The sequence below is a fragment of the Dipodomys spectabilis genome, unplaced genomic scaffold, assembly GCF_019054845.1.
Source record: "Dipodomys spectabilis isolate Male_0828 unplaced genomic scaffold, ASM1905484v1 ptg000002l, whole genome shotgun sequence".
NCBI classification, from domain to species: Eukaryota; Metazoa; Chordata; class Mammalia; order Rodentia; family Heteromyidae; genus Dipodomys; species Dipodomys spectabilis.
The window spans coordinates 35,448,466-35,592,644 of NW_024870679.1; the positions used below are offsets into that span (position 1 = coordinate 35,448,466).

Genomic DNA, 144,179 nt, shown 5'->3' on the forward strand with positions numbered 1-144,179 from the left:
AAAGTGTGATCTTAAAAAAAAGTTTGTATGACAAGTGACTACACAATTGTAATATGGGGTAGCATGTTTGAGAAGACATAATAGATATAGAAAGTTAGTTATAAAGAAAGATATTGCATCCATTCTAGGTAGGAAAATCAAAAAGTACCCTAACATACATGTCCTAATGGAAAGATGGAGTTTCATTGAGCAGTCCCAGGAACCTTAGTATCTGATTCTTTTCAATAGACAGCTTGTAGAGAGAAATGTTGGTGAAGATAAATGGAATTGAATAGTGAGGCAGTGGACCTCAGTTTATGTCTCACTATGGGATATCCACTTCCTAGGTTACCCACTTCTCTTCTCCTAGCACCTCCTCCAGAGCTTCATTACTGAGTTATTATCAGGTGCCTGGCACTTTGCTAAGCTATTTGTCCAGTGAATGTATTCATCCCAACCACAGCTTTTGTGGAGATATTATCATCTCCATTTTACAGGCAACTTAACTAAGGTTCTGAGAGGTTAGTTACTAACCTAAGGACTCAGAGCAGGTTCATGGGTGAGTCAGCGTTGCATATTTTGATTTGCATGTTTGATCACAAGGTCTTGCTTCTCATACTGCCAAAATTATGTAACACCACCTAGCACATAAAAGATGTCTTATACATTAAAAATTAATAAAAAATGATGAAAACGTATGGATATGTATCCAGCAACATGTGATGTCTGGGGGATTTGTCAAGAGGCTTCAAATGGACAGAACCTTCTCGATGTCAGTAAGTCAGACTCATTATATTTCAGGCATGTTTAAGCTTTTATCAGTTACTCCAGGGAGGGTTTCACTGTTATGTTTCCACAGATTCCATTTGTGACTATTTTATATAAATGAACTGATTTAATTTTCATGACAATCCTCTTTAAGGGAGGATATTATTAATCCCACTTTACAGATGAAGGAATTGAGGTACAAGTCAAGTAACCAGCCTAAGCACACAGTAAGTGGCAAAAACAGGATTCAGTCAGCAAGTAGTCTTCTTCTGACTTCATGCTATAACTACTTTCTTTGCTGAAAAGTTGCCTAGATTTCTGTGGCAAGTGATCAGCAGAATCTAAAATTCCAAGGAATTCTGGAATTCCTTTGCTCTTAGAGGAGCAAATGAATTTCTCTTGCTCTTTCTTTCTCTCTCTTTCTTTTTGTCTCCCTCTCTGCCGTTCTCTGTCTTTCTGCCTCTCTGCCTCAGTCTCTCTCTGTGTCTGTATGTCTGTCTGTCTGTCCCCCCCCTCTCCCCAGTGCTAGAAACCATTGCAGCATGCTGTCTAGGAAGTACATACTGATCCAAGCAAAGCGTACTTTTTGTACTACCCTTGTCTTTTCCCTCTCACACATCAGAGTTTTGTTTTTGACTTTTATTTTTCTGGTATCCATCTTGGGACTTGCACTCAGGGCCTGGGAACTGTCTCTGAGTGTTCTACTTCTGGCATTTTGATGGTTAATTAGAGATAACTTTCCTGCCTGGGCTGGCTTCAGACCATGATCTTCAGATATCAGCCTTCTGAATAGATAACAGGTGTGAGCCACCTGCACCCAGCTTGTTTCTGTCTCTTACAGAAGTCCTGTTCAGCATTTACTCTCCAGGCTGACTCATTGGATCACCAAAACTCTTGCATACATGACTTTATAAGATTTGTACAAGCAAAACTGTATGGGTCCTCTGAATCTTAGCACCTGTCATCCACCTCATATCTGATAACCACACAATACTTATGAGCCAAATAAAGCAAACACCGTGAAGTCATTTTGGCTCATGTATCACATAAGAAATATATTAGAAATAGTGAAAATGTGCCACCATAAATGATAATTCAGCTGGATTTACAGACAGCACATGCTTATAATCTCAGCACTCCGGATGCTGAAGCAGTAGCCTCACTAGTTCAAAGTCAGCCCAGGCTGTATAGCAAGAAAATTTTAGCAAGGAAAACATTTTAAAAAGCCAAAACAAAAAACAAAACAGTAAGCATACAAACAAAAGTGAATGGTATTTATAAACCACCTTGAGCTTTTGGGCTAAGAGGCTTTTTATTGAGGATACAATATAATGACAACAAAATAAACAGTCAAATGAAATACTATAAGAAACAATTTGCAGATTATGTAAGCCAAAATTTAGTTTATATCCTGAATATCTTTTGTCAACATTTGTTTTTCTAATGATTAAATAACAATTACTCTCACGAGTCATTTGGCTTGAAAACTGATCTTCAACTTAGCAGCTAATACTACCAAAGAAAAAATAAGAGATGCAAGGCTTAATAGGAAAGAGTTTGCTCTGAGTCAAAGTCAGGCACTGACCAGAGTTGAATATATGAACAAAGGAGAAACCAACAAACACTACAATGCCTGTCTCTGAACCAGCAGGAAAAGTGACTTCTGAATTAATAACTCACAGAGTTCATGGGAAAGCAAGAGTGATTACCAGGAATGCCAAGGAGTTGAATTCTACTCACTTCCACAGCCCTGCTGAGTTCTTTCTTTCAGTGCACTCAAGGACATAGTTGACATAAAGGAAATATGGACTGAGGCTGTACCATAGGCTTTCTAATATAGGCCTCATGAGCACAAAGCTTCTATTAAGCTCACTACTCTTTCTCAGCATCTAGATTGGTTCCTGTATCAATGAATACTGTAGTTAGTGATTGGGTAAATGAATACTATGTTGCATCTACTTGAAAAATCTTAACTCCTTATTTGACTAGCAAAGGTAGCAAGGGTATACTCCTAACTTCTTTGAACAAGATTTCCCTCTCCTTTATAGAATGCTGAAAGTAGTACCTACCTCATATGAGTATCAGTAATAACATATGTAAAGCATCTAGAAGAATGATGGGAACACAGAAGTAATCAGCATAGGTGTCCTTTCTGCTGCTGTTATTATTGTAATGGCATCATTGATGGAAGCTATTCTCTTCCACTCTATCTGATATTTGAGGAAGTATTTGCCCTTTTTATTCCCTACCATCCAAACAATCCTTATAAAGTAGAAATGTGAAAGGCCCTTGTCTTTCATGCAATCTTTGCTCTTCTACCTTACATATAGACATTCTAACCTGTACTTATAGGACATGGTCTTTTATATAGAGCTACCTGATGATTCTGAAGTGACTTACAGTGGCACTAATACTCATGGAATAAGGATTGAATTTTGGCTTGCATCAGAGTCTATTCTCACATTATCTAGGTTCAGGCTGAGGTTAAGTCTCAAATGTTTTTTCCTGTCATTGGCTATTGGTGAGGAGGAAAGGGGCAGGGTGTTTCCCAAACTTTTGGACAACAAGGAACTGTAACTTGTTGGCTTATTCACTCATTCAACAGAAATCGGTGTGTCACAGATGCCAGTGGCTCTTGTCTGTAATCCTAGGAACTCAGGAGGCTGAGATCTGAGGATCATGATTAGAAACCAGCACAGGCTGGAAAGTCTGTGAGAGAGACTCTTGCATGTCCAATTAAACACCAAAAAGCCAGAAATGGAGACGTAGCTCAAATGGTAGAACATTAGCCTTGAGCACAAAAGCTCAAGGAATAGTACCCATGCCCTGAGTTCAAGCCCCAGGACAAGCACAAAAACAAACATTTAAATAACTGTGTCAACTCTGACCAGAGTATTATGGGGTACAGAGTGTTGTTTATTAATCACAGAACCACCATCCAGAGTACATGTCTTCTCCTACTGCCATTTTGTACGGGAAGGAGTAGACCTTGGAGCTTGAAAGCTTGCCAGAGAGAGGGGAGATGGGGGAAGGAGTGAAGAGTCACAAGGACCTGGGCAGGAGCAGCCAACTCTGGCTCTTGATTATTTACAGTATGGAAGAGAAAAAGGCCCCTTTCGATCTGTGCTCCAGGAACCTAGCATACATCATCTCAAACGTTTGAACAGTGGAGGAATCTCAGGTCTTCCCTGCAGCTTCTTTCAAGCCTGGGAAACAACAGGGAGCTGGCGGCTACTTCAAGCTGCTGGCTGCCTCCCACTAGAGGCTTCTGGAAACCTATAAAATTTCTTACCTGCCCTTCCAGGTTGCCTGGGTTCAAAGAGGCAATTTCATAAGAGAGGCTGTAATTAGGGGGTTTATGGTTTGTTTTGTTTTGCTCTCTGGGAACAGAAACCTCCTCCCTTAATATTTGTGGAGTGCCCATTCGGTCCTAGGCACTCTGTGAGGTATTATTTATATTAGTAATCACAGTAGCATATGAATTGGATATTTCCATTACCCTTTCTTTAAAAATGAGAAAAATAAGGTTCCACAGGTAAAGTGATTTTTGTTTACCCCCAGTTCATTTATATAACCAGAAAGTCATATATCTGGAATTGAAAAAGCTTAATGTTTGAAATATATGTGCAATGTAAAAGAAAAGGTGAAATGGAGATGTATAGATGAGAGTGATTTCTAAAAAGCTAAGGGCCTGGGTGTCTTTATTAAATAATTTATCCAAAGATCAGATGGAAGTATTGGTCTTCCCAGCCCAGGATTTTAATAGTTCCTATTTATTTTTAGTGTGTGATAGAAGGTGCTAGAAAAGTGTTTTTCCAAAGAAAATAAGACAATGGGCCCATAGAGCAGGAAGGGGTGGGGGAGTGGGATAAAACATGCTCATGTACCCTTAGTGAAAAAAATGACACTGAATAATAGAGTATGAGCTTACTGTGCCCTGGGCTCATATTCACAGGCATGAAGAGAAAATACCAACAACCACAGAGCTGCAGGAATGCCATTTTTGGATAAAAGCCATTTATGACAATGAGAAGCCTCAGAGGAAGATTATTGCTCTTGTTAGGTCCCTCTGGGAAGTAAATTAGGTGTTTAGGGAGCTATATTCCATTGTTTTGGATTTCTATATTTCATTTACTGTGACAATGACAACGACAACAACGATGATGATGATGATGATGATGAGGAGGAGGAGGAGGAGGAGGATATGCCACTCTTAACAGAGTTTTTTTTCTTAGTTCCAGAACCCCAGGTCTCCTTTCAAAGTAACAGTGCTGGGCTAGGCAGGAGAAAATGATTCAGGCAATACTGTCCTAGAATTTGCACACAAATGGGGGTGACAAGGCACCAGGAATACTTTAATCTCTGCATACAAATGCCAAGTAAGAAATTAGTAAATTGTATTTGGAACTGGGTGTGGAGAAGGAGTTGTAACTACCTTTAGCTAATCAATATATTTATTTACATATCATTTGTTCAACAAATATGTATAGAATGTCATTATGACTTTCCATATGGCAAACCCTTAGAAGAAAAAAAAATCAGTAAGCCAAGATATTTATTTACTTATTTGTGGTACTGAGACTTGAATGCACGGCCTCTCCCACTTGAGCCAGGTCTGCAGCCTAAGGCATGAGATTTAAAAATCTACTCACATGAAGTTAGAATGATCAGTTTATATTGGCAGAGTAGGCTTTTACTCTTCAATTATTCTACTCCCTGGAAGAATCTCCCTAATGACTCAAAACAGTCCTTTCCTTGGTAGATAAAAGTAGTTTTTAGAACAGACTGCTTCATGTCAAATTTTACTAAGTGTTGTTAAGAAATAATTATCAGATAGTGTCCTTATTAGCATCCTTGTTAAGTGAGTTAACCTCTAGACTTTTCAAAAACATGTGCTTAAAAATATTCACACTATGACAACATTTTAGAGCTGAGAAAGAACTTAAATCAATTTCACTAGTTTCTAATACCACTTCTAATTTTTTATGTTTCCTTAACATAGCAGAAAATAAAGTCATATTTTACAAGACTACCATGACATAGGCACTATTGTTATTTTCCTTGTATAGATGAGAAACTCAGCCATAAAGTGGATGAGTGAGTGTATAATAGAGCATGATCACACAAAGCAAGAGACAGGGATTCTGGGCTCCATCCCAGATGCAGCTGACTCAAGCATTCTTTGCTATTCATTGTGTGGCCTCTTTAGGAAATAAAGATCCAGTAGTCAAATTTAATATTTACACAGATGTAACAGAAATTTCAGTGTTTTAAAGCATCCTTTGGTAATTATACAATGGAAGTGGTGACATACATTCTTGTCATTATTATGGGTCATGGCCAACACCCTCAAAACAAAAGACAAATCAACAAGAGAAAAGCATACCAAATTTATTTATTCAAAGTTGCATGTGATACAAGAAACGCCAGCATGAAGATCAAAGATATGGGGAAGCTGTTTGATTTTATGCTTAGGTTAGAGGAAGCAAGATATGATATACAGAAATAAGACTGGACAAAATGGCCATAAGCTGTTGAGAACATACAAAGGTTGCAATACCTCCCACCTTGAAGGGAGCAGGACCCTTCTATAATCACAGTGTTCATTTATTTTTGACGACTCTTACACATACAAAATGGGAGAAGGCAGGTTCAATTGATATTTTTAGACTTGATGGCTGGCTTGGACAGGAGGAAGGCAGAAGTGTTGAGAGAACTGGCCTCTGAGGCTCCTTCCAGTCTTTTGGTTCAAAATACTCAGCATGCTAAAAGGTTGTACTTGCTTTCTAAGCCCCAACATAAAGACAGTGGTCTTCACACTACTCTGTTTGGAAATATTGGCAATTACAGGCAAGTTAGAATACTGATTAGCAATTAGCATTATCGCTGCCTAATAGGAACATATTTCCTTTTAAAGAAAGAGGTCATCTTGGAGGAGAACCAGCACTTTATCCCAAGCCTCTCATTTCTGGATCAGGAAGCCAAACTCTAATATAATATGTTATTTTGTCTAATTAATCTGTGCTAATAACCTAAGTTTTTTTTCTCATAAATCCAATTCCTGTTTGAAGTGCAAAAGACACTGTCTCTTTTTAAGTAGTGAAACTAGGTATGAAGTGGAAAATAAATTTTGATATTGACTCTTATCAAGCTTACTCATCCTTCTTCCATGCTGGGAATCCAAACAGGGCATCATGCTTGCTAAAACACTCCACCTCCAGCATGGCGCCAGGTCCCTAGACTTCAATCTTGCTATTAAAATCCATTGGAGGGGCTGGGAAGGTGTCTTATTGGTAGAGTGCTCGCCTAGTATGCATGAAGCCCTGAGTTGGATTCCTCAGTACCTCACAAACAGAAAAAGCCAGAGTGGGCTCTGTGGCTCAAGTGGTGGAATGCTAGCCTTGAGCAATGCTAGCCTTGGGACAGTGCCCAGGTCCTGAGTTCAAATCCCAGGACTGGCAAAAAAAAAAAAAAAATCCACTGGAGAAGAAGAGGAGGAGGGGGAGGAGGAGGAAGAGAAGAAGGAGAAGGAGAAGTTCTAGCTCAAAGGCATCATTGTTATTCAAATATGTGGAAATTAGTAGCTTGCTGAGATAAGAACACAGAATGTGGAAATAACTTGCCTCAAAGGTAAGAAGAGCTCACTTATTTCTACCCCAGGGGGGAAAATGTCTATATATGGCATAAGCTTCTGAAAAGGGAAGGAAAGAAGAAAGTTCAATGGCCATCCATGGTTCTCTATTTGGAGGGCAATCAAGCGCTTCTAACTATTACTGTTGACAACTCTGCCTGGTTATTCCTTCTTAAGTTTCCAATATTGACCAAAGTATCAGAAATAAACAACTACTTAGTAATTAATCATTATTCAGTTATAACAACTGGTCTGGGACTTCTATAGGAGAAATTTTTTTTGTTGTTTGTTTTGCATTTTGGCATCCTTAATTGCTTAGGAAAATAACCTCAGAACATAGGAAGGACTCAATAAATTGTTGGATAATAAAGTGTTGAATGAATGAATAGATAAATAGCAACTATAACCCAAAATTTGAAAAACAATTAGAAGCCAAAGAGATGAGGTTTTATGCACATATTATTTGCCACTTTTAAGAGTGCCTAGTCTAGTTAGAAAGTAGAAAGGCTCATGTTGTGGAAGTGTAACTTGCATGGCATCTTCTGTAAGGGTGATCAAAAGCTCCAGGGCAGAGTAGAGGAGGGAATAATTGGAACTGTCCTTTGGCAGCATGAGGAAATATCTGGAGGGGAGTATCAGTAAATGGAGGAAGGGGTGTTGGAGGGAGGAGGGAAAGTGGGAGAAAAATGAGGGAGGGGGTAACAATGTTTGACAAGAAATGTACTCATTACCTCATGTCTGTAACTAACCCCTCTGTATATCACCTTGACAAAAATAAAAAACAACAACAGAAATCAGTAACTGTACAGTGATATAAACTAAGTGTGCTGGGGAGACAAGAGGGGTGATTACCAAACCAAGGCAAGGTTAGGAAACAGAAGTTGCATTGGCTAAGTAGACTTTATGACATTTTATGGACAAGACACTTTATGAAACATGGCATAACCAGGTCTAGGCATTTACACTTGACAGAACAAAAGATCTCTGAAGACTATCCTCCATCTCCCACCCCCCTTTTCTGAAGTTACATATATACAAATATATCTTCAAGGAAGGGTCAACAAAGGGTCACAAAGGGCTGGGAAGGTGGCTCAGTGGTAGAATGCTTGCCTTGCATGCATGAAGCCCTAGTTCAATTCCTCAGTACCACATAAATAGAAAAAGCCAGAAGTGGTGCTGTGGCTCAATTGGTAGAGTGCTAGCTAGCCTTGAGTAAACAGAAGCTCAAGGACAGTGCCCAGGGCCTGAGTTCTAGCCCCAGGATTGGCAAAAGAAAAAAAAAAAGTCAACAAACATCACAACTTATATGAGACCCACCTAAACTAACTAAGATCTTTAGGCTTTTGAAATGCAAATCGTGGGCTTGCTTTCACAGTCCCTCATTCATTCCACAAAAGTTTATCCAGGACCTTAGTAGAGCTAGTATTTTGTCAGGCACCATGGTGGGAGAGGGGTGTGTGTGTGCACAAAGATGTATAAGACTTGGTCCCACTCCCCCAGGGATTTACAGTTCAGGGATGGAAACGAATGTGTATGCTAAGTCTTTGTAACAGGAAAAAAAGTAAACACAGGATTGTCAGGAGGTCAGTTCTCAGAGATCGCGCGTGGAGATGGTATAAGAAATTTACAGGGTTATTTTTTGCGTTAGTTTTTGAATTAACTTTAAAACTGGGTTAGAATAGAACACGTTTTCTTTAAGGCAATAGCCAGGCTTCCAGGCTCGGGAAGCCCACGGGGTGGAGTAATGAACCGAGGTCCGATTTGGCTGGAGCGCAAGGTTCCTAGAGGGGCGCGGTGGGGGATTTAGCTGGAACAAGCCCAATTACCGAGGCTGCAACTGGAGAGAAGGAAGCTGAGTTGAGACTTTATCTCGCATCTTTTTTTACTTCGACTTAGCATCCATTACATTCCTTAAAACAAAACAAATCTCTCCTTCTTCCTGAAAGAGAGTTCTAGCAGTTGTGGGTGGGGGTGGGGACCGTTTCCTAAAGTCATCGCAGAAGTTAGAGGTTTGCAAAGCGGTCCACGGCTGACTTAAATCTCAGACTTCAGGAACCAGAAAAGAAGACGTGTGAGAGGCTGGGTATAGGGGGAACCCGTTTTAACAACAACAATATCTCCCGAACCATACCAGTTCTTGGCGGGACAAGCAGTAGGCCAGACTCAGGAGCCGATCGCCCGCGCCAGGCTAGAGCTGGGATCACCGAACTGGCGGGCAAGGGGTAGAGGAAGAGAGGGAGGTAGGGAGGGAGGGAGGAAGCGTGAGAGGGAGGGAGGAAGAAAGGGAGGGAGGTGGCGTCATGTGATCCGCTTCCCTGTTCCTTTAAGCGTCCACAGGCGGCGGAGCGGCCACAGTCACAGCTCCGGGCACTGGGGGAACCCGAGCCGGCTGCGCGGAGGGAATCAGTGCGGGCGCCTTGGATCCCGGTCCCATCTTCGCTGCGCTCCTGCACCCCAGAAGTTTTTTGCAGCGCCCAGAAAGGAGACGAGAGAGAAGACAGTATTAGAAAGGAGGGAGGGGGGAAAAGCATACCCTAAAACATTTATTTCAAGGCGAAAAGGGGGGTAAAAGGGGGTGTGCAAAAATGGCTGGGGCAATTATAGAAAACATGAGTACCAAGAAGCTGTGCATTGTTGGTGGGATTCTGCTGGTGTTCCAGGTCATCGCCTTTCTGGTGGGAGGCTTGATTGGTAAGTGCGAGAGCGGCAAACTTTCCCCCCCTTTCTCTCTTTTCGGGCCCCATTCCCTCTTTGCCTCTTGGGCTACTTGTTACAGTATCACTGCCTTGCTTCTATGATCTAATTAGTCGGGCTATTGTGCTTAAGAAAGCAGAGCTCCATGGGGCTCCGTGGGCACAATCCAGTCTAGTGGCTAGGAGAAAAGGAGGGGGGGAAAAGTTTTGGCCTAGTTTCAGTATCCACTTGAAAGGCTGGAGGGGGGTGGCGGGGGTGGGAATCTTAAGCATGGCGACGGATCGCGCGAGGAAGCGCTGGGTTACAAAGTTGATTGCTTCCCCCCCCCCCAGCTTTTTCCCGCGTTCCCCCCTTTTCCTCTCCTTTCCCTTCCAATCAGCTCCGGGAAGGCAACGTAATGGACTTTATTAGGAACAACAGAAGAGTCGGGGGAACTGCGCCCAGGGCAAACCCGGAGCCGTAGTACACGGCGCGATCGTCGCATATGTAAAATGCTTTTGGTTGCCTCGGCCGGGGGGGAGGGAGGCTGGTGGGGGGGGGTGTCTCAACCTTGGCGCCCTCGGTTTCTTCACTGCGCCCCCCCCGTTTTCCCCCCCCCGCCCCGCCTCTCCACCCGCTTTTCGCGTTGGCCAGATCGGAGCTGTGGGCTGGGAGGTGGGACTGGGTAGAATGGATCGGGAGAAAGTCCTTGACCCTGCCCCGCGGGAAGTTGGAGGGATGTAGGCGAAAAGCGTATCCGAAAGGTGTTGCTTTTGGCCTGGTGCCCCTCTTGGGAGCCTCCACCCCCCCCCCCCTTAAGAGTCCCGGGAGCGGGTGAGGCTGGAGCCTGTGGTCCTCCCTGGCGCCTAGGTGGGCGTCTCCTCGCTGCTGCCACAGGTGACAGCTCTCAGCTGTCCCCACCCCCCGCGGCGGCGGCGCCCGCGCTGCGCGACCTCCCGTGGAGAGCACCTCCCCGACCTCGGGGAGCCAAACTGGCTTCCGGGTGGAGCAGACCTTCTCCCGCACGCTCCGCTCCAAAAGCGCCCTTCCTCTCCCTGCCTCCCGCGCTCCACGCGTCCTCTCGCCCCGCGCGGCGAACTCGTGGGCCCTTTCCCTTGGAGATTTGAGACATCCCAGCACGAACTTCAGCGCCAACTTCATGGCTGGAGCAGACGGGAGGTTCTGCTGCCTTACTTTGAGGCTTTGTTAAACTTTCTGCCCAGTGCACGCAGAACCGTCCACCGAGGGTGTTTTTTTTTTTTCTCCTCTGCGAGTCTCTTCTCGAGAGCCCGCGTGCGCGACTTCGGATTGGGGAGAACCAGCCCGGGTGCGGGGTTCGGGGCGCGGGGCGCGGGCGACGCCGCTGCCAAAGCCAGAGCCAGAGCACTGGCTTGAGCACCTGAGTCCTGTGTATGGCGTTTGGTCTCCGGAGCTGGGTTTGATTGGGAACAAATTAAGAGTCTGGTATTGTAAATCACTAACCTCGGAGCTAATTGTTTTAAACAAAGGAGAGTGGATGAAGCTTCCTTGAGAAAGGGGAATTTCTGGAGATTGTGTGTGTGTGTGTGTGTGTGTGTGTGTGTGTGTGTGTGTCCACAAAACAGAAAGGGATCAGAGTTTTCCAAGCTCCAGCCCTCAATGGTGGGCCAAACAGCTTCACACACGTTCACACGCACAGAGCCCCATTTGGCTTTTGTGTTCTGAGCTCCTGTTTCACTTTGTACATTCTCCATGTTTCCCTGTATTGAATTTTTCCAGGCGGCTGTTAATACCTTCTCTGCTGGGAGAAGGCAGCCGGCCTGTGTCCTTACAGTGATTATGCAGCGGTTACAATTACACCTCTTGTATCCTTGATGAGCACTTGCAGTTAGATGCCATTGGATCTTGGTGTGATTTCAGTGGCAGACCATAATTAAAATTTCTTGCACCTTGTGCTTTCAGAATTAAATTGGCCTATTATCCCTGTCTGACCTTCATCCTCTTTGAGGTTTTAGCAGTGAACCATTACACATAGTTTCCTGGTGTGTGTTGGTGTTTTCCTTTTCTCTTTCTAAAGCTCATGTCTGGACTTGGAGACCTTTTTATCCATGTCATAATTTTCCTAGGACATTTCTGGGACTATGTTAGTTCTGGAATCTTAACTACTTCGGAGAAGGTTCAAGGAGTAGCTTGCTGGACATGAGAATTACTATAGGGGCAGAACAGCAGTTTGTTCAAAGCAGGGTTTGTCTGGAGTAAGTAGTGCTGAAGGTTGTTTCTTCATAGAACATGGAAAAACATGGTTAGTGATTGCAATGGACAACTTTGAAAAGTCAGGGTAGTGGGAGGTCCAAACTGACTGGATTTCTCAATCAATAACTTGCTTTAGTTCCAACTTTCCTTGAAAAAGGAAACTTCATGAGTAATGCTTCTTGGGGGAATGTGTGTGGTTTATCCGTTCTGTTATCTTTCCTCCTTCCTTCCTTGTAAAGCCTGCACCCTTTTAAATTTGATCTGTCCCACACAGACTATGTTTTAGCCTTTTACTGCTTCCACTTGAAGGCTTTTTTTTTTCTTATACAAATGTAGGTTACTTGGGCATGCTCTAAGACCCACAGAATGAAAAATAACAGAAAATAAGGGATAATGCTCATCCTAAACTAAAAAGTAGAAGACACTGAGCAAAGAATAGCCCTTCAGCCAAATGGAAATGGGAGTAAGTAATTGTAAAAACAGTTTGTAGGCTGTCAAGGTGAAGTTCAGAAACCATCTCCACACCGCTCTCCCTGGTGAGCCAAAAGCTACCTATGGTAGGTTGGATGTTCTGGACCCAGGGAGTTTCTGTTACATTGTAGACTGGCCCAATACATTTCTTTTTGATCATTGTTTTTCCTGAGGAAAGGAAACATGACAAATTAGAATCTAAATGTAAACCCCCTTATTGGGAGGGTGCAAGTACCCCACACATGTATCTAGTGTAAAGATAACTCCCACCACTGATGAACCCTGGGATCCGTGAAGTAATTAATCAAGGGAATTAACCAATAGGCTTGCATCCTCATAGGTGGTTAAAGGTCCCCTTCAGTTCTAATTGTATAATTCTTTAGTAGGCATAGAGTAGTAAATGATGTGGACTGCTGTTTAACTGTAGCCTTCTAGAATTGATAGAGGAAATTTAAACAGACATCAAAACAAATAGGAGGGGTTGAATTTTGGTTTAGCCAGCTCAAATACTCCCTTACTCCCACAAAGCTTGCTTTATGTGTTTATTTTTCCTGTACCAGTGTCTAACATTGAGAAACCTTTAAAGGAGTTTTACTAAAAGCTCAGAAAGCAGTATTTGGTATGAAAGAACTGCTGCATACGATAAATTCAGTGGTTTGTATTTGCTTTGGTGAAAACCTTAAGCCCCTATAAAATGAGGCATCTGATTTTTTTAAAAAAAGTATTCAGAAAGGTTATTAAGTGAATAGTTTCTTTGGTGTTTAACACTTATTTAAAAATTTAAGAACCTCTGAAGGAAATAAACTGTGTTTTAAGATGTACCTTAATCTTTATTCTCCTGAAAAGAAAAGGCCTACAGAACTATTTAAAAACAATTTCCTTTGCTTTCATGTTTGGGAAATTTAGTTCATGGAGAGGCAGCTGCAGGGGTGGTGGAAGGGGGAGGGGAAGAGACCATGTGCCCTTGAACAAGAGTGCAGCCTACTAAAAATCACGAACTTGAATCCCTGGCCCATTATGTGCAATTTTCTCAGCTTCAAATTAGTCATGTCTAGGGCATATAATGGTTGAAAAAAAACAAGTCACTCTGTCCACCTGTTTTAAAAACTGTTAAGAGTATGAAAATTCTAACTGGTTGAAAGGAAGATTCTTGCATTGTTTTAAGCAAGCCTATAAATAAGGATATTCCAAACTTAAACTTCAAGTAAATGTTAATAAATCACCAATTATTCTTTTTTGAAGATCACTGTTTCTCTCAAAAACAAATTAATGCTGAGACTATAAATTTAGACATGTATGCACACATTAATCTTCACAAATAGTCTGTGGGTTTATCTGCTCCTTTCAAGGACATAGAACATACTATTGTGCTATTATTAAGGAGAAACTATTCATGATTGAGGCTCATTTGTGTAAGCTTTTGTCCCTGCTGCTACTATTTGTTTGGAAGTTGCAGAATTTTAAGAAATTCAATAAAATTACAGCTAATGCAAAATATTTGCTTCTCAATATGTTAAACTTGCATTTATTATGTTTTAATTAATTTATTTATTATGTTTTATTATGTTTATTTATTATGTTTTATTTATTATGTTTTAATATTTATTTATTTATGATTTTTATTGCATTTATTATGTTTTAATATACATTAATATTGGAATAGTTGTGATCCTGCAGTATTTGAGTATCTGGTAAGACTATTTAAAAGAACAAATTAATTGGTTTTGATTGATGTTACTCAACAGTATTTTGCTTTCGATTCTGTCTTTTCTTTTGTAAAGTTCCATATCTGATTAAATCATGGACAGTTTTTCCTCTTTGTTAATGACTAGAGCTATCTAATGGGGATAGCTGTGGATTGTGGAGAATATGGATTGCAGACTGAAGTGTTACAAATCTTTCAAGAAGATAATATTTTCTAGTAACTGAAATTATATTATTTGGCACTTAATAAGCTAAACTTCTTGGTTTCTTTTGGTACCACTCATTTAGCTTTTTGTGGAACTTTACCTTTGCCTAATAAAAGTAGAGAAATATTTCTTTGAGGTAATAATATCATGTGTAGACTTGTGAGGGTTTAAAGTTCCTTGTCTACAACCTAGCTGTAGACTTAAAGCCTTCCCTATCTAGTTGACATTTTACAATAATTTGACCTTTTTTTTTTAATCCACATGGGCTGAGGGAAGAATCTTACCTTATCTTCTACATAAAGATGTTTCTATGGAGATTTAGAATTTGTTGAGATTGTGTGAAAGCCCTTCTGCCTGATGTGCAAGGTATTGATTAGGGCTTAACTGTGTGCTCAGGAGATCTGGGGGTTAGGAAAGAGATGATTTAGAGCCCAAGTAATTTAAGGAGCAATAGGTAAAAAAGAGCCCCACTTAATCCAGTTTACCAGAAGATTTTCCTATGATAAAGCTACCTAGAACAAGGACAATTTTCACTTACTTATTGGGGATTTGAGCATATAAGAAATTAGAAGCCGTGCTACGCATCAAATCATTATGCTAATATTTGATCTGGGAATAAATACACGAATAAAATAACAATGCTGAACATATATTGAATGTGTACTCTATGCCAGATCTTGTATACTTTAACCCGTAAAAGCTCATCAAATTGCTATTTTTAGTCAGTATGGAAAGTAGGATTAAATTCCAGTCAACTGGCATTGAAGCCAGAATTATCAACCATTAGGTGATCTCCAAATCTTGACTGAATAGAAGTGGTTTAAATACAGAAAGCATAATGAGGAATCCTAATGATGCAACCTGTTTCTCATTTTCATTTGTCAGGAACATCTAAAAAGGAAAATACCCAACATGATAATAAAGAGAGTAGAATTGTAGACTTCAAAGCAAAACCTTGCCAAGGCTAAGGGAGGACAGATACCTTTTGAGAACTTTGCAGATTCCAGTCAACTAGTTTCCTACAAGTTCTAACCAGTCCTCATAATTGTGTGAATCATACAATTGTCTGAGCAGCTAAGTTCATTAATCAGAAAGTCTTTGAGATTTTGTCTACTTTAAGGAAGATCACTCTATTTTGTTTTCCCTGGCTGATGGCTTCACATATTTATGTAGTTACATAATAAACCTGGACTTTTTCAACAGAAAAGAGGAGAGGGCCTCAACTGAGGCCAGAGAAGGTTTTCTAGAATGTAGATTGCTAGAGATGCTGCAACAGTGGAGGAAAGAGCCATTATTGACAGTTGAAAATTCCCTTTCCCTAAAGACAATTTTTGTCTATGTCCACATCCATGTACAACAATGAAGCGATTCCAAACCGATGGCTCCAAGAACAAGCAGGTTGACACCATGAATAGGAATGTTTTATTCATTTGGGGGAGGGGGAGGAATGTTGTCAATTGAAAGATTTGCAGCTCTTGAATTTGGTAAACACTCTTAAGAGATAGTAGAAAGTAGGGGAGCATCAAGATACAAAATGATCACATATACTTCATTCATACCTTCTCTGAGACTTTGTGATTGTCCCTTAAATTGACAAATGAGTCAGATACAGAGTTTCCAGACAAAGTGTCTCTGTCCAATGGGGAGAAGGGGAGCAGAGAAGAGGTCTGGAGACACTGAAATACTCAAACTTGAAGATCCAAAAATGTTTTCTGACTTTCCTTTGTCATAAAGGACTAAACTTTCAAAATTAATAAATTACAGAAAGAAATGGTATGTTTTCTGGAATTTATAAATTACCATGTTATTTAACCTTTTAATACACTTTCCAGACACTTTCTTTACCCAGCTACCACATTCCATTCCTACTTTAAATCATTTAGAGGAGTAAAAGAAATAATTAAGTGAATATCTGATCAGAAACAAAGTGTTTGGCATAGTATAATTGCTGCTTTTTTTTTTTTTTCTTTTCCTACTATGGGAAGGGTTTCACATGTGTTGTCAGTTAATGCTCATAACAACCTAGAGTATTCATCTTGGTTACATTTTCTACTTTCCAGATGAATCTCAGGCTCCTTTAAGAAAACTTTTTTGAGGTGACAGAGATACTAAGTAAGAGGGATAATACCAAAGCCCTTGATCCTTTATTGAATCTTAAGCCATGCTCTTAATACCTAATGCTGCTTTCCTCCCATTGTACCTTCCATTTCTGTGGGAAACAAAGGGGTGAGGGCAATGAAACTGATTCTACACAGATTAAATAGGAGATGAAAGCTCAGTCTCCCCTTTTCTGCTTCTACCCCTTCCCCATTACTACAGGGTTTCTGGTCATTGACCTAGTTACTTCCTAAACAAACAATCCCAACTCCTAATACACAATAACCCCTTACACCAGCCATTGTTAATGTTAATGCAGGCCTTACTAGGGAGGGCTGGCCTGCGGAAAATTACATGCCAACTTTTTCCGAAGGAAAGTATTACATACAGCAAAGGGTAACTTACGTTGTCATGGGAAACTTGCAAAATGATTTCTCCACAGAATTCTCCTTGGATTTATTGTATACAATAGGTCCTTGATGGAGGAGAAAAGGCAGGGAAATGTGGATGTGGAAGGAGATGTCAATAGAAACAGAAAATGAGGGCCTTTGAATGCACATGGTACTACATCTTTAGAACTAATCACACAATTCCCACAACCTGAACCACCATTTCCATCTCCCATGCTTATTTCAATCCTGGGCCTCCATGTACCACTTTCTGCTCCCTCTTTCTTTTTTCCTCCCTTATTATCTTAGTATTTCCTGACAAAGAGGTGTTTTTTGTTTTTGCTTTGTTGATTTTTTTGTGTTTTGTTTTGTTTTTTGGCACTGGCCCACACAAATTGTGGAGCCCTCTTCCAGTTAATTCCCTGGGTTAACTCAGAGGCTTTATCCATGGATATACATTTCCAAAAATGCAGAAGAAATCGAAAGAAAAGTCCAAATTACTTTTTTTTTGGTTCCAGTATTGGGGCTTGAACTTAAGGCCAGAGTGTTGTCTTTAGCCTTTTTGCTAAAGGCTAATGCTCTACCATTTGTGTCACAGCTCCATGTCTGGATTTTTGGTTATTAATTGAAGATCAGAGTCACATAGATTTTTCTGCCTGGGCTGGCTCTGGCTTCAAACCATGATCCTCCAGAGTGGATAGGATTATGTTATAGGAGTGAATCACCAGCACCCAGCTACCACATTTGTTTGTAACAAAGCATTATGATAATTATTTAGAAAGGAGGTAGTTTGTCTGAAAACAGTTGGCTTACTTTAGTTTTCAAGCCCTAAATTAATAAGGCCAAGCTCCTGAAAGCTTATTGTGTACCAACTTTAATCCTACCAGAGATGTAAATTCCAAAGAACATTTCTCTGACACTCTTTTTTTTTTTTTTTTGTCAGTTGTGCAGAGCCTGGGTGCTGTCCCTGAGCTCTTTTGCTCAAGGCTAGAGCTCTACCAGTTTGACCCATGGTGCCACTTCCAGTTTTTGAGTGGTTAATTGAAGATAAAGTCTCATGGAGACTTTTCTGCCCAGGCTGTCTTCAAACTGTGATCCTCAGATCTCAGCCTCTTGAGTAACTAGAATTACAGGCATGAGCCACCAGCACCCAGCTGACATTCTTTTTTTTTTTTTTTTTGTCAGTAGTGGGGCTTGAACTCTGGGTCTACGCACTGTTAGTTCTTCAGCTCAAGGCTAGCACTCTACCATTTGAACCACAGCACCACTTCCAGTCTTCTGGTGGTTTATTGGAGATAAGAGTGTCATAGACTTTCCTGCCCAGCTGGCTTTGAACCTCGATCCTCAGATCTCAGCCTGCTGAATAGCTAGGATTATAGGCGTGAGCCCTAGTACCCGGCTCTGACACTACATTCTTTTTTTAAAAATTTTATTTATTTTTATTTTTTTATTGTGAAAATACTATACAGAGGAGTTACAATTACATGGGCAAGATAATGAGTACATTTCTTATCAAGCATTGTAGCCTCCTCCTTTGTTTCCCCTTCCCATTCCTTCCCATCCCCCCCCCCTGCCCCCATGACACTACATTCTTAACCCCATATCCATCTCTTTATCTCTCTTTCTCAGTCCTTCCCTACTTTTAGGTCATGACATTGTTTATCTACTCTTTCCTTCTTTGAGCCACCACTACCTCTAGTAAGAGGGCTAAGACACAAACTCCTGATCCTTGACTGAATCTTAAACCAGGCTCTTAATAACCTAACTCTGCTTTCCTCTCGTTGTTGTTGTTAGAATTCTATGGGAGCCAAAAAAGATAAGGGCAATGAAACTAACTACAGAGATTAAATAGGAGATGAAAGCTCCATCTCCTCTTTTCCACTTCTATCTCTTCCTCATTACTACAGAGTCAAGCCAGAAATCAATGGAGGCAGAAATGGGAATGGCTCCATGCATGACTAAGTGTGGGTGAAAATTCTGGGAGGGTGTCCTGCCTTCTTATATGAATACCTTGTGCCATTTTCTAGGTCTGTACTTCTCAGTTAGGACAATTTGTCCACTGGCGACTTATGGCCATGAGAGTGTGGTCACATCAGGACAAAGGGGTGAAAAAAATCAATTAAAAATCTGTATCCTGAATAAGCATACACAGGATTCTGGGATCTCTGCATATAAACACAATATGCATGCCTGACTAGCCTCCAATTTGGAGGTATCTATACATCACAGTCTAACAGCTAGTTGGTTCCAGTGTAAAGCTGCGTGTTTTGTTACTTTCCATGAATGTAGGTATGAGTCCACTCTGTGTACACTTTGATGTACATATCTGAGTGGAAGCTGTGGAATTTTGTCCAACTTATAAAGACAAAAGGGCCTCTGAGGCCATTTTGTCTACCTCATTTTGAAAGGGATCAGTCATATAATTAGAAGCAGAGCCATGGCTTGGACTGAGGACTCAATGCCAGCTAGTGCTGCAAAGGTTCATCTTGTGAGTTGCAGCATGAAGATCATCTGCTTTCTGTCTAAAGTTCTCACTGAATCCAAGTACAGCCAGTTCCTAACTTGTTCTTCTTATATTTTCATGGACTTTTCTGTTACTGTACTTGAAAATAAAAGTAACATTAACTCCATCATCTCCAGCTTGACTTTGTATACCTTATCATCCTTAGCTTAAAGTACAGCAGAATTACAGAAAACATATTTTTCTCTAGCATTTTTAGAAAACACGATGGGCTTAAAACAAGCAAGCAAACAAACAAACCCTGAATTCCTTCCTTGCTAGCTGAGGGTGTGGTACATTCCCTTCCTTCTGCTTGGAGAAATGTAAATTCAAAATTATTTAAAGAAAAAAATAACTACAAGAAACCAACAAACCTAACATTCACTGTGTTCCTGACTTAGTCAAGCCAAGCCTTGTGTTTTGTAAGACTTTATTAATCTAAGGCTTCCTTCACTAAAACATGTATGACTAGCTTTTGTGCTTTCTGAGGATGTCTTCTGTGGCAGGCTTCATTTGTGAAGCGAAATAACCTTAGGGGATAATCATGTGACCTCATTTTGAGGGGTGTGATTTGTATACAGAGTCACAGATGCTGGCTGCCTGGTCACTGATACCTGTAATCCTAGCTACTATGGAAGCTGAGATCTGAAGATTATGGTTCCAAGCCAGCCCAGGCAGGAAAGTCCATGAGACTATCTGCAATTAACCACCAAAAGCCTGAAGTGGAGCTGTGGTTGAAGTGGTAGAGGGCTAACCTTAAGCAAAACAGATCAGGGACAGACAGCACCCGGATCATGAGTTCAAGCCCCCAGACAGGCACAAACCCAAAACAAAACAGAATAAGCAACAGAATCTGTCATCCTTTGTTTCTACCATTCCTTTACGAGAGAAAATTCATACTGCCACAAATGTTGAGGGCTCTAGCTTTTGTGACTGACATATTTCTGTGATTTTTGAGGTACAAGTATTATGCTATAAATTCTTCCTCCTTTTTTTTGTCTTGCTTTTTGTCACAAAGCATTGCATTTTTCTGTACCATCTAATTTATCTGAAATGGAACATGACTTTTAAAGTCTCTGTTAGCATGCTTGCCTTCAGGTGATCACAATCATATTTTATTAAATCCAGTTACTTCTCAAGGAAGATCAGGCATTTTTTGAGGTGCAGTTCCTTTTACTCTGGTTCTAATATATTTTATCTGCTTTCATTTAGGCTATAACTCACCCCAGAGTGGAATGTCTCCAATGTGGAAAAGACACATCCCCACATTCTTTTCTCTTTTGTCTCGAGCTAGTTCTGGCTTGTGAGAACCAGGCTCCAGCTTTTGCTCCTACATACCTGAGCTAAGGAAGTTGTAGATAAGATTTTTGCTGAGCCTTTGAACAATCTGTCCCAGGAGCCTTGCTATCAATCACTGGGGGGGGGGGGGGGGGGGGAGGGAGGGGTTCAGGTCTTGGCTGGGACAAGCACCGTGGGACCTTAGGTGAATTTGTATTTACTTCTCCCTCTGGTTTCACAGAATTTGCCCATCCATTCTGAGCATGTCGGTGTTGAATCCATGGCTGTGTGTTCCTTTGGACATGCCCAAACAGAACAGTTTCGCTTTATGAGAACATGCAGTTTCTGGGTAATAGCTGATGAAAGGGAAGAAACACACACACACACACACACACACACACACACTAATTTAGAGATTTAAAAAAAAAGCACTAATGCCAGGCACTGGTGGCTAATCCTAGCTACTCAGGAGGCTGAGATCTGAGAATTGTGGTTCAAAGCCAGTTTGTGAGACTCTTATCTCCAGTTAACCACCAGAAAACAGAAAGTGGCGCTGTGGTTCAAGCGTAGAGCACTAGCTTTGAGCTGAAGAGCTCAGGGACAGAGCCCAGGCCCAAAGTTCAAGACCCACAACCGACAAAATAAAATAAATTTTAAATAAATTTAAAAAAACACTAAAAGGGCATTAGGGTCATCATTTAATTAATTTTGTTTATGTTTTATATCCAAAGAATTCCTCCATTACTTTTTCTCTTCACTACACCCACTTGTTGAACGTCAGTGTAGCTTAGGAGAAGGATGTGTGTGATTAAAAAAAAAAAAAAAGCCAGGGTTAATACATTCATGATTCAGTAATCATTGTGGGTTACTACTTGGGAGAGATACCCAGCTCTGTCCACGGAAATCATTAGCTCTTCCCATTAAGCAGAACTGTTAATAATAATTTTGAAAGGTACTAGTTGATGACTTGGGGTAGGATTTCTGAGAAATAGTCACTGCACAGAAGAATGGAATGATGAAGGTTTTCTATCTGATGGTTTTTGTTTTTTTGGGGGGTCCCGTTGTGAGGTCTGAACTCTGGGCCTGGGCACTGTCCTTCAGCTCTTCAGCTCAAGGCTAGCAAGCTACCACTTGAGCCATAGCACCACTTCCAGCTTTTTTTTTTTCTACTTATGTGGTATTGAGGAATCGAACCCAGGGCCTCATGCATGCAATTCAAGCACTCTACCACTGAGCCACCTTCCCAGCCCTGATGGTTTTTATTCATTGAAAAACTCACTAATTCTTACATTCAAAGTGATCAGATTTCTAACTACAGGAATGTAGTTCTATCAATGGTGGCGATCTGATTTATTTGTTATCAGAGAGCCATTTATATACTGTGAGCTTCAGATTTTTCACTTAAAAACTTCGGTTTTAGCCTGGCACGGAAGGTGCACACTTGTAATCCTACCTGCTCAGGAGGCCGAGATCTAAGGATTAAGGTTCCTAGCCAGCCAAGGTTGGAAAGTCCTTAAGACTCTTATCTCTATTTACCGACTGAAAAGCCAGAAGTGGAGCTGTGGCTCAAATGATAGAACACCAGCCTTGAACAAAAAGCTCAGGGACAGTGCCTAGGCTCTCAGTTCAAGCCTCAGAACCACCCCTCTCCCCTAATCTTTCACAGGGATTTAAGTTAGAGAACCTAGCTTAGACAGCTTTGTATGCATCTAATCACAGATACTAGATCAATCAATACACGAGACAGTTCCCTAAGTAGAAGCTGCCATCAGTAACTATATTACCCGAAAGTATTTTTCTTTGGAGACATCCTTGTCTTGCCAGACTCATGGCAGCTAATTTCTGTCACTTAATGGGTTAGATAGAACTAGAAACCAAAAATTCTGCTTAATAGAACAGTTTATGCTGACCAGTAGTCCAAGAAACATAAAATTCACATATGTGATAAGTTACAATGATTAATTTACTTTTTGGTTGAGTTGGTAGTAGTTTTCATGTTTAATTGGAGTCTTAAAATTTTGCTTCTTAAAACTCTGGGCCAGTATGCATGAATCTTCACAGCCTAGATAAGCCCAGGTAACAAGATTTTAAAATAGATTACCACTCATTATGTGGAAGAGACATATTCCATCTCTGCATGCTGCAAGGTGAGTGAATCCCAGTTGTTCGGTTTCCCATAATAAAATTGGAGTCATCCTCCACTAAGACATTTGTTTTCCTTCTAAATATAATGCATGACAAAGGCCTTTGAATATAAAACTGTGAAGGAAAGAATGATAGTCTTCTGTTTATAATATGGTAGCTATTGAAATACAGACTAGAATTACAGTATTACATTATCAGAAATTTTAAGCTAAAATGCTGATTAAAACAGAACCCCTGTAAAACTATAAGCTATATGACAATAAGGGTGTTCTAGAATTTGATCATCTTCCTCTGTAGTTGTTACCTCAGCACCACGCAGTGTGAGGACACGGTTTATTATATTGTGGAAGAAATTTCTTTTATAGATAGCTGCCTTCCATTTGGAAACCAGTGTAGTGCAGCTAAGATGATTCACCATTAAGATCGGCCCTAAATTTTGCAATGTTACATTCTAGGTTATGCTTTCATAATTTTAATGCTTCATAATTTAATTTTTGACTTGAACCTAAATAGTAGTGTTTATTTAAACTTGTCCCATTTTTGGAATTGGAAAAGGGCCCTCTTTTTTTAAAAGATCTTATTTATTTATTTATTTATTGCCAGTTCTGGGGCTTGAACTCAGGGCCTGGGCGCTGTCCCCAAGCCTGTTTGCTCAAGGCTAGTGCTCTACCACTTGAGCCACAGTTCCACTATGAGCTTTTTCTATTTATATGGTACTGAGGAATCGAACCCACAGCTTCATGTACTCTAAGTAAGTATTCTACCACTAAGCCACCTTCCCAGTCAAGGGGCCTCTTCTATATTTTGAAAACTGAGGCCCAGAAAAGCATCCATGACAGAGTTCCATTTGAACCCAGCTTCCTGAAAGTAGAGGATTTCTCCTTCTACTTCCTGCGGTGCTGAATGTTACTGTGTGGTCTGCATGTTTTGATCTTTACATGGACATAAATGCAGAGAACTTACTGTGGCTTCTTCTCTATAATGCTTGATAAAATCTAGGAAGAGGCAGGAAACTCTCACACTGGTGAGCATTATTTCCAAATTTTGAATATTCATATGGAGATGTTAAATGATAGTGGAAATTGCATGGTATATTGTTTTTGTTTTTCCTGCTTCCTGAGGGTTACTTTGAAGAGGTTTATTTCAGAAGACCTCTTAGTCTTATTACAAAGATGGTAAATCATCTTTCTAAGTTTCCTTCCCTTCTAAGAACTTTGAACTTCTAAGAACTTTATTTACGGTTCTTAGAGACCAATAATGTACTTATGATGTCAGCTTTTATAAATACCCTGGACAAAAAGACATCATTCATGTAAATTACCACCTCTGCATTTCATTGTGTACAGCATGCAGATCTTGTGGGTGGGAATGAATTCATTCATATATGTCTTCAGGTTCCTAAATGGTACTGAAACCCACCCACTGTGTTAAATTCATGCCTACAGAAGAACCTTCCTAGTAGAATCAGAAAAAGGTGTGAGATTGCCACAGTGTTGGGAAGCACGTGTTTGAGCAAAAATGAAGGAGAAAGCTGCACAGAAACTGTATTCCTGTCACCTTCCAGAGAGGATGGGGAACAGGAGACAAAGGTGTGGTTAGGTTCAGAGAAAAAAAGAGCTGATCTGCTACCGCTGTCACCACGTCATATGCATGCCTGCTCTTTAAAATAATGCTCGCTTCTCCTTCCTCAGACGCCTTCTTTCTTCCTCCTGTTCTTTCTTGCTTCCTCTTCCTCCTTCTCCTCTTCCTCCTCCCTCTACCTCTTCCCCTCCCCCTTCCTCCTTCTTCTCCTTTTCCTCTTCCTCTTCTTCCTCCTCCTTTTTTCTCTGCAATGGACCTATCATTACCCTAAGAAGTGGGTAAATCCCCTGGAAATGGACATTCACCATTATAAATATAAGCAAGAGCTTTGGGACAAAAAGACCAGATTCATATCCTGGTTATTCCACTTTCTGGTTGTGCAGCATTGAGTTGAATATTTTAATCTAAGAGCCTGAGTAAACTTATCTCCCAAGAGAGTAAAGTGGGAGCCATACTGCTTATCTCATGATGCAATGGTGAGAATTAGATGAGATAATGCATAAAAAGACCTTAGTATAGTGCCTGGCAAACTGTAAACTCTTAGAATATGACAGGGACTTTTTTTTTTTCATCCCAGCCTTTTGAGTAGCTAGGATTACAGATATAAGCCCGTGGTGCCTAGCTTTAATAGGAACTTTAAAAAATCATTAATCTCATTCTTTTCACCCAGGAATGAATTCGTGGAGGTAGATTGCCCAGGGTCATTTGGAGCTTGCTGTTCAAAGTTCCTTTCTGCTCTGAGCCTGGCTGCCCTAGGCAAAGAGATGTGGATTATCCCAGTGCCAGAGTCAGACAGAAGATTGCTTGTTTGGGCTTATGCATTTTTTGACATGTCTGTCTATACTTTGGAGCCAGTGTAGTGGTGTATAATTGCAGCAGTCCTGAAACAGAGGGATCATGTGTTCAAGGCCAACCTGGGCTACCTAGAAAACCCTATCTCAAAAGCAAAACAAAAGCTTGGTGCTGGTGGCTAATACCTGTATCCCTAGCTATTCAAGAGGCTTAATGTCTGAGAATCAAGGTTCAAGGCTAGCTGAGTAGGAAAGTCTATGAGACTCTTACCTCTAATTAGCCACCAGAAAGCCAAAGTGGAGGTGTGGCTCAAGTGGTAGAGATCTAGCTTTGAGCAAAAAAATCACAAAAACAACAACAGCAACAATAACAACAACAAAAAAAAGCTGGAGGACCAGCATAAAACAAAACAAATAAAAATCTATTTTTGAATAAAAATACAACAATACTAAATTCAAAACAAAGAAAACAAAAAAGGCAACATTCCAATTCTGTTAAAATGTTATTCCTTCACCTTCCTGTGACTGAATATTTGTGATTTTGTGTATATGAAATGCAAAGGCCTTGCCTATCAGAAGTTCAGAAGTGTGTGGCTGATGTGGTTTCTGCCAGCTGTGTGTTTACTTTGGAAACTAAGCACTCAATTCTTCCTCGCTTCCTTCTAAGCTGTTCTCTACTACTTAACTCAAGATTGCTGTTGAACCATTGAACCATGGGAAATTCATTTTCAAAATCTGCTTAATTGCTGTGAGACTTTTAATTTGTTCTGGATGATGGTGCTAATGTCTGGGAACTGGGACTGAAGCCCTCCAAAGTTGTTAATTTAATCAACCGCTGTGCCCTTGCCATGCCTAATGAAGGGAGTAACCAGATCTTTCTCACAAAGAGACTGAGTCCCTCCTGACCACCTTGTCAAAGATGAATAAGAGAGGCCCCACAGTTAGGTTGAACACTTGGGGCAAATTACCAGGGTGTCAGTCTACATTATCTAAAGCCCAGAGTTGTGCTTTCCCAAATAATTTATTCAGTAGATGTTATATAGGATCTTAGAGTTTTAAGGCAGGATGTGTGTGTGTGTATGTGTGTGTGTGCGTGCACGCGTACGCACGCGTGTGTTCATACCTGCTAATCGGCAAAAGTTCTTGAATCAGTGAGGTTCTGTTGTGGCTTTGTCTGTAATCTGTAAGATCATAAACATCACCCCCAGACTATTGAGATTCCCGTTAACCATTGACGTTTTCCATGGCGAGACTGGTGAAAGCTTGCTCTGTCCTCATGATAAATTAGCTTGTTTATTCCTCTTCTGCTTATTTCTATCCTGCTGTTGGTTAGTGTAATGAAGCAGAAGTGCATTGTGTGTGTTCATTGGGTAGGGATTCCCTGGCACCAAAGGGGGTAATTGAGTAGAAAGGCGGAATGCTGTTGGTGCATGGGAGAAGTTAACACCACATGAGGTCACCAGGCTTCAAGCTTTAATCAATGTGGACACAATGCAATTGAGATTTTGAAAAGGGTTTGTTTATAGTGTGAGAGTAAGGGTCAGTAGTTAATTTGAAATGCTGTAGGTGTGTTTTCCTTGAACCAAGAAGGTACAGAGCATGTGTCATAGAGGATTGTAAATATCCTCAAGGGAGGGATGTAATTGGGGCAAAGATTGAAAAAGAAAGGCATTGAAGAACTCTAGTGTACTTATGATTATCGACCCATCCATGTCTTATTTAAAATTTTAACATTCTTGAAAATGAGTTAACTATAGAAGAAACTCTGTATAAATCCATGATATAGACATTCAGCCCTTCAAAGAAACATTTTTTGTGTGTGTGTTTGTGTTTATTTATGTATTTATTGTAGGAATTTCATTTGGGAAAGTATTCAGAGCACAAAACAGAATTATTGTGTGCTAATCCTAAGGAATTCTCATTTTAAGAATTTTTTGGGGGGATACTAATATTGGTGTTTGAACTCAAGACCCTATGCTCCTGCTTTTATTTTATGCTCAGAGCTTGCACTCAACCACTTGAGCCACACCCACATTTTCAGCTTTTTGCTGGTTAATTGGACATTTCTGGCCAGGCTTGCTTGAAACTATGATCCTGGAATCTCTGCCTCCTGAGTAGCTAGGATTATAGGCTTGAGCCACTGGTATCCAGCACTTTTAGAAATTTACATTTTCTAGGATTTTTAATTGTTCAGACTTGAATGAGATAGTATGAAGGCCATTAACTCTGTATTTTGTTTCAAGTGTGGCCTTTCTTGATTTTAGGGTTCCTGTTTATACCAGGCACATCTGTCTTCTTTTTTCAACCATCTCTGTCATTTCCTACTATTCTTACATTCTCTAGGCTTCAAAATCTAGAAATGCCATGATTTTGTAATCACTCTAACTTTTCAAGTAAACATCTGTTCCTCAGAAACAACTGCAGGAAAAGCAGGGGGGGTCCTGGAGGAGCTAAAAGATTGCCATGAACTTTCTGATGCTTTCTGAAGTGTGTGTTAAATCGAGACAATGCATTTGATAGTCCTGATTCCTCATGTTTGGGCATTGCTTTTATCCTTCTTCAAAACACTTTGGTAGAAAGTGGCTCACGTGATCTTTCCAATAACATTCAGAGACAGACCCAGTCTACCAGGGATGTTCACATTGTCAACTTATGGAAACTGAGATGGAGAATAATTTTTTCAGAGGAGTCAGTAAATTTATAACAGGAATCAGCTTGGGGATTTGGCAGATCACTTGCTACCTGGTGACAGTTTGAAGAGCAGGAATAAAGCTTTTGGTGTTGCTGGGTGTGTATGTTTGTTTGTTTTTGAGACAGATCTCACTATGTAATCCAGACTGAACTTGAAATAGGTAGCCCAAGGCTGGCCTGGAACTCTTCATCCTCTTGCTTTTACCTCCTGAGTGCTGGGATTATAGGTTTCTGCTAGCTACCACTCCCAGTTTGTAGTGATTGAAATATATATGGAGGGCTGGGAAGGTGGCTCAGTGGTAGATCGCTTGCCTTGCATGCATGAGGCCCTGGGTTCAATTCCTCAGCACCACATAAGCAAAAAGAAAAAAGCCAGAAGTGGTGCTGTGGCTCAAGAGGTAGAGTGCTAGCCTTGAGCTGAAGAGCTGAGGGACAGCACCCAGGCCCAGAGTTCAGGCCCCATGACCAGACTCCCCTCCCCCCCAAAATATATGTATATATATTGAACAATTATTGACAATATATTCATATATTTATTCAATACATTGTAGCCTGCTGAGAGTGTCCAGATGTTTTATTCTTTCCCTGGGCAGAGTCCAGGGCTTGAGAAAACATAATAAATCTTACAGGAGGAGCTGGAGAACACCTAGGGGATAAGGGTGGAACTAATTTACTAGGTTTAGCTCATGAGTGATACTATTGTACAGTCAGTCATACACTGTATTAATTCTTCTGTGGAATGCCTTTTATTTAAGCTATGTCAATAAATAGACACTGAAAATCCAGTTTTGGTGCTAGTGTACTATTGCACAGTAAGGAAATCAATCTCCTTTGGTTGGAATTTTATAACATTTGCAGTTTGGGGGATATTATTAAAAGAGGAAAAATTCATTGTAGTTAAGTTCTTTTTCACATTGTTAGTTGTTGGGAATTTCACTTCCATAAATTAACCTGTAAATATTTAATTGTTGGTGATAATCATCATGGAACCTACCAGCCACGTCTGCAAATGTACCTTTTCTTGCATCTTGTGATATAACAAGTATTCTGTAAAAAATTAAAAATAAAATACATACGATTTTCTAACTAAATGTGTATTGCAGGCCTGCGCATGTGTTCAGTGACCCTTATTGAACAGTAAATGACCAGTGAAGATTATTATTAACAATGCCTGGAACTTGGCCAGGTTGCTAACTTTGAAGCAATGCTCATTCCAACATGTAATCCTGCTAGGATGGATGTCTGTGGGAAATGGCTGGCAACATGTCTCAGCAGCAGAAATGAGCTGAGGAAGATAGAAGAGAAGCTTTAATGACTGGCCTCGCTGAACAGTATTTTTGGGAATGATTAGGAAATTTCATCAGATGTTATCATGACTCTTAAGGGATATCTTTAGGACAGCCAGAAGCCTATGAGGCAGAACAGGCAATGAGCCAACTCATGTTACTGCAGTTTCTGAACTGGGTAGCTGTGGAACGCAGAAGGCCTGCACACATGGGTAGTACTTTCAAGTATCTTACATTTGATTAGGAAGACAAGGTGAAATCATTTCTTATTAAGGGCTGGGATAATTGCTGTAGTCCATGTGTTCCAACCATGTTTTACGTCAGATAAAAAGATCTATTTCTTATTCCAATGAAGAATTTGACATAAACCTTTAAAGTTTAGGGTATCTGAAGCACAATGACATACGTGATCTAAGACATGATTTATATCATTCAAGACATTCATTTGATAATGAACTCAGTAGAAATGAGCCACGCGCAAAGTATGAAAAAATCTGGCTCTACTGACATTTGCCTCATCCAATCCCTCATGCTTCCTGAGTTTACTCTTTGTCGGTGGACCTGGTAATGATTTTTCCCTGGCAGATAGAAACAAAGGCATAAATCTCCTCAAAACCAAATATGATGGTCCTATATGCCCATTTGTTTTCTTTTTCTTTTTGTCAAAGGCAATAAAGCAAATCTTTGGAGTCTTCCAGTTAGCTATAGATCAGAAACAATTTGGAAGATAATGCAGGTATATATCTTAATAGGCATGGTGATGTGTGCCTGTATTCCCAGCACTTGGAAGGTGGAGGGAAGCAGGAGGTTCACAAGTTGGAAGCTGTACCAGACTATAGATCTAGGCCTAGCTGAACGGTAAGACCCCGTCACACAAATACACTTAAAATAGGTCTATTTTAGCACTTTGTTTAAAACAAAATCTGGTCATCTGCTATGGAACAGCATCACCAAATCATTGAGATTTCAGTCAGGGAATCTACATGTTAACTATGGGTCCTGAGCTTGCTTCACTGCCTACAACCAACTATAGAGCTATCAGTTTGCAGAAGACAATCGCATATGTTTTGTAATGCACCAAAGGCAGATAAAGGTGGAACCATTTTAGATGAGTAGATAAGTAGGATGTACACAAAACTGTTAATAAAACATCAGCATAGAATTCAGTTATATTATTTGAACACTTGGTGGGTACAGGCAACATGCTAAGTGTTTTATTTCAACTCCCTGAGCTGGGTGAAACTAGACTGTCTAATTTGCTTGTTTTTATATTTGTATATTTTATATTTGTATATTTATATTTGAAACACAAGAATCCTTAAAGCAAAGCACTGGTTTGGACTTCCTTAACATATTCATTGTATTTTCTTAAAAAAATAAAATTCTTTGTTCTACAAGCACTAAAGTTTGGGAAGCAAAACCTGGAGGTGGCTGTAAATTGACCAGAAAGTTGACAAGTCCCTGTAAGGACTGGCATTGTGTTAGCCATTGTGGGCAAATCCATTCAGCTTAGGGCCTCTGTCTGTATTTCTCTTTGTGAACTCTTCTGCCGAATGTCCCCCTCATCCTTTGTCAGATGAGGTCCTGTTCGTTCTGTCTGCTTTCACAACATAAATGTTTTAGGAACTCTCCACAGACTGGCCGGATTGTCTGTTTGGGCTGTGAACAGATTGCGTGGGTGATGAGACAAGTAGGAAAAGACTCAGCAGTCAAAAAAGGGGCTAGGAAACCTCTTTCTGTCTCTCTCAGAATGAAGCGGAGACACAAAGGGAACTTCGTTAATCATGCCTCCTTTGTAATCAGAATCGGGGACGTACTTTTTTTTTTTTTGGTTCACTGTCTCTTCTGAGTTAAACCAACTGTGCAATAGCTAATCGAGGGGTTAAAATTTTTCCAAAGGCAGCCAGGCAGAATCAACTTGCAAAGAAGTTGATAAAGAGTGTGGATGTGGGCCTGCTAGGTAACCTACTCTTGTGCATGATCTACCTGGTGATCAACTTAAACTTAGACAAGAGTTTCATGGGTGGTAAGAAATATGAAAGTGATCCATGAGACTGGAGAATAATGGGGAATTTACCAGATTTTAATCACGTTGAACTAAGTTCCTCAAACAAGTGCTGAATGAAAATTCAGGTCTCTCAATTTACTTGGCAACCTTGGGCAACCTGCTTCATCTTTCTGTAGTTGCTTTCTTAGAAATCAAAGGAACATAATGACCCTTGGTGCCCACTTAATGGGTGCTGTATAAAATAATGAGACTGTAAATGCTTTGAATGCTCTGGAGATGAAGAGATAGAGAAAATTCTCTTAAGTGTTATTCATATTTAATATGGCAAGATAAATCGGAATATGTTTTTGTTGTTATTTTTTAAGGAAGATCTGTAACTTCCAACAACTCTTTTTCCAGAGGTGTTTTTGGGCCTTGTGAGATGTAACAATTTAACTTTCTGTTATAGGTCTGCAAATTTACAATATGGCTACTTTTCAGGGCTTTTTTGTTTGTTTGATTTTTGGTTTTTGTTCTTTTTCATTTTTCCAATTTTTGATGTTCATTTCTTTGCTTTTTTTGTGCAGGTACTGGGCTTTTAACATCAGGGCCTGGGCACTGTCCCTGAGCTTTTTGCTCAAGGATAGCACTCTACTACTTGAGCTACAGTTCTACTTCTGGCTTTTTGTGGTTAACTAGAGATAAGAGTCTCTCAGACTTTTCCTGCCCAGTCTGGCTTCAAACCGCCAATCCTCAGATCTCAGCCTCTTAGTAAGATAGGATTACAGGCTTGTGCCTGGCTTGTAGTTGGTTTTCTAAGAATAAATTTTGAGTTTTGCCCTGTTCTATTCATTCACTGAACTAATGGTGATAACTTTTATAATCAATTGTTAAGATAAAATGAATAAAGAATAATGAAATAAAAAGCAACTACCAACAAATGACAGTTATCTATTAGCTGAGTGTTTTAGTTTTCTTTTTTCCTTTTTCTTTTTTTGTTGGTCCTGAGGCTTGAAATCAGGGCCTGGGCTCTATCCCTGAGCCTCTTTTATTGGAGATAAGAGTTCCATAGACTTCTCTGCCTGGTCTGGCTTCGAATCGTGATCCTCAGATCTCATTCTCCTGAGTAGCTAGGATTACAGGCATGAGCCACTATCGTTTGGCTAGTTGTTTTCTTCAAAAACTGAAATAAAAACCAAAATACAGCGATAGCTGTAAAGTCAAAAAAGGATATCAGAGTGTCTTAAGATTGGTATCATAGCTACTCAGGTACTGAGATTTGAGGATCATGGTTTGAAGCCAGCCCAGGCAGTAAAGTCCATGAGACTCTGTTCTCCAACTAAGCACCAAAAAGCCAAATGATATAATGCTAGCCTTGAGCACAACAGCTCAGGGACAGTGCCTGGGCCCTTTGGCACAAATATCCATACATAAGACCGAATGACAGCAGATAGAGCTGCTTGATTCTTGACTCTTCTTCCTCTTCCTCCCCCACTCCTCATTCCCCCTTATCCTCCTCCTCCTCCTCCTCCTCCTTCTTCTACCTAGTCCTAGGGCTTGAACTCAGGGCCTAGGCACTGTCCCTGAGCTTCTTTTGCTCAAGGCTAGCACTCTACCACTTGAGCCACAGGGCCACTTTTCTGGTTTTTTTTTGTTGTTGTTGTTTTTCCTGTGTATGTGGTACTGAGGAATCGAACCCAGGACTTCATGCATACTAGGCAAGCACTCTACCACTGAGCCACATTCCCAGCCCTCCTCCTCTTCCTCTTCCTCCTGCTCTTCCTCCTTCTTCTCTCTCTTTTTAAACACTGCCCTATCCCTTGGTCATGTATTCAGAACAGAGGGAAAAACATCTTCCACAAGGTTTTTTTTCCCTCTCAGACCTGTTCTAACCTAGTGACATTTTCTTTCCAAGCAAGACTGGAATTTATTTTTCCTATGATAGCAATGAGCTTCTACTGCTGGTACTTCTTACCCAGTAGAGACCCTGCCTGCCACGAACACCCTCCACTCACTTGTTTTCAACAGGGAATCCATATTTTATTAATTCGTGGCAGCATCAGCTATTTTTGCTTTGGAGAGGGCCTGGAAATTTATTGAATCCTGTCTCCTCCACACTGGAGTCTCCCAACAGAGACTACTTCCCTGACAGATCTTTCTGCCCCAGCACCATGTTGTTGTGTAAAACCACTTCTTTCATTGTTCAGCTCAGTGGAAAAACTATCATGAATAAATATCCTTTCTTATCATTCAGTGGAAAACTGATGTCATTGTCACATTCTAATATCCACTGATAAAATCTGGATTTGCCTTTTGGAATAATTGCCTTTTGGATAGCTATCACTTCCCTTCTCTGACTTTCTCTTTTCTGAGTGCTATGCCTCACCCTGCTTTCTTTTCCTTTTTTAGTTTAGACTCCTAACCATACTCACTATCCCTTTCTAGTGATTACATTTCCAGTCAAGGTTAAGTTTACCTCTGCTACCATAGCAACCAGCTACTGATTGTTGTTTCTACTTAGAAAAAACCATTTTCCTGCTTTCATTAGAATCCATAATTTAAAAATCAGTGTGCTTGATTTCCTTAGAACAAAGATACCCATACTGCTGGCCAGCTTATGCTGAGACAGTGGAACTCACCACTTAAAGCATGGAACTTAAACAATTTGCTCATGTACCTCTGCAATCATTTTTCAGATTAGAAGAAATGGTATGGCTAAGACAAAGAAAAGATGTAAACTCAAATAGATTTATGTCAGTCTCCAGTACAGTTACTTACTGCTCTTAACTTTGGATAAATTGTATCATTTTGCAGAGCCTCATTTTATACAACTCTAAGTAGATAAAATATTAACTACTAATTACGTTTGTATAAAAATGAAAATTAGGGTTGAGAAGGTGGCTCAGTGGTAGAGTGCTTGCCTTGCATGCATGAAGCCCTGGGTTTGATTCCTCAGTACCACATAAGCAGAAAAAGCCGGAATTGGTGCTGTGGCTTAAGTGGTAGAGTGCTAGCCTTGAGCTGAAGAGCTAAGGGACAGCATCCATGCCCAGAGTTCAGGCCCCATGACCGAAGAAAAAAAGAATGAAAATTAATCCTGGTAAATTACATAGCACATAAGAAATCACCAAGTTGGGCAGATTCATCTCAGCTTACATGAGCAACCTAAATATGAGGTTATGGTTAAGGCTGGGTTGGGCAAATTAATGAATTCTGTCCCCCAAATGAGAAAAGCAAAAAGGGATTGAGATGTAGCTTAATGAAAAAGACCCCCAGTATTACTGTTCAAAAAAAGAAAGAAAAGAAAAGAAAAAGAAAGGAAATCATCAAGTGGTATCTGTTGCTATCGCTCATAATTTGTAGATAATCACCTGATAGCCAGCACGTAGGTGAACTAATGGGATAGGTTTTTGAGAACTTGGAATCCTTGCAATTGTTCCATGAAAGAATGAATGTTACAGAATGTTTGAATGAAGTGTGAGTTCTCTTTTAAAACTCAATTGTTGGGGCAAAGCAGGAGTGGCTTCTTTTAGCCCTTCTCCTCCATTTTTAGCAATGGAGATACTTTTTATTTTCAGAACTTGCCAAGGAATGGAAGAAGATGCTACTGGCAACTAGTAGGTAGAAGTCAGGGAGTCTGCTATTACAGCCTATACAATAGTAATCCAGACCTAAATCTCAACAGTGTCAAGGAAGCGTAGGGGAATTTGAGGAGAGTAGCCAGGAAAATGAAGAGGGACTTAGCTAGAATAGCTCTCTGATTGTGAGATTCAAATAAGCTCTTACTGTAGCCATAGCTTGAATCTCACATGTCTCTTTCAGTGTTCCCCATGCCATTTGAATAGAAATCCCACATGAACTTTCCATATCATTTTTTCACATGTTATCTTATTTTCTTCTTATTTCTGTTAGAGGTCTGACCTACTTGGTCTGGGCTTCCAGTGGTGATTCTAAAAGAAATAGCAGTTAACCAAAGGTGAATTTTAAATAGGCAAATGCCTGTTCTTTATTTGCTGTGTCAAAAAACAGTGAAAGGAACATATTATAGCAGTACTTCTAAAAGCTGTTCTTTTTGTTTCCATATACTTTGGTACTTCTAACTGTGTTTCTTCCAAAAGTCTCACCAGTACCTCCTCTGATATAACTCAGAGCCTGAGCCCTGTTTTCTACCTTCTACTCGCCCCCTTTCCTTTGATTGTGTATAATAAAAACTCATGAATCCACCTTGGGTGACTCCATGGTAGAATGCTAGCCTAGCATTCATGAGGCCTAGGTCAAATTCCCAGTGCCTGAAAAAGAAAACATTCCAAAGACTCCATCTAGCAATAGTTGAACTCTCTCTGAGGATAGGTGAAGGGCTGTCACAGAATAAGCAAGACCAGCATTCCTTTTTCTCTGTAGGCAGGTGAAGAATTAGTCAAACAAAACAAACAAACAAAAAACTATACTCTTTTCTAATTATTTTATAATTGTGAGAGGACTGTGAAATACATATTGGAATCTCATTTTATTGAAGAACAAACCAAGAGTAATTTCAGTGTTCTCCCAAATAACCAGCTTCTTGGGATATCCTGGTGTATTTCTTAGAAAATCCTCTTGGATCTTAAAGTTAAAACTTTTCTAGAACTATCTTAACTTTTGGTGCTGTTTACTGAGAAGTGTGGCAAATTTCTTTTTGTTTTGTTTTGCCGGTAAGTGAACTTGGTCTCACACTCTTGCTTGACTCTTTTGCTCTCAGTGGGCACTCTATACGTGAGCTGTACCTCCACATCTGGTTCTTTGCTGGTGAATTGGAGGTGAGTCTGTCAGATTTGTCTACCAGGGCTGTATTTGTGTGTGTGTGTGTGTGTGTGTGTGTGTGTGTGTGTGTGTGTGTGTGCAGGTCCTAGGGCTTGAACTCAAGACCTGGGTGCTGTCCCTGAGCACTCTGCCATTTGAGCCACAGTTCCAGACTTTTGCTGGTAAATTAGAGAGAAGAATTTCATGGACTTTCCTATCCAGGCTGGCTTCAAACGGTAGTCCTAAAATCTCAGTCTCCTAAGTAGCTAGGATTGTAAGCATGAGCCACCCATGCTTGATAGAACCTCTGTTTTTATTTTTATTTTATTTTATTTTATTTTATTTTTTGGGTCCAGTCGTGGGGCCTGAACTCTGGGCCTGAGCACTGTCCCTCAGCTCTTCAGCTCAAGGCTAGCGCTCTACTACTTGAGCCACAGCGCCACTTCCGGCTTTTTTCTTTTTGCTTATGTGGTGCTGAGGAATCGAACCCAGGGCCTCAGGCATGCAAGGCAAGCGATCTACCACTGAGCCACCTTCCCAGCCCAGAACCTCTGTTTTTAATACCCAAGATCCACACTTTCTAGTTCGTTGGATGTTCATAACAGATCCCTTCAGGGGAAGAAGATAGAATAGAGAACTGGGAATATGTCCTCATTTCCTATTAGGTTACTACACTCCACATGCTGACACAATTGCTATTATGACTAGTTCATCAGGGCCATAATAAACAAAGACACTATAATAGGCCTATCAAATCATCATAGTAAATATATGAATCAGATGTTTTAGCACAATTTTGCAAAAGGGAATCTGACTGTATAAGTTGCCCAACTGAATTGCTAGTAAGTAACAAGAGTTGGGATTTGAATCCAAGTGTTTCTGTCTATAGTTCTTCTTTTTAGTTTTTCTTATTCTTTCTATAGATGTCTTCAATAACAAAAACTAATCCTGGGAAGGTAATTCCCTTATGTACTGTGACTTTTTTTTTTTAATAGATGGTAGTAGACTGGGTGTATTTTGAAATAAATTACAAATATAATTCACAAATTATAAGGCCAGCAATACAAATGAAAATCCTAACAAATGTTATCAATTGATGTTGCATTAGCAAATTTTGTTGGTGACTTTATTTAGGACAGTGAATTCCATGACTTTCATTTCTTCTGAATAACAGGCTTAGCTCTACTAAGCGTATTTCTGTCATCCTAAAAAATAGAGGCTGGACATGATCCAAATTATTTCATTGTACTGGAATGTCTTTGTGTTGTATTAATCTGAGTGTGAGGGCCATTGGCTAGAAGCTGGAATGGAGTTTTTGTTTTGTTTTGTTTTTGTGTGTGGCTTCTTGTTGTTGTTGTTTTGTTTTTTATTTTATTTTATTTTATTTTTTGTGAACATACTGTACAGAGGGGTTACAATTACATGGGCAAGATAATGAGTACATTTCTTATCAAGCATTGCAGCCTCCTCCTTTGTTTTTCACATCCCTTCCCAGCCTCCGCTGGTTCCCCCCCCCATCCTCCCCCCCCCCCCCCTTGCACCAAAGTTGTAAAGTTCGTTTTCGACATGACTTGTTTTTGTTTTTTGCTGTTATTTCTCCCTAAAGGTTTTCTTTGTGATTGGATTAGGTCCACTTTCTCAGAGTAAATAATATAGGAACAATTTCACTCCAGAGAACACATCACTACGAAGCTCTTTGGAACATTTCTTTGGTATCATCAGTTGTTGGAAGACAGAAAAGACTCAGAACTCATTCAGATACCAAACTAACAAACAGAACAGGACAAGAGCATTAGGATTTGTTCCTCTAACAAATGTGAAATGAAAGACTATGAGGGGAGGGGGAGAAAGTGCTAAGATGGGGAAGGCTTGGCAGTCACAGGGAAGAATGTGACTGTCCCCAGTCTTATAACTACCCAGCCCCTCCCTGTACACCCCACAGTTCCCTGTACACCCCACAGGTCCTTCCACACACAAAGCTGACATTGCTTTGGTTCACCAACTCTTTGAAAACTTTCCTGTAATTCATTGGGATGGAGAGAAAAACTAATTTGGAGTTGTTGGGTAAGTAGCACATAAAGGCAGCTGCAATGTTGTTGCCCTAGCTTTTGTTGGAGCCCAATAGTGGTGCCTTTACAGGGGGATGTTTGCTCTTTTCTCTAGAATACTAAAAACATGTGTATGCTCTTAAAAGTGTGAGTTTTGTCATAATACTTCCCTGTATGTAGTCATTTGTTACATAGTATTTTTTTTTTGTCGGTCATGGGGCTTGAACTCTGGGCCTGGGCGCTGTCCCTCAGCTCTTCAGCAAAAGGCGAGCGCTCTACCACTTGAGCCACAGCGCCACTTCTGGTTTCCTGGTGGTTTATTGGAGATAAGAGTTTCATGGACTTTGCTGCCTGGTCTGGCTTTGAACCGTGATCCTCAGATCTCAGCCTCCTGAGTAGCTAGGATTACAGGCATGAACCACTATATTTAAGACTGAGCTGTGGACATTTTATCTACTTTTTGACTTTCCAGTTTGCTTTCCAACTATGCAGGCCTTCCAACCCTCAAGGGGCTGCTGGAATCAAGTATATAACTATGCATCTGGCCTTTGACAACTTCACTTTCCAGGAACTTTGCTAAAGAAAACTCATCTAAGCATGCTCCAACAATATGAATTTTGGCTACAAATCCTTTTCTAAAAATGGCCATTATTATTATTACTACTACTACTACTTATTAGTATTGTTGTTATAGTTTCCTGATGCCTCTCGCATTCTTTTGATGTATAAATTGCTTTTAGTGGACTGGGGGTGGTTGTTGAGAAAAAGTTTATTTTCATGCTCAAAATTTAGTATTTATACATTGATTGACACAGGTCTTCAAGAAATGTGTATCAGTTGGGGCACACTTGTATTCTTGGGGCATTGGAGCATGAGAGGCAGCAATGGCTTCTCTCAAATTGCCTGTGAGATAGAGTCAGTCCTAAATGTACATGGCAGGCCATGGCTTAAACCCATCATGGTTTCTTTGCAATGATGTCTAATAGGTGTTTGATAAAAGTTTATTAAGTAAATTAAACAATTTAGCATGTTTATTATGTCATAAATACTATAATAGAAATAGTTCACATTTGAAGGACATGCTTACTAAGGAAGGATGTGACTCCTCCCTTCAAGAAGTTAGACTTTCAGGGCTGGGAAGGTGGCTCAGTGGTAGAGCGCTTGCCTTGCATGCCTGAGGCCCTGGATTCGATTCCTCAGCACCACATAAGCAAAAAGAAAAAAGCCAGAAGAGGCGCTGTAGCTCAAGTGGTAGAGTGCTAGTCTTGAGCTGAAGAGCTGAGGGACAGCGCCCAGGCCCAGAGTTCAAGCCCTATGAACAGACCCCCCCCCCCCCAAAAAAAAACAAACAAACAAAAAAAAGAAGTTAGACTTTCATGTTTGCAATTAAAATAGAATAATCTAATGAAAACAGGTGACACTGGCACCAGAGGAGGAAGTGATTATTTATTAGTGAAGGGAAACCAGAGAATACTTCAGAGGCTGGCAGGTTACAGGCATTGAGCAAGTTCAGGGAAGATGGAACTTGAGTTAGAACCTAGAAATAATGAAAATGTTAAAGTACTTAACATGTGAGTCGGGATTTCTCTTAATATTTTTCTTTCCTTAAGAAAGCTACAATTCCATAGATTGTGTATGTTAAAACTGTAGATGACTCTTAAAACTTGCTTCTTCTAGCTGGGTGCCTGTGTTCATGCCTGTAATCCTAGCTATTCAGGAGGCTGAGATCTGAGGATCGTGGTTTAAAGCCAGCCTGGGCAGGTTTATCCCTAATAAACCACTAGAAAACTGGAAGTGTCACTGTGGCTCAATTGGTAGAGTGCTAGCCTTGAACTGAAGAGTTCAGGGACAGCACCCAGGCCCAGAGTTCAAGCCCTAAGACTAACAAAAACAAAACAAAACAAAAATGTCAATTCTAGGGAACTCACAAATTATAAGGGCCAGTCTTTTATTTGAGTACTTAGGGAGGGGAAAGATGATTATGCTTGACATTTGTAAAATTCCCGATGAGCTCAGCTTGCTTGTGTAACCTCCACTTACACAGTACAGCATAGAATGATTTTTTTGTTGGTGGTTTAATTTTTTTTAATTTTCAAAGATTTATATGGAATTAGACAAAACTCTTTTGGGGAGGGGTTCCTCAGCCTTTAACGTTTGGGGTTAGAATAATCACTGTAGTGTTACGGGAGGGGGGGGGAGGAGGGGAGGGGGGGTTGTGCCTTTAAGGATATCCAGGAAGATCCCCGGCCTTTCTTCATAACATGCAAGTAGCACTGCTGAAAAATGTTTCTAGATACTATCAGAGATGCCCTAGAGGAAAAATTGTTCCCTTCTCTCCCTATGCCTTGAGAACGCTGCTTTAGGTTTTACAACAGTAATTCTTTGACCCTTCAGAATGCTTTGTACTTTTTGTATCATCAGTGGCTTTTATCTGTTTATCTGAAACAGGCCAGAAAAGGAGGAAAACATCAATAAACTGTGCAGTTCTTTATTGGGCCTTAAATTCTCCACTCCCTAGGATCCTATATGTGTACATTCCTGACACTGTGGTGTGACTTCAGGAAACATTTAATTTGGGCTCTAATCTCTACAGTTACTTCCTGAAATGTTTCCATGGTTGGCAAACTCGCCCTTTCCTGAGTCAAATTGTGCCATTGTTTGTACCTACCTAAATTATCAGTAAATTCTTCCTTACATTGATCTAAAGTCAAACTGTCCCTTATTCTGCCTAGAAAGAGTGTAAAAGACTTTTTTCCCATGGAGCTCTGGGTTCCTAAGTCAGATATTCTCTAGGTTAACAATGATCTCAAAAGACTATCAGCCTACCTAGAATATGAAACTACAACACTTGAACCCCAATAATACATGGATGAGTATCTGTTAGATACAGAGCCTGTTATTCTGCCATCATGATCCTGTGGGGGGGGGGGGAGAGAAAGGGGCTGGCGGGGGCTGGGGGGGGGAAGAGACTGTTGGGACTTAAACTTAGGGCTTCACACTCTCAGTTAGCTTGCTTGCTCACAGTTGGCACTCTACTATGTGGGCTATACTTCTAGTCTAGCATTTTTCTTCTTAGTTGAAGACAGAACCTTGTGGACTTTTCTACCCAAGCATATTTCAAGCCATGGTCCTCCAGGTCTCAGCCTCCTGAATAGTTAAGATTATAGGTGTGAACCCCTGGTGTCCGGCTCTACTCCTACTGTACATCTCCCAAATAAGCTACATGGTGGGTCTCGTTGTATGGTGCTTAGCCAGTGCTAATTTGTGCCTTGTGTATGGTGCTCTGACAAGCTCCTATGACTATATTCTTCTATTCCTCTGAGGGAAGATGAAAGAGTTAATAAATAATGAGAGCAATTTTTTAAAATGGATAATTGAGAGGCCACATGATGTATTGGGAAGAGCGCATGAGTCTCAGTATTAACTCTATTATTCACTGATGGAATGTAAAACACTAATCATAATGCAATTTGCAATATTTACTAGGAGGATTAAATGGTCAATGCATGATAAAGTGGCTGGTACTTTCATTCACATCGATACTTTTATTTACAACTTATAAATAATAGATATCTGTTAATAATGTCAATGAATTATAAGTAGCAGATGTTGGGAATTTGAACTTCAGAAGAAAGCAGCTGACTGCTTTTCTGAGAAGTTTAATTTAGGGTTTCCCTATCCCTAAAAGTCCAATAGAAAACTGTGCCCATGATGATCTTGAAGAAGTAGAGCTTGTCATCCTCCTTTTTCTAAACTCCATACCATAGCTCTGCTAGTGGGCTCTTAAGAGATTCCCACCTCAATGCTAGTGCCCCTTCCATGCTAAGTTTATGAGATCATGGCCCAAGCTGGTGAATTATGAGACACTCTAATTCCCTTTCCATAGGTGGTCTTGGCTTTGTTCCATGCAGTCTTTTGGCTGAATGGTGGCTGATTTTTGAAGTACTGGCACAAAGTCAAAAATTTAGCCCAGATGACTGGCTTGCCTAGCAATGAGCAATAACGTCAACAGATGAGCCATTTGGTCTTTCTCTGGAGGTCTTTGTGTTCATTTCCTGTGTGTTTAATTTTGCTGTTTTGAGTATTTCAAGAGTGAAGGGGAAACTGTAATTGCAGATTTTTTTTTTTTTTTCAGGAATAGAGGTTAGAATTAGTAATAGGATGCCCTGTCAGGCTTTTTGCTTTAGTCTTTCTTTGTTGTTGAACACCAAAGATGATGATTAGCTTTGTAATCAAAATTTGGACCACAGGATTGCTACTGTAATGCATACATCTAATTAATACATCTGGTAGGGTCCTTTATGTGCATTTTATTATTTTTTTTCCAAAAGTAAAAAATAAAAATAAAGCAGGCATCCATTTTTAGCCTAAAATAATTTCATGTTTGCCACAGCATTTCAAATACTATGAAGAGCTTGAGCTTGGCACAGTAATCCACAGCTCTCTTAGCCCCCCCCCCCCCCCCCCCCCCCCGGCTGGGTTGTAATAGTCCTCAGTTCCATGGGATCCAAGCCAGGCAAGTAATGGAAGCCAAGTGGCACTGATTGCCACATAGATTCTGACAAATATAGAGTAATTCTTCTATTCTTCAAAGCTGTTACATCTTTGGCTCTCCAACAATTGAGGTTGCAGGCCAACTATTTAAAAACCCTCATCCACTGAGGTGTAAACATATAATATTTTTCCATATTTTTTTGGAGTCAGAGTGAATTACACAAGTGTTTGTTGTAATTTCAGAAACTTTGCTGTCAAAACGTCTATGTCATTTATGTCACAGGGAACCACTGGTAAGTGTTTGACTTGTGTATGTACAGTATGAATTACTTTTCATTCAATTTGTCCATGTAGGGTGCGGGTGTATTTATGCATCTTAGTGATAGGAGTTGAATATAGAGGACTGTTATGTTTTATTAAAAAATGTAGCTTTCATAGAACAGATGTGAACATGATTAATTACTTACTGAAAATGGCTGGCAAGAATGAGTTGCATCTTGCTGTATCCCATTTTATGCTCAAGGGCATGGCTGCGATGACTCTAGTCTCTGCAGACACACTTCAAGTTCAGCAGTAACTGTGATTGAATGGTGAAATAATATTTTTTGCTTAATTTTATGGTAAGATCTAGTTGGTTTGGTGAAAGTATAGGAGAATTTTATGCTCTATGTTAAGTGGAAGAGGTAAATACATGACTGATCATTATAACTTACTAGTAATTTCAGCGAAGGAATGAACAGTGAATTCCTAAGTGCTAAGTCAGTTTAACATAATTTGAACTTTCTTTAGCTTAAATTTTAGAGCTATAATTCTAATGAGAAATTGGAAACTTAGATATCTATCTGCCATGAAGGATAGTTAGTGAACTTAAATTGTATACTCTACTCCATGGTTTTCCTCTTAACTAGAACTAAGGCCTTTGAGCTAGAAAAGGGCATGAAGAATGACTAGCGGATCTCAATGGAACACTGGCACTGGTGGCTCACGCCTGTAATCCTAGCTACTCAGGAGGCTGAGATCTGAGGATCAAGGTTCATAGCCAGCCTGGGCAGGAGACTCTTATCTGAGACTCTTATCTCCATTTCACCACCAGAAAACTGGGAGTGGTGTTATGGCTCAAAGCAGTAGCATTGAGTGAAAAAGCTCAGGAACAGAGCCCAACCCTGAATTCAAGCCCCATGACCTACAACAGCAACAACAATGTTGTTGTAGATGTAGAGTAAAACTTGTAGTTGCTTAAATAACACATTTCTAGTTAGGTTCTTTTGATTCTGTCATTTTCTCTTTCTTAAGGAAGTCATAGATATTCAGATAAGCAAAGCTTGAGACTAACTCTGGGCATATAGGTTTTTAAAAAAAACGACCTTCTTATAAATAGTATCTATGGAGGGTATCTCTGAATTCAAAAGTAAAATCGTTATTGAGCTGCTTAGCTTCCGGAGAAAGTAGTTCTTGGGACTTGCATTATCCAGCTATTGTTTTGGTCCTATATCTTGAAGACATAGGCTTAATCAGTCTTAGTGATCCCATGATTTCTAGTCTTTTAGAATCAACCCCAATTAATTAAATAACTTTAATAAAATAATTAAATAATTTCTTCATAAGGGCTAATACTTCTAGGCTTCCCCCACCCCCCCCCCACCCCTCCTGGCTCTTTTTTGTAGAACAAAATAGAGAAAAAGTCAAATGAAATTTTGAGGAATAGACAGAATGTTCATATTTTTAACATGTGACAGTAAATTTTTAACTGAGAATAGGTTCAAGAGTTAAAATCTATTCCCCACTTAAATAAAAAAGTATCTATTATACTTTCATGTTTTAAAAATCAATGCATATCTTTGTTTTGCTGTTTTTTTGTTAGCTAAATGCAGCTGCAAAAATAAAGTTTTTGAAAATATTTCTGAAAGCCTTGACCAAGTTGAAAAGGTTTTCTTGTTGTTGTTTCCAGATGCCAAGGTTGTGCTTATTAAAGCCTGTAAACACAAATTACCCTTACAAACTTGTCTGTTCTCCACATTCCTTCCCCTTGTAGCCCAAAGCAGATTAATCTTTAAATATCATCTTTGTTAGGAGCTAGACATTCCTGGTCTAATTTAGGGGAAGGCTATTATTACCTGATGATTGAGACTTCAAAGACTCTTTGTGGCCCTGTTGTAGGAAGGAGCAAGGGGTAGAGTGTCTCCATCCCCACCCAGACTCCTCTCTCAAGAGCACCCCCTTCTCTCTGAAGATCTCCTGTTTGGGTTTGCAGGTAGTTATAGATGAGGGAGAGAGAGAGAGAAAGAGAGATACAGGGAGACAAAGAGTGAAAGAGAAACACACACACACACACACACACACACACACACACACACACACACGATGGGGAGGGGGTCTTGAAAAGAAACATCCTTCCAAATAAAAATTCTTGGTTTTGTGTAGGTCTCTTATTATTCTTCTATTTATCACTCTGTACATCTGAGCAGTAACTATTACGGAAGTAGAAACTAAGACTCTCTGATTAGAAGGATGTCTACTAGCTAAAGTAAGCTAGGGACTGAAATAGATAAAGGAGTGAGTGCTAGTGCCTTTTGCCATTTTGTTAAATAGTCTCTTTTTAGTTTTTTTATATTCAGACCTGGATACCTTTGAGGCACATGCTCTTTCTTAAGAGTTTTCCCTCTTTGGTACCTTTGGTACCTTCCCTCCTTGGTACTCCTTTTTGTCTGACACTTACTCTCATTCAAGGCTAGCAACTATCCACCAAAGCATTCAGTGCAAACCCTGTCAGACCAATTCTCAATCAGGACATGATTCTCTGCAGACTCCTCAGTCTCCCACACTGGACTGTTGGTAACTTAGAGTCTGGAACTATCATTTGTCTCTCTATCTTTAGATAGCACAATGACTGCAGGAGAATAATACTTCCAGGTAACCTCTAAAAGAATCTTGTAATAAAGCAGAGAAATAAATAGTCTGCGTTGGCTTGAATAGAAACCATGTGTTATGTCAATATGCTGTTTTAGTTTTATTTTTATCTTTTCTACGAAGCAACCAAGTCTTGTATCTTTCTTTCCAACTTTTTAGTTTCAGGTTCTGGAAGGGGTAGGACTAATGATTTGATGTTGACTCAACTTGAGCATGAAAAATGGTAGTGGTTGGCTGGATAGTAATTTGTCAAATGAACAGCCATTTAAGATGAAAGAACAGGAAGCTGACTGGGGTCCATGAAGTCTTCCAAAAGAAGGACAGGTTTAGTCATTGTTCTCTTACACTTTTATTCAGAGTAACATTGTGATGATGGCTGGAATTTTTCTCTCATTCTAGTATATTCATCTTCCCTATGCCCCAAATAACTATTGTCCTTTTGCAGGTAATGTCAGGTTAAATATAGTATTGACCACAATTATAAATAATTTTCCCTGTAATTGTTTCTTTTCTTCTCTGTACATTTTACATGATCACTAATTGTCTCAGTTTCACTACCACATCTAAAATTGCTTACTGCATAGAAAAACTTAAGACATAGCCATTTAATATAGTGAAGTGTCTAATTAAGAGCCCACTAAAGCCAGGCACCAGTGGCTTACATTTGTAATCCTAGCTACTCAAGAGGCTGAGATTTCAGGATCCTGGTTTGAACACAGCCCAGGCATGAGAGTCTATGAGACTCTTATCTGTAATTAACCACCAGAAAACCAGAAGTGGTACTGTAGCTCCAAGTGGTAGAGTGCTAGCCTTGAGTGAAAAAGCTTAGGAACAGCACCCAACCTCTGAGTTCAAGCCCCACGAAGACAACAACGACAACCACCACCACCACCACCACCAACAACAACAAAAGAGCCCGCTGATATCCTCACAATTTTGAATTTGTTAGAAACATTGCTGATTTCATATTCCTTTGAAGTTAAATGTTATCTAGTATCCCATTTCACAACTTTTGAGTGGAGAAGTGTGGAGGCCAAAAATATTGTGTTATATCAGAAAAGAAAAGCTAGTCTGAGTTTGATGGAGTAATGGGAATTGAGCTGAGAACGAACTAGTGTTTTTCAATACATACTAGTAACATAAATTAACCAATTCACAGTACTGGACATATTCATCTTGGGCCATGTTGCTCTGTTTTACAACCATACTGCTGTAGAAATAGCTTTGGTCTAACATAGTTCCAATTAAATTGTGAGCTAGGGATGAGAGGAAGAGCCATTAAAATATGAGCTGAGGCAGCTGGGTGATATTGCAGCTACCATCCTGGGAGTACTGAGCATTAGTTATTTTTGGCTTTCACCTGAGCAAACATGACTCAGTTTGTTGACATGAATACATCCAGCCCTCTCTTAAGCATACAGATGCCATTAATCTCTACAACCACACGAGTAACCACGTAAAGCCATCATTACCAGTAAGTAGATTGTGTCTTGTTCAAAGGTTATATTGTAGATAATTCAACATCCTTACTTAGCTCCATTCTCTTAAAATCACTTGCTTAAAAAAAAAGATCAAAGTCCTTTTGATTATAGATACTGTTTTATGATTCATGCAGCCACAATTTTGGCTGTACCTAATGAAAATACCTTGGATGATGGGCAGCCAGCTTATGAAATAGGGTTTTGCTTGTAGTTCACTGGACATGCTTTCGGTATAAGGAAAGACATGCAAATTCACTTTGAGCTTCAGTGGGAAGTGGTCCTGAGTTGTAAAGATGTTATTGGGGAAACATTAACTGTCCTTGTGTGAATATCTTGGTGCCTGCTTACTTTCTCAAATAATATATGCACGTTGAGGGTCTGTTTTGAACACTACTAGAACAGTTGAAAATATTGAATAAATTTACAAGGTTTAAAAATCATGCCAAAAGTTTTTGAGATTAGAAGACTGAAGTATTCAAGTAAATAAACAAATTTTCATTCTCCTACTCTATCTTAAGATGTACTTGAGGCATCTCCAAGTTCATTGCCATGAGCTCTATGAAAATATTAGTATTTCGGGGATTTCATTTTTCTTTATGGATGAAACACTAGAGCAATGAAAGAATGAGAATAATGTAGGCTGTTAAACAGGCCGGCGTTCCTAGGAGCCCATTAAAAATGCAGGCTCTGTGCCGGGCAAGTGTTCGGCCTCTCAGTTGTTGAGTGTGGAATGTGGTTTGGGAGCTTAGCTGAGGAACTGGGCTGGCTATTTTTCATTTAGGTCTGAGGAGGAATGAGAAACACTTGTTTTTTTAAAAAAGAAAGAAAAAGAAAAAAAGTAAAGGAAATTTGGAAGAATGGATGTTTTAAAATGTAGTATTTTCTGCAACAGTTGGTTTTAGTATACTCTCCCAAAATAGAATTCATATGACTTTTATTTCATTGTTGGTTTCTCCAACCACATTAAAAGAGTCCAGTTAAATTTGCCACTTGGTCTTTGCAATGTCAGGGGGCCCTATGGCTGAGTCAAGAGCCAAAGTTTCATTGACTCATATTTCTAACAATAAGCCAGAAGGCTGAGTTTACATGGATTAGGTATATAAAGTCTTTGTGGTAGAATTTTTGAGTTTTCAGGAACACTTCCCTAGCAAAGGTTAGTGATGACTCTGTCACAACCATCAGCAAAGCACATGGAAGACCAAACTGTAACTTGATAGTGTAATTTGATGTACATTTTTCATTGTTATTAATCTACATTTCTGCAAACATATTATTTCACTGCTCAAAATTTCCTGGATAAGGCATGGAAAATAACACACACTATTGTCTCCTAGGCGACTTTCTCTTGCTTTAGGTACTCCTGTGTGATTTCCCTTCTTTCTTCCCATCTTTTCCCCTCCCCTCCCTCCTCTGCTCTCTCCTTTTCGTTCTCTTGCTCTCTCTTTTTAATCCTTTTTTTGGCAAGTCCTGGGACTTGAACTCAGGGCCTGGGCACTATCCCTGAGCTACTTTTTACATAGGGCTAGCATTCTGCTACATTCCCAGCACCTCTTTTTTTAATCTTTAAACAAAATTTATAAATTATTTTTGAGATAGACGTGCTAAATGGCCAATTCTAGCCTCAAAACTAGAGATAGTGTAGTTTCAGCTTCCCATGTGCAAATTGTTTTCTGAGTTTTATTACATAAGAGATAACATTTGCTAAGAAAAGGGTCATAAATATAGTATGGCTAGTGTTAGACGCACAGAATTAAGCATACATTTAAACTACATGCACAAACTGTGATTTATGCTTTTTCTTTTCACTATGAATTTGCAGAGAAAAGTTTGATGGACATATCTTACAATGATCTTGTACTAGTGGGACCCACTTGATTAAAGCTGAAAGTTTTTAAAGATATCTGAAAACAAAACTCCAGATAGTGAATAATCCAACAATGTTTATTTTTATTTTTATTTTTTGTTCCAGTCGTGGGGCCTGAACTCTGGGCCTGGGCGCTGTCCCTCAGCTCTTTAGTTCAAGGCTAGCGCTCTACCACTTGAGCCACAGCGCCACTTCCGGCTTTTTTCTTTTTGCTTATGTGGTGCTGAGGAATGGAACCCAGGGCCTCAGGCATGCAAGGCAAGCGCTCTACCACTGAGCCACCTTCCCAGCCCCTCCAAGAATGTTTAAATAGGAAAACTAAATGTCAGGAGATGATGCTATCTATGTTAATTTCTAAATTTAAAATAATTATAATTAAAAATGAGCAAAAAGATATAAATTTCAAGTGGATTGGTGAAAGGAGTTATTTTATCTAATATCAATAATAACCGACAATTTACAAGATTCAAAACAATATTGTACCAGGTGTAGTGGTACATGCCTGATACATGCCTGTGATCTTTAAGCTAGTGGCTCAAACCGTAATCCTAGTTACTGAGGAGTATGAGATCTGAGGACCATAGTTCAAAGCCAGCTGGAGCAGAAAAGTCCACAAGACTCTTATCTCCAGGTAACCACCAAAAAAGCCAAAAGTGGAGCTATGGATCAAGTAGTAAAGCTCTACACTTGAGGGGAAAAAAAAACAAAAAAAACCCAACTACCTCAGGAACAGCACCTAGGCCCTGTTCAAACTCCAGGACTAGCACCAAACAAAAAAATTAATAATAACCAAACAATATTGGTCCATGAACTGTATGTAGTCCAATACATGGAAAAGAGAAGACCTCATTTTATATCTAAAGCCAAAACAAATTGAATGTAGCATTATCTTTAAATGTGTTTAAAACTGTAACTGTAAAAAGTAACTAGAAGTCAATATAAGTAAATGTTTATTGAATTTAGAAAAAAGGTCAATCTTTCTAAACACAAAAGCATGAACAAAAGAAAAGAGAAAATAAAAGATTCTATATAAGATCTGGAACATCTTTATTAAATAAATCATAAGCAAATTTAGATAGCAATAGAAAAGCAATAGGAAATTAACCAAAAAATGTGCAATTATTCTTCGTTTATTTTTTTGTAGTGCCTAGGATAAAATCTACTGTCTTGTGTATGCTAGGCCAATGTCCTGTCACTAAGCCAGATAACTAGCCCTAGAATTATTTTTATTTATAAGAGCTTTTACAACCTGACAAAGGAGTAGTAAACTTTGGTATAATACATAGTCAACTATCTTGCAACCACTAATTGAAACTTTTTGATTAAATGGAAAATCCTTGTAACAAAAAATATTAATTTTATATATTTTTTATGTGCTCAAACACTGTTCTTGTTTTAAGTATACAGTGACTCAGGGAAGTAGGTGCTATTGTGGTTGTTGGTGTTTTAGAGATGTTTGGTGTAGTGGGACATACCTATAGTCCCAACTACTCAGGAGACTGAAGCAGGATTGCTTGAACCAACAAGTTGAAGGCTAGCCTGAGCAACATAGTGAGACCCTGTCTGTGTAAAATATTGTGACTTAAGAATGGGTTTAAAAAACCAAAACAAAATGATAATGATAGCTCATGCTTATGATACAAACAATTGGGAAGCTGAGGCAGGAAGATTAGAGTTCAAGGCCAGTCTGGATTACATAAATGAGACCCTATTTGAATAGAACAAAACAGTACAAACCATAACAAGGCAAAAACATAGACAGGTTTATTAATTTGCTCAAAACTTTCCTGAACTAGAAATCAGAGTCAGGGCTTGACCCCAAACAGGTTGGCTGGAGAGCTTGGGGTTATGGACCACATGTTAGCCTTTTTCTCTATAAGTAAACCAAAAGACAAGGTTCCAAAGTTATGTACAATGTGAATCTATTTTGGAAAAAAAACCCCTAAGTTAATATATTTATATTTTCATTAAGGTTATACAATTTAATATGTGTAAATTTTCATCTAGTTACTAATCCAAGCATACACGTACTTGAGTATTTTTCTAACAATAGTTACTTCCCTGTTGTGGATTGTGGGGTATATGTTGTTGTAAACTAAATTTTGTGAATTTCCTGTTATAATCTTGTAACCTTTTTACAGTCATAAGATAATGTTTTTACTATTACATATTTCCAATTTGGTCCACTGTCCTGATATTTTAGCACATACTACCGTTCAGGTGTCAATGTTTGCACCCACTTTGGCAAAAGTGCCTTGCAGCCTCTGACAAGTTCCAAGCGAAGTAGAATCCTGAGGGCGTAGACGGCTTCTTCTCCATCAAAGGCATTGCTGTAGAAGCTTAGACCTAGGAAGAAGCTCAGAAGCCATCTTGTTTCTTAGATGAGGGACCTGAAATGGATACAGATATAACAGAGTTAATCAGGATTTACTGACAGTTGTCCAACCCAGCTTAAGACCCTGATTCCTAATGACAAGATGTGCCAAAGTCCCCAAGGTGGGATCTGGAGCACAATGGCTTTTTGTCACGTAGGTTTGGAAAGAGACGAGACTATATACAAATGTATGTTTTAAGGAAGTGGTGAAAACCCAATGGGAAGACTGACAATGCTTTTGTGATCCCTCAGTGGGTCACACAGAAGGATCCTCCCATGGATTTGGGGAGATCCCTGTGAATTCCTGACCCTCCAGCTCTAGCAGGCAGAACACAAAGTGGAGAGGAGGCAGTAGTAGAAAGAACATTAACTAGAAATGATCGCTTCAATAGTTTCTTTTTGGTAAAACAGAAACCCATTCTCTTTTCAGCTCCAGGGCCCACGACTGCAGTGTCCTACATGTCAGTGAAATGTGTGGACGTCCGGAAAAACCATCACAAGATGAAATGGCTAATGCCTTGGGGACCCAATCAGTGTGACAAGATTCGAGACATCGAGGAAGCAATTCCAAGGGAAATCGAAGCCAATGACATTGTGTTTTCTGTCCACATTCCCCTCCCCTCCATGGAGATGAGTCCTTGGTTCCAGTTCATGCTGTTTATCCTGCAGTTGGACATCGCCTTCAAGCTGAACAACCAAATCAGTAAGTGACTGGTGGGGATTTCCCTCAACAACAGTAAAAGTGATAATGACGATAATAGGTAATTATTGAGTGCTTGCTATTTATAAGGCAATTTCTGAGTACTTTTCCTATCTCAACCCTTTTATCTTTCCAGCAATTTCTTGAAGTAGCTCTTAACATTATTGCATTACACAGATAGATCACTTGGGGCCCTGGTGACATTGCCCAAGATCAGAAGATCAGACTAGAAGAACCTGGGTCTTAACTCAGAAAGCTTCCCTAACCACCAACTTTCCTTACCTCTCTACTGCCAGCATGGGGCTCACCCCACAGAGTGACTGCAGGACTTTGTAAAGGTTGTATGTGTATGTAGATGCATTATTACTGTGGCTTGAAATCAGGGCCTCTTGTCTAGAGTAGCTTTTTTTTTTCTCAAGGCTCACATTCTACAACTTGAACCAAACTTTCACTCTTGGCATTTGTTGTTAACTGGAGATGAAAGCCTACTCAGGCAGGCTTTGAACTGCAATCCTCGGATCTCAGCTTCCTGAGTAGCTAGGATGACAGACATGAGCCATAAGCATCTTGGGCCTTTTGTTTGAACATGCTTATTTCCCATCCAGGCTTTGAGTAAAGCTGTGGCCTTAAAAAAGGATCCCTATCACAATGGGAATGCTAGCCCATGAACATGCATTCCACTAGGTCTTAGGCCATGTCTGTTTTTTGTTTTGTTTTGTTTTGTATTTTTAAGCTTACAAGTTGTAGTTCAAAACATTTTTGGAGAGAGTATCATCAAGTGATTTCTAGGAGGCAGAGCCATGAGAACCATTTGAGGACAGTATAGAGACTCTTAGGTTGAAAAGGAAGAATTTTTTTTTTTTTACTGAAACAGGATCAGAGACATGGGAAAAGAGAAAGATGTGTTGAAGATAGATCTGCTTGTGCCTGCCTATAGACTGAAGCACTCTTCCCTCCCTCCCTCCCTTCCTCCCTTCCTTCTTCCCTTTCTCTTTCTTTCTTTTTTCCCTCTCTTTCTTTCTCTCTCTCTCTCTCTCTTTCTTTCTCTCCCTTCCTCCCTCCCTCCCTCCCTCCCTCCCTCCTTCCCTCTCTCCCTCTCTCCCTCTCTCCTTCCTTCCTTCCTTCCTTCCTTGCTTGCTTCCTTGCTTGCTTGCTTGCTTGCTTGCTTTTTGCTAGTCCTAAGGCTTGAACTCATAGCCTGGGTACTGTCCCTGAGCTTCTTTTGCTCAAGGCTATTGTTCTACTACTTGAGCCACCGCTCAACTTCCAGAATTTTTGACAGTTTAAGCACTCTTAAGGACTATATGACTTCTAGTCATTTAGGATTAAAAGCTCATCCCTTTTAAATGATGATCCCAGTTTTGTATGTGTGTGTGTGGTTTGTGTGTGTGGTGTGTGTGTGTGTGTGTGTGTGTGTGTGTGTGTGTGTGTGTGTGTGTTTTCTTTTTTTGGTTGTGGGGCCTGAATTCGGCCTGGGTGCTGTCCCTCAGCTCTTTAGCTCAAGGCTAACACTCTACCACTTGAGCCACAGCACCACTGCCGGCCGTTTCTGCTTATGTGGTGCTGAGGAATCGAACCCAGGGCCTCGTGCATGCAAGGCAAGCCCTCTACCACTGAGTCACCTTCGTAGCCCCTGATCCCAATTTTAAATAGGATTTGAGATCTTAAGAATAGATAATTGTTTTACCAATTTCACAATTTAACCAGGCATTTGGGAAGAAAATAATGGCATTGCCATGTAGTGTATAGTAATAAAAATGATTAGCAATATGTACATCACCTAATTATTGAGAGGAAGATGGTCCATGCATATCATGAAAAAAGTGTAATCTACATTGGAACAGAGCCCTAATTTTCACCACTTAAACACTTTTTTTTGGTTCCAGTCCTGGGGCTTACTCAGGACCTGAATGTTGTCCCTGAGGTTTTTTGCTTAAGGCTAGCACTCTACCACTGGAGACACCATTCTACTCCTAGATTTTTGTGGTTAATTGGAAATAAGAGTCTCATGGACTTTGCTACCCAGACTGTTTCACATTACAATCCTCAGATTTCAGCCTCCTGAGTAGCTAGGATTATAAGCATGAGCCATTTGTGTCTAGCTAAATACATTTTAAAACCTTCATTCATTAGTGAGTCTGCAAAAGTGATATTGTGGTAGTAGGTCTCTAAAATCAATGGAATCATCTAAGTGATAAGAATGCCTTTACAGTATGCTAATAAGCCCACAGGTAGATGTGTGTGTGTGGCTGGGGGGGGGGGGGAAGGTATAGCAGCTTCAGTATGGAGGGTGTCCCTCCGAGAAACCAATGGTTGGGACTTTCAGCCCCATACCTCCTTCAGCCTCAAGGGTGGAGAACAGGCTGAAGGTTGAATTGATCTCCAGTGGTCAATCATGTTAATCAATCACATCTATTTAATCAGCTTTCATAAAATCCTTAAAGCACCATGTTTTGGAACTTAAAGATAGTAGAACAAATGAAGCTTCCTGGAGGATGGCTTGTTGAAAAAGAGTTTGAAAGAGAGAGTAGAAGTTCCACATTCCTCCCACACTTACCTCTACCCTTCTGCTACCTCCCACCATTCGCCCTGAACATCTCTTCCATCTAGCTGTTCGCCTTGTAATACCTGTTATGATAAACCACTCAGCACAAGTAGTTTATTTATAATAAAATAGCCTAAGTGAAGTGTTTCTCTGTCTAACAAATTAGTTCAACCCAGTGTGTGTGTGAGAGAAGAGGGGGTTGAGGAAGTGGTCTTGGGAATCTTGAGTTAGAGCTAATAGGTCAGAAACACAAGCCATAACCTGTGCCTGCTATTGGCATCTGAAGTAGAGAGTGGTATTGTGGGGCTGAGCCATCAGCCTGTGGGATCTGAAATCATCTTTCTGTGAATACAAGCATGAAAGGCCACAGGGAAAATGCCTTAAGATGGAGAGCTCTGTCTTTAAAAAGTATCTGAAAGTCTCTTAGGCTGAAGATAAATGATAAATGATGTGAACTGGGGGAAAAGCTAGAACATGTGTCTGTCACTATGTAAGGAAAGCATTATGCTTGCCCGGAGCCCTGGGCTGTGTACTACAATCTAGTGTTGTCATACTTCCCAACTTCATTATTGTAGAATGATTAAATGAAGAGGTCGGTGAGGTAGAATTATTTCTGTAAGTGGTAAGTAGCTTTTTTTTCCCCAAACTGAAAGCATTTCTAACAAAAATGAAAAGTAGTTGAATTAATATTATGACCCACTTTTCAAGTAACATGCCTGAGTGTTCTGAGAGAAAGTTGTCTAACTTTTTATGAAGTGATGGTGCATCTTTTATGGAATGTCAACTACACACCAAGTGAAGAGAATAAAAGAATAATCTAATAATACGTTTTCAAGAATGATGAGGAGTGAATTTGTACAAAGAAGAAAGTCAAAGGAGCCATCAAAAAGAGAAGTGATTGTTGTTTTTGCAGTCCCATGTACCTCATACCTGTACCTAGTTCCAGGGCCTTGAGCTTGCTAGGCAAGTGTTTTACTGCTAAGCCACAGCCCAAGCCTTTTTGTTTTACTTTTGTTCCTGAAATAAGATCTCTAGCTAATTTTCCTAGACTTGTCTCAAACTTGGGATCCTTCTGCCTCTGCTTTCTGAGCAACTGAGACTACAGACATGCCCCACCCCAGTTTACTGTTCTAATTTCTGTTTTCTGATGCTTCTGGGGTGGGATCCATAAAGACATCTCAATGGAGCAGAGGATTTCATAGCCCAGAGAAACTAGCTACTCGGATGGGGCAGGCCATTGTCAGTGCTGTGTTCCCCACAACTGGATTGCATGCTTTTGCAGTGAGTAACAACCAGTTTGGAACTTCACTGTTCCAACCTTCAATTTTGCTCCCTGGAAAAAGATCACCTTTGAGTTGGGCCCTTGTGATGATCTCCATTTATAGGAAGCATCTCTAATTCAATAGTAGTTTTAATTATCCAAATACTGGTATCACTAAAAATTTTAGGGTGGCACTTCAAAATTTTTCCCCACGTATAGAGTCAATGTAAGCACAAGTAAAAATCTTCCAAGTTGTTTCCCCACTCTCTACATCCTCTTCTCCCCCCAAGTAAACTGAAAAGGTTCAAAATATAGAAGGAAGATCTGAGAAACTTCAGTGGATTGTGTTGACAGTAATGGGTAAAGGTAGGGAGAAGTCAGAACTGAATATGGGCTTACATGTCCAGTCTTCTTGCATATAGAATTGTAATGACCCCTTCAAAGTACCTAGCAGTTATCATTTAAAAATGTGAATCCATCTTACTGATTTGGGTTGGGGAGAAACTAAAACCATGAGAGAAAAGACTGTATTTTAGTGTTTAATCTATAATAGAGAAGCTTAAAGACTTAAAGTTCTGCTCACTTTCATGCATGGATTATCTTTCCTTTGAGGGATCTCCACATTTGTACAGCTCTTCCTTTGCAGTTAACCATTGTGAACATGTTTATTTTGGCAAGGACTTGCAAGTGTTGGGCTTTGTTTTATTTGAATGTGATTTTTGGTCAGCACATTATTGGACAGTACGGCCAGTGTGTTAGCACCACTGTCAACTCTTAACTGGCTCAATAGTTTTACATTATGCATTGATAAGTGAAAAAAGTCAATCCCAGTGTAGGGACCCTTCAAAATCCTCCAAGATTTTGTACAAATCAAGCATCCTTCTAAAAATCTACAATTCTAAATACTCCAAAATCCTAACATATTTTTGTCAACATGATGCCAAAGTGGAAACCGGAAACCTCATGTGACAGACTACAGTTAAAATGCTTGGGTGCTAAATCATTGTGCAAAATCACCTTTGCACTGTATGGATGAGCCTGGTACTGGTGGTTTATGCTTATAATCCTAGATACTGGGGAGGCTGAGGTATGAGGGTTGTGGTTTGAAATCAGGATAGGCAAAGTTTGTGAGACTCTTATCTCCAATTAATTACCCCACAAACGCTGAAAGTAGAGCTGTGGCTGAAGTGTTAACACTAGAGTATTAACCTGGAGCAAAAGCAGCTCAGGAACAGTGTCCCAATGTAAGTCTCAGGACTGGCACAAAATAAATAAGAAATGTAAGTGAACTTCATGTGTAGATTTGGTTCCCATCCCCCAAACACCTCTTTTTTTTTGGGGGGGGGGGTCTGGTCGTGGGTCCTGAACTCTGGGCCTGGGCGCTGTCCCTCAGCTCTTCAGCTCAAGGCTAGCGCTCTACCACTTGAGTCACAGCGCCACTTCCGGCTTTTTTCTGTTTGCTTATGTGGTGCTGAGGAATTGAACCCAGGGCCTCATGCATGCAAGGCAAGCACTCTACCACTGAGCCACCTTCCCAGCCCCAAACACCTCATTTTATATGCAATATTCACAACTACAAAAGAATAACATCCCAAACATCTTTGATCTCAAGAATTTTGGGTAATACTCAACTTATAATGTTTATAGTTTGGTATACGCAGTCTTTCACTTGCTTCTCATCACCCGTTAGCTTCCTAGTCATTTTTCTATTGGGAACTAGAATGTTTTAGTTTGATCTGTAATCTTACTATTGAGTGATTTGCAAAAATAGTTACTGAACATCAGCCATATTCTTTTTTTTTTTTTTTTTAAATTTTATTTTATTTTATTTGAGAACATACTGTACAGAGGGGTTACAATTACATGGGCAGGATAATGCATACATTTCTTACCAAGCATTGCAGCCTCCTCATCAGCCATATTCTTGTAGACTTGTGGTGGCAGGAATATTATAGGCTTATTGGTTTAGCAATCTTTAACCTGGCACTCTGTGAGTAGAGTTCAAGAATTAAGTATCTAACAGTCTATACAAAATTTTAGTCTTATTTGCTTATATATACTTTTGAGAGTAAGAGACTTTATGCCTTTTGTCAGTTTTGCAGATGAATGTTATACCCAAGTTTACAGAAAAAGCCTTTAACTCAATGATACCTGCTCAGTGAGGCGCAGCTAGCTGGGCCAGAGCAGTTCCTCTTAACCATGCATTAACAGGGCAGATAAGAGGGTGATAGCCGGCAACAGGGACTCTGCAGGTCAGAGTCGTCTACCATCTGATGTACAGATGGTGGACAGAGGTTTCACTGGTCTTTATAAAATGGTATGTTTTCAATGACTGAAAAATCTCCGATCTGTAGTTCAGGAGACAAAGTATAGACTAGAACCTAGATTAGGTCGTAGGCTGGTTCTGTTTTTAGTGCCACAGCTGCAGATCACCCACGTGTTTCATTTCCTGTTCTGAGTTTAGAATAGGAATGAGACTCTCCATATCCATAAGTAGTATGCCCTGGCCACTGAAACAAGCCGAGTGATACTGTTGAATAATGTGAACAACAGAGCAGCTGGCAGCAACAGGTTGAATAATAATGACCCAGTGGAGTTTGGAGATTGTATTTGTGTTCCTATCTTCTCTTCTAACTTTGGGTCTTCTTATCAGTATCTAAATGCCAGTCATTTATGTATGGCTAATGAGGTTCTTTTATGAAGAAATAATACCATTATTTTGGTTAATGAGGAAAAAAACGAAGTAAAGCTATTTTCTGGGTTATGCTTTTCTAAGCAAAGGAAGTTATATAGGAGCAGGAAAATCCTTGGAAAGCAGGGAGTATTTAGTTGCATTTATCTAATATCTATTCCCTGCCTGTACACTGAAGCTAGAAATGTTCCCATCTCCTTTGCTTTGGTACATTTGTAGGAATGGTCATATTAGGAGGAGTACTAGTAATTCTTTAAGAAGAAATTCTAGGCTGTGCCAGTGGCTCATACCTGTAATCTTAGCTACTCAGGAGGCAGAGATCTGAGGAATGAGTTTGAAACCAGAGACTCTTATTCCAATAAACTACTTTAAAAAGTTGGACGTGGTGCTGTGGCTCAAGTGGTAGAATACTAGCCTTGAGCAAAAGCAGCTCAGGGACAGCACCTCCTGCAAAGAGTTCAAGCTGTAGAACTGGCAGACAAAACGAAGGAGGATGAGCAGGGCGGGGGGGGGGGGGGGGGGCGGGGAGGAGGAGAAAGAGGAGGAGAAATTCTGTTTTTAACCATTCTGGCTCTAGGTTGTTTATTCAAGTAATTCACCGAAATCCAATGAATCCATCTTTCTTTTTTTGCCCTTTACTGTTTGTTACTTGATTTTGCTGTTGTTTGAGACAAGGTCTTGCTATCCTTTGAGAAAGAATCTGTAGCTTTGGCACTATAAACAGAGTCAGCCTACCACCTAATCTATGTTGAAGGTCAGCTCAGGCTTGTCTTGAACTTGTGATCCTCCTACCTCAGCCCCCTGAGTCTGAGTGTCATGGTTGTATATCATCGTACCTGGTACTTTGTCTATCATTCGCATTATGATTTCAAAAGAAAACATAGGCTTGATGCTAAAACTTAGCATCTTGAAAGAAGGTGTTGTCACATGGAAAATAGTTCTAATAGTGGAAGTTGTTGGGCAATGAGTATGTGGTTTCTGCAAGTAGTGAAAACCTCTCATTAATGGTAGTCAAACAAAAGATGGTTGGTGTGGATCAGATGACCACAATGATAGCTCGCATCGTTTAGGGATGTTTTTATATTTTAATATTTTATTTGATTCAGTGAACAACGTGCCACATTTATCATGTGAACAATTCATAAGTGAAAAATTGAGATGCTTGACATTCTCATTATACATGTTCTATAATAGTGCATTATTGTTATTCCGCATTACATTTCTGCACTTCTTTGGGGTATGTTTTTCCACTACAGGACACCTCCATTTGCTTTATTAATATTATTTCTTTTCCCCCAAACTGTCAGGTTTAATCACTTTTTCTTCTTTTTCACAGTTTATGCTGTTTTTCACCTCAGTGTACTACTGTCATGGTATATTAAAATACAAACAAAAAAATCAGTGTTGCTGGTGCAGAATATTAAAAATGCATAAATGTACCAACCTATGGTAAATAATGAAATAACTCATTTGAGAAAATAATACAACTTTTTCCTTAAAAGATCTAAAGAAGTATGAAACTGCTCCATAAATCAGCACAGGAATATATCAGAACATGAGGATGCTAATATGCTAAGAGAAACCTATGTCATCGCTCCCCATCTTCCTTTGTAAAGAATTTGCTCTTTGCAATAACCACCAGGTGGGCCCCTTCCCTGGCAACCAATGGATTATTCAAAGTCCCCAGAATTTGGGCTACCTCCTGGCACCCTCTGCCCCGTCTGGCCTACAGTTACCCCTTCCAGTCTCACATTATAACAAGACCTGAGAAAATGTCACCCAGCTGCCATGACCTAGAGTAATGCAAGAGGACAGGAGCCCACTTATCTAGGTTGTGGCTGCCACGTCTTTAAATAGTAATGATCTCAAACTCATCATTTGTATCAGTCTGGAGAAGAAAGGGAAGGAGGGTTCAGTGCCCAAGCCTGCAAGTTCCTGGTGTCTCTGGATATCTGGCAGCAGTAGCACAATCTGCTGTGTGGTAGAGTTCTCCGGGAAGCACGACATCCCAGCCTCTCCTTGGGCAGGCTCCACATTGCAACAGCAGCTTCTGCAGCTCCTTCTTCGCCCTCTTCTCCTGGGATAGCCAGCTGAGACACTCATCTTTCTCCTGGTACAGCTCATCCAGCACTTCCATCTGTTCTTCATAGAAAACTATGCATTCTTCAGTGGCACTGATGTGTTCTGAGAGCTGGCTGCACCGATGTTGGAGTCAGCCACTTGATTCTGGCACTCCACCTTGTCAGGAAGGTCCTGGATGGAGCAGATTTTCAGCTTTTTCTTGGACACCTATGTGTTCTGTTTCCTATGGTTCCTGCTCTTGGGGAGGAGGGCCTGGCGCTCCAGCTGTACCTGGCATTGGACTGCTAGGTTGGCCAAGCATCCACAGCAGACTGCTGCTCCTGCAGCTGCTGTTTGAGCTTCACCTTCTTTGGTTCAGCCACTGATGGTGCTCCAAGGTAAAAATCCCACAGGGTGTTGGTTCGTCTACATCCTCTGGTACAGTCACATCATGTAGAGTCGCCTCCTCGCCCTTCTCTTCTTCTTTGCTCATTCCTTCACCTTTCCTAAGGAAAACCAGGGAGCTCGGTTGGGCCTGCAGCTGCTCATTCTCCTGTCTTGTTGCTTCCAGGCACTTCAGTGTGACCTGTAACTTTTGAGGCACTGTGTAGTTCCCAACTTGCTATGTAACTGCTTCTGCTCCAGCTGCTGTGGCAGCTGGGTGTGCCTCAGCAGGTTCTGCTGCAGGGCCTCCTTCTCTGAGCTCAGCTGCTTATTGGAGGGTCATGTGCTGTTCACTGGTAGCTCTGAGTTCTTGCAGCTGGGCCACTGGTCCTGCAGCTCCTGCAGATGCTGAGCCATTTGGCTCTTTAACGCAGCCACCTTTTTCCATTCTTCTAACATCTCCTCTAGCGGGCCCAGCTTCTCCTGCAGATGTTTCTTCACCTGCAAGCTCCTCTTTCTCACCGCTCAGCCTGTGGAAGGCATCCTACAGCTGGGCCAGCTGATCTTTCAGCTCTCAGATGGGCATGATTGTGTGTCTCATGGTCTCATGTTCCTTTTCCATTGTCTCAAGGATCTTGTGCCGATCCTCAGCATGCTGATCCCATTCCTTGATCTTTTTCTCCAGTATCCACAGCTACTGCTGTTACTCCAAGTTCTGGAGACCAAAGCTCTGGCTTTCCTCTACCTGGATGTGAAGTTGTTCCCATAGGTGCTTGAGCTCCTTCTGCAACTGGAAGGCCTGGGCCAGCAGGCCTGAGATGGTTCTGCAGGAGGCTGCGGGATGGCAGCTGTCAGCTGCTTTCTCAGGTCTACCAGGTTGGTCTCTAGGTCCAACACTTGCCTCACCCCTTGCCCTTCCTCCTCTCTCAGTGGACTCATCTGCCCCCAGAGTTTCTGGTCCTTCTCCTGCCACCTGGAACTCTCCTTCAGATCCTCTGCAAAGTTGTTTCTTTCCAACTTTAATGTTCTTTAGTTTTCATGTTGTCTAGTTATCTTTCTCTGCCCGCTCCATTAGTGCTTGATGAAAGTTGTGAATTTTGATCCTCATGTCGGCCTTCTGTGTCAGGAGGATTTCCAGCCGCTCCTGCAGCTTAGTATTCTCTTCCTCCAGGTATTCATAGCTTCTGGCCTTTTCATGGAGTTGCAGCTTCACATAATTCAGGGCTTTAATCAGCTCTAGGTTGTTCTCAGTCTCATTCTGTGTGGTGGAGACTGCAGGGTCATCTCTAGCTTTGTCATGTGCTGCTGTGAAGCCAGCAGGTGGCTGGTAAGACCCTCTACTCCAGTTCTCTTTCACTGGCCACCTGCTGTATATGGATCACAGCAGATTGTAAATCGAGTTATTCTGAAACCAACATCTGTATTGATAGCTTATGGAGCTCCAGCTCTGTTTGCAGTGCTTCTTGCACACAAGCTATCTTCTCATTCTCTTCACCCTGTTGATCCTGCAGGTCTTTCTTTTCCTGCTTCATTTGTTTGATCTCACTGCAGAGCTGCTGGTTTTGTATTCTGCTGGAGTCTGGGGCAAGCACCAGTGTTGGTAGAGCTTTTCTAGATCCTCAGTGTTATTGGGACCTGTGACTCTCTTGACCCCTGCAGCTCTGACTGTACCCAAAGGCTGGGAGGCTCAGGGTCAGTGTGGTCTTTGGCTACACCCTCAGTTGAATTACAGTCCCCAGTGGTGGTTGTCTTGGAGTTACCTCCCTTTTTAGTTTTCTTCTTTTTCTTGGCTTTTGCAGGTCCACCAGGACAATTCCTCTGCTGGTATCCTTGCAGTAGTTTCTTTCCTGCAGCTAATTTTTTTCATCCTGTTTGCTCAGACATTACAACACTGGGATGGTGCAGGTTGGGGTGGGGGACACATTGCTAAACTCTCCAAAACTCACCTCAATTCTCTTATTCACCACTCAGCACCTCTACCTCCCTCAACTGCTGGGTAAGCCAGAGGAGAGACAGTGCTATTAGGCAACATGGAATGTGAAGTGTGGCCCCGGTTGTTACATCCCATTGGTCAGAGAGAAACATGAAAAAAGTAGGGGGCGTGGTCAGAATTGTGTGGTCCAGGCAGGATGGGTGGAGTCACAGTGAGCTTCTGGCCAATTTGACCCTCTCTTGCTGGGTAGGTGCACAGTTTTACAAGTCCCTTTTCTGGCTTCTATCACACAACTCTGGTCACCAGAGTTTCTAGTAGGCTTCCAACTACCTTCAGGAAGTGGCACTAAAAAACACAGCTCTATGTCTATGTCCAGTGACTTCAGGTCTTCATTCTATGCAAAATTGTCTACTGTTCTGCCATGTTTGCTGACACTAAGGTTCCTAATGGCCTTCATATACCCTGCTCTTCCAGTTGCTCTGGGACTGGAGGGTTCAGGAACATCACGGATCCAGGGCTCCTTTCAATGAATATTGGCCATGCTGCATGCAGCACACCTAGGACATGCATAGCAAACATTTCCTAGATTAAAGGGAATTTGAAGCAGTGGAGATACATCTTTTTATACATTTCAATGAAATCTTACCACAACACATGTTCCATATACTTTGGCTGGTGAGCTCAGAGGATTCAGAGAAACAATCATGGGAGGAATGCTGTTCTAAAATCGTTGGAGTTTTCAGTAGGACTAGAGATGCCCAGCTGACACAAGCAAGACTCACATGTGATGCATGATGACATCTGCATGCAAGGACATATGCACGCAAGTACATTCATCCTCAGTCTGTGTTCCCGTCTCCTATACTTCTCCTCTGTACCAAGCAGTCTAGGAATAGAGGTGGCTGTCTGCTGCCACCACTCTTGAATCAGATTGGGGATGTGGCAGCAAGGCCCAGGCATGTTTGCTGTGTCACAGCTTTCTGGCTACTCTCACTACCCCTCCATGCTCCCATGCACCACATACATAATTCACAATGCACGCATTGTGGAGCACATGTGTGACAATGCCTACACGCAAAGACTCTTAGTCTTTTCTTTACAAAATACTTTGTTACCAGAGTCACCGGAGAATGTTTGGTTGCCAGTCATTGGATCTAGTCTCAAACACTTTTCGTCCAGGGCATGCCTAGTTCCTTCCTTAACTGTTCTTTCATCCTTACTTGAGTAGACAACTAGCCACATGATCTGTCTCCAGCCACGGCTGGTTGGAATAGGGAAGAGCCCTCCACCCAAGAGGAATGAAGCAGGGGGCCAGGCACTGGTGGCTCATGCCTGTAACTGCAGCTGCTCAGGAGGCTGAGATCCGAGGATCAAGGTTTGGAACCAACTTGAGCCTGTGAGACTCTTATCTCCAATTAAATAGCAAAAAGCACATGAAAGAGTGGCTTAAGTAGTGTAGTGCTAGCCTTGAGTGAAAATGCTTAGGGACAACACCCAGGCCCTGAGTTCAAGTCCCAGGACTGGCAGAAAAGAAAGAAAGAAGAAAGGAAGGAAAGGAAGAAGGAAGGAAGGAAGGAAGGAAAGAAGGGGAAGGAAGGTGGGATTTCATACTTCTAGCCTCACCTAGAATTACCTAGGCTTTCTAGCACTGAAACTGGAAAGTCCTGAAGACCTACTGGGAAACTATCATTCACCCATGCATAGAGTAGCAAAGAAAGTTGGTTGTCAGATCATGAAGACAGACACAAAGAGGAAAAGGAGGATAGAGGACTGTGTGCTGTAACTATGGCAGACTATCGTCACTGATTTTGCCCTCAGCGTCTTTCTGTTCCTTGTCCCAGTGTCTCACACTGATCAGCACTTTTTGCCCTTGATTTTCCCAAGGTGCTCCTGTGTCTTTCCAGCTAATTTCGGATTAAGCTAGTGTGAGTGAAATCTTGTTACTTGCAATTAAATCATTTCTGATGAAGATTTTGCTTTTCCATTTGATCATCTTAACTATTCCCTGGCAGAATGAGGAAACAATAGAGAAGACAAGTTAGATACCTTATGCAATGATTCTCATCTGGGAAGTAAGGGTGTTATAAGTGTGCATGATATTAAGACTCCAGTGCCCCCATCCTCTCCCACCTCCCCATGACAGTGGTCCACTGATAGTGTCTGGATTGATGGATTGACTTCCTGTTAGAGTGGGAAACTGTACTAGGTCCCAGCTGCTTTAACTCTGATGACAGAAGTCCAGGACTTGCTCAGGATTCTTCAACTTTATAAAAATCTCATGAATATCCTTTGGCTTTATAAATAGGTAACTTTAGAGATCCTTAGATGGGAGCCATTTTAGAAAACACCATTCATGGGGAACAGACACTTTTTTGTTGGATGAATTTAGTGTTGAAAAAAAGACCTTTTTTTTGTATTTTTATTTTGTCACGTGTTACCGTGTGTTCATTTCTAGTCCTTGGGTAGGCAGACAGGGTTGGTGTGCTGGAAGTATATTTTTAGACTGACATTAAAAAATGTATCATAGACACCAACACAGGAAGCAGTTTTTTAGGTGAGTCAGTGTATAAATAATCTCAAAGAAGTTTATAATAGGATGGTAGTCCTTTAATTTGACAGTCCAGCATCCAAAGCCCCCTTTTCAAATTCACTTCTTTCCTTCCTTCCTTCCTTCATCCAGTAATCATTTATTGCACTTCTGTGTACTAGCAGTTTCCTTGTGGTTTAAGGGGAAAAAATGATAAGACTTTATTCTTCATAATACATTTCAAGAAATCATTATCCCTTTTTGTTTAGTTCTCTCTATCCTATAAGACTCAGTGTTTTTCTTTGGGGGGGGGGGGGCGGGCAGGAGACATTCATGGGGTTTGAACTCAGGTCCTGGGTGCTGACCCTGAGCTCTTTTTGCTCAAGGGTAATGCTCTACCACTTTGATCTACAGCTCCATTTTTGGTTTTCTGATGGTTTATTGGAGATTAGAGTTTCATGGACTTTCTGCCTGGGCTGGCTTTGAACTATAATCTTCAGCTCTCAGCTTCCTGAGCAGCTAAAATGATGGGCATGAGCCAACAGTGCCTGGATGAGACTGAGTTCTTTGAATGCGAGGATTGTGTGTTTATCTAGGTCTACCCCTACTAACCAGTGTCCTTGGAACAGTAAAAACTGAGATATACTCAAAATGCTGAGGAGTGCACAGTCTAGTTCAGGGAAAATGGACCAAAAAAAATCACCAGTGTGAGTTCAGTAGCTTAAGTGCCCCAAATATTCTATGAACACAGAAAGAAAAATGGTTAACTCACTGGAGGGATAACTTTTTAGCTGAGCCTTGATGGAGTTTTCAAGGAAATGTTAGAAGTTGTGTTGTCATGGGAAGACAAATCAGTTAGGATAGCCTGGTTTTGTTCTGGGAAAGAACTTGAAGAGACAACTACCCTACTAGGTTAAATACTTCCTGGCTAAAATGTATGGCATGACTCTCTGACCTGCTTCTTAAAAATGATGTGACTTGTTGTAGTAAGTTCTTAAAACTTCCTTGTACTTCATTTTCTTCACCTATAACATAAAAGTATTACCTCTATAGGGTTGTTGAAAGAATTAAACTAGAAAAATACATGTGAAGCTTTTACCTAGTAAGCGCCTATCTCATAGCAAATGCTCAACAAAGAGTAGTCATGACTTTTAGGCTTGAATCAAGAAGAAGAATGTTATTTCTGGAGGAAACTGAGAAGCCCCCACATGCAGAGCAGGACCACATGCACAAAGCCACGACAGATGGATGCTGAGCACAGAACTTACTTCAGGACAATCATTACTAATTTCAGGTCAAACACTTTTACCTTGGAAGAAAAATATGCACAAGCCTTATTCACACATCTAATATTCCTATTTCAGTTTTTTCCTACAAGTGTATTCCAAGAAACCAGAAATTTATAAAGATCAAGGTAGAAGCTCCAAATTCCTAATATAGGTATGCTGTGTCATTACCAAACTGCATCCATTATCAATTAACTTATTGGAGAATATGGCAACTGGAGACATGGGAAATTCTCAGCATCCTTAGGAGAATGTGCCTATGGGCCTTGACTTAATTACCTTTGACTATAAGCATTTACATGTAAATGAAGATATTTTGAAATAGAGTAATAATTCAAGTGAGAGTGTATGAGAGATAATCTCCTAAATTTGAATAGTGTTAGGAAAGAATGGGACATGATTTCCAAATGGGAGCATTGGATGAAAATTAAAAACTCTAGCAGACATTCAAGTTGAAGGAACAAAATAACTTTTTGAGATTTTTTGGTGCTGGTACTGGGTCTTGAACTGAGGGCCTGGGCATTATCCTTTAACTTTTTCTGTTCAAGACGGTAACTCTACCACTTGAGCCATAGCTCCACATATAGCTTTTTGGTAGTAAATTAGAAATAAGAGTTTCATACGCTTTTCTACCCAGGCTGGTGTCCAACCTCAATCCTTAGATCTCAGCTTCCTTAATAGCTAGGATTACAGGCATGAGCCACTGGCACCTGGCTTAGGAATTCTTGCAGATTTCATGTGTGCTCAACATTTGATGTTTAAGGCTAAATCTCTGCTCTGTTCTGTGGAGGCCATCATCAGAGAACAAGTATTTAAGGTCTGCAAACTGAAATTATGGAAGTGACATTTCTAGGGTCACCTGATTTGCAAGTGAAAAAGTCAATACTTAAGGCTCCAATGTTCCCATCAGGAAATGCTGCAAAATAAAATACTAAGATCTGCAAGATACCATGAGCTCATTTGTTAGGCTACCCAAAGAAAAAATTGTCCATATTGAAAGATAAACAGAGACAGAAGGGTTTGGCAATAACTTGATGACCAGGCCTTACAAGATCTTGGGAGGTTGGTCCTTAAGAAAAAGAATTGGGAGGAGGGGGGACATCATATATCTACTATTGAAATGTGGGATTCAGAATTTGAGACTCATTGTCCTTTGAATTATACAGCAGCTGGAAATTGTATTTCTTCTTTTTCCGTCTGGACTTCTCACATGGTGGTATTCCTGATGGGAGGGCCTCTGTGAACTTTTTAATGGGAGAAGTTATAAAGCTGAGCTAGGGCTGTGTGCATCGCTGGGCTGGCTCTGGAGGTAGGTACAATCCCACTCCCTTTTGCTTTTTAGCTACACACACAGCCATCATTGCCACCACCAGCTGAGTGCCGTGGAATGCAGAGGTTGCCAGTAATTGTGGGTTTGAGTCACAGAGGAAAAAGATAAGAGGAGAGCCAGGCTGGTTTTTCCACAATTAAATGTTGCCTCTCGGGCTTCTCTGTTGGCAGGAATCCAAAAGGTCAGGAACTACCAGCCATATTATTTTTCTCCCTGACTGCCTGTTCTCATTTGTATCCCCTCCTCATTCATGGGATTGAAGAAAAAAGGTGGGTTGGAAATAAAAAGCTTGTTCTAGTCTACTTTTTCCTTTAGGAAACTTGTCAGAAACAAAGCTCGTCTGTGAAACAGTCGGAATCTCTTCTAGTAGGTGGCTTTTCCTGCATGGACTTTCCATCTCAACTCTCTTTTTTTTTACCAGCAGAACAAATATATTCTAGGGATTGGGGTAACTGTGGAGACCTATTTTTCTCTTTTTATAGTTCTGACTACTTTTCTCAAGTATTACCATGCATCTGGTGCTCTGGTAATTTTGCATTTGTTAACAGTTAAACCCTTACATGAGTCACACTCAGGTTTTTAATCCTTGTCACCCCAGTGCCATCTTAAAATGTCCTGAGGGCAAGAATGGTTTTATAGTTCTTTGATTTTTGTCCCAGAGCCTTAAACGTGGGAGGGGGGGGTGGTGAGGGGAGGCACATTTAAACACCTGGTGTTGTTTTGCATTTCTACACTAGGCAATAGTAGGTCAAAGAATATTTAGATCAGGAAGTATTGGATCAAGAAGGAATCGTAATCATCTTAAGGCCCAACTTCTGTATTAAATGAGAATAAACACTATGTAAAAAGGATTCACTCAAGTAAATGGAAATAGTGGCCTCCCTACTTCAAGGAAGAGATTCTCTAACTCTCCTGACACACGATTCAGGGTCGTGATGGGGAAAGGCCTGGCACCGTGCAGCCTGGCAAACGTGGGCTCCTTCCTTCCTCCACCCTAACAGCACCACCTGGGGCCTTGGTTCCATCATCTTGAGATTGCCAATGATTCTGTCTGCGTGGGTGAAAATGTCTGCACAAAGTAGGAACTCAGAACTGTGAGCTTTTCCTAGTCAAAATTGTATTGATTTTTCAAATACCATTTTGCCTTTATAAGGAAAAAAAATTGTTAAAAATGGTGCCTGATTGCTGTTGGTGAGAACTTTAGAAGGGAAAGTTCACAGGGCATCCTTGTGTTGTTTGTTTTAAGCAATTGATCAAGATCTATTGCATTCATAAACCGCTTTGTTAAATGGCAACTCCTTTCTACAAAGCTACTTAAAGAACATTTTAAAAATTAAAAAGTTTGTGTGTGTATATGTGTTTTAAAGATCCTCCTATATAGCCCAGGCTGGCCTCAAATAGTTTGATCCTATGGCTTCAGCCTCCTGCTGCTGGATTTACAAATGTATACCACCATGACTGACTTACTAGGTTTCTTCAAAGGAAAAGCAGCCTGCACTAGAAATAGAAATTGGATCTGCCCACTGGAAATGCCTTTTCCTTTCTCCCATCACCTCTTCAGCATTCTGGAGTTTGGACTATTTTATTCAGCCCAAAGTACCTGCCTCCTTTGCTCAATACTGAGCAAGAGACTGAGGAATATGGGATATGGAGGAAATGAGCAAGTCATCAGTGTCCACTTACTGAAGAAGCAACATGAACACAGATGATTGCAAGCAGGGGACAAATGAGAGAAGAGAAGGCCAGAGCTGGGGTAGGACACAGGAGGTGCCCTGCCCCCAAACTGTTGAGGGGCAGGAGTGTAGAAAGATGCTGGAGGATGGCTTCAGCAAAGGCAGAGGCCCTGATGTTGATTTCCAGGGAAACACAGAGGGAGATGGAGAGCCGCAGTGCGGAGCGGAGCAGAGGGGGGTGAGTCTCTCTAACCACTCACCCCCATTGCAGTGAGTGGCTTCTTGAGAGAGGGGCAGTGGACATCTTCAGGGGCTCAGCCAAGGGCAAGGTTTTCGGGGGTGTCCTTCTGCCCCTCACATAGGCATATATATATATATATATATATATATATATATATATATATATATATATATATATATATATGCCTCCTCCACCCTCTTCATATGGTTACCAATCTTGTCCATGTCCTGGAAGCCTGGGTAGCAGCAGAATACTGTCCCATTCCTCCTACAGCTGAACTTAAGAGAACACCATGGCTCACTGATCAAGGGGAGGACCATCTCTGCATTAGAACCCCAAACCCTGAGTATAATAATTCCCACGTCGTATGAAACAAATACTCTGTGTGAACAACACTGGATGGACTCCAGCCATAACACAGCTGTTGAAGCAACTGAGTCACCAGGGCAATGGAGGCAGTGTGGCGAGAGAATGCCGGGATGCAGTGACTGGCATTTAGCTGGCTGCCTGCGTCCTGAGAGCCAGGGCAGATCTGGGGAGAGCTGCAGAGAATCTGTTTTCCATCCCCAAACATCCTTCTCTTGTTTCTTTTGAAGCCCAACCATAATCTCTCCTGGCACAAGGCAGACTGGTAGACTGAGGAGGAAATCAGAAAACGTTTGGGACTGACTGGGTTCCCTCTTTTTTAGACACTTGAGGGGGTTTCTCCCCCTTAATCATTCATGTTTATTGCCTGGATCATTTCTCTTTTAATGCCCCAGGCTAGTCAGAATGTAATTTAGGTATGGTGAAGGGAAAACAAACGAACAAAAGAAATAGCTTGCATTTATATATGCTGTCTGGAAAAATGGACTGGCTCTTCTGAGCTTTGGGTGCCCAGGATGATAGAAGAAAAAGGAGGGAAACCCTGGCTCTTCTGTCTGGTCTTGCATGTATTCCTCTAGCAGCTGAATTTCTCAGAACACTTCCCTGAAGGACTCGAGGCAGACTGGGGGAGAGATTTAGGTGAATTAGGTCTCATCCAAATTTGAGAGGACTAATAACTTGCCTAAGAGTGACCTCATTCCTCTCCTTCCCTTTTGAAGAGCAGACGTTCGTGTTTTCTCTATCTTGAGCTCCTCCTGCACTGTTTGTTTGGGAAGTTGTTAAGTTAAATTAGCCATCCCTTTCCTTTCCTGGTTACAGTTTGAGAATGCAGCTGTCACTCTGTGAACTCTGCCGTCAGGCTATTTTTAGATTCAGTGTGAATGAAGCTCTCTTCTCTAATTGCATTCAGAGGGGGGGGGGCAGTGCGGGAGAGGGAGGCAGGTAGATTTTTCACAGGCATCAGATCAGCTATGCTAAATGCTCTGTGTGGAGAAGGTGTCCTGAGGAGAAAGCAAAGACACCCACTGTGTGTTTCTCTCCCTCAGCTGTCAGATTTGCTTTCTCTCTGCATTCATGTTGATTATGGTCAAATGGAAAGCACCAATATTTTAACACTTGCTGGCTTTCATGGTTCTGATTTCTCTAGCTTGGTTAGGAAAAAGAACTGATTCATGGTTGAGTTCAAATTCTTAGGAAAACCAGTTCATTAGAAAATATCCTTCTGGTGATGGTTTCTATGGCATTGAAACCTGAGCTCTGGAGGCCTCAATTTTCTCTTCCTGGCTCTGTCATGAGACAAACACACACACATACACACTCACACACACAATCCAGCTCCGACTTTCACACAGATGCCAGAATCTTGCTGAAACATCCTTCTAAACAGGCAAGTGCATGTTTGGTACCAGCCCTGTCCCTTGGCTATCAGATCGTTCCTACCCCGCAGGTCTCCCTTCCCTCTAGTCACTCTTAGTCGTCCATACTGAGCTGCTTTCTCTATACCATTTTGTGCTTGTAATGACTGTTTATACACATAATTTCTTCTGTTTGTATTCTTCCTCCTACTTCACTGCCTAGTGAAATCTTCCTTACCTTGTAGTTCACAGATAATACTTCATCTGTTCTGAATGAGGTGATCCAGATCATGTTTTCTGTGATACATTCCTTGGCTCTCCTGTCCAGAACTCCTTTTCCTGCCAACTGTTTATATTTGTATGTGCTTTGAACACATTATTAACACATGGAATTGTCCTCATTTATGTATATGCCTGCCTCTCCCACTTGACTGAAAAAATCTGTGGGCAATAACTATGTCTTATATGTGTGTGGTTTTATCCCCATTATCATACATGGAAATCAGGAGGTATTTAAAAATATTCAGTAGAGGAGAAATTAGGCTGGGTTTCCACTATTGTTAGTTTCTGAGAATTAATGATTCACCTTGGAGGCAGTGTTGATTGTTATGGCTTCTTGGTTCCTAATGGGCTTCCATTCTAGCCCTAGTAAAGTAGGCTAGAATAGGTTACCATGACACATTACCCTGGGTTTATATACCTAAATAGGTGCTGCACAGTTTTTCTTACACAGCAGAATCTCTTATAAGAAGTTCCATCTTATCCCCATGGGTTGGAAAGACATAAATACAGACCCTTATATTGTTTTGCTTAAGCCTTAAACCCTAGAACAACTTCAGGTCAGAGAATTTGTTGATATGCAGCTTCCAAAACATGCCTTGTCTCCTCCTTCAATCCCACTGGGCTCACATTATTATCCAGAAAGAAGAGGGAGAGCCAAGACAGCACCTCCCTTTGAACCACTTCTTTCAAAAGTTTCCCTTTCATCCAGGCTTGGTAGGACTATGGGTCACTTATGAGCCAATTTGAGGATCATTGTTTTTATGAGGATATGTGTATGTGTGTGTGTGTGTGTGTGTGTGTGTGTGTGTGTAAGTAAGTGTAAGGATACAAAAGCAGATAGTAGAAAAAGAAGGTATGGATCTCATCAAAATAGAGCAAACCACATGATGAGTGTAAAGATGATGGAAATTTGGGGGTATAATATTGAAAAATGCAGCAATGGTTTTCACTAGACACTATGTTGGAACTGAACTATACAACTTCTCAGTGGGGATAGGAGGGAGAGTGTGAAGGAAGGGGTGACATTGTACAAAAAGAAATGTATTCTTTACCTGACCTATGAAATTGTAACCCCTCTGTACATCACCTTTATAATAACAAGAAAGTATTTTTTAAAAAAATAATATTTGAAGAAAAATGATGTGCATCAATTTTGTTGCTTATTTTAATTTTTTGCTGGCAATGGGACTTGAACAGAGGGTTCTAGGCACTGTCTTTTAGCTCTTTTGCTTAAGACTGGCACTATGCCATTTGAGCCACACCTCCAAACTTTCTTGCCTGGGAAGACTTCAAACTCAATCCTCAGATCTCAGGCTCCTGAGTAGCCAGGATTACAAGTGTGAGCCACCAGTGCCTGACTTCCTTCAATTTGGTAAATACTTATTGAAAATTACTTGTGTAAAGACATGAGTGCTACTGCTTCTACCAGGACTGAGTTAGATATGGACATTCACATCCAGTGTAAATGGAGAAAGACACAGATAAGCAGGCATGTAGATGCATTGCATTAGGGCAAGTGGTCCAGTGCTGGACTAAGAGGGCACTGTGGGAACATGAGCAGGGACACTATACTGTGTTTGAGAACAAGAGTAGGAAAGTAGCTGGGAAGGTGGCTCAGTGGTAGAGTGCTTGCCTTGCATGCATGAGGCCTTGGGTTCAATTCCTTAGCACTACATAAGCAGAAAAAAGAGAATAGGAAGGTAGGAGAAACAAGGATACAGGTTGACCCATTGTAACAATGAGATGTACAAGACACTGTTGAAAATGAACTTTACAACTTGGGGTGGGGGGAGGAGGGAGGAGCTGAGGCCGTGGGGTAGGAAGAGATGGTAGGGGAAAAACAAAGGAGGGGGTAACAATGCTCGATAGGAAATGTACTCATCACCTTTCTTGTGTAACTGTAACCCCTCTGTGCAATATATTTACAATAAAAAATATATATCAAAAAAGAAAAGAACAGGAAGGTAGGAGTGAATTGGATGGGATTCTAGAAGAGGGATAGGAATTGGTCTGGAATGGGTAGAAATGCCAAGTACTTCCTGCAGCCCTGAGTACAGCCAACACAGTAATGTTAAGTGAAGCCTTCATATAGCAGCTAGTATTTATTGAGTGCTTACTACATGCTATGCCATTGTCAAATGCTTGGCATTCATGAATGTGATTATTTCTTAAGTTTCAAAGATGGTGTTTACCACCACCCTAGAGTTGCATAGGCAGGTATCAAGTGGCCAAAGTGGGCTACAATCTCAGGCTGTCTGTTGAATCTGCTGCCTGCCAGCTGGACAAGGGTGTGTGTACAGAGGGCTGTATTTTTAAAAAATATTTTTATTGAGATTGATTACATAAATTTCACAAATTTTACAGTATTGTGGGATGGTGATACTTAAAGTTAAAACACATTTTAATCTTCACAAGGCAAATTGTCATTATCATGGTCTATAATGTTTGTGAATTCTATGAGCTTTGACAATACAACTATTTCTTCCATATCAGGTGATACGTACATTTCTTTCTTTTTGCTTAGTGTCAGCTGTTCCCTCTTTCCTCTCGTTCCCTCCCTCCCATCACTGCCCTTGAGTTGCTTAGTTCGTTTTCATCAATGTCCAGTACAGCTGATGGGCCCCTCTGTTGTATGTTTTCCCCTGTTTCCAGAGGGCTGTATTTAAATGTGACAGCCTGCTATGACATTCAAGGAGCTTCCTCTTTAGACAGAAGTCAGTGTAAACAAACCAACTTTAAGGTGAAAAATTAAGACAGAAATGGATGTGTTCCAGTCATTGAAGCCAGAGGTAGTGGAAGCCTGAACAATGTTACAGAGGAGAGGGGATACATCTGAAAGATATCCAGTAGACAAGCTTGACCAAGCTGGGTGGTTTGGCTCTGTGCACTATGGGAAGAGACATCAATAGGAAGGAAATCTTTTTTTTTTTTTTTTTTTTGGTCCGGTCTTGGGGCCTGAACTCTGGGCCTGGGCGCTGTCCCTCAGCTCTTTAGCTCAAGGCTAGCACTCTACCACTTGAGCCACAGCGCCACTTCCGGCTTTTTTCTTTTTGCTTATGTGGTGCTGAGGAATCGAACCCAGGGTCTCAGGCATGCAAGGCAAGCGCTTTACCACTGAGACACCTTCCCAGCCCCAGGAGGGAAATCTTGACTGGAGAATGAGACTTGCATCTCAGAAATAGGTAAAAAATCTTTAGGGTAAGTGTATTGAAGGGAAAAGTGCTGACCTACAATCTAATCCTAATGGATATTCATATTCAGTGTACATCAGGTCTATTTATTTACAATATATATATATGATACTTACATCACACTATTGTACAGGTTTGATTCAGTAATGCCCTTGGCTACAGCTGCAATGAAGTGGAAGCTTTCTATCTTTTTGCAAAGAACCAGAGGTAAACAATATTTCCCTTGTCTTAGTCATGTTCTATTGACACATCTGATTTCAACTAGGAGATAATGCACTGGAATATAGTAAGGGACATTCTGGTGATGCTTAGATATATGTCTTCTTATGCACAGAAAATATTTCTTCACAATGTAAATGCTTGGCAGGCTGGGTAAAGATGAGAGGTAATGGAAATTAAATTGCTAAACTGGTTTATGACATACTTGTACTCATTCATATGTATAACTGCTCGCCCCCAAGCCTGCAGGGCATCTTATGAAAACAGCCAGAGCCAAATTTATAATTAGCTGAGTCCATTTTTGCCAGGCCTAACCATGGATATAAGACAGGGTTGGTTTTGTTATGTCCTTAATTGAAAACATCAAGAACATACAAGCCAGGTCAGAGAGTTTTTGATTGAGGAAGGAATGCTGGCATAAATAACCTCAGATTATACGTCTGCCAGGAGGCTGGGATGAGGCTGGGTCTGGCCTGGCCTCCTTCTGAGGTTACCCAAACAAACTTTTGTGACTGTCAGCCTCTGTGTAATGTGAGAATACATGAGTGCTTTGAAACCTCTTTTGTTTTTTCCCCAGGGCAAAGTCCCAAGAAAATTAAGGTTTCTCTAGAATCTAAAAGTTTTTTGATACCATGAAATTATCATTTTTCTCCTCTAACAGGAATCGCTCTTTTCCTTCCATGTAGTTGGTCCACAATATAAACTAAGCATCCTAGGACTGGATGAAAAAGGAACTTGAGTTTTTTTAAGGACCTGCTATAAACCAAATGGTCAGGAGCTGTAGGAAATGGGTTCCATTATTTCCATCTTGCAAAGGAGAAAAGCAAGACTTATTCAAGGTTAACTCAACAGGGAAACATAAGACGCAAACCCATCTCTATTTGCCCCTAGACTTGTGTTCTTGCCCTTGGTACTGTCCTGGCATCTTAATACCTATTTCAGACACAGAGAGGACATAAAGTATAGGTGAAAGGCCTTCTGGTGACTTCCTCAGGGAAGCTGCCAGTCATCTTTCCTCACTGCATCCCACCTCCTACCCCAAGGGCCATGCTTACATTAAGTAGCCATCCTAGAATTGTTGGGGATGCCCAACCTCCTTCCTAGTTGCAAGAGAATCTTGCTGTCCTCTCCTACTTTTGATTTGCCCAGATAGGGCAGCACAGCACAGCTGTCAATTATATAAAGTATATAAAGTCAAGTATAGAAAGACTTCCAAAGGGCATATGCACTTCTGGACATGGAAAGACGTGGGTCTTTTTCCACTTGGAATGACCCTGCAGGGTGGGTCTGCTCCTGCAGATCTTGGAGTTCAGGTTTCCTTCTGTCAGCACCACCCCATAACAGGATGGAAATAGTAATTGTGTAGAACCCACAATGCCTTTCCATACTCCCTTCCCTGTATCCTGAATGACTTTAGCACTAGACAAAATATATCTCTAAAGTCATCTGAGAAGTGTGAGGTTTTCCCAGCCCCTGGGTTCTATGGCTTCCATACCAAAGCAGCTGGTCTGAAATAAATGCAGGGAGGAAAATCCTGTGGATTTGAAATCTGCGAGTGCCTTATGCTGATTCCTTCCAGCCTGAGTCTCTGGAACTGATATAACCACTGTGGCTATTTTATAGGAAAGGTTCTCTAGCTCTAGCCTTCCTGCAGTTCTACCTGAGAGTTTCCATCGGATTCTTGGCCTTCATTATCCATGAAGGGAGGGCAAGGGGAAGATTAGCCATGCAGTATCTTGGGAGCATGAAACTGGTGTTTTATTACATGCAACATAGTCATTAAAGCTGCACTGTATTTCCGAGTCCATCAACAGCCGAAGAGAAAATGATCTGAACAGCCAGCTCCCCAGCTTTGCTGGCTTCCTCTGCACAGCCAGACCTTTTCCTTCTCTGAGTTTTGTGCCCCAGGCTTGGATTAGGAGATGATAGTGAGAAGCTGCCATTCCTGAAACCTGGGGATGACTTTGAATGAAAAATAGAGATGACTTTCACTTCCCTAGTAAGATGATGACAACAACCATTGCTAATCGTGGAAGCTTTCCACACTGTTCTGAGCACTTTTCATGCAGCAACTAATTTAATGATCACAAAATTTCAGGAAGTAAGTCTTAGTCTAACACTTGAGGTACCGAAGCATCCTTTTGATCCAATGAGAGAGGTAGGAGGATTACCAGGATAGGCTGTTCTTCCCAATTTTTGTTTATTTTTCTTTTTTCCTTACGTCATGAAAGACACAAATGGTCTGAGAAACAAAGCATCCACAGGTTAGGCTGCTTGAGCAGACAGAGATTATGTTTCCAGGGCTGGATTTTCTAAATTCTGGCTTCTGCTCCTCAAATATAGGAGTGATATTATGTCTGCCTAGCTACACATTGAGCAAATCAATGATGAGCAAGATTGAGTGGAAAAAGTTATAAATCCAATAACCTCTCAGAGACAGCTTTAGAGGGAACTTGACCTGGTAATGACAGGGGAAGATGAAGTTGACGATGTAGTGACCAGTGTGAAGGAATTTGTTGTCTCCTCATAGTGACTTGGAAATCACTTGATGCTTCGCTAACTACCTTGCACAGATGTTTTCATTTCTTTTGCCTTTAGTGAATTAATTACTGGCATCTAAAACTTGGGATTTAGTTTATAAACATGGGAATTTCTGACTTTAACATCAAAAAAGATCCAGTAAAACTCATCTGATCTATCTGCTGCTACTGGCTGAAACTAAAAGCATCGGTTCTCCTGTGTTTTAGTTCCTGCCCTGGCTAGAACCCTACCTGCCTATGAATACACATGCACTCAGGGGCAGAACCACAGCATGAATCCTGTGTTCTCAGGCCTCGAACTTGGTCCTCCTTAGATCATACTACTTTATGGAAAGGGGCTGTGCAGGTAGCAGCAGCTCCTCCCCCAGGAGCTCACGTTACAGGGTTCCACACGTGATTCTGAGCCATTCTTTTGACCTCCTGGCAACAGGGTATCTCTCCCCTGTAGAAGGCTGGGAAGGGAGTTTGCTTGAAGTTGAGTGGCTCTTCCATGAAGTATGCTTGATTAAGCTATTTGAGGGTCATATGGTTCTAGGAAGATTCAGATGGAAGTTTCACCACTGCCACGTGTTCTTGGGCAAGTTCCTCCCCGAAGGATGTGGGGATTGAAGGAGAGAACACAAAACACATGGCACCTGACAATGGAAAACACTGTTGTCTTTAAAAAAATTGTTTTAATTTTTTGTTGTTATTATAAGGTTAAAGTACAAAGTACAGTTATATAAGTCAGGTAAAGAGTACATTTCATTTTGGACAATGTTTCCCCCACACACACATCCCCACCCACATATTGTGTAGTTCATTTTCAACATAGTATCTAGTGAGTACCACTGCTGGATTTGTTCACTCTTTGTCCCACCATTTTGGTGCCCTCCCCTCCCCTGCCCAACGATAAATGAACAAGGGTGGGAGATGGGAAGGGATGGGAAGGAGAAACAAAGGAGGAGGCAACAATGCTTGATAAGAAATGTACTCATTATCTTGCCCATGTAATTGTAACCCCTCTGTATGGTATTTTCACAATAAAAAAGATAAATGAACAAGCAAGATAAAAAGAAAAGAAGACAAAAACAAAACCTGCTTCCATGTCGATGAATATTGATTTACATGCATTGCACCTCTGTGCTCCTCCCCTAAGAATATCCTCCTGTGGTCTCACCAGAAAACACTGTTCTTGTTGAAGACAAAGATATTTATGTTTTGTGAGTAGTTAGCTGGCTTAATAAAAAGAAGGTAATACGAAATATAATCGTCCTTCTAACAATCTTGTGTATAACTAATGTATATATGACGTAATAGGAGGTATGTAGAAGAGTAGATAACTACTATTGTGCAGCAAATTAATTCCTGTACCACTTTTGCCATGAAGCCAAAAGATGACGGGTCTTTGCCGACATTTTCAGAGTAGTCATGTTGCTCATGCTGCCACGCCACATGATGATTTTATCCTAGATACTCAATGCCTGAGAATCTTGGTTTATTTATTCATCTCAAGGACATATTTATGTCTACTTCATACAATTGTATAGAAAATTAAATAATTTAATGAAATATCAGAAGCCACAGGAGCTTAAGATGGAAAAAATGCACATTAAAAAATAGTATTTAAATGTTTTGTTTTTCCTGTGAGGTTACTCAGCAGATGGGGAGGTAGGACCAAGCCAGGAGCTGAACCTGTCTGGGCTTCTCCCTCCTGGGGGCACCAGCTTAACCAGGCATTGTGAGGCCTAGCGCATGAATATCAATGAAGGTATATGTCTAAATATTTAAAAGTGCCAGGTCAGGAAGTAGAGGTGTGGCTCAAGTGGTAGAGTGCCAGCCTTGAGTGGGAAAAGCTAAGGGATAGTACCCAGGCTCTGAGTTCAAGCCCCAGTACTAGCACAGGAAGAAAGGAAGGAAGGAAGAAAGGAAGGAAGGAAAGGAGAGAGAGAGAGAGAGAGAGAGAGAGAGAGAGAGAGAAAGAAAGAAAGAGAGAGAGAGAAAGAAAGAAAGAAAGAGGGAGGGAGGGAGGGAGGGGGGAGGGAGGGAGGAACGGAGGGAGGAACAGAGGGAGGGAAAGAGTGCTTAGGTTATACATGAATACTACACCATTTTCACAAGGAATTAGAGGGAGGGAGGGAAGAAAGAAATGGGATAAATCCAATAAACTGCTAAGTGATAAATCCGACCAATAAGCTGCTAAGCCAAATATGTTCAGTTCTCTCATTATGCCAAAGTTACTTTCATAGTTAACTGGAAGGACAAATTAGAATTTAGGATTTTTGGATTGCTTGGAATTCTGTATCGAAATATGATTGACTAGGAAGCATAAAGCCCCTGGACCATCTGATTCCATCTCATACAGAGAGGAGCCTTGTTGCTTATACATAAACAATTCAACCTCTGAGCTCAAGCTCTGTTCACTCTGTTCAAGTCTTCCTATGAATTGCAGCCTTTTGTTCATTCCTGACCTCCCAAGGGTGTACAAGTGGTTGTTGATTTCCTCTTGAAGACCACCCAGACCTTGAAGTAGAGTTAGAGCTGTCAGGGTAGAGTATTTGAGCCCCTGAGTTCCTGGAGCATAGAGTATAAGTAGGCAGTGGGTAGCTAGGGTCTTCTGTAAGAAAGGAAGCAGATGAAGAAGGACTCGCAGAGAGGGGGCTTTAAAAGGACAGAGCCCAGAGTAAAAACCCATCCACCTATGTGTAAGATGGTGATCTTACTGAGCCCTAATAATTCCAGGAGCACAATAAATGAAATACTGTTGTGGCCTGAATGAGATGGTAATGTTAGCATTGTGTTCTTCAGGTTCCCTTCAAACACCATTGGAAGTCTCACTTTCTAACCTGGGGCGACAAATGAAAAGGGTCTATTCTGGTGTCCAGTATTCATGACAGATGGAGATTTTCACCCATTCTTCCTATTAGCCACTGAGGTTGCTAAGCAGTGGAAACTAGCCTGGTCCCTGGTCAAAGACACATCCAAACTCTGACTATTGCTGGTACCAAGTTGGGGGTTGCACATTTTTTTGTCCTTCCCCTTGTTCAGCCCTGGGTCTCTGCATTGATGGTGTCCTCAAGTCAAGTCTCTGTTCAGGCTATGTGGAGCTGGGAAGATGCTGGAGGCCCAAGGATCCAGCCATTCTGTTTGCAGGCTCCCACCCAGTCACTGTATACAGGCCCCTACCCAATCACCCTGTTGTCAGCTCCACTCCACCTTAGGAAACCCAGGTGCTTCCAGATCCTGAGTGATTTGGGCCTCTGTTGCATGTATGGATTCACTTTTCTGGAACATTCCATATGTGAGGGTTTATACTATGGCTGTCCTGAAGCCCTATGCTGACCATTATTCATCTATGAAAAGTGTTGAAATACACAAGCGTAGTGCATACACTCAGATCCTATCCAAACTGAAGTGAGATGGTTGAAAAACTTGGGTCATTTTTATCCGGAGGAGAGAAAGAAACAGGTCAACAATTGTGGTATTCTTGTACCGATAGGACATTCTATGTATGCTCACTTGACAGATGTTCTTATCTCTTCCCCTGTGACTTAACATGTGTTCAAGGTAAGGAATATTTGTTAAGCAAACACCTATTGCACACCATGCAGCTGCACACCATGCAGCTCGTAGTGCTTCTAATCTGACCTTCCTTATTTACCACTGATCACAACTCTGAGGTAGGTTTTCATTTATCCATTAGTAAATTCTGTACTTAGGGATGAATACTCATGTCATAATCAGTTTTAGAACCCAAGTGATAGCTGGCTCTCCAGTCGCTTTAGAAATGTAGTTTGTTCTCTTATTCCCCACATCAAGGCCCATCTTTTCTTAAACTTGGTCAACATAGCATAAAACAGACAAAATTAGTACATGTATATGCAATTTTTTTGTCGGCCGTGGGGCTTGAACTCAGGGCTTGGGTGCTATCCCTCAGCTCAAGGCGAGCTCTCTACCACTTGAGCCACAGTACCACTTCCAGTTTTCTAGTGGTTTATTGGAGATAACAGTCTCACTGACTTTCCTGCCCAGGCTGGCTTTGAACCGAGATCCTCAGATCTCAGCCTCCTGAGTAGCTAGATTTACAGGCATGAGCCACCAGCACCTGGCTGTATATGCAATTTTTATTGATCTAATCGACTTAATGAGGAATTGTGAGTTGAATCCATTCATGATCTTGATTAACAAAGAAGTATATGTGAACACCTATCTGTAAAATTATGTGTTTGTTAATATATTCCTATCTGTGCCCAAATCTTTTGGAGAAGCCCTTTGCTTTTTATATTACTTTGTTTAAAATACAATGAAAGTGTGTGTGTGTGTGTGTGTGTGTGTGTGTGTGTGTGTGGCTCATGCTGTACCACTTGAGCCACACTTCTAGTCTGTCATTTTGCTGGTTAATTGGAGGTAAGAATCTCATAGAGTTTTCTGCAAGGGCTGGCTCCCAACTGTAATCTTCAGATCTGAGCCTCCTGAGTAGCTAGGATTATAGAGAGATTATATAGATTATGAGCGATCAGCACCTAGCCAAAAAATAGACCCTTGTGAGATTTAGAAACATGGTAGATTCTATACTTGAGGTCTTTTAGACAGTTTTAAGAAGGAAGCTTTCAGACTAGAATGAGCCCAGAGGAGAGTGCCAAAAGGATTTAAATTGAGTCCAAAAAGACATGTTTTAGTCTGCTTTTTGTTGCTGTAACAAATAAAGCAGAGTTATTTAACCTGCAGCTTGAGAGGCTGAAAGTTCACCACCAGCATTAATCCATCTATTGGTAGAGTCCCAGTGACCTGATCACCTCCTGGGCCTACCTCTTAAAGGATCCACCATCTCAACACTGTGTGGGGATTACACACTGTACATGAACCTCCGGGAAGACACACTCAGATCATATCTAAACCAAAGCAGGTACTTGGAAAACTTGGTTATTTTTAGCAGAGAGAACACAAGCCAGTGAGTTGTGATATTCAAGTATCTATGACACTCTTTGTGGAAGTTCAAATTCCATGTGGCTCCTGTGAGCAGAATTTGGACCAGTGGCACAGGTTACAGAAGGATAATTTCTGACTATGATTCAGAATCTGAGTGTTTGAGCTACCTCAGAGGACGATGCACCTATCCCCAGGGAGTTTAAGGGGAAGCTCTTGATTCTGGAAGAGTAGTTATGGAAGTGGCCCAACATCCAGGTGAGATTTTAATTCTGTGACTTTTCACCTTCAAGTTTGGAGTATCTAGGAATGGTTACGTCTGTTTTGTCTTCTTAGTTTCCACAGCAAAACTGGTAAGAGTTTTTAAAGTGTTTCCACAATATCTTTCCAAAAGCCATTTCTGAATCATGTACCCTCTCCCTGGCAGGAGAAAATGCAGAAGTTTCCATGGACGTTTCTCTGGCTTACCGTGATGATATGTTTGCCGAATGGACCGAAATGGCCCATGAGAGAGTACCCCGGAAACTCAAATGTACCTTCACATCCCCCAAGGTAGGATACCTTGATATTAAAGTTGATGGAGTTTGCATTTGATGCCTGCCCCTCCCCCCCAGGTATGTGGAAAGACTTAGTCACACGTTGCAGACATGTCTTTTATTTCCTAGCATGCATGACCCACAAGGGTTGCTCATTATCCTTTGTCTTTGTAAAGAGAAGAGCACACAAGTAGGTCTTTGCTAAGGACAGAAGAACAGAAGGAATGTCTGGTTGAAATGCTACAGTTGTTTCTCAAGTACTTGCACAAAACAACTATGAAAGTGTTTCAATCCTTTCCTCAGTTTTTGAATCTGCTTCTCAGTTTCCTAGCATTGTGTACTGTCACAGCTAATGTTCAGATAAGAAGATTTATAACCCCAGTGAATAAATACCACAAACAAAAATATAGTCATGCATGGGTGGTTTACACCTGTAATCCTAGCTACTTAGGAGTCTGAAGATCCTGGTTCAAAGCCAACCTGGACAAAAATGTCTGTGAGACTCTTAACCAGCAAAAAGCCAGAAGTAGAGTTGTGGCTCAAGTGGTAGAACACCAGCCTTAAATAACAAAAGCCAAGCAAGAGCCTGAGGCCCTGAATTCAAGCCCCAGTACTGGTAGGCACTTACACACACTAGATAGATAGATAGATAGATAGATAGATAGATAGATAGATAGATAGATAGATAGATAGATAGGCAGACAGACTAAAGGAAGTGGGAAAAAGAAATACCAAACACTTTCAGGACTTTGTATGCTGTGAAAGAAATAATTAAAACCTTTCTAGTTCTGTTGCAAATTGATTATATCTTTCAAGATGAGGGCTTTTGCATATGGAATTTCATTCTCAGAAAAGGCAATGCAATTTCTCACCTTCCTTCCACCCTGAGGGGCAGGAGAAGCAGGAGGAGGAGGAGGGTGCTTGCCTGCAACTGCTTCTTAATGACAGTAGCTTAATTATCTTTAGGATATGTTGATCCTTTCAAGAAAGATACTAAACCTTGAAAGGTGTGAAGGAAATGAATCATCAAATCTATGTTTTTTGATTGCAATGAAATCTAGTCTTGAGTCTGAAGATTAAATGAGAAATTGCTTTAAAGCGTTTTAGTCTCTGGTGGATTGTGAAGTGGGGGGGAAAAAAGTCAAGTTGCCACCTGCTGTAATTTGTCCTAATTAGCCAGTCTTGTGCCAGAGCTAGGGGAGCACTGAGGAGGTGGGGGAGGGAAGAAAAGAGAGAAAGAGGGGGGGACTCTTCTTAGATGCCCTAAATATTGACAGAGGCAGAATTTTGGTGCAGAAAGAAAAGCCTTAAGCAGGATACAGTGATTTTTTTTCGTGACATGGGCAGCTTAATATCATAGAAGTCAATGTGTCTCTCGAAATATATTAACCTTAGCTACACCTGTCTCCTGGGTGGTAATGTTCCCCATAAAAACTGGAAAATATAAGACATCCAGAGACCCACAGTGGAGAATCTGTGAGTCCCAGAAATCATCTTATTTAACTTCATGCTTTACCTGGAGGAAAGCAAGGCCAAATGAGGGGAGGTAACCTGGTGTACCCACACAGGAAATCGAACTAGAAAGGGGATCTCGTGGCTCATCACTCAGCATGTCTTCATGACCATCAATTCCTCTTTGGGGCACATCTAGGGCAGCCATTGCTTCTTTTCCCAAGATAACAAGAGACAGCAGTGTGGAGTGACTTTACTTGGAAGGCTCAGGTTCAAGTTCCCATTCTGCCACACTAGAGATTTTGACCAACACCCACGTCAAATGGTATTAGACTAAATATCTTTTGTTTCCCTCAGGTTCTCAATTCAGTAAGCAAAAATCAGACCCTGACTGGAAACACACTTTAAAAAGAAAAAGCTTTCCTGTTGTTACTACAGAGGCTAATTAGGTCCAATAGGTTACCTTAATCTAAACTGAATCTGAGCCTTAGCATATTTTAAGTAGTTCCTATAAAGCCTTAATTCTATCCCCGATTTGTAAGTATAGGAAGGGAGAGAAGGGAGATGGGTACAAGAAGAGAAACCATCTATATAAGAAGAATCAAATAGTCTGCACCAGAAGTGAACAGAGTTCTCTTCACAGAATTTTTAGTTTTTATACCTCATCTGCCAACACTAGTCAACTAGTAGTGTCTGGCAATAGCCCTCACATTTGAGGGGATAAATTATCATGACTGATTAGTGATGTCTGCAGGGACAGGGAAAGATGAGTTCTCAAACAGGTAAGCCAGATGTTTGCCTTCTCTCTCTCCATCCTGCCTTGAATAGCTTCTGTCTCTGCACAAAGGCGTTTGATTGCACTTTTAAGCTCTGACTGTCCAAGAAGTAATCCCATCAAGATCACAGAAAGTAGAAGCCTTTCACATTGCTAGTTGTAGCCTCCTTTTCACTTCTCCTCTGGATCTTTTGCTCTGAAATTTATGATGAATTATGAAGATTCTGTGAATTAATTCAGATTTATGAATGACAAATTTGGTTTCTGCTATCACTCAACCTAGCCATGTCAATCAAACATGGCAGCTAGCATATAAAGCCAACATTGACCACAGACCTCCTCATGCTGAAGTTCATGTCCGTACATGGCCATACTTATATCTTACCCTCAGGCCCTCAGTAGACAGTATCTAGAGAGATAGAGCCAAATTCTGTTTTCCCAATAAGCTATGCCCCTATTCTTTAATACCTGCCATCATGCACTGGGAATGCTATCTTTAGTGTTGGTCAGTTTAGTTCAGTTCATTGGCTAAATTTTGGTATCTTTCTGCCGTCTTATCTCTTGAGCTATTAGGAAGTTTGGGGGTCATCTGTAGAACACTTAATTTCATTATTACCTTTCTTTCATTTCTGTCTTTCCCATTATCTCAAGGGCTCTTTGGGATGTTTCCTTTCCTGTCAGATCAGCAAAAAGATGATATTTTCAGCTTCTTATATCTCATCATGAAAATAATTACTCATAGGGTTGGAGGCATGGCTCAGTTGGTAGAGTACTAGCCAATGAGCAAAAAAGCATCAGGTACCGAGTTCAAGTCCCAGTCTTGGACAAAAAAAAAAAAAGAGGAAATGGAGCCGTGGCTCAAAGTGGTAAAGGGTTGAGCAAAAGAGCTTATGGACAGCACCCTGAGTTCAAACCCAGTGACTGACAAAAAGAGAAGAATAATTACTCACTAAAAGTGTAATGGTGTTCAATAAGGGCTTCTTCCAGAACATTAAAAAGTTGGCTGCCCCCCAGAGCCGTGCGAGTCACCAGTGACTGAGGCCTGGTAGACCAGAGCCCATGCTGTGGTGCTCTAGGGAGCTGAGAAAAGTGTCCAGGGTTAGAATAGACTGCTGCTTCTAAACCAAGAGTTTTATCTCAAATGTTTTTGGGGTAGCTGAGTGGACACCATGCAGTCAGTGCTCCTTGGTAATAGCCTGCCCATCTAATGGGTACCTTTAAACATTAGCTTTATATAACCTTGGTGATATGAGGCTGACCTGAGAGCATTCAAGCAATCTTTTGGAAGTTGTGACCAAATCAGGTCCTCTGCTTTTCTTCCAGACCCCAGAGCATGAGGGCCGCTACTATGAATGTGATGTCCTTCCGTTCATGGAAATTGGATCCGTAGCCCATAAATACTATCTTCTAAATATTCGGCTGCCTGTGAATGAGAAGAAGAAAATCAACGTTGGGATTGGAGAGATAAAGGATATCCGGTTGGTGGTAAGTGAATGAAATTTATCCACTAGGCAGAGGATCTGAAACTCTGGTTCCTGGACATGTGTATAGGAAAGGAACTCCATCTCTTTAGCATTTGTATGCTACATTTGGCCTCAGTTGTCTCCTCTGAGAAATGGGAATAACAGCACATCTATGGTAGCTGAGTTAATTTGTGTGAGAGGTTATAGAAAGGAGAAAACATACAACTATTGTGCCCAAATCTTAAGTTCATTATAATGATTGTATGGTGATGATATGATTGTGATTGTATAAAACAATAATACCAAGGTAAAAGTAAAAAACAATGTTTTACTGTTCAAAGCACAAATATTAAAGAGAACAATGGTGTTTTAGGTCCTTCCCATTTTACTTGCTTAATTGGGGGAAAAGTAGAACGTGGAGGACATTTGCAAATATCTAAAAATAGTCATACAAGAAATACACACTTATAGATTGGAAACAGAAAGTATAGGTAGTATATTATAGTATATTATGATTGGAAATTACACTATATTATAGATTGGATATTAGAAAGTATAGGTAAAGGCACAGAAAAGCATAGCAATTGTATGTAATTGCCTACCATCTACAGAAATAACCACTGCTAAGGTTTTTTTTTATATATATTTCCTCAAGGGTGCTTCAATGTATATGCACAAATGCATGCACGCACACACACGCACACACACATACACCACTCCTCAAATATATATATATATGTGTGTGTGTGTGTGTGTGTGTGTGTATGTGTGTGTGTGTGTGTGTGTGTGTGTGTATTTCAACTTACCAGATACATGGACTTCACCATTGTTTCAAAACCTATAGAAAACCTTTTGATCTTATTCTTCATCATTCCCTTACGAGAATGTGAACTCATTTGTGCATTTTATATATATATATTTCTATAAGACAACGGTTGCGAAGGAGTCAGGGGTATATGAGGGTAGTATATTCTGTGAATAAAAACACTTTATCTTGAGAGTTCAGCAGAAAAGCTTTCCAATCCTTTGTCCCCAAAATGCATTTGATGGTTCAATAATATTAATAATAATACAAAGATCTATTTACCAAAAAAAAGGATGTATTTACCTTTGAAATTGTGATTGGTCTCTCTCTAGGGAATCCACCAAAATGGAGGCTTCACCAAAGTGTGGTTTGCCATGAAGACCTTCCTCACACCCAGCATCTTCATCATCATGGTGTGGTACTGGAGGAGGATCACCATGATGTCCCGACCCCCAGTGCTTTTGGAAAAGTAAGAACTGCTTCTGAGCACTCACAAAACACTGGCTTCCCAGGATGTACCACATGGGCCTGTTCTTGCTGGGGTTCTGTTCAAGCAGTCACTGCTTCTTAATCTGGCTCTCCCATTAAATGCATCTTTACAAGTTAAAAAAAAAAAAAACTAATCCTGTTCATGTAGGTGTCTAACCATTTCTGGAAAGTGACTTTATGTATCTTATGGGATGCTAAGGTGTGTGAACAATTCAATGACATAACATTGGTATTTTAATAGAGAAGTAGTAGCTCATAGTGTGGACAGCCAAAAAGCAAAAGGAAAGCTTTTGGGGTCATGGAAGTGTTTAAAATCATTTATTACTGAAACAAATGTGCTGGTATAACTTACATAATTCCTAGTAATAGCAAGTGTCTTTAATGATTAGGTGAATGATACCCTGAGGAGCTAAGAGAGGACAAATGTATTCAATCCTATCTGGTTAAGAGACCAGTGGTACAGGAGGAGAGGTAGCCAAAACATAGCAGACAAAAATGGTGGAGAGCTGAGAACTAGAGGGCCGAGGTCATGAAAAAGCTTACATATCTCACAAGAATTTGAAATGAATCTTGAAGAGACTAGAATGCCAATAGAAGTTTGGTACCACTGGAGTTGGTATTAGAATAACACATAGTCTTTCAAGGGCCTAGGTTCCTCCTTCTTTCAGTAATGATGTCACCTCAGGTGGAAACTCCCTATGAAATGACCCTGTCCCAATAAGTAAACTCTTAGGCTTCCAGAGGTGCTTCAGATTTTGGGAAATCTGCCTCACCTTGGATTTCTTGCCTTCTTTTCATCTTAGAGTCATCTTTGCCCTTGGGATCTCAATGACTTTTATCAATATCCCAGTGGAATGGTTTTCTATTGGGTTCGACTGGACCTGGATGCTGTTGTTTGGGGACATCCGCCAGGGCATCTTCTACGCAATGCTTCTCTCCTTCTGGATCATCTTCTGTGGCGAACACATGATGGTAAGAGCTCCCCAGGGAAATGAGACACATTTGTACCAGGACAGTTCTGTGTGGGCACACCTACCTGTCTCTACCTCCTGCCAGCTGTGGATGAGACCAGATGAAGCTAGTGGTTACAGGTGAGAGTTCAAGGGTCAAACTCTCTACCTCACACTTCTTCATCTAGTAACCAGCTAGATGAAGAAGCAAGTAGCAAGTGATGTATGTTAGGTTACTTTTCTATAAAATGTGAAGTCCTGGGAATTATTGAATTCAGGACTTCATACCTACTAGGTACTCTACTACTTGAGCCAAACCTTCAGCCCTTTTTTGCTTTACTTATTTTTCAGACAGGTTCTGAGTTATTGCCCTGGCCTTGGTCTGTGATCCTCCTACTTATACTTCCCACTTAACTGAAATGGCATGTGTATTCTACCACACCTTGCTTGTTTTTCAGATAACTTTTGCCCAGTCTGGCCCTGACTGTGGGTCTTCTTGTATCTGCCTCCTGAGTAGCTGAGATGATAGGCATGAACCACTGCACCTAGTTCTGTATAGGATTTTTATGAAAATTAAATGAGATAATGTCAGTAGGTTAGGAAGAAACACATGCACAGTTCTTTTGTTGCTGGTCCTGGGGCTTAAACTCTATGCCTGAGCATTATCCCTGGGCTCCTTTTGCTCAAGGCTAGTACTCTACCTCTTGAGTCACAGGGCCACTTCAGGCTTTTTCTCTGTTTAATTGGAGATAAGAGTCATGGACTTTTCTGCCCAGGCTGCTTCTAACCATGATACTCGTATCTCAGCCTTCCGAGTAGCTGGGATTATAGTCATAAGCCACTAGTGCCAGGCTTACATACACAATTCTAATGATAATTATTATTTCTCACTCTTTGGCTTCAGCTGTGCATGTCCTGTTTCCAGGAACATGTTCACCACCAGAGAATGTGGGCCTGGCTCTTTCTAGCTGGCAGTTTGTCCAAATGCCCTAGTGACACTTGTTACCCTGGAACACTGACCTCTTTAAATAGACATCAAATTCTATTTCAAGATAAATTGAGGGACTATGAGTAATAATGGGGGCCATCCTTAGACTGGCTAAGATATAGCTATACCAGTTGGAACCTGCTCCTCAAGGCAAACATAAAGAGTTCCTGGTAGAATGAGCTGGTTAGCATTCCACTTGTGTCCCAGACTAAGCTCAGATAGTCCCGTGCCTTTCCCAGTTTCTTCATCTCATTCTTCCATGTTATTCCTCTGAGTGCATTTGCATTTCTTTCATGAGGAATCACCCAAGCATGGCATAGAGGCAAATGCTGGGAATCCCTGTGCTGGGTGGCTAAGGTAGACCCCCAGTTTAAGACCAGCCTGGGCTGCATAGTAAAACACTATTTAAAAAAAAAAAAAAGGAAGAAAGAAAGGAAGAAAGAAGGAAAGAAGAAGGAAAAAGAAATCAGTTCTGGCTTTAATGAAGACAGGGAGAAAATATGTCTATCTTTCTACTTAGAAGTGATCTCCTGCACTGGACATTAAATACCTTAATGTCTTTATCCTCTATGGACAATGTCACCTTTACAAACACAGGTTCTTAGCCACACAGCAATTTAATTCTGAAGTGTTCTTTTGTGCAGCACAGGGCTCCCCTTGCCTGGGGTCAGAGGCCCAGAGTACCCTGTTCTTTGTTGTTCCTGTAGGAGTTCTGGGGATGGGCCTTGTGATTGATCATTTGTTCATTAGCCAGCAATGCAGCCCCCCCCCCCCCCCCCTTCCCATCCTAGAAGTGAGTGGCCGGACACGGAGATTTCTTTTCCTTTTCTAGTGCTGGAGGGTAGGTCTCAGTGCTGATGCACCATAGGCACTGTCTGGATGACCAGATGACCTAGAGCATTGCTTTGCTTTTCTCCTGGCTTTATCTCCTTTCCCAATTTGCATTTTCTCAGGATCAGCATGAGCGGAATCACATTGCAGGGTATTGGAAGCAAGTGGGACCAATTGCTATTGGCTCTTTCTGCCTCTTCATATTTGACATGTGTGAGAGGTGAGTAGATACCTGTGAGAGCTGGAATGTATATTGTCCTGTCTACTCTTCTATCATTTTGGGAGGAGTTTGGGGAAGGAAAATGGTGATTGGAGCTTTAGGAATAAAGTCAATGGACATGCTCACATGGTCAGCTATGGCACAGATTGAGTCTTTTTTAGTTACAAAGCACATTCCACCAACTCCTTTTCTTTGTGAGGCTTATCTAAATACAGGCCCCGCCCCTCCGTCATGACCTGTTCTTTGCCTTTGTCATAATTGCGCCTTGTCTTTCCATCTCACTTTTTTTTTTCTTTTTGTTTTCATAGAGGAGTACAACTCACAAATCCCTTCTACAGTATCTGGACTACAGATGTTGGAACAGAGCTGGCTGTATCCTTCTTTGGTGGGTGCAGGGTTTTAGTTCTTCCCAAAGCTGCCTTGTCTCCAAGATCATTTCCAATGCTGAGTTGATATTCTCCATGTGTGCTCAGCCAGAGCTTTGATCTCCCTACCAATGATAAAAGCACAATTAAGGCAAATAATGAGAAGAATTACCTCTTGCTTTCAAGCCCTGGTGAAAGGAGGCCAAAAGAGGATGTTAAAGGCTGTCCCTAAGGCAGAGGGATCAGAATTGCTGGTATTAACCCACTGCCTGTCTAAATGATCTTTTCACACTGTTTACTGCGGAGGAGTGTGACAAGCTTTTCCCTGAGGCTGGGGGTGGGGGTGGGTTTCATCTATGGGCCCCCTATGGGAAAGCCAGTTTCTGAAGTTGCCTGTGTGTGAGACTTCATTCCCAAGACTGAGTGGAGATAAAGCTAAGGTGATTAGTTCCACAGGAGCACTAAGGCTTCTGGTTGGTCACATGAACTATGTCCATGTCATCTGCAAAAAGCAGAAGTGACAGTCTTAGCTTATCCCTTTAAGGATACTGGATTTAAATATTTTAGCATTTTCGGAATAATACGTTTAGTGCTCTGAGAGGAAAAAGCCTTTCCTCTAGCATGGGGAGGAGGGCTGGAGTTGTATTCTTTCTGGATGGCTCCTATCTTTCCATGCTCAGCCCTGACATTTATATCTGTTTGTTAGTAGCATAAAGATGAGAGTGGACCTCCACCCTCCCATTCCCAAATATTGGCTGCACAAGGGGAACGGTTACAGTGTCATGTCTCATTCCACTCTGGCCTTTCACCAATAGGAAGAGGTCTAAGGAAACAAAAAAATTTTTTTTGTTTGTTTTCGGTTTTCAAAAGAAACCACATACCCATCATTCCAGAGTACTATCATCAGTCATAGGAACATAGGAGAAACTGCATTAAATACATTGCTTAGACAAATATCCCTACCAAGTTCACGCTCATTAAACTGTAAAATAGGCAATTTGGGATGGAGTTGCTCTAGCATCAAGTGGCTGGAGATTGTCACCCACCGTTCACACCTCACGCTAGTCTCAGATTGGGCTCTGAAAATGTGTCTCAAAGTGTTCTCAATGTTCCTGCAACTGCCTCCTCTGTGCTTAGAAAGACAATGGATGGGGTGCGCACAGGAAAAGTAATCGCACTACTTTCTTCTAGCCTCATATTCGTATATTCTCTCTTTAGCTCTGTCTCTCTCATTTTCATTATTATTTTTTATTTTATTTTTTGCTGGTCCTGGGTCTTGAACCCACTGGACTCTGTCCCTGAGCCTCTTTGTGCTCAATGTTAGCACTCTACCACTTGAGCCACAGCACCACTCCCAGCTTTTTTCTGAGTCGTTTATTGGAGATAAGAGTCTCATGGGGACTTTTTTGCCAGGCAGCTCCTCAGATCTCAGCCTCCTGAGTAGCTAGAATTACAGGCATGAACCGCCAGGCCCCTGTTTTCTCTCTTTTATCTTGAGATAGATCTTGCCTATGTAGGCCAAGCTGGCTGCAGATGATACTGTGTAACTCAGTTTGGGCTTGAACTCACAATCTTTATACTTCAGTCTCCCAAGCATTGGAATTGCAGATGAACACCACCACACCCAGCCCTCAGCCTCTTGATGGCTCTTCCTCCTCTCGGTAGTGACCAGGAAGCACAGAATGGAGATCTCAGCCAGGTCTGTGGCCTTAAAAGCCATCTAGATTCTACGTTATACATCTATACAGTTTATCCCTTCTCCCCCAACCTAACTCCTGCCTCCAGTGTCTTGTTAGCTGTCCACCTGATATCACTGCTTAAAAGTGGCTGAAAATCTTACCCTCTGCAGTGTGGTAAATGTATGTTTGTGGTCAAAAGAGAGTCTCCATTAATGTTTCTTTTAGGTTGTAAATACCAAATTGATAGCACCTCATCCATTATGAGTGAAGAGAAGAGTCTCCCAGGCAGAGAGGCAGGCAGTCCAAACAAACTGATCCCCATCCACATCCCCCATTGCCTCCATAAGCTAGCATGCCTTTACTATTCAGGCAGATCTGCGAGGCATGTGTGTGGGGAGGAGGACACAGGATTTGTGGCAGGAGACCACAGCCAACTTTAGGACAGAAAGGCTCTTAGCCACTTTGTTAATGAGAAGTGGAAACTGGGGCTGCAAGGGGTGGGGGTGTTGGTCAGAGAGGCCCAGGGTCCCAGCCACGGCCCCCTCGTGGGAAAGGACAACCCACCCAAATTTAGCTTGAGACAGCAGCGGCCTCCAGACAGAGGCTGGAGAAACAACGGAGAGGATTCTATTTCCTATGCAGTTTGGATTCAGGCAGGGTAGAGGACTCCAAGGGACCCTTTGGGACTATTTTGCAAACAAGCTCGGGGTGCCTGGCAACAAGTATGGAAAAAATGTAAGCAGCAAAGTGTTGGGGTGGATAGCAAAGGGAGGCCAAGAGGCACAGTTCCAGGGCGCAGGTCTGAGATGTAAGTGGGGTTAGAGCAGCAGCTAATGGGACATTTTCCAAGAAAAAGGCTGCAGGCCATAGCCTGCCAGGATCAGAGGTGTGCACAGCTGGGCTGGTGAAATGTGCACCTAAGGGACAGACCCACCAGGACAGGCAAGGACAGCCTTCTGACACTGTGTCTAGCCTCCAGTCATTTGAATCTGTCCTGGTGACTTTTGAGAAAAAGACTTGCTTTTGTTGCAGGCAGAGCCTGAATCCCATTCTATTTTTCACTTCAGCTTAGCTGGGATGAGAGGCATGCACCACGATGCCAGCTTCTTCCCTTGCTATGAACTCTCACGGGCTATTTTGTCCAGGCTGGCTTCCAACTGCAAGCTTCCCAATTCTAACCCTACAAGCAGCTAGAATTATAGATAAGAGCACCCACACTCTGATTAGATTGCAATTGACAATCAATCTATATAACCATCTAAAAAACTTGTACTGCACTCAAATTATAATGAGCTCAAAAAGTATCTTGCAAGAATAAGGCTAAGGCCTGGCATCCTAGCTAAGCAGGTTGCCTTTGTAAGCAACCTGGACTGGAAATCCTTGAGCCCATAACCCCCCAAGAACCACCAAGAAGATAGAATTTGGGCTGTGGCCCAACTGGTAGAGCACCAACTTTGAGTGTAAAAGCTAAGGGACAGTGCCCAGGTCCTGAGTGAAAGGCCAGTCCAGGCACACACATCTAAGAAGTGTCCTCTAGGCCAGTAACTTGGTGGCTCTGACATCACTGACATCATTTGAGGTCATAACCATAGCTGTATATATAGGGGGCAGTGACGGATGGACTCTTGTAGGTAGCTGGGAGGCTGGAGTTCAGTTGGTTGGTTGCGTGGTGATTTCTCAGGTTTTTGGATTTGGATTGTAATTTGGCTTTGACTTTTGTACTTTTGGTTTATTTTTTTTGTCTTTTTTGTTTTTCTGTTTGTTTTAATTGTAACTTTTTTCTTTATATTTAATTTCCTTTTTCCTTTTTTACTTTATTTCTTTTACTTCTATTATTTTAGTTTTTCATTTTGTTTTCATTATTTACTTAATTCACTATTTTTTTAACTTGTTTTCAATTAGGTAGCATGTAGGCATTTTGATTATTTATCATTTCTTCTTTTTTTTTTTTTTTTAATTTTATTTTATTTTACTTGAGAACATACTGTACAGAGGGGTTACAATTACATGGGCAGGATAATGCATACATTTCTTACCAAGCATTGCAGCCTCCTCCTTTGTTTACCCTTCACCTCCCTTCCCAGCCTCCCCCCTCCCTCCCACCCAATCATACCCCCCCCCCCCCACCGACATTGTAAAGCTGGTTTTGACATGACATTTTGTACTTCTCATTGTTGCAACAGGTCCACCTGAATCCTTAAACGACTTGTTTGTCCCCATCTCCTCCACATGTTATACTGACATCAAATATAGTGAAAGCGGGGGTTACACTGTGGGGGAGGGACATACAAAGCAACAAAGAAATAATCTTATAAATGCGTTAGAAACACATGCATGAAAGAAACAAAAACATTAAAATACATATTTGAGGTTTCGTTTTCCTAACATCACATTATCTGACTTTTTCCGCTTGACTCATACCTATACTAGATATTGCAAATAAGGGAAACCATGGGACCTATGTTTCTTTGGGCCTGGCTTACTTCACTTAATATAATTTTTTCCAAGCCTTTCCATTTCCTAACAAATGGGGAAATGTCATTCTTTCTGATGGAGGCATAGAATTCCATTGTGTATATATACCACATCTTCTTGATCCATTCATCTACTGAGGGGCATCTGGGTTGGTTCCTTATCATTTCTTCTTTAGTTACATATTAGATTTTGTTTTCATGATAGATATTTATTAGATAGTTATATTTTATTCATTTATTATATTTACATTTTAGTGTGTTTATTACAGTTATTATCATAGACTTTGTTTACATTTTGTTCCACTACTATATTTTATATCTTTTATTTCATTATATTTCATTGTATTTTATTACATTTTTTCAATTTTGTTCCATTTCATTGCATTTGTTCTGCTTTGTTATATTTGATTATATTTGGTTTTGTTTTCTTTATTTTTTCATTCATTTTCTCCCTAGACAACATCACTAGGGTGCTGTGTAGGATAACACAGTAGAGAGGCAAGGTCCCATCAGGGTCTTGAGGCCAGTTTCTCAGACAAGGAGCTCCTCAGGGCTCACTACCAGGTGCTGAGGACCATCCATGAGGGGGGCTTTGCCCCCATCAAGTTGGCCAAGCACCTGCCCGCATACACCCTGGTGACTGTGAAGGTCTTCGACAAATTCAACAACCCCCTCTTTGCCACCAAAGTGGACATTTCTAGGTCTGTGGAGCGCCCAAACATCATCAAGCTCTATGAGGAGGTAGAAACAGAGGAGAGGTTGTACTTGGTGATGGCGTATCCAAAGAAGAGGCCGTCGGTGTGGCAAGTAATGTGCCATCCCTGGCTCAAGCCAATTAAGGCAGCTTCACCAAGCCCTAGCCAGCCTGTCTGAACCAGCCAGACCCCACCATCCTGGTGTCATACATGGGATTTAACCCAGAGGAGGTGTAGGCAGCCCTGTCACGCAGAACATTTAATAATAAGAGGGCAACCTACAGCATGCTCAGGGAGCAGCAAGATGAGGGCCAAGACCTGATCCGCCTGGTGAGGCGCCCGCTTCCCGGGCCTCCGCCTTGCCCCTCACCTGTACACCAGTCCTTCCAGAATGTGCAGGTCAAGAGAGCCAGTGCTCCTGTGCGCCACCCCACTGTCTGCCTGCATGCTAAGCAGCAGCAGCAGGAGGGTGGCAGGAAAGGCACCAGGTCGGTGTGCCTCTCCTGTCTCCTCTGGAGACCCAGCATAACTGGTACAGAGTGGAAGACTGAGGGCAGCAAGCCCTCCCTCTGCTCCAGCAGCAGCAGCAGCAGCAGCAACAACAACAACTACACTCCCCATAGGCCAACCCATTGAATTGACCTGCCCAGCCCCTGAGCAGGAGAGGCAGGAGGGCCGCAGGGCTGATTTTCTCCCCCCACCCCCTTCCTATACAATATATGGACAGGGTCTACACAGGGGTAGAGGGATATCAGTGTGGCTGCCCCAGGTCCAGAAGCATCTGATCTGAACTGGAAGGGCCCAGGGGACCCAGAGGAGAGGATCAAGCTGCCCTCAGGACCACCAGCATCAGAAATGTCTGCCTGGGACACAGAGCCAGCACCCCACCTCCCCCTGGTCCTGCAGCAAATGGAAGAGGCATGATCTGGAAGCGGCTTAAGAGGAGTGTTTTAAGTTGCTTTGAAAATATGTGCTGCTGCTGCCTGCCTCATTAGGACAACTCCAAAGGAAAAGCTGCTGCCTGTGAGTGGAGAACAGCATCGACAGCCTGGAAACCAGCAGCTCAAGTGGACAGGCAGAAACCATCACCATGCTACTCGCCTTGAAGACATGCTGACCATGCCTGTAGACAAGCTTCCCTCTGCTGCTACCTCCAACAACGTTCACACTTCACTTTCTTTTTCTTTTTGTCTTTTTTCCTACATTGGGTATGGTTTATAATGTTGTTCCTGTGGTTCTCACCAACTTAATAAATCATTATTCCTGGGGTGGGGGCCAAGGGGAGTGTTCCCAATGAGTCTCAACGCATATGGCCCTATCCGGTGCCTACCATTCACACGTGTCTTTCTGCTCCCCACTAGGGCTCCTGGCAGCTGCAGCTGATCTACCCTCCAGAGGTCCCCTTCCCATCATCCCAGGACATCCCAGTCTTACTTATAGAAATGCCCAGAGACAGACCAGTGGTTTTCAAATACATTTACACACTGTTTTCTGACTCTTAGAGCTCTGATTCCATCTATCTAATGTGGGAATTGGGATCTTCATTTGACCTCTTCCAATGACTTGAATGCAGCTTTTCTTTCCCATAATCAGTATGTAGCAACCATTATCTACTACAGTAGTGCCTTTCAAACTCATAACACATTTGAATCTCCTAGACACCTAGTTGAAAGGTTGATTCTGACTTATAAGGTTTCAGGTAAATCCATCCTGGGCATTTCTACAAGCAGAGTTCAGTTTTTTCTCACTTGACATAGAAAGCAACTTCCCTTCCATGGAACTGTTGGGTAAGAACTGCTGCTACCTCCACTCACTGCCCTTAGAATGCCAGGTTTTACTAGTTGCCTCCAAGTTTATCCTAACTACCTGGGGACCAGAAAGTGTCACGCTCGCTCATCTGTGTCCGTGGTGAATCTACCATTTCCTTTACTGGATGCTCAGATGGCTTTCATCATTGTGGCAGGGATCTGCCTCTGCCTCTACTTTTTGTTCCTGTGCTTCATGGTATTTCAGGTGTTTCGGAATATCAGTGGGAAGCAGTCCAGTCTTCCAGCCATGAGCAAAGTCCGACGGCTACACTATGAGGTAAGCAGCTGTCCAAGGCCATTCTAGAGCCGGTACTCATCATCTCCAGCCTGATGGATAAGCACAGCCCCTGGAGGTTGAAAGGCTTTATTTTCAAATACACATGGAGAGCTTTTCCATAGGATCACTGGGCAGATGTAGAGGCTAAGTCCTTCTCCAAGAAGCACCTAGTCAGCTATCGAAATCTCTCTTTCTGTGGTATAGATAGACTTCTGCCTTAGATAGAAGGTTGTTTAACATGTTCCTCAAGAACAACTTTGGGTGGTATTTGCTAGATAGGATTGAGGTTTGGTTTGGGGTGAGGCCTTCAGCAGAGTTCCCTTGCCCAGAATCAACCCTAAGATGGGCTCATGAATCCAGGCGATCAGTTTTGCAAACTCTCAAGTATCCAGCAGGTTCTCAGTTGCAGTTTGCTCCTCTGTTTCATAGATTAGATTTTTATTTTAGAGAAACGCTTAACACCTCTAAATCCTTAATGCAGGCAGCACGTTCTTCATGTTTCAAGGATTCCTTTGGCTCGTGACTAAGTGGTGTGCTAAGACACTGGAGCCTGGTGACTGTGCAAAGAGACGGGCACACTTCAGAACTCCAGTGAATTTATATGCAGTGGATCTGCACACCAGGGGCCCTGATTAATAGGCATTACACCCTGAAACACACATTCCCTTAAATCCTGCTCTCAGAAAATCATGGGTGCTTTCCAAGTTTTGCCTGTCTCTAGAGTTGGAGTGATACATGAGAAAATGCAACCAAATCCACTTGTCCTTATTAATATGCATATTTCTTCTTGTTCACTGGAGCAGACTTCTAGTACAACTGCAGAAAACTTGGATTTGGTAACTTTGAACCCTGGCAAAGAAGCAGAACCAGCTTAGCAGGGAAATTAGCAGCCTCATGATGTGTTGTGAATATAATTTCCAGGCTCTCTGGCATCCATGTTTCATGAGAGATAAGAACATAGGCAATATTTGGCCCAAGAATTGTCTCACCATATTCACCTTTGAATGTGCAGAAATATTAGTACGTGAAATTATTTTGCTGTCATCTGGTATTACAGATTCCTTTCAAATGAGCTATTCATAGATTTATACATGGAGAACAGGACTTAGAGGGATATTAAATGATTCTTTTTGTCTTTTCCTAATAGGGGCTAATTTTCAGGTTCAAGTTCCTCATGCTTATCACCTTGGCCTGTGCTGCCATGACTGTTATCTTCTTCATTGTCAGTCAGGTATGTGTATCCTGTGTGTCCAAGGAGAATATCCCTGGAGAGGTCTCTCTACAATGCACAGAAAATTCTGAGCACCTAAGACAATAGGGAGGCACTCGTTCTGGGTAGCTGGTAAACCCTTGTTGATTTTAGACTAGTCAGGACCTTCTTAGCCCCCTTGCCACATGGACTTGACTGTTCCTTTTATGTAGCCTTGTAGAAGGTGAAAGTTGCAGAATCAATGAAAAGCCTGCAGCCAGATTGAAAGGCACATATTTCAATTACTTAAGAGAATAAATGTTTAAAGCCCTATAGCACAACATTAACAAGCGAGCATTAATTTGATTGGATCTTTATCTAGCGTTAACATAGATCCTTTTGTAGTCCATCATCCATATCTTGTAGCAATTATTTGGCCATTTAAACAGGAAATGTAATTCAATGGAAGCTTATCTTCCTATTGGTTATTTCTCAAACTCAAAATTTGAGAGTGAAAATCTTAATATTGATCATGATAATGTTATGCATCTATATCATTCATTTGGGCTTCACAAAAAAACTAAGTAGGGCCAGAACTATGATCTTAGTTTGCTAAAATATGAAATAATCTAATAATCCATTTATACAGTTTTCTGGCTGGGTGGGATGTGAATGGATGACTTCATAGTTCGAAAGTCTAAACTTTCCTACTAAGTAATATGGTCCCCTCCAAGGAAGGTTGCGTTGCTGTGTAAGGACTATGGGAAATGATGTTGCAAAGGGATTAGCAAAGAGTCCCTGGAACAGTTAACCACAGGAGGAATAGCTGGGTTCCTGAGAGAGGTAAGAAGGTGGGAGGCCTTGTCCAAATATATACAAGTTGGAGCTCAGAATCTGGTCCTTCTGACTCTTTTGTCATTGCTCTATTATCCACATATCTGGGTAACATGGAGAGCTTTATTAGAGCATATAGAGCCTTGGGATAAGACAAGCAAGTTACCCTCTGGTGCACGGGCTCTGTATGGACTCCTTTGGCAACTTGATGAAGGCTTCAGAAGTCTCCTCAAAGAAGGTTTCTAAATGAGTGATGTAAAATATTTTGAATTTCAAAATGGTATCATATATATGGCGTTCTGTGTGTGTGTGTGTGTGTGTGTGTAGTTAGCTAGTTTGTATGTTACAGAATTACTAGATCAGGAAACATTATGGCTTCTATTGATCTGTTTTGTTTTGTCAAAGGAAATATTTTCAGTCAGATAATGGTGAAATCTTTTTTTTTTTTTTTGATCGGTCGTGGGGCTTGAACTCTGGGCTTGAGCGCCATCCCTCAGCTCTTCAGCTCAAGGCGAGCGCTCTACCGCTTGAGCCACAGCGCCACTTCCAGTTTTCCAGTGGTTAATTGGAGATAAGAGTCTCATGGGCTTCTCTGCCTGGGCTGGCTTTGAACCATGATCCTCAGATCTCAGCCTCTTCAGTAGCTAGGATTACAGGCGTGAGCCACCGGCGCCCAGCTGAAATCTTTTTCCTATTCCAGTTTAAGAGTCCCTTGAATGCCATCCCAGGCAACCCCAAATTGAGAGTCAGAGAGTGCCAGCATTGCTACCAGCACAGATGAAAGCCAAAGTGCAAGTGGAAAAAAAAAATCAAACAACCCCTGCACATTATAAGCTCTGTCCTCCACATCTGTGTTTGTGTCAGACTGCTCATTTAGCAAACCTTGCAAACTTTTCTCTCTATTTCAAATACAAGTAAAATGGGGAAGATTCTGAGGGAGATTGTTTTTTTCATTTATTCAGCCAGCTAAGGTTCAAACACTTATATTCAAGCAAGAGTGACTGTGACAGGCTTTTACTGTTTCTGTGTAGAAGAATCCTCCTCCATCCTCACTTCTCACTTCTTCAGAGTTCATTTACTTGGAGCCAAGATCCTGTTCCCTAACATGGCTGCACATTGCTAGAACTTAACCTTATATGTGTTTAATTAATTCACTTCTGAAAGCAAGGGAAGCCATCTTCCAAGAAACATAGTTTGAAGTTTTTCTTTGGAAAAAAGTATTAATACTCCATTACCCCAGTATCTGGCTCCAGCCTGTGGCTGACTTTTTATTTCTGCTTCCATAGTGGGCCACTGGAGTGGATTTCAACTCTTAAGGGGGTAGCAATGAGGCCTTTTGAATTCCATTAGCTCCTCACATTCCGCCTGCTGTTTTTTTTTTTTAAGGTTTATTTATAGACATCTAAGAAGTTTTCCAGCATAGCTCTCGGTGTCCCAGGTACTGTATTAATATAGTCATCAGAGGATTTATTTTCTAATGTCATTTTGGAATGTCAAAGCAATGAGCTCACCTGAAAGGGAACCCATTGGGTAACTTTTTGAAATGGATCCTAGCTCGAGGTAAAAGGAATGTTTTAAAACCCCCATTATACTCTCAGCTTGCTGGGAGAGCTTGTATTTAAGCCCCATGAAATATAATGCAAGAGGATCTCTCCAGGATACTGAGGCTGTGTGGGCAGTAATGAAAGGCCCACGGGAAGCTGGCACTGCGGTGACCTTGAGGCTTTGTAGCTAGGGGCTGAGGTGCAGTCTTTTAATGCCTGCTATTTTAATGGCCTCGGTCATAGCAACCAAGAGATGGTACATTGCAGTCTGGTCTTTCAGCCCCATTCCTCCGGAGGAGAAAGAGATGTTCCATTTAGAGGTGGTGGCCAAAAGGGAACAGAACTGTGGTGGCTGAGGAGAAGGTCACTGACCTTCACTGAAGGGACCTCAGGTGCCTGACATTCAGGTCAAGCCACATGCAGCAAACTCCCTGAGAGCCTGTCCCCAGCTCTGTGTGTGTGTGTGTGTGTGTGTGTGTGTGTGTGTGTGTGTGTGTGTGTGTGTGTGTGTGTACGCACGTGCCCGTGCGCGGACGTGCTCACTTAATTCTGTGACTTACAGAGTGAATATTTCCAGTAAGAGAGCCCATGTCTATCTCAGGTTTGGAAATATCTTGTTGGTAAGTGGAGAATGCTGGTTGTCAAGACTACTGGGTGTAAAGGGATTTGACCTTCGCTTGGCTTCAGGGGTATAATTGGATGATTTCACACAAAAGTAAATTGTCGCGATGTTAAATCAGGAAAAGCAGTGTGTTTTAGAACTTAGACTTAGGTAGAGGGTGAGATGATTTTTTTCCCTCCTCTTTTTGGTTGGGGCTACCCAATTTGTTTCTCTGAAAGAGGAGCCTTTCACCACTCTGCCTTGCCATTAATAAGACTTCGGATCTCTAAGGCCTGCTCTGTGGAGGCCGCTAATTGTGGTTCATCTTGGTGGGAATGTACTCAGATCTTAGAGCATGATTGAGAGAAGAGAGGGGAAAAAAAACACAATCCAGTCTCCAAGCAGTGGGGTTACAATGTCTATGCAGTTCATGTATGCAGTTCAACACTTTGCCCTCAGCAGGAAGTAATGTATTTATAGATTTCAATTTCAGTGAGTTGATAATTGTGCAGCTGTGTTCTGAACAATGTGCATATCCCAGAGCAAACACGAGAAGAGGGGATGAAGTGCTATTTCCTTAGTCAGGTTCAGTTCCTGTACAGCCCTTATTATATAAGCTTCTTATTACTATGATTTTTCTGTAAAATCATCATCATCATTATTACTAACACCGTCCTCATTATTATTGTTGTCGCAGTAGTGGGGCTTGAGCTCAGGGCCTGAGCGCTGCCCCTTAGCTTTTTCACTCAAGGCTAATACTCTCCCACTTGAACCACAGCTCCACTTCAGGGCTTTTGCTGGTTATTTGGAGGTAAGAGTCTTATGGACTTTCCTGCCTAGGCTGCCTTTAGAGAGTGACCCTGGCTTATTAAACAATACCCTTGTGTTGTTTAATAGTTAAAAACACCTTCTTCTGGAGTCAAACTTAGGGCACTATGACTTTTAGTTAAACAGTCTAGGGCAAAGTATTTTATTTCTCTCTACAGAGTTGTTATAAGGCTAAATACTCTCTTTTATGTAAAATTCTTAGCATAATTCCTGGAACAGTATGAGCATTGAATAAGTGTTAACTATGGGTCTCCTTGCTATGACATCTAGATTAACCACTCATTCTAAGTAATAAGGAAGGAATCCAATGGAGAGCAGTGTTTAAATGAACTAACACTTGTCACATTGACATCTGTTCTATGGACCACAGTGTTTCTATTAGATATCCCCCTTTTTCCTTCCTTTCCTCTCTTTTTTCTTCCTTTTTTTTTTTTTTCTATCTGTATCCAATGGTATATACACACATTAGGATCCTCTACTTCCAGGGACACAAAAATCTCTGCCTTCTAGGAATACATTCAGGGGGCTTTTCCTGAAGCCTTACATAATAGTAGCCCCTACACACTTGCCACCTTCTACCGTCTAATGGGTATCATTCTTTCACAGGTTTTGCCCATAGGATCTCCTTCCTTCCAGGCCCAACATTATCATCACTCAGAGCCCAAACAGTAGCTCAGAATCTAATTGTCTTGTCACTCAGAGCCTCAGTTTCCCTTCTCTAGACCAACTCCCGAGAGCTGGTGGCATGACCTCTCTTTAACCACCCACTGCAAGCAGGACCCACATCTATTGAAGCTGCTCCTCACACAGATTGCTCCACGGTCCTTCCTCCATCCTCACAAAGTTTCTACCTCCAGTAGATATTTCTTAAGAGTTTTCATCTCTCTATTTTCTATTTCCATGCATCGTTGCAACATCCCTGCATTTTGTTTGCAAATTTCTGTTATGCACCATTGAGCAACAAGCATGGAGGTCAGTCATGTTACTAGACTATTAACATCTTTTTATTAATAATCTGTTGGTAGGCTGAGATCAGGTGGATCACAATTCAAAGTCAGCCTAGGAAGAGATGTTTTTGAGATTCTCCTCCATGAATAGCTGTATGGGCTGACATGTGCCTGTCATGGTCCAGGGATGTGTCCAAGCAGAAAGTGAGATCCTATCCCAAAATGAAACACAAAATGAACACATACTGACACAGCACCTACCAAGTACATATGAGGCCCTGAGTTCAAAATCTAAGTACCACAAGAAAATATGTATTTTCCCAAGATGTACAGTTTCATCTAGGCCCTTCTCCTAGCTGCCCTAACAGTAAAAGAGCTGCCATATTTCATCTTGTAGCTCGTTGGCTACTGCCTTACCACATGTAGAAGAGTCCCAGTGTTAGCACAGTGAACAAATAGATTCCCAGAACACCTTCCACCATGTACATTCAAATCATAAGATGTTCTAAGTGCTATAATTTTTATAAAGTTAGGATGTTCTGTACTTAAAAGTAGGAAGAGTGGTATTTGGAGACATTTCTAAGAAGCTGAATGCCTAAAATCACGGGTGGTTACAAAATCCTTCTTTGCCAAGTAAATACTCCTAGACAGTTCACATGGCATCAACTATTTTGCAAAGTAAATAAGTTCATGGTGGTGTTTGTGCCACAAGGACAAGTACATTTATATTTGCATTACTGGGCTCACTGACACCGAAGGTCTTTCCAAAGGAAAATCTTGAACTTTATACTAAGTCTAGTGCCCCCATGGGCTCTGGGACACACAGAGAAATGTATGGAGGATGCAGATACCTATCCTAAGTAGCAGGTGAGATAAACTGCTTGTTTAGGTCTGACATTTAGATCTAACTCCTATCTTAAAATTTAAAAGTAGCTCCTGGAGTGGATTTGTATAACTCAGTCTCATAAGCTGTCACAGAAGTATTTATCCGTACGTTCTATTATCTCTAAGTAAAATTACTGGTAGCAAGCAGAAGTGGTTAGTTTAATGTCAAGGGTCTCAGAGCTTTACTAGTCACTCAGTTCAACAGCTCTGTTGACAATGCTTATTGTAATCCATGTGTCTTAGACAGCCCTTAAAACACTTACCAAGTGATTATCACAGGCAAAACAGCTTCAAACATCTCTTGCAGAATTACAAAGCATAGAAAGCTTCATAATTACCTTTGTGTGTGACTTACCTAGAATGACATTTAGAAAATAGTATTTATTGTTTACTGTGTGCCAGAGTTAAAAAATTAAACTTGGTTCTCCTCTATAATCATGCAAGTTTTTATTTATTTGCTTGTTTATTTATTTAGTCGGTCTTGGGACTTGAACTCAAGGCATAGATGTTGTCCCTGAGCTCTTTCACTCAAGGCTAGTATTCTACCACTTTGAGCTACACCTCCACTTGTGGTTTTCTGGTGATTAATTGGAGATAAGAGCCTCACAGACTCTCCTGCACCAGCTAGCTTTGAACCAATATCCTCAGATCTCAGCCTCTTGACTAGCTAGGATTACAGGTATGATCCACCAGCACCCAATAAGTTTTTATTTTATACTTAGGTAAAGTTTAAAGTCTTCAATCATACTTGTCTTATTAAATACATGAGATGGTAGAGCTCAAGGGTAGCCCAAGTGGTAGAACACCAGCTAAGAAAGCAGAAGGCCCTGAATTCAAATCTCTGTACTAGCAAAAAAGAAAAAGAAAGAAAGAGAGAGAGGGAGAGAGAAAGAGAGAGAGAGAAAGAGAGAGAGTGCAAGCAAAGCAAAGAAACCTGCACACCTGTGGTACATCAGATGCTAAAGACCTGGCAGAGCTACTCTCCACCTGTGGGCAGTTTATATCTGGCTAGGAAGATGGCAGAGGAGGATTTACAATTGTGGATAGAAGTTTAAACACAATCTCTTTCTTGGTGATAACAAGAGATTTGCTTTTAGGGGGCAATATTTTCTAGGTGATGTTAAAGTATGGCCAAGATAAAAACCAGTAATCCCAGGCTCCTGGTGCCTCTTGCCTATAATTCTACCTACTCAAGAAAGTAAGATAAAGAGGATCACACTTCAAAAACAGCCTGGGAATAAAAGTTCATGAGATTGTATTTCCAATTAGCATGTAAAATGCTAGAGTGGAGGCGTAGCTCAAGTGGTAAAGCTCCAGCTGTGAATAAGCATGCCTAATGAGAGAGATCCTTAGTTTAAGTCCTGGTACCAATACACACACACACACACACACACATACACACACACACACACATACACACACACACACACACACACACACACACACACACACCAAAAATTAAAAAATAAAGATTAAAAAGTCCCTGACTTTGTGCTTGACACATACCTCCTCTTCAGTTGACCTTGAATTATATTAATATGATTGAAAAACAGATGTTGTCTTTCATGGAACTTAGCTTTGCCATTTGTGGAAGAGACCTGGTTTTCATGTTGATTGGTTTTCTATATTGATATTATATTTCTTTGTTGACTCACTTGAATGTTACTGTTCTTTTTCTACAGGTGACAGAAGGCCATTGGAAATGGGGTGGTGTCACAGTGCAAGTGAACAGTGCTTTCTTCACGGGCATCTATGGAATGTGGAACCTCTATGTCTTTGCTTTGATGTTCTTGTATGCACCATCCCATAAAAACTATGGGGAAGACCAGTCCAATGGTAAATCCTTGTCTTTGACATAGGTTCATTATGGAACAATAGTCTTGGGTCCCTCTAAGATTTAAGTGACTAAGCTCTAGGTTCCCCCAGGTTTTATCCTCTCAGAGACAGAGACAGGTACTCTGATACTACCAACGAAAAGTCAACATAAGCTATATAGGTCTTAAAGCCCTCATTTTTTAAATCTCTAAAGTCAATAGTGGATATTTCATTCTATTCTACAATATAACCCAGTTTCAGTGCCAAAAAATCAAATTTGCTTTGATCAATTTTTTTTCAACAAAATAAGTGTTTGCAAACTATGCCATGTGTCTTCTTCCAATTTGAGAAATAAGTGTCTAAGATCAGGTGAATTCTGGGCCCTGAGACAGAAGGTGGTTCATTTTTCTCCTCATTTTTCTTCAAGGATGATTTGGTTTTGGTTTTGCAAGGCTAGGGATCAGATCTCTAGGGTCTTGCCTATACTAGATAGGTAAGTGATGTTCTACTGACTTATATTCCTAGCCCTTGAAGAGCTTTGTTTTTGACAAAATACCCAAACCAATAACCTCCTGTTCCAAGACTTTCTTTTCTTACCTTACAATCACAGAACTCTGAGATGTTGATGCTATAAGGAACTAGCGAATTTAGATAATAGGGTCATTTTAGAGAGCAGGAAACAGATTAAAAGAGCTTGTTGAGGTTTCTCTTAATCATGGCAGAGGGAAATGATGACTCCTGACCAGATCAGGAGTTCACAATAAGGTTGCCTCCAGTCACACCTGCTTTATCCTAGGTATGCCTTTGCTCTTCCCCAAGCATAAGATGCATGTCACTGTCTATGGACAGAGACCAATGTGGGGGCAGCTCCTCAGCACCAAGGACTGGCCTGGCTTTTAAAAGCAGGATTCACTGAGTATGTGTTGAATGAATAGATTGCATATTGTGCCCTGGGCTTGATATCTGGGCTTAATAAAACCTTAACCATTTTTTTTCCGACCCAGTCAAAATGCTGCCGCCTCCTTGAAGACTATGCCCAATCACGCATATTAAAGCCCAGCAAATGGCCTTTTCCTGGCATGTTGGAGGGTTTAATAATCAGATAAGTTTGAATTAGGTTGATCAATGTTAATGAGGTTTTTGCTGCGAGTCATCTTAATGTCTTTAGTAAATTAATTTGTACTAACAGTCTCTTAGCAAGAAGTCGGGGGAGGGTGAGACAGCATTTTCCCAAGTTATTAAATCACTTGTCCCTGGAGCCCTTTGCCCAGGCAATATGTCTTTTGGAACTCATGGTCTCCAGAGCAGGCTTAGGGGGACTATGATTCCTCTTGGGAATCAGGTGACTCCTGTTATTTTGGGGGGTAGATATAGTGGAAGAGCCGTCTTATGTCTTTGCTCACCTGCAGAAATGTTTACTCCCTAAGGGGAGTAAACTGATTCTTTAATGATGCTTCTAGAAGTGTTGAATGAACATTATTTTAGAAATTAGAGTTTAACATCACTCTTCCTACATCACAGGCAGGGAAGCAATGTTGTGAAGAGAAAGGAGGAAGCCAGATGATCACATGGAAATAGGGACTCAAGGGAGCAAGGAGAGCTAGGCTCTGTGCTGGAGTCAAGGGCAATGGGGTGGCCTCGCTACTGTCTGTCTTCATACCATATGGACAGTTTCTATGCAAAGAGCAACCTGACCACATCTCTTCCTTCCCAGTCTTTGGAGTAAAAACTTCTTGCCATATTCAATTTTAGGTCTATCTCTGGCCATGGGTCCTGTTAAAGACTTGACTCACCTACTTCCTGCTCAGCTCTTGATCTGACCTGATTCATTTCTAGAAGAGGTAGAAACCCCCAGCTTCCCTTCTGTTGCTAGTACTCATACATGTACTATATGCATGTGGGCAGGAAGGCTCCCAGACAGTGAACTCCACACAGCCAGCACAATGGCTGATGGGCAAGAACTTTGATTTCAGTTCATGGTCAGCCTGCTAGGTTGACAGAACCCACATCGCCCTGTCCTTGATTTTAGTAGGGGGGGGTTTCTTGTGTTCTAGGCAAGAACTACCTAAAGCAATCTCTGCTCTTCTGGGGTGTTGTAATGATCAGCACAGTTACTATAAATAACGTAGATCTTGAACACTAACTATGAACTGCACACTTTAGCTCCATGACTCCTTCTGGTTTTTGTTTTTTTTACCATGAAATTGCTGGCAGGTCTGTTGACTCTGTGCACAGTTTCTATCAGCTGCAAGGGATTGCTTTAAATCCTTCTGAACTGTGAAATTCTATGCTTTGCTTCATTCCTGCTAGGAATGAAGTGGTGGCCCAGAGGGTGATCTCTGTCATAGTAAGAGTGTACTCAACTTCAGCATTACTAGGCAAGTAGAAGATGAGCTAGGGCTGAATCTGCAGAGTCAGGTCCCAGGCAGCTTTTGTCCAGGCTTTTGACCCTACACCATAGCCACCCTCCACCTCACAGTGAAGAACTGATATTTTCCTCATCAGAAGACCATTTGTTTGATGCATGATTTCACAGCCAAAGAAAAGTATCAGTAGGAAGCTACATTTAGAAATAGTCATGGTTGATGTGGATTATCACTAAAAGAGGGATGTGCCACTGGCATTTTGTGTCCAGGTGCTAAAAATGCTACATTCCCTAACAGATTCTTCTCTCCCCCCATTCCTGGGGCTTGAAATCAGGGCCTGGGCACTATCCCTGAGCTTTTGTGCACAAGGCTAGCACTCTAGCACTTGAGCATTAGTTCTACTTTCAGCTTTTTGGTGGTTAATTGGAGATGAGTGTTTCACAGACTCTCCTGCCTAGGCTGGCTTTGATCCACATATCTGAGCTTCCTGAGTAGCCAAGATTACAGGTGTGAGCCAAGGGCACCCAGCTCTCTGGGTAATTTTACTTTTAAGTTGGTTTGAACATTTTTCCTCATGTGCTCCTAAGGTCTAGAGCCAAGAATCCAGATTTCTTTCTATGGAATAAATCTTATGTATGGAGTACTTCTTGCCTGGATGCGATGGTTAATGGTTGGATTGCTAGGCAAAACCTGTTTCCAGGAATTTGACAAATAAGATTCTGATGCCAAAAAAGATACGAAAGAGAAAGACTCATTGAGAACATTCTTTTGTTTAGGAGGTTGAGGAAGATACAAGATGTGTGTGCAGTGGATGTGGGTTGGAAAGGAAGAAAGTGTACAATATTAATAATCATCTTTCCCTGTGGAATGGACAGAATGGACAGAGAGGAACAAAGTGGGCAGCAAGTTCAGTAGAGAGTCACTTTCCAAAGAGCATGTCCTCCAAGTACTTCTGTTTCATTGCTTGGGTCAGAAAGTGATCTCCAGGCAATGAACCACTGGGTATCTCAGTGCATCGCACCATGCCACAGTGAGTGAAAGGGAGTGAGATGAGGCTCAAAGACATGGCGGTGCCAGCCTTTGCTCTCAGGGAACATTCCTTTGATCTTGGGGACAAAAGTTTCCTTACCTGCTTTCTGCACCATGAACCTGGAAATGGAATGAGTTCACGTGTTCACTGCTGGTGAAAGTGGGGTGCCCTGGGGTCCTTCCTGCTGCTTGGCTGCATACCATAGCTGCAATGGTGGTATGAACACATCCAAATGGATCACTGTATATATCTATGTCTATACACACATCTGTATATGTGTATATACATACATATACACCCACACACTGCAAATACATGTTTACTTAAAGTGTGTATATTTCTCTTTCTCTACACACACACACACACACACACACACACACACACACACACACACACACACAAGTATACTGTCTGTATCTTTCAGTTTCACATCCCCAAATCCAACCAGCAGCAGATTAAAAAAATAATACCTGAAAGAGGAGAAAAGATGTCAGTACTAGACATGAAAAGACCTGTTCGTTCTTGTCCTTACTCCCCAGAGGTTACAGTGAACCAGCTATTTGCATAGCATCAACATCACATTGGGGATTATGAGTCATCTACAGCAGCTATAAAGCAGACAGGATTCTATAGTTCTATGCAAATGCTACAGCATTCTGTATTAGGGATTTAAGCATATGATATTTGATGTCCTCTGAAGGACCTAGAACCCATCTCCTGTGGATAGCAAGGGATACTTGTGCACATGCAGTCATCTTCCGTATGTATCTCTGGTATGATTATCTGTGATGTACACACAGATACTTCTTTCTTTAGTTAGCGTAGACATTGTGACGATCCTTTCTTCAATTACATTTTTCAGCCTTATTGCTCACTTGATTAAAGCTGAGGTTTTTCTTGTTGCTTTTGGTTATATTTTGTTTTCAAGTTGGCCACTCGTGGCTCACACCTGTAATCCTAGCTACTCAGGAAGCTGAGATCTGAAGATTACAGTTCATAGCCAACCCAGGCAGAATAGTGTATGAGACTCTTACTCCAATTAACCAGCAAAAATACACAAGTGGATGTGTAGCTCAAGTGGTAGAGTGCCAGCCTTGGACATAAAAGCTATATGAGAGTGAGAGGCTCTGAGTTCTAACCCCAGTATAGGCACACACACACAGCAACTTTCTTTTTTTATGTTGTATGATTTTTTAAACCTATTTCTATAGCAAATAACCATCTGAAAATCATTCAAGATGTCTCCCAGGCAGGAATGAATTACAGCAGGCTGATAAGAACCCTAGCACAGGGCTGGGAAGGTGGCTCAGTGGTAGAGCACTTGCCTTGCATGCATGAGGCCCTGGGTTCGATTCCTCAGCAATACATAAGCAAAAAGAAAAAAAAAGCCGGAAGTGGCACTGTGGCTCAAGTGGTAGAGCACTATCCTTGAGCTGAAGAGCTGAGGGACAGTGCCCAGGCCCAGAGTTCAGGCCATGACCGGACCAAAAAAAAAAAAAAAGAAAGAAAGAACCCTAGCACATACCCTGTCTTCCTGAGCCAACAGCAATGCTAGGCACTCTGAAAAACTGCCCAAACCCATCATGTCACCCATCCATTGTGGGGGGATATAGTGTTGGAGCTGCCTTTGAAGTCAGACAATTCTTTTCTTATTTTTATTAACATATATTAATTATACAGAGGGTTTTCATTGCATTGTTTCCATATAGGCATATAATGTACTTTAGCAACTTTTGGAAGTATCTTAGACTTTTGTTTCCTTTGGCTTATAAAATTCTTCTTAGAATGTTTTGTTAAAAAGTGAACAGTGGAGTTCCTGACTGGATGGCTGGCAGAGGGAATGAGAGATAGCCTAATTGCCACTTGTTACTTTCTGTTTCTCTGCTTTTACTCTTCTAGAAGCAACAGCCATGTCCCCAGGTTCTAGGACTTAGTGGCCAGCTGGGTATGTTGTCAGCTATACTTCTGGAGGCTTCTCAGGCTTACTGCTGCTTATTTCACAGGAAAGGTGGCTTGCTGCCTCAATAAATGTTGTTACGAGGACTTTATTTATTGAGGTCATTCCTAGGTTATGTCTGATCTTCCCTAAGCCAGGCTGGTTCTTTCTTGTTAATTGTTAGGACTATATAATTGGTCTTATCACCAGCCTTGATCCAGACTCTAAAGCAAATCTTGACCACCTTTCTTCACTGCCCAGCAAAGTTGGGAGTCAGGTGATAAGCTATCACCAGTATCTGCTCTACTTTGCTCTTGGACACTTTAGGCTTTCTACCTCTGCCAGAGCTATTGCCCTAATCATCATCTGACCTTTCATTGTCCTGTTTGTCTTTCCTGAGCCTTAGACTTCCTATCAGTCTGCCATATTGGGTGCACTTCAATTGCCTTCTTGGGAGAAAACTTTCTGTGTCTTCAATGAATTAATTTGGTAGGGCTACTGTAACAAATACCACAAACTGAATTAAACTTTGAGCAGTTTTGACTGTATTCAAATGATCTGCAAGATCATACACATGTTCTAGGATTTATTCATTGGTATCATAGGTTAGATTTAAACAATCTTCAGATCAAAACCCAAGTAAAGCCTGGTGCTGGTGGCTCACACCTGTAATCCTACCTACTCAGAAGGCTGAGATCTGATGATTGAGGTTCAAAGCCAGCCAGGGCAGGAAAGTCCGTGAAACTCTTTTTTTTTTTTTTTGTCAGTTGTGGGGCTTGAACTCTGGGTTTGGGCACTGTCCCTCAACTCTTCAGCTCAAGGCGAGCGCTGTACCACTTGAGCCACAGCACTAGTGGTTTATTGGAGATAAGAGTGTCACGGACTTTTCTGCCTGGACTGGCTTTGAACCTCGATCCTCAGATCTCAGCCTCCTGAGTAGCTAGGATTACAGGTGTGAGCCACTGGTATCCAGCCCGTGAAACTTATATCCAAATAACTGCTCAAAAACCCAGAAGTTGAGCGGTGGGTGAAAGTGATAGAGGACAAGCATAGTATGTATGCTCCTCCCTCACGGTATAACCCCTGTTTTCACTGTTTGATGTTGGTATAATTTGGGGAGGGGAAGAAAAAAAAAAGACAAATTGTTTAAGTAGGGATACATGTTGACCCATTGCAACATGAATGAGATGTCCAAGACATTACGTCGACAAACAAGCTTTACAACCCCTCTGTACAGTATTTTCACAATAAAAAACATATATTTTTTAAAAAGCACAGGGACAGAGCCCAATCCCTGAGTTCAAGCCCCAAAACCAGCCTTCTAGTGTTTGTAAGAAGTCTTTGGGAACAAGAATTTCTTGGGTAAACTGACACAGGGGAGGTCAGGACTGTCTTTGAAATTCTAATGACTCACTTGGATGGGCAGATCAAGGAACTGGCTTTGAAGTTTTTAGGGCTGCCCAGATATGTGAATCTAGAACCTGTTTCTTTGACCTGGAAGAATGACGCTTATACTTCACCTGCATGGTGAGGTCAGAATCAGAGCAGCTGAGGCCAGAACCCCAGTTAGTGGCTCTTTGTGTGATTTTTGGTCCCACTTGGCTGAAGGTGTCATCCAGGTCCAGCCTCTCACCAGCATTCCTTTCCACCAGTGCTCTTGCTGCAAAGTAGATGTGTGGGGATATGCTGGAAGCCGAGCCATTCCTCTTTATTTAGTACCCTCTGCCCAAATCTTGAAAGCTTGCTGTGTAATAATTGGACAGATTTTGCAGCACCAATCAATGGATGTAAGTGAAACACTACTACCGCACCAAACCTTATGGAGGGACTAGCCAAGCTACGGGGGAGGGGAGGGGCAGAGAGTGGGGGTGAGGTCTGAGTTGACACCCCAGGTAAAGAGTCCTAAGGGAAGAGTCAGGGCTAGTTCTAAGATATGGAGTGATTTACCAGCAGCTGAGAACAGCATTTATTTAATTCTGTGCTTTGAGCTATGAAAAACTTCAATCTCAGAAAAATACCATATGAGTTTAATATAAAAAAAAATCATAGACTCTAGTTTAGCTTTTGTCTCTCCAGCACCCTTAGCTACAAATAGGTGTACCATGTGCACCACTGCCTGTCAAAGTATGCCCTAATTGTTCCTGAATGTGTCCAGTGCTGTAGTTCTGCCTAGTCTCTTGTTGTAGATAAAGGCAGGTCTTACTTGCCTGCATACAACATAACCCCATTAGCCACCGCAAATACACGCTTGCCTACCCTGTGTATCAGCTGTGAGGTGGGTTGCGCTGCCATAGCCTGTCTATGGGCCTTCAAGTCCATGTGCTCTCATGGCTCTGATTGCTGGTACTACCATGCCAGTGCTCACCCCCAGGTTTCCTCATCGTAAAGCTGAACAGGACTCGATCACAATGCCCATACTTCTCTGAAGGGATCCTGTGAGAATTAAGTAAGATCACATATAAAACATCCGAATAGCATTAAGCATGAAGAAAGCTCTCATTTAATGTTCATAACTACTATCAACAGGCAGCTCACTCGTGGGTCCTTAATGAAGATCCCCAGAGCCAATTTTTGAAAAGGCTGGCAGTTGGCCTCTGAGTGCAGTGCACTTATATCCTTTTACAGGTGACCTGGGTGTTCACAGTGGGGAAGAATTGCAGCTCACCACGACCATCACCCATGTGGATGGACCCACCGAGATCTACAAGTTGACTCGCAAGGAGGCCCAGGAATAGGAGGCTGTGCCACGCGGCTGGGACTAGCTCTTCACCCTAACCCCTCTCACTGGAGCAGGCTGCCCACCACGGAGAGTACAGATGCCTCGTGTCTCCTAGCTGTGATTTCCTGGACCAGCAATGTGGACGTTTTTGTCAGATGGCCTTCTGATGGTAGCGTTTGGAAGAAGACTCCTGCAGCCACCTGATGTGTTGTTGTATGATAACAAAACCTCTGGTATGACACATTTTCTGTCATCATTGTTAATTAGTGACATAGTAACATCTGTAGCAGGCGGTTAGAAAAACCTCATGTATTGGGGCATGTACTCCTTGGGGGATGGTTGGGGCTGTATGGGGTCTATATAGTGTGGAATATGACTCTTTTTTAAATCTATTTTAGATTCTGGGATAGATTTTAATATTCTTTGTAGTCCAAAGTTTGCTGGTGTCAGAGTCTCCTCACTTCATGACCACTTATTTTTTTTCCTATTTATATCACCAAGTAGCCTACTGAGTTAATATTTAAGTTGTCAATAGATAATGTGTCCTGATTTTTTATGGCTTAATATAAAATAACTGAATTTCACAAGAAGTTCTATTCCACCAGAGGCATTTCAGCTTTGAAACCAAATCTGTGTATCCAATACTAACCAGTCTGTTGGATGTGGATTTGAAAACTGTTTGCTAAACTCCCCAAGTAGGATTTATGGTATTAAATGGCCTTTGGGTCCTAAAAGCTTTTTTAACCTCTTGCTTAAAATGTGTTTTCTTTTGATAAGATGTTTCAAACAGCCTCCAAAAAATGTAGATTCAATCATTTAAATAAATCTGTATGTATATGCATATATGTATATGCACATTTCCTGCTAAACACATGCTCTTGCATGCTGATTGGACTCCAGGGATGGTTAGTTGGTGGGGAAATTGTTCTTTCAACTCAAGATGTGCAATAGCATCACATGGGTCCTGTGTACCTGTGAGCACAAATGAATTGGGATTGTAATGTAATGGCCACCTCAGATTTCATTTCCTTTTGTTTGCTTTGTTTTGTGCAGGTGTCTGGGCTTGAGCTAGGGGCCATGATACTGTCTGAGCCTTTCTTGTTCAAGGTTAGTGCTCTACCACTTGAGCCATTGCTCTACTTCAGCTTTTTTGGTAATTAATTGGAGATAAGATTCTCCCAGACTTTCTTGCCTGTGCTGACTTTGAACTTCAGTCCTCAGATCTCAGCCTTCTGAGTAGCCTAGGCTACAGGTATGAGCTACTGGTACCTGGCCCAGCAAAGAAATGACACCGTCAAGTTATCACAGGAGATAGGAAAGGCTAGATAAGCCTAGCAGAGATCTCAAAGATGGTAGCCAGGCAATAGTAAACAGTGTGGAAAGGAGGAAGATTCCTTTGGAGAGAAAAGTGTTATGAATGTGGGCTTTACAGAAAGCACAATGCCATTTTCCATTGTTGCTAGGAAAGGGAAGTCATTATTCCTGGATGAGAAGAGTCAGTGGGCTCAGGAGTAGTTGAAGTAAACGCTAGCAAGCTTAGCTCAAAACAGGGACTGTGTGAGACCTTTTCCTGGAGTATCTCAAATCAACCGTATATTTTCAAGTGAAGAAGTTCAGTTAAAAAGATTTTCAGTAGTCTGGTACCAGAGGTTCACACCTGTAATCCTAGGTTACTCAAGAGGCTGAGACCCAAGGATCCATGGTTTGAAGCCAGCCTGGGCAGAAAAGTCCATGAGACATGTATCTCTAATCAGCAAAAAGCCAAGAGTAGAAATATGGTTCAAGGGGCAGAGTACTTGCCTGATTGAAAAACCCAGCTGAAGGTGAGAGACCCTGAGTTCAAGCCCCCAAATCATATCACACACACACACACACACACACACACACACACACACACACCACATTCCCTGAATAAGTAAAATATAATTACCATTCAAATAGAAAACAAAATCAATTTTATGTTGGTTATCCCATTATAGTTTTACTATATCTTATTCCTCCATTTCCCCCTTAGAGGAAGAAAATATCTATTAAAAATATCTTCATGCGTGACTATCAATCATATAGCTTTCTCTGAGCTGAGATGATAAAGCTCTTCATTGTGATGCTTGAGTTCAGGCTGAAATGTGAGCCATGGACCTCTGAGAAGGGACACCCATGGGGTTCTGGTAGGGAAATACCAGTGTGGGAGGACAGGCATAGGATGACCTGTGTTTAGCATGGTGGTGGTCTTGCTGTGGTCTTTGTAGCATCCTGATCTTATCATTACTAGAAAGTTTTTTCTTTTTTTTTTTTTTTGTCAGTCGTGGGGCTTGAACTCTGGGCCTGAGCCCTGTCCCTCAGCTCTTTAGCTGAAGGCTAGTGCTCTACCACTTGAGCTACAAGGCCACTTCTGGTTTTCTGGTGGTTTATTGGAGATAAGAGTCTCATGGACTTTGCTGCCCAGGCTGGCTTTGAACCGAGATCCTCAGATCTCAGCCTCCTGAGTAGCTAGGATTACAGGCATGAGCCACCGGCGCCCAGCTTCATTTCTTTCAAACTCGATGAGATTGTACAAGGCTGACTGGTAAATAGAGAGATGTAAATGTGACTCCTGTACAATCTTTACAGAGGAGCAAGCATGTATCACCCACCATCCCAGCCACCGTCAGGCAACTATGAGGCTAAGAGAAGTCGAAGGCTTTTGTTCAACTAGGACTAAAGGCAGAGAAATGGATGCCTTTGAAAGAGATTTCACACCCAGCTTCCCTAGCATGGTGTGGGACTTCAGTCAGGAAAGGTTCGTGAGTGAGTGAGTAAGCAGTGTGCTAGCGCTCAGCACTGCACAGATCCAGGACCTTCTTGGCTCAGGTTAACTTGCCTCCATTGGCCAACATTTGTCATGATGGTTTGGTGCAGTTGACAAGAGGTTGCTGCCCTGTGCCTGCTGCCTTCCATGATGGAACTGTTGGCCCCTTAGCTCCATCCTTTTCATCCTGCCATGCTGTCTGTGAGAACCATGATGACTTCTGTGAGCTTGCTGCCCTGGTCACTTCTGAGATATGATTGATTCAGTCGTATGGGGAGTACCTGGCCTCTGAGAGAGCAACCCCCTTTTTGGTGATAGCAGAGGGGTCTTCCTGGCATGCTTTGAGCTCTCTAGTAGAAGCTTCATGTCTCTCATGACAAAGCACCGAACTCAGCTCTTGAGGTTAAGACTGGCATCCAGTCTTGAGATCAAACCCTTCCCTCATGAGTTCAAATCCCTTTTTCCCATAGATCCTGTCCCCATTGGGCCTCCTTTTCTGCCTGATACCTGTTCCTCAATCCATCCTCCAAACAGAGTTTCCAGAAAGTTCCCTCATTATTGCTTATCTCTTAGCTGCATCCCTGTTTCTTACTGTTCCAAATTGTGATATTTAGAAGGCACTATTGCTCTAGTTAGTACCGATTAGTATGAAAATATAACTTCCTATAATAAGGCCCAACATCTTAAGAAAATGAACATGGGATTCTTTTTTCATTTTTTAAAATTTTACTTTTATTGTAAAGATACTGTACAGAGGGCTTACAGTTACATGAGTAAGGTAATGAGTACATTTCTTGTCAAACATTGTTACCCCCTCCTTTGTTTTTCTTCTACAACACGGGATTCTTGAAAATATATAGACTCTTGAAAATACATCTTAATTTTTTTCCTGTTTATGACCATGTAACCATTGATACACTTAGAGATTTAAGCATCTTGTGTGCCCCTGCTAAGTTTTACTTTTCTCATACTTAATTAGCTGCAGAACATCATTGATTAAGCTTCTAAAATAAGTTACAGTTTCTACTCTAAGTAGTCATTTCTGAATACAAGATGGTTTCAATTACTGGAGAATTTACATACATGTGTGTATATATGTATATGTGTAGGTATATATGTATATGTATGTATGTGTATATGTGTGTATATAGGTATATGTGTATTTTTTCACTCAAGATCATCAAATCCATACCTTACGCTAGTCCTCTCCAGTGTCTAGCTTTCTCCTTCACACATACATCAGACACAAAGAGGAATGTAACAGCAGTGATGTGTGTATGTGTGTTATAATATGTACATTATAATTTAAATATTTCTCCCCTAAACACCTCACTGAATGGAGATCAAATAAGATGAGGCTCAGGGAGGTGAAGTGCATTGCCTAAAGTGATTTATACTTTGAAGGGGTAGAACCGGAACTACAGGGAATGGACTACCTCAATGTCCAAGACTCACCACCACTTCACTGATATATTCACAGCATAACTCAAGAATCCTGTTTTGAGCTTCAACTCTCATGAAAAACAAATAGACCTTATTGGGAGATGTTATTGTAGGCTAGCAAACTATCTGCCAGTTTTTGACCTCCATGGATGGCAAGTGTCTGCCCTCTTCTGTCCAAAGGGAGAATGACAGCTACCATTGAGAAAATCCCGAGGACAAAAGGCAAACCTTGGAAATAGGGCATTTGTGGTCACTGTAATTACTGTTCTTTCAGTGAGTTCTGATCCTGGCTGTCTCCAACTCTTGTTTTAGGCCTTCTGTTCATCTGCTTTATCTCTCCCATCTCCTAAACTAGGTGATTTCTAAAGTTCTGGTCCACCTTGATTCTACAAATCATAAAGGAGGCCATGTGCTTATTGACACCCTGTGCCAACAGCAGGTGCTTGATGGAGATCTGCTAGCATTCACAGTCTGTAGGGTAATGGCCTAACAGGTTGAGTTCACTTGCCCATTCCACAGCTCTGCAGATCCCTCCCTCCCATAACTACTCCCTTGCTTCTTCTGAGGCAAAATGGCTCCTGGCAATTCGGAAAGCAGGATAGCTCTTCAGTTTAGGGAGATTGACTGTGAACTACAGACACAAGGGGTAGAGATGAACTGGCAAGGCCCAGAGTGCTGGGAGCTTCCAGACATACCCAATGTGATGAAGATCATTCCTTTGTGGGCAGAAGGACAAAGGATGTCATCATGAGGCCGGAGGTAAAGGTTTTACTAGCTTATGTTCTCCCTCAAAGACTCTGAGATGAGGACTTATGAGCAACAGGAGTTGCAAAGGGGAGAGTAAAGAAAAGCCAGCACCACGTGCTTCTGGGAGAGCCTCTGAGAAGCTGACGCCCTGGCATGGAGGAGGCAGATGGGAGCATTCCCCCAAGGCTTGGGCTGCTTGGAACCACGGCCAACTTAAGGTGTACGAAGGAGACAGAATTGTCACCAGGTTTCTCTGATACTTTGACTTGGGATGAATGTCATCCTTTGGTTTTTATCTTTTTACATGTGGACCCAAACAGTTCCTACCTTCTTGCTTTTCATGCTCTTTTTGGTATTTCTTGGGGGATAGAACCTAGAATCCTTTTTGTAGTCAACATGTAAATTTCCATATTTGCTTTAATGATTAAGGAAATCATTCCTCATCTGAGTTCCATATTTTTCCAATTTTCAAGTTTTCTGTTGACTTTCCTTACTTTAATTCTTTGGTTGATATGTAATTTGTTTTTCAGGAATCTCAAGTTACTTTTCCAAATAGCTTTCCCAACATGTTTTTTGTTGTTGTTATTTGTTTGTTTGCTCCTCTCTGTCAAGGCTAGAGCTCAAGCACATAGCTCCACTTCTGGATTTTTGGTGGTTAATTGGTGATAAGAGTCCCATGGACTTTCCTGTCCAGGCTGACTTCAAACAGCAATCTTCAGATCTCAGCCTCCTGAGTAGCTAAAATTGCAGGCATGATCTACCAGCATCCAATCCAGCATGCTTTTTTGATCATTAGAAAACACACAATAAGCAAATGGTCATGGCAATAGGTGACCCCCAAGCTACCTGTAAAGGCTGAAGTATGGGAGCTTTTCCAACTTCAGCTGGTGCAAGGGATGCTGAAGGTTCCAGAAGCTGCTAGCAAGCAACAGAGTGATGAGTTTTGCTATCCAGAACTTGCCTTGGACAGTGCCAAGTGCAAAATTCATGCCAAGAGAACACATTGTCAGAGATGATGGAAACATGAGCCCTGTGACCAGGAGTGGAGTGAGCCATGACTACCTGTCCACTACACCTGTCCCTTCCTGGGTCTCCCTGCAATGCCATCCAGCTTCTCTGTGTCAGAACTCAGGGGAAAGAACCTGGGGCCAGAAACTGATGGCTTTACTGTTTGGATGGTTGTTCCCTGTGGGTGAAAGCAGAGGTGAAGTGACCTGGTAGGATGGACAGAGCCAAAAACGTGGCTAGTGTGCTTAGCGCTGATGGCTCTGTATCTCTAGTTTTATTAAACCAGATGGTTGATTATATCAGATGGTTTGGGAATACTGTTTTATGAAAATACCTACTCTGAGCTGGGTGCCTGTGATTCATGCCTATAAAACTTAGCTACTCAGAAGGCTGAGATCTGAGGATTGTGGTCAGAAGCCAGTCTGGGCAGGAAAGTCTGTGAGACACTTACCTCCAACTAACCACCAGAAAACCTGAAGTGTAGCTGTGGTTCAAAGTGGTAGTGTGCTAGTCTTGAGCATAAAAGCTCAGGAATAGCACTCAGGCCCTGAGTTCAAGCCCCATGACTGACCCTCCCCCCCATCTAAAGAAAATATCTATGCTGAACTTCACCAACATTGTGGCTGCAGGTGTGCAAATAAATTTGGAAGTACATACAGTATGGTGGCCTGATGCTGAGGACTGAGTATATGTGGGAAGCTGCAAGGAGACCAAGGTGTTTGGGGAAAGCAGACAGAAGGGGGCAAGAAAGGAGAAAGGGAGGGAAAGAAGAAGGGATGAAAAATAGCAACTAACCTGGACCTGAAAGAAGAAATCAAACCTCAAAGTTTGGCTGTGAGATGAAATCTCTGCCAGCCATTCTAACTTGGGCAAAGGTGAGTGGGAAGGTGGGGCTGGTTATCCCGGTGCATCTAAACACCTAAAGTTGCGCTTGCCCAGAGTTGTGTCCGTCACAGCTATTTGCTGCCCTCTGCTGGTAAAAGTGAAGAATGTCTTCACTGTAAAAGCCAGTTTTATCTGATCAAAATAGCATTCACCTGCCCCCACATAATAATGGAGTGTCCATCAAGTATAAAGCAATATTCTAAAACATACCAGTAACCCAAATGGGTACATATCCATGCCTTTGTGCAACTTAACTATATAACCATTATTCTAACAGAGTCCTTGTTATGCAATAGGGCATTTTAATCAAGTTGACCTTCATCAATTTGTTCACTCTTCAAGGTAATCCTGTGAGGTAGGTATGACCATTGCCTCTCTAGGACAGAAAAGGAAACCATGTTAAGGACGTAAGTGTTGCTAGGGCAGTTCAGCAGCCATGCCTTTTGCTAAGCATCTTCTACAACTGTCACTTGGCTGGATTTGCATTATCTAGTGGTCCAGGACTTCCAAAACTTTGCCCAAGATTTAACAAACCCTTGAAAACATCCCTTTTTAAAATTCTCAAATCTGACTCCGCTGACTGAGACATGGAGGTAGAGGCAACATGACAGGGGGAATGAGGGCACAGGGCTTCTATGTGTGATCTCCACATGACAGGAGAGATTGGGCTTTCTTCCTTGGGGAATCCAGAGTATGGACCACAGGCTCTGTCTGCAGAATGAGAGCACTTTCTTCAAGACAGAGACCAAAGCATTCCAGGCCAAGTTCATAGCCAACTAATTAAACCAGGTTCACAGATTTAGCTTCAACCTTGTCTTGATTGTGTCCTTACCCATCTCTGCAGGAAGCCACATTCCTTGTGATTTAATGCTTTGTTTGTTTGTTTTTCTTCAGGAGAACAGGGCTGCTATTTGTTACCATGGTAACTGCTTAGTGAGAGTCTTAAGGGGGCCAAGTCTCCCCAAATTGGATTTCTATCTTCAGGAATTTATAACCTTAGAAATCCATGAATACCCAATTCATGAACTGCAAAGCCACTGAACAATAGGAGATACAATGGTCCTTTCTATGATTTCTGAGCTGGAACAGTGCCCAAAGGCTTCCTGAAGGAGAGAAAATGAAAATGTGAAGCAGTTAGACATATGTTAGACAAGGACCAAACATGAGCTACAGAGATGAAATTTCACAGTAATAATTTGAGAGGCATCACTAAAGTAGCTTGTCTAGAAGACAGTCTATGAACCAAGTACATACTATAATCCCAGCTTGTTGGGAGGAAGGAGTAAGAGAATCATGGTCCAAGGCCATGCAAAAACACAGACCCTTTCTGCAAAACAAACTAAAAGCAAAAGGACTGGGAGTGTGGTTCAAGTGGGCAAATACTTGCTCAGCAAGCATAAGGCCCTGAGTTCAGTACAGAGGGACAGAGGGAGAGAAAGAGGGACAGAGGGTGAGGGAGAGGGAAAGGAGGAAGGGCAATGGAGAAGGAGAGGGATGTTAGTACTATAGGCAGGCAAAAAAAAAAAGAAAGAAAGAAAGAAAGAGAAGGAAAGAACAAAAAAGAAAGAAGGAAAGAACAAAAAAGAAAGAAAGAAAGAAAGAAAAGAAAGAAAGAAGAAAGAAAGAAAGAAAAGAAAAGGAAAGAAAGAAAGAAAGAAAGAAAGAAAGAAAGAAAGAAAGAAAGAAAGAAAGAAAGGAAGAAAGAAAACAGAACCAGAACCAGAACCAGAACCAGAGCATCAAAAGCCTGAATGTCAGGCCTTAGGGGGTTATACACTGGCCTCATCCTTTAGAAACAGACCCCAAGGGGTACACAGGACCCCCACACTGCACTGTTGGGTTCTGGGAATCTTGGTGAGATGGGTTCTTGAGTGAAACTAAGACTGGACTACCAAATTGGTGCAGTGAGGTTTGGCTGCTTGGTATGGTTGCACAGTTTGTGAATTGCACAAGAGCAGCTGGCCGAGAGAGAGAGAGAGAGAGAGAGAGAGAGAGAGAGAGAGGATTCAGACATGGCCAATTGCTGTCCTCCAGCTCAGCATGCTGGCACAAGCTGCCTTCTCCCAGAGACAGCCTGTTGTGGTCGCAGAGGGACCTGGTGGGCTGGCACTGGTCCAGTCAGCTGAGGCCACAACCCGTGTTCTCTGCTGGCCAGAGCAGCCAGCTGTGTGCATCTGCCAAGTGTCCCAAGGAGGCATAAGCGGTCTGTACTTGTCCACTTCAGCTAAATTTAACCAAACCTCCTTCCTGCAAAGGTAACTTAGCTCCCCAGTGAGATCCATGAGAACAGGGCTTCTGCAGCCCTACGATCCGCATGTTCAGATTGGCAGCATCTACATCAAGGGCTGCTTTATCAAGTACTCTGGCAATGGGAAATATTCCTCCGTGCAGTGAGATAGGGAAAGGTCACAAAGACCCTTCAAGGAAACAAGACCTACCAGAGGACGCCACTGGCCCTGCAGTGCAATTGTATCTCACATAGCTGAGTACCCTCTGCTTCTGCCACTAAAGATTAGCAGGGTCCCAGTCACTGTCAAGATCAAAACTTCCCCCCTCCAATTCTTCTCAAATGCTTTCTTGGGAGAGTTGAATCACTGCCAAGAACAATGGAGCTCCTCTTCATAAAAAAGAAGGCCAATCCAGTGCATTATCCATGGCCTCACAGCTAGGGAAGGAAAAGCAAGAACCAGAAACTCAGGCCACCCATTCCTTATCTCTTCCATCCACTAGCTTTTCCCAACCACTCAGAATGATGTCTTCCCACCCCGTCCAACCCACCGACCCTGCCCTATCTTAATTATCCTGTAGCATTCCCACTTGAGACCACTGAACATTAGAGTCAAGAGATCTAGGTTTATTCATGGTGCCCAGATGCTCATGAAAACTGGATTCACTCAGCCTGCCAGAACAGCAACCCCACAGACACCAGAGACATTTATTCCTCACAGACTGGAATATAAGATGGTTAAGACTGTGGGGCCTGTAAGTCCTATGTCTAGTGAGACCTCTTTTCCTGTTCCTGATGTGGCACAGGACATGGAGGGGAAGTGTGCATGGTATGCGTATGAGAGAGAGGGAGAGAAAGGATAGATAGCCAGAGACAGAGAGACAGAGAAACCCAGAGCCATGTCTCTCTTTTGTGTCTTCTTTGAATGTCATTAATCCATACAGAGTGTTCTACCCTTGGTCTGGCAGTTGTGGCTCATACCTGTAATCCTAGCTACTCAGAAGGCTGAGATTTGAGAATCATGGTTCAAAGCCAGCCCAAGCAAGAAAGTCTGTGAGATTCTTATCTCTTGTTAACCACCTATAAGCCAGAAGTGGCACTGTAGCTCAAAGTGGTAGAGCCTTAGCCTTGAGCAAAATTGCTCAGAGACAGCACTTTGGCCCTGCATTCAAGTCCCATGACCTAACTACCTAATTACCTGCCAAATGACAGCTTGTCACCTTATCAAGTCAACGCAAAATGGACCAACTACCAAAATGGGAGCCATTACCCTGAGACAACTAGAAGGAAACAAAGGGAAACGCTTTACAACATTGGTATAGCTAATGACATCTTAAATGACCCCAAATGCACAGGAAACAAACCCCAAAACAGATGAATGGGATTTCATTAAAAATCTTCTTACAACAAAAGTCTCCTTACAATAAAAACCAGCAGAATGAATTGACAACTGATAAAACAGGAGAAAATACACTCAAGCTAGTTATCAAAACTTAATATCCAGAATATATATAAGGAACTCAAAAAATCTGACAACCAAAAAAAAAAAAAAACCATGGTCTACAGACACTTCTCAAAAGAGGAAATACAAATGACCAATTGTTACATGGGAAAAATCCTATCAGGGCAATGTAAACAAAAACTCGAGTGAAGCACTTTCTCCCTGCAACTAGAATGGCAGTGATTTAAAAACTGGAGAAAAAGGATTTCTCATTCTTGGTGGGTGGGAATGAAAAGTTTAACACAGCCACTATGGAGAACAATATGGAGGCTCTTCAAAATATCTAAAAACGTATGCACTGTTAGTATATTGGTATAATCCAAAGGAAATGAAATTAGCCTACCGAAGAGGCTTGCATGTCCATGTTTATCAGGCTCCATACCCTTCACAATAGCCAAGGTATGCAATTAGGCTCAGTGCCCATGAACACATGAATGGACAAAAGAAATGAGTGATATATACACAGTGGAATAGTATTCGGCCACAGAAAAAATGAAATTTTGCCATATACTGCAAAATGGATGGAACTGGAGGCCATTATGATAAATAAACCAGCCAGCCAGCCAGCCAGACAAGTGCTTTCCAAAATTCACTTTGGTACTGTCATTATATATTATCACTTATTTATGTTTAACCAACTTATTGTTCCTCTGTCTCTCCTCGCTCACTTTCTTTTCTTTGTGACAGTTCTGGTGCTTGAACTCAAGACCTTGGAGATGTTCTTTAGTTTTTTTACTCAAGGCTGACATTTTATCACTTGGTCCACAACTCCACTTCCAGCCTTTAGCTGGTTAATTGGAGATGAGACACACAGACTTTCCTGTCCAGACTGCCTTCAAAACTGTGATCTTCAGAGCACAGGTAGGATTACAAGTGTGAGCCACTGGCACTACCACTTGAGCTTTTGTTAAATATTACACCAAGGTTAGACTTCATTGAATCTACATTTTTAACTATTCACATTATTCTGTGAGATGCGTTCAGTTTGCCGCATGTAGATGTAATTTCTTCATTATCACGTTCCCATGCCTATTTCCCACTGTACACAAGACTCTCGTATTTGAGTGTTTCAGACTATAATCAAACCATACTAGAGATCTCCAATCTTCCGTTTTACTCTATACTACCACATTGTACAAAATGATTGTACAAAGATCACTAGTAAGCATAACATACAAATATTCTCATTTGTCTACATTCTTATAATTGCTGATTATTTCATTTGAAAGTAGTATCTCATTAATTTTTTTCCTGATTACTAATGAGATTAAAGATGTTTTAATATTCTTTTTGCTATGTTTGTTTCCCCTTCTGTAAAATGTCTATTTTTATCCTGTTCCCATTTTTCATTGTGTTACAATAATCCATTTGTTGTCTTTTCTTTTCCTAGTGTCAGTATTTGAATTAAGAGCATCACAGTTGCTAGGCTTGCTCGCTCAGCAAGAGCTCTTTGAACCATGCTTCCAGCCTTGATTTGCTGAATTTATATATATATATATATATAATATTTTATATAATCTGGATATTAATTCCTTGTCACTTATGTTTGTCAGGTAGATTTTTTTTTTTTTTACTAATGAGGGCACTTACATTTTCATTTTTATGGTGTACTTTGATGATATTTATGTAGATGATTCCTTAATGTTTTATTTTGTGACTTTTCTTTTGGAAGTACTGGGGTTTAAATTCAGGTTCTGGAGCTTTCTAGGGTTGTTTGCTAATAGCTAGTGCTCCATGACTTAAGCCAGACTTTCAGTTCAGCTTTTTGCTGACTAAATGAGATGGAGTCTCGTGGACTTTTCGTCATAGACTAGCTTCAAATCCTGATACTTCAGATCCCAGCCTCGAGTAAGCTAGGAATGCAGCTTGAATCACTGGCACCTGGATTTTTTTGTGTCTTTATTTTTAATTACCTTTTTATTTTTTGGTGCTGGTCCTGGGGCTTAAACTCATGGTCTAAGCACGGTCTCTGAGCTTTTTTGCACAAGATTAATGCTTTACCACTTGAGCCATGACTACTTCTGGTGTTTTGGTGGTTAATTGGGTATCAGGGTCTCACGGATTTTCTTCTGGGTTGGATTTGAACCACAATATTTAGATCTCAGCCTCAGTAGCTAGGATTACAGGCGTGAGCCACTGACACCTGGCACTTTTGGTATCCTTAAAAGAAATCTTTTAGCAAATTCCAAGTTGATGAAGATATCCTAAATTTCTTCTAAAATCTTTAAACTTTGTGTTCCATATTTAAATTTTTAATTCATTAAGAATTAACTTTTACATATGAGAATCCAGAGCTTTTATTTTTGTCTATATGGTTAACTAAAGACCAAAGCCCCACCATTCATTTTTAAGCCATTTCTGCAACTTAATATTGTTTTCTATATGAATTTTATGATAAGTCTAATAACTTAGACTTCTTGGATGTTCAAATCTGGTATAACCAACCTGGGTATGTTTTGTTGTGAGCTCATGTTCTGTTGATCTTAATCTGAAAATCTCAGTACCCCAGTTGAGGTGTTTTTTTTCCTCCCAAGGAGGAGTTGCATTTGCTTTTACATAGAGCCAGAGGGCGCTACCCACCCATAGAAAACTTGAGCCCTCATTTTTATCCTAAAATTAATCTCTTCATCTTATTATTTAGCTCTTGATCTCAATTTTAATATCACCATTTGCCAGAAGAGTAACCCTGCTGTATTAGTCTACTGCATGTTACTATAACAAAACTCTCATCATAAAGGGGATTCTTTAGTAGGTGGTTCTGGAAATTCTGGAGCATGGTACTTACATCAGCTTACTTTTGATGAGGACCTCCTGGCCACATCACAGCATGGTAGCACCATAGCAGCAGCATAGGCCATGGAAAAGACCATGTGGTGAGAGAGAGGTCACCTGGCAAGACAGGAAGACAGAGAAAAGGGAAAGGCCGGGCATGCCCTGGCACAGCAATGAATTTTCAGGGGAGGTCTCTTGAGAACCACCTGATGTCAACTTAATCCTTTCTAAGGGCCAGGCACCCAATGGTCTCTTACTGTTTACCCCCTGGACAGTACTGGGGACCTTGCTATGTGCCTTTCAACCTCCGTTTATCACTTGCTTCTGCTTTTCTTTGGCCTTCATCTGAATCCACAGTATCTTTGGTGTGCTACTTTTCCTTACACTCCGTCCCCTCGCCCCCCAAAATTTTTTATTTCTTTTACCCTACCTCTCTGACTTCCATTTTACCTTCTCCAGGGAATAAATATACATCTTTGAGATATATAATATAGTAGCTGCTGCATTCAGGTGGTTATTTAAATTACTTAATATCAGCTAGGTATGATAGTATAGACATGTAATCCTAGTAGTTGGATGACCAAGGCAGAAGCATTCTGAGTTCAAAGCCTCCCTTGGCTGCATAAAGAGACCCTGTCTCAAAACAAAGATGAATTAATTAGTTAATTAGTTTTGTTTTAAAGTTCACTTATCAGTAAAAACAAAACTCTCAAGAGAAGGAACTAAGTGACTCATGATTCAGTTCAGTGTGTGATGGAGACTGGAGCCCACTTCCCATTCTGGGAGCTGCCTATTAACTTCAGTCAGTAACCACAAAGAAGAAAGTCAGGATCTTATGTGGGAAAGGACAAGTTACCCTACAGGGAGGTACGGTGTGGAGATGGGAGACAATAGTGCACATCATTATCTGTGATCGCATTTGCTCATGTCCTGGGATAGGAGCGCTGGTATCTTGATTTGGATCCCTTCGAAGATGAAGACATGGAATCCAAGAAGTAAAATGAACTAGCCAAAGCGACACAGTATATAAGCACAACTACAGAAACAAAACAAAACAAAAACAGATGCTCCTTGTACATTTAGTTACTAAGAATTTTGAATATATGTATATAGTCTATTGATTGAATTATTAGTCATAGACTAATGTATATATTCTATTGATTTATTGATGGTCCAGATAATTCAGATGATAGTCTGGATTGAACAATTAAAGAAATACAGTAGAATGTGGGAGCCAGATTTCTCACTGTTGGGGGAAGAAATTTCCAGTCAATAAGAGAAGGGGGCTACAATGATCCATGTGGTAATGGGTTAGAGATGGAGACAACCATAAGAATTCAGGTTTATCTTAATAGATAGATATAGAACTTTTAATAGATACAGTTATATATATGAAGGCTCTCTGAGTTGGAAATGTCTAAAAATAGTAATTTCACAACAATAATAAGAAAACCAGATCTTTTTCTGAAAAAAATGACTCTACTTGAAAACATAGCTAATTCTAGAACTGAGGCAGAAAATGAACAGGATCTGAATGAAACTAGAACATCTAGAAGTGCCAGAAAGTAGAGAAATAAAAAGAGCAAACCCATCAAAGAACATGTTAGAGGAACAAGGGCCAGCTAAAACTACTTCTGAAGGTCAAAGATGAAGCCATCTGAAAACTAATTACCATCCAATAAAGTAGGACTTGATAATGAACCAAAGAAGAAAATAAATATCCATAAACAAGTAATAAATTGATACAGATACACATGAGATAAATGTTCCATGAAAAATTCCAAATATATATTTTAAGATTTATGTAAAAATTCTTCCCTCAAAGGGCTGGCTCAGTATACATAAATCAATAAACATAAAGCAGAACATTATCAGACTCAAAGACAAGAATCACCTTTAACAAAATCTTATATCTCTTTATTATAAAAGCTCTGGAGAAGCTAGGGCTAACAAGACATAATAAAGGCTATTTATGACAAGCCTATACTTGACATTATACTAAATGGGGAAAAACTGAAACTGTTTCATCTAACCATTTCAGGAACAAGATAGAGATGTCTACTCTCAGCACTGCTATTTAATATAGTACTAGAATTCCTAGCCAGAGTAATACAAAATACAAAGAGATCTAAATAGGAAAGAAAGAAATCAAATTATATTTGTATTTTTTTCTGGTCTTAGGGCTTGAACTCAGGGCCTGGGTGCTTTGTGCTCAAGTCTAGCACTCTAGCACTTGAGCTACAGCACAACTTCTGGCTTTTTTGAGTAGTTTACTGGAGATAAGAGTCTCACAGAGACTCTTCTACCTGGGCTGGCTTCAAACGGTGATCCTCAGATCTCAGCCTCCTGAGTAGGTAGGATTACAGGAATGACCCACCAGTGCCCAGCTCTTAAGGACCGTAAAGATTCCAACCCCAACTTCTAAAGCTAATAAACACTTTTGACAAAGTAGCCGGATATAAAATCAACACACATAAAAAAATCAGTAGCTTTTGTTTATATCAGCAGTGAGCACAGGGAGAGGTAAATTAGGAGGAGACAAAAAATCCATTCAAAATAGCCTCAAACAAGAAAAAACAAAACCACCACCACAACAAAAACCCTATCCAATCTAAAAATAAACAGACAAGGAGGTAAAAACCTCCCCCAAAACTAGTAAACTTTGAAGAAGGAAATTGAAGATAAGAAGAGAAAAAAACACCCCATGTTCATAAATTGGCAGAATTGATAGCATGATAATGGCCATACTATCAAAAGCAATGCAATACCTACCAAAACCCCAATGTCATACTCCACAGATGTGAGAAAACTACCCAAAACTCCATATAGAATCACAAGAGGCCCTGGATAGCCAAGTTCTCATTAACAAAACAACAACAACAACAACAAAAACCAGCAATGTTGAAGCCTCAGTGGCTCAGGCCTGTAATCCTGGAGAATAAGGTCTGAGGATCATGGTTCTAAATCATCCCAGGCAAGAAAGTTCATGAAACTCTCACTGAGGTTCCATCTCACTACAGACAGAAGGGTCACCGCCAGGAATATGAACAACAAGTAATGATGGCCAGACTGTAGGGAAAAGTAATCCTCATATCCTGTTAGTAGAAATGTAAACTAGTGTGACTACTATGCTAACAGTATGGAGATTCCTCAAAAAACTAAACATGAAACTACACTATGACCAAACAATAGCACTCTTGGTTATTTATACAAACGATTGCAAATCGTTTTTGCAATAGAAGTACTTGCACACTCATATTCATGGCAATGATATTTACAAGAAACTAAGTTATGGAAATAGCCCGAATTATTCAGCCTATAGGAAAAATAGTATAATGTCAGTTGCAGGGAAGTGGATGAACCTGGAAAAAAATCATATTCAGTGAAGAAAACCAGGCTCAAAGAGACAAAAGTTGCACATTTTCTCTTATATGTGAAATACAGATATACTTGAAATATATATACAGGTCCATACACAGCTACACACAAACTAACTAAATGATAGCATACATCTGAGTGATATCTTATGGTATAACCCTCTTGAAAAATTAATAGGCAGCTTTTTTGAATACAAAAAGATGACTTACCTGAGGGGATTAGTGACCATAACAAGGAGGGTGAACCAATGAAAAGAGAAATTGTGGACACATCTAGCCATAATACTCCATGTACGATGTGAATACCAAACTAGGAAATTTGAAAGCATGGGCGGGATGGAAGAGATTAGAGGGAGGAGAAAGATGGACTGGAAGGGGTGACTCTTATCAAGATGCAATCAGTCATTTTGTACAACTATTTGAAGAACAAAAAACACTTAGCCAACATGTATATTGTTCATACTCAGCACAATTGTGTTTTGCATATAGTAATGTTGTTCATGGCAACTATATGGTGGGATACCTTATTAGGAAAGGAGATGAGTGTACTTTTCTTTTCTTTTTTGGTCTAGGTATCAAACCCAGGACATTAAACTTACTATGCAAGTACTTTGCTACTGAACTACATCCCAGCCCCAAGATGAGTATATTATTATAGGCTAAGGTAAAGGATGTGAAGGTCAAACAGATCAGTTGGAGAGAGAAAAACTGGTAATAAGGTTGTAGGAGTGGCCTGCTCAAGCCTTCAGAAGCTCAGGATCACCTGTGATAAGGATTGTTAAGATGTTAAGCCCCAGGACTGACTTGCAGGTTCAGATTCTGTAGACGTGGGTGGGTAGTTTCAACAATCATTCCAGGTGATTCTAATACAGTTGATCTTCAGGCTACAGGTGGAAAAACAATCTGGGGCTCAAAGAACATATTCACCATAGATGGAAGGCAGAGAAAATGTTGCTAGCTGTGCATGGGCCAGGAGCTGGTGAGTTTATCTGGTGGCATAATTTTTTCTGTAGAGTGGGAGATGATGTCTCTGAGAAAGAAGCTACTTGTAGAAGTAGGGTGCTGCGAAAAGGCAGATGGGTTGGGAACAGAGGTATTAGAAAGGACACATGAGCCTGAGCCTGATAAAGGAAGAGTTTCATAAATTACCCTGACCCAAGCAGTCAAGATGGTAAAGCAGAAAGCTTATCTCCTTGAGAAGGATGGTGAAAACAGCTCTCCATTTTCTAGAAGACTTACAGGGTGTGTGGGGGTGGGGGAAGGTAGAATCTAACAGAAAATGGAAAATAAACAAATTCTCTAAACAATTTGAAGGCCCAGAGGTCTCAGAAAGGTAGAAGTAGGTGCATCATTGAAGTCTTAAAGGAAGCCAAGTCTCATAGCCTCTGTTACTGAGCATTCTTCCTCTCTCTCTGTCTCTCTCCCTCACTTGATCTCTCCTCCTCCCTCCTTCCCACACCTTAGTCTTTTTTTTTTTTTTTTTTTTTTGCCAGTCCTGGGGCTTGAACTGGGCCTGGGCACTGTCCCTGAACTTCTTTTGCTCAAGGCTAGCACTCTAACACTTGAGCCACAGCACCACTTTGGGCTTTTTCTGTGTATGTGGATCTGAGGAATCAAACCCAGGGCCTCATGCATGCAAGGCAGACACTCTACCCCTGAGCCACCTTCCCAGCCCCCCTTAGTCTTCTTAATTGTAAACTGTACACAGTAGAACTTCTGTCTTGAGGGGTTCCATAAGACCTGAATGCAGTAGACACTCAATATAGGATATTGAGTATAGGATGCAAAGATGATGGAGTAGAGGAAAAACCCCACTGCTCAGGATGCGGAGAGTTCAGGGCTTCCCTGATGGTGCCTGATTCGTTGTTTTTTTTTTTTTTTTTTTTTTTTTTCTGTAACCCTACACAACTTCCACTGAAGAAATGCTGCTTCTTCATATAAAAGTTTCACTTTCTCACTGAAATTAAGCATAATAACTTTTATCTTGCTCTGGGGGCTCCCATTGCTTTGGGGAAAAGTATACGTTCACGAAATGAAGGGTAGGAAAACACTTAGGCAATCACACAATGATTTAATCACGATGATAATAAGGTGATTGATAATAAGACTGATTGAGAGTTTCTTTTTTTTTGGGGGGGGGGGTCCGGTCATGGGGCCTGAACTCTGGGCCTGGGCACTGTCCCTCAGCTCTTCAGCTCAAGGCTAGCGCTCTACCACTTGAGCCACAGCGCCACTTCTGGCTTTTTTCTTTTTGCTTATGTGGTACTGAGGAATCGAACCCAGGGCCTCAGGCATGCAAGGCAAGCGCTCAACCACTGAGCCACCTTCCCAGCCCGAGAGTTTCTTTTTTTTTTTAATTTTATTTTTATTGAAAAGATGATGAGTGGGGGGTTACAGTTACATAAATAATGAGTACATTTTTAGTACATTTGTTTTTAATCCTTGTTATCCCATCCATCCCTCATTTCTCCCACTTATCCCTTCCTATTCCCCTCCCCACTCCAAGTTGTAAGGTTCATATCCACATATGATGTTTCACTGGGTCATCCTTTGTCCTGTTGTTTCTGTCCCTTTCACATATTGATTAATCTTATATACAAGGCACAAGATACTGAAAATTAAGAGAAATGAAAAAGAAAAAAAAACTACATACAGGACATAATAAGAACCTCCTGTTTCCATATCTTGGAATTCATGTTGATATGCTTCATTATATATGGCCCTATGCACTAAGCAATTGAGTTAATGAGATCCTCTGTTAAGAATATCATAGACGTATGCTAGTTATTACAAATGAGGGGAATCATGCAACCTACTTTTCTTTGGGTCTGGCTTACTTCACTTAATATATTTCTTCCATGTCTTTCCATTTCCTTACAAATGGGGCAATGCCATTCTTTCTGATGGAAACACATAACTCCATTGTGTATATCTACCACATCTTCTTGATTCATTCATCTACCGAGAGGCATCTGGGTTGGTTCCATAGCTTAGCTATGGTAAATAATGCTTCAACGAACAAGGTTGTATTGGTAGCTTTAGTATGGCCTTGTTTGTAGTCATTTGGGTAAATGCCCAGGAGTGGAATTGTTGGATCAAAGGGGAGCTCTATGTTTAGTTTTTTTGAGGCACCTCCATACTGCTTTCCAGAGTGGTTGGACAAGTTTTCACTCTCACCAACAGTGTAGTAGCGTTCCCCTTTGGCCACATCCCTGCCAGCATCTGTTGTTATTAGTTTTCTTGGTAATGGCCATTCTAACTGGTGTAAGATGGAATCTCAATGCTGTTTTGATTTGCATTGTGATATTGAGCATTTCTTCATGTATCTCTTGGTCATTCGTATTTCCTCTTCAGAGAAGTCTCTCTTTAAGTCTTTTGCCCATTTTTAGTAGAGTGATTGTTTCTTTGGGAGTTTGTTTTGAGGGAATTTAATTTCTTGAGCTGTAGGTATATTTGAGATATGAGGCCCTTGTCTGCTGTATGGCTAGTGAAGATCTTCCAATCTGTGGGCTTTCTATTGATCTTGCTATGTCCTTTGCCGTGCAGAAGCCCTGCAGTTTCCCATTTGTCCAAACCTTCTTTGATTTGTTGTGTTTCTGGGTCTTTATTAAGAAAATTTCAACCTGTGCCAAGGAGCCCTAATGTTTCTCCAATTCCTTCCTGTAATATTTTCAGGGTATCTGCTTTTACTTAGAGGTCTTTGATCCATTTGGAATTGATTCTGTCTCAGGGTGATATATAAGGATTTAACTTTAGTTTTCTACATGTGTTTAGTCAATTCTGCTAGCCCATTTATTGAAGAGGTTGTCTTTCTTCCATACTATTTTTTTTGGGGGGGGGGGCCTCCCTTATCAAAGATTAGGTGACCATAGGGCTGCAGGTTCATTTCTGGGTTTTTAGTTCTCAGGCCTGTTCTTGTGCCAGTACTAAGCTTTTTTTTTTTTTTTTTTACTATGGCTTTGTAGTAGAATTTGAAGTTTGCTATTGATATTCCTCCAGCATTGTTCTTGCTGCTAAGGATTGTTTTGGCTATTTGGGGTCTTTTATTGTTCCATATGAATTGAGAGTTTCTCTCAGTCAACAGAACTATGGAATGTGTATAGGGATTTTTAATTTGTGTTTGAAATTATTTTTGATTTTCTTATTGATATTGTTTTGACCTCATTTGATCAAAAGCACATGTAATAAATCCATGAATAAGGTGAGCTTCCTGTAGTTTCTGTAATAACAGAAATGCTTGTTTGATAATAATTCGAGGAACTGTTAGTCCGTTCATATTTCACAAACAATGCTATTTGAATATGGCACTCAAAATATTTCTCAAGTGCCTTCACTCATGTGCCTTCACTCTTTAAATGTTCATAATTGTATCTCTGTTTTACAGGTAAAGAAACTGAGTGCTTTAGAAGGCAAAGCAAGTTTAGTATATCATATCTGATGAAGTTTGAAGTTTGAAGCCAGCCTGGCAGCAAAGTCCAATTAACCAGCATAGAAACTGGAAGTGGAGCTGTAGCTCAGTGGTAAAATGCTATCTTTGAGTAAAGAAACTAAGAGACAACACCCGGAACCCGACTTCAAGCCCCAGTTTAAAAGGAAAGATGAAGGAAGAAGAGAAGTGGAGCAAGGGAAGGAAGGAGAGGGAAGGAGGAAAGAGAGAGAAAAGGAAGGAAAGAAGGAAGGAAGGAAGGAAGGAAGGAAGGAAGGAAGGAAGGAAGGAAGGAAGGAAAGAAGGAACGAAGGAAGGAAGGAAGGAAGGAAGGAAGGAAGGAAGGAAGGAAGGAAGGAAGGAAGGAAAGAAGGAAGGACAAACAAGATTAGAGAAGTGTGGAAAGAAAGAGGAAGGAAAAAAACCAGTTTTGCGGCAATGGCTCACGCTTGTAATCCTAGCTACTCAGGAGGGTGACGTCTGAGGATTATGGCTCAAAGCCAGCCAAGACAGTAAAGTCCCTTAGATTCTTATCTCCAGTTAACCACCAGAAAAACCAAAAGTGGCGCTGTGGCTCAAAGTGGTAGAGTGTTAGGCTTGAGCAAAAACAGCTCACAGACAGCACTCAGGCCCCGAGCAAGCCCCACGACCGAAAAACAAACAAACAAACAAAAAGAAAAAACCAAAACTAAAAAAAAAAAGACCAAAAAATACTACGGGTGAATGTGAGATAACCACCATTTCTCTAGGGTCAGTTAATTTTCTGACTCAAGAACATTACTGTTTCTCCATTTACGCAGCTCAATTCATTTCATTGGCACCTTATGTTTTCAATATATAGATCCTTTATAGAATCGACTACGTAGAATAAAAAAGAATTAGATGACCTCAAGTTGGAAGCCTAATTATGCCCAGAATCACTCCACTGCAGTGGAAGGTACAGCAACGCCTAGAGTAAAACGAATCCCATCCTCCATCCTACGCGGTGAGGGAGCAGCCACTGCTGCGGGGGAGGGAGGGATAGGGGGGACGAGAAAACTGTGGGCTCTGCCAGCCGTTTGCTATAACACACAAGGTAGTTTCCCCCGCCTCCGCCTCCCCCCCATGCCCCACGCTCAGATGGAACGAGCCAACCTGCGTATCTCTGGGCTTGGTCAAAATCCAATCCGAACCTCGGGTTTCCCACACAGCTAAGGAGATCCACAGCGCTGGTGCAGCAGAAAGGTAATTCTCGACCATCTTTTGCGGGGATATATTTAATTATTAAGGCAGAAAAAATAGTTTCAAGTTCTGCATGAGCGGGATTACACGGGAACACAACAGAGTATGGATGGGGCTCTGTGTTTCGCATTTTCATTTTGTATCGGGGTAATGAGAGTCCGTGTGTAGGATGGAAATTAACGGAGCATCCACTTGGCTGGGTGGCGTCTTCCTTCCTCCCAGCTTTGCATTTCGGGGGACCAGGTACGCTTGGTCACTCCGATCATCGGGAACGCGCGATCCGATATAGGCACCGTAACACACGGTCACGGTCAGATACAGGCAGAGCTCCAAAATGCGTAGTGTCTAGGGGTGCGGGCATGCGCTATCAGACACCATACTTTGTGCACGCGCTGTTACTAAAGGTGCCAGGCACGGGTGATCTGATATAGGCACCGAACACAGATGGTCACGATTAGATACAGGCAAAGATCGCGCGCGCGCGCGCAGTGGCTATGAGTGCGGGTACGCGCTGTTACTAAGGGTGCCAGCCACGGGCGATCTAATGTAGGCACCGAACACGGACCGTCACGGTTAGATACAGGCAAAGATCGCTCACGCGCGCAATGGCTATGGGTATGGGTACGCGCTGTTACTAAAGGTGCCAGCCACGGGCGATCTAATGTAGGCACCGTACACTGGCGGTCACGGTTAGATACAGGCAAAGATCGGGCACGCGCGCAGTGGCTATGGGTACGGGTACGCGCTGTTACTAAGGGTGCCAGCCACGGGCGATCTAATGTAAGCACCGAACACGGACCGTCACGGTTAGATACAGGCAAAGATCGGGCACGCGCGCAGTGGCTATGGGTGCGGGTACGCGCTGTTACTAAGGGTGCCAGCCACGGGCGATCTAATGTAGGCACCCAACACTGGCAGTCACGGTTAGATACAGGCAAAGATCGCGCACGCGCAGTAGCTGTAGGTGCGGAGACGCGCTGTTACTAAGGGTGCCAGCCACGAGCGATCTAATGTAGGCATCGAACACGGACCGTCATGGTTAGGTACAGGCCCAGATTGCGCACACGCAGTGGCTATGGGTATGGGTACGCGCTGTCGCTAAGGATGCCCAGCACTCGCGATCCAATTCAGGCACCATACACAGGGGGTCGCGGTTAGGTACAGGCCCAGATCGAGCATGCGCAGTGGCTATGGTTGCGGGTACGCGCTGTTACTAAGGATGCCAGGCATGGGCGAGCCAATGCAGGCACCGTACACAGGGCGTCAAGGTTAGATATAGGCCTAGATCACGCACGCACAGTGGCTATCAGTGAGGGTATGTGCTGTTACTAAGGATGTCAGGCACGCATGATCCGATGTAGGCACTATACACAGACAGTCATGGTTAGATACAGACCCAGAACGCGCGCGCATGCGCGCAGTGGCTATTGGTGCGAGTACGCGCTGTTACTAAGGCTGCCAGGCATAGGCGATCCAATGTAGGCACCATACACAGGCTGTCACGGCTAGATACAGGCCTAGATTGCGGGCACGCACAGTGGCTATGGGTGCGGTACGCACTATCAGACGCCGTACTGTGTGCACGAGCTGTTACTAAGGATGCCAGGCACGCGCAATCTGATGTAGGCGCGGTACACGGGCAGTCAGGGTCAGATACAGGTCCGGATCGCGCTTGCGCAGTGACAATGGGTGCGGGCTTGTACCAGCAGACACCGTCTGGTGCGCTTTGCGGTCACTAAGGATGCCAGGCACGCGCGATTGGGTAGCCCGCCCGCCTACAGATACCCCTTTGCTTGCTATGACCTCTTGCTTGTCCTATTTGGACTCAGAGACAGCCAACATGGCTCTGGTTGTGCTGCGGTGCTGCGCATTGCCCCACCCCACAAGTCGTTTCGTTACGTTTTTCTAAGCATCCTCCCGTAGCTCCAGAAGTGTGTGGGGGAGGAGGGGCGCAGAGGGACGCTAGGTATTATGGCTCATTCTCCCCATCGGTTTCTCTAAGCTTGCCAATTAAGCTCCCTACAATCCTACACTCCCCCTTGTCCCTACCTGTTTACAAAAATCTGTTAAGTTTCTTTTTTCCCCATGATGTACTGTTTTCCTGATATGACACACAGATGCTTGCCCTAGGTGCAACATTCTCCTTGGAACGAGACCCTCCCCATTCCCTTAGCCCATGTAAACCTCCTTCTCAGAACGGACTCCCTCCCTCCCAATTCCCAAGGTCCATGTAATGTGACCCAGGTGACTGTCCATGTGGCCAATGTGAATGCCCCCTAAAATTTTGTTTAAATCCTGCCCACACCTATCCACTGCTGGTGCATCCATTCCTGCTTGGAGCAGCCTGGCAGGTCTGTCCCCCACTAAAGCCTTGAGCCTATATGGATGGCTCGCCTCTCATTTCTTTGTGTTTCTCCCTGACAGGTACATAAATAAATACCTTTCCTTGTGTATGGTGCCCGTTCTGATGCAAGGGTGCCCCTCACCATAAGTCCAGCTTCTGGAGGGTTCTGGTAATTCAAAGACAACTCCCGAGGGCTCTCTGTCAGCCTGGGCAAGAGACAGGCAGGCCCCTGACTGTCAGCCACTGACCTACCACCTTCACTCATGTCCTGTGTCCAGGATGCCTTTCCTGTGTCCAGGAAACCATGGGACCTACATTTCTTTGGGTATAGTTTACTTCACTTAATATAATTTTTCCAAGTCTTTCCATTTCCTAACAAATGGAGCAATGTCATTCTTTCTGATGGAAGCATAGAATTCGATTGTGTATATATAGGATATTTTCTTGATCAATTTATCTACTTAGAAGCATGTTTTGATTGCACATCTTATCTATGGTAAATAATTCTGCAGTGCAGATGCTGTACTGGTAGCTTTAGTGTGGCCTTGCTTGTGGTCATTAGAGTAAATGCTCAGGAGTGGGATTGCTGGGTCATAGAGGAGCTCTATGTTTAGTATTTTGAGTAACTTCCATACTGCTTTCCAAAATGGCTGGACAGGTTTATGCTCCCATTAACAGTGTAGCAACATTACCCTTTGGCCACATCCCTGCCAACATCTGTTGTTATTGGTTTTCTTGATAATGGCCATTCTAGCTTGGGTGAGGTGGAATCTCAATGTTGTTTAGATTTGCATTTCTTTTATGGTCAGAGATGTTGAACATTTCTTTATGTGACCATTGTCCATTCTTATTTCTTCTTCAGAGAAAGTCTCTCTTTAAGTCTTTTGTCCACTTCGTAATGGGGTTTTTGTTCTTTGAGGATTTCTTTGGGGAGGGAGGTTAATTTCTGAGCTCTAAGTATATTTTGCATATGAGGCCTTTAACTGATGTATAGCTAGTAAAGATTGTCTCTCAATCTGTGGGCTTTCTATTTATTCTTTTAGCTATGTTCTCTGCAGTTTAATGCTATCCCATTTATCTAGCTTCTCTTTGACTTGTTGTGTTTCTGGATCTTTACTTAGGAAGTTTCTACTAAAGCCCTAGTGTTTCCTCTGTCCCTATATTGCTATTGTCCTGGCTATCGACAAAGGGCAGAAGTCATGGTGATTTACTCAAGGTTTTAAGCCTAATAAGAAGAAAGTTAAGTTGAAGCTCAACAGTCCAACTCCAGAGTTCATGTTCATGATCGCTGTTCCTTTCTCATAAACCATGGACTTACAAGTCCATATATAACTGATCAAGTATTCCTTTTTTAAATGAACAACCCAACTGGTACCAGTGGCTCACACTCATCTATGATCCTAGCTACTCAAGAAGCTGAGACTTGGAGGATGGTAATTTGAAGCCAGTCTAGCCAGATAAGTCTATGAACTCCATCTCCAATTAACCAGCAAAATGCTAGAATGGAGGTGTTGCTCAAATGGTAGAGTTCCAGCCATGAGTTCTTCTTAGCATCCTATAGAACATGCTCTAAAATAATACATCATAGCCAAGGACACAAAGCACATCTCAGCAAATACAAGAAGAGTGAAAGTTTTTGTTCTCATTCTGTGCCCTGGAAATGGGGCTGTAAATACAGATAAAGACTAACCGGGCATGGGCGGACATTCCTGCCAGGCACTTCTAGATTTTCCATCTTATTTGAATATAGATTTTGAAAGTAGTCCTCCATAATCTTTTGGATTTCTTGGATGTTTGTTGTAATGTTTCTTTTGGAATCTCTGATTTTGTTGATCCGAGTCTCTTCTTCATCAATTTAGCCAGTGGTCTGTCAAATTTATTGATTTTTGCAAAGAACCGCATGCTGGGAGTGAGTCTAAGTGGATTAGTGGGAAGTACTTGGGTGGTTTGGGGCCATTGAGGGTTTGATAAGGAAGTAGTTTTCAGTGAGACCAGAGAATGTGCAAAATGGGTCACAACTGGGAGTGAAGTAGCAGGTAAGGTTGGGGTGCTTGCTAACGAAAATATTGGTCTGGGACTTCAAGCACTGTGGCTAATCAAACCTAATCATCTTTCATTCTCACTAGGTTTCTCCTTCCAACTACTGCTTGCCAAACTAGTTTGGTGCTTCCTCTTCCAACAATGGGAAATCTATGTTTTCCTATCAAAGAGCAGCTGTTGTTGGCCGAGCAGATTCAACCCCCCTTGCCGGAGCCCCCTGCGGCCTCCTCACCGCATAGGAAGTGCAAAGATTTTTGCATCATGGTGATGGGCTCTGCTGACGTGGGCAAGAGCACCCTGATGAAGAGGCTGGCTCAGGACACCCTCCGAGAGGCCAGCTCCCCGACCAGCGAGGATACCTTTGGCCGTTGGAGGGGCTGCAGACACGGCAAAGGCATTCTGCACATCAACGACAACACCCACAGCTGCAGCTACCGCGCCTGCGTCGCCAGGGCCCGGGCCTTCCTCGTGGTGTACTCCATCACCAGGAAGACATCTCTGGAGGAGACAAAGCCCGACTTGGAGCTGATTCGCAAGATCAAGGGCAACGACCTGCCTCAGTTTCCGATTCTGCTCGTGGGTAACAGGATCGACGAGAAGCCCCGAGAGGTGAGTCCCCAGGAAGGTGCTGCGTTCGCGCGGGAGTGGAATTGTGCCTTCATGGAGATCTCCACCAAGGAAGACATCAACTTGAAGGAGCTGCTCCACATTTTGCTGAGCACCAAGAAAGAGCCTGAAGACTGCGTGGAGAAGCCTGCTTCCAGCCTCCAGAAGAAGTTCACTGCCTGCCTCCAGAAGTCCACTGCCTGCCTCCAGAAGAAGTATACTGCCTGCCTCCAGAAGTCCACCGCCTGCCTCCAGAAGAAGTATACTGCCTGCCTCCAGAAGAAGTCCAAGGTGTCCAAGATCGTTGAGAAGCTGCTCGGAAAATTTGTCAACATGTAAGTCACCAGCCCCAGAAGCTACCTCCTAGCCTGTAGATTGCAGCAAATGTGGACCAGTACCAATGTAGCGTGCCACCTGTCCTTGATCCTGATGCCATGTCACTAAACATATACAAGCGGATAACTTTTGTTTATTCCTCCCCACCCCCCCGCAAGAAAATTCATATAGTTAAAAGATGGTATTAGAGGAAAAGGAAAAGAAAGAAACATCATGCATTTAAAAATAAGACCTTTAATACTAAAGTTAATAAGACAATTTTTTTTTTCAAGAATAAAGCACCAAAGTTTGAAGATGCCACAATCCTTCTTTGTAAATTCTGTATTGTTTTATTTGTATTTGTTTAATTTTTATCATTTATTTATTTATTTGTTTGTTTATTTACTTATTTATTTTGAGACAAGTACTTAGTATGTAACCCAGGCTCGCCTTGAACTCATGATTCCTCTGGCTTCAATATCCCAAGTGCTGTGTTTACAGGTGTGCACCTCCAAGCCTGGCTTCTGTATTTGTAACCATTTCAAGTGCTGTAATTGCCTAACCCTATCTCCCATTGTGTATTTGATCATTAAGAAATGTGTTTTCACCACAAAAGCCTTGCCAAATTGCTGTGGGATCATTTACCCTTGACTGGATAATAAAATAAATATTCTATAGCTATTATGAGGTGTGTGCAGATGCAATTGTAAAAGTGGAACTTGCTCACTGAGATGTGCTTGTTGTTTCCTAGCTCATACAAACAGTTGCTGATCTTACCCTACAGTGTTGGAAAAGTGCAACAATTACTTGACTTAATAAAGCTTTTCTTATACGCAATTATGACTAAGAATTTCTTTCTCACGGGACAAGAACAACACAAGTGATCATTGAATTAAATTTAAGCCATACTCATGAAAGATTTCTAATACGAACTTTGCACCTGGATGTCTCTGACATCATGAATTAGCCAATGAGAGCAGGAGGGAGAGGGAGTTAAGGGGCCCTAACCTTGGAAAGCCATGACTTTCCCTCATCCAAGAGAACTCCAGGCCTATGTGGATTCTCACTGTGCAAGGGACTTATAGGAAGCATGTGGGGCAGCAGACCTCAGCCCTTGTCTCTAAGTTTTGT

At 41.6% G+C, this 144,179-nt stretch overlaps 2 protein-coding genes across 2 annotated transcripts; both read left to right on the top strand.

Annotated features, from left to right (window-relative positions):
• Positions 1-9,641: 9,641 nt before the first annotated feature.
• Wls (Wnt ligand secretion mediator) lies at positions 9,642-116,191 on the top strand. Its single transcript, XM_042679653.1, has 12 exons — positions 9,642-10,069; positions 51,787-52,059; positions 83,275-83,399; positions 86,934-87,095; positions 88,211-88,347; positions 89,171-89,339; positions 91,259-91,356; positions 91,665-91,728; positions 98,511-98,654; positions 99,802-99,885; positions 107,165-107,318; positions 115,255-116,191. The coding sequence occupies exons 1-12, from the start codon at positions 9,964-9,966 to the stop codon at positions 115,362-115,364; spliced, it is 1,626 nt and encodes a 541-aa protein (XP_042535587.1). The 5' UTR covers positions 9,642-9,963; the 3' UTR covers positions 115,365-116,191.
• Positions 116,192-137,718: 21,527 nt separating this feature from the next.
• Positions 137,719-143,868, top strand: Diras3 (DIRAS family GTPase 3). The gene is made up of 2 exons (XM_042681484.1): positions 137,719-137,746; positions 142,214-143,868. The coding sequence occupies exon 2, from the start codon at positions 142,269-142,271 to the stop codon at positions 143,070-143,072; it is 804 nt and encodes a 267-aa protein (XP_042537418.1). The 5' UTR covers positions 137,719-137,746; positions 142,214-142,268; the 3' UTR covers positions 143,073-143,868.
• The last annotated feature ends 311 nt before the right edge of the window (positions 143,869-144,179 follow it).

Bases quoted from the DNA above. Each gene is read 5' to 3' on its own strand.
- Wls (XM_042679653.1), top strand. From the start codon at position 9,964: ATGGCTGGGGCAATTATAGAAAACATGAGTACCAAGAAGCTGTGCATT. The intron at 52,060-83,274 runs GTAAGTGACTGG...TCTCCCTGGCAG, and splicing joins CAAGCTGAACAACCAAATCA to GAGAAAATGCAGAAGTTTCC. The intron at 89,340-91,258 runs GTAAGAGCTCCC...GCATTTTCTCAG, and splicing joins TCTGTGGCGAACACATGATG to GATCAGCATGAGCGGAATCA.
- Diras3 (XM_042681484.1), top strand. From the start codon at position 142,269: ATGGGAAATCTATGTTTTCCTATCAAAGAGCAGCTGTTGTTGGCCGAG.